This window comes from Papilio xuthus, unplaced genomic scaffold, assembly GCF_000836235.2.
Source record: "Papilio xuthus unplaced genomic scaffold, Pxut_1.1 DF826938.1, whole genome shotgun sequence".
NCBI lineage: Eukaryota > Metazoa > Arthropoda > Insecta > Lepidoptera > Papilionidae > Papilio > Papilio xuthus.
In genome coordinates, this window is record NW_013531711.1 from 2,498,859 (window position 1) to 2,628,073 (window position 129,215).

A 129,215-nucleotide genomic window follows, 5' to 3' on the forward strand; every position below is an offset into this window, starting at 1 on the left:
AAATTGAAAATAAGTTCATTATTGTAAAGATAATATAAATATTAGCACTCATTTGAACATTGTTAAGCAATATAACATAGAATCGTAAATATTACGTCTTGATATATAAGATGTTAATTATTGTATTCAAATAAAGACATAAAATGAATGTGTAAATGAAACATATTAGTACAATGAAACGTTAATAATGTAGTGAAAGTAGGCCACTAACAACTACTACTTTATTTAAAACGTAATATTTATCTCCCGCGTCAATAAAAGTACCTATTTAGCGTTTCTTTCATAGGAATAATTTTGTAAAAATACCTAAATATAAAAATGTTAACTATCTCTGAAATGAAGTTGTTACAACGCGTTAAAATAATACGGGCTTAGCTACAAAGAAATGATTAAAGATCGTAACTTTTCACTGTCTTCTGAGGAATTATATTGCCGTCCAGAATGTTGTGTAACATCTATTTCCTGGAAGACGGATCTTGACAGCTCTGTCGACATGTTAGCTATGGGACAAATATAGAAAGAGAATTTGATTTATGATACAACTAGCTGTCGCCAGCGTCTCCGTCTCTGTCAAAAAAAAACTTAATTAACCTATGTTTTTTTCCAGACTATGTTCTACATCTATGCCAAATTTGAGCCGATCTGGAGATACGTTCAACCAAACATCCATCCTTCCAAACATTACCTTTTATAATATTAGTAAGATACTTCGTGAAAAGTATAAAATGAACGTAATTGAGGTTCCTGATATTTGTTAAGCTCAAAAGATTAAAAGGTTTAACCGATTTTTAAATGTCATCAGATTTGTTTACTCACCCGGAATCACAAGGTCGTAAACATGACCAAATTAAATTTGTGTATCTAAAAATCTTTTTAATTATTCATTCCAATGAATAAAAGCAATAAATTTTTTTCTGCCCGTTGTGACATGTGATTGAATAATCACTTCTAAATAAATCGTCCGTGACAATCGTTTTTATGCATTTAAAACGATTGGTGAAAAAAACAATTGAACGTGCAAATTCCGTATAAAATCTTTATCCATAGCTTTTTTGTAAATATTACTTAAAATATGTGTAAACTGTAAAGTAAAAGTTTCATCTTAAACATACATGTTCTTTGCATATGTAGATGTAGATGCATATGTTTTTAGAAGAGAAAGAAAGAAAATAGAATGTAGAATTGTTATTTTACCTTCTTTTTTAACACAAAAATCGTGCACGAAAAGTTGTAGGATACTATTTAGAATAGCACCTAAAAATATATAGAATAGTTACAAGGGTTGTACATCTCGGTGTCGTTTGCTAACGATAAGATTATCTCCGTATTTCCTTTGGATTTAGAATCTTTAGATAATAGTTATCTGTGTGTACCCTGATTACATGATTGGGATAACACAAACTCGCTTCGCTCCTTCTAATCCGAATTCGCAATACACCGAATGGGAAAATTTAGTTTGTAAAAATGTAAGTAGTAAATATAAAACTTTCGTTTCACACATCGCTTGTAATTTTAAAAATCCTGTTCCCGTTTCAGATCAAAGCGGATTATTTACGTTTGGAAATTTAATGATTTCGTGGGCGCAGAAGAACGTAATACACATAGTTTTAATATGAGATCTTTCAATAATGTAGGTTATATCTAGGTTAGATTCGCATAAACAGCGATAGTAGATTACGACATAGATATATAAAACTGCGAGTAAATATTATGTACGAAGAAATTCAAATATAAAGTAAAAGACATCGTTTCAAACGTTTTGTTAAATTTGACCTATTTAACAAAAATTACTCTTTACAAACTAATAAATACCTTTAGATTTTACAGGCAAGTTATTAATAGAAATGTTTTTAAACTCTTTCCTTTCTTAAAACGTTCATATTATTGGATTCTATAAATATACTCTGTTTCATAATAATATTTATATCGGCCAGCTGTTTAACATGACAATAAATTAAGTTGAACGTAACCTTTGGCGTCGCGAGCGACATCTGGCGATCATCAATCAATATTTCATCATATAATTCATGATGTTTTCATAAAACGCTTTAAACGATATTGTTTATGACTCCAAATATATTTTATGCTGGTCCGAGTTGGTATTATAATATTTTTGTGGTTGAATAGTTCGTATAACACATAAAAAAAATAAAAAAAGTTTGCGATCATTAGCAAAAGTTTTATGTTTGAAGTAAAATATTTAAGGAAATCACACACTTTTTAATAAAAAGGGCATAAAATACCTGTCTGATGGTATTGTTTATCTAATACATATCAAGTCAACTTAATATAATAGAAAAATAAGTCTAATTTATTTGAAACAACACTGTCACGCGTCTTTTGTTTCTACATCCATAGAAATTGAATTTAAACCAATCTTTACTGTAAAACAAATATACCCTTCTCTGAGAAACACAATAAATTCGTGCCGAGTAAATAATATAGAGATGGCTTTTATTTATTAAAGTGCAGGAAGCGACTTATGTAATATACGTGAACTGATTTCTCATATCGATATTGGTTAATATAAGTTTTAATATTAAATTTATATGCCGACTATGTTATTACCAATACCAATTCGATGTTGTAAGATGTAATAACGTCCATTTACATATGTTAATTACATAAACTGATTTCCATTTATCGATTAGAATATCGTTATTGTTATTAGAATAGTTATTGTAAATTAAGCGATTCGAAGCATCGTTCTTTGTGCGTACCGCAAAGGTTTGGAACAAGTTGCCAGCCTCTGTTTTTCTTTCCAAATATGATGTTGGGACCTACAAAAGTAGAGTGAATAGGCACTTACTAAGCTAGCGCGTACTATCTTTCGACCAGGTGGGATCGTGGTCAAGCGCTAGCTTATATAATAAAACGTTAAAAAAAATTGGATAGTCTGGTTAGACCGGGCACTAGCTAATAATTTGTAAATTAGACGTAAAATTCATCTTAAAAACCAATTACATTTTTTACAATATTTTATATCTTACTTCTTACTAATATTATAAATGCGAGGATTAAGATGGATGTTAGGTTAGATAGGAAGGTATCTCCGAAACGGTTCAACGGATCTCGATTAAATTTGCCACAGAAGAAGAATATAGAAAGAACACAAAGGTTCCTTCTTAAGTTATTTTTTTAGTTCCTCGCGGACGGAGTCACTAGCGACAGCTAATAACATTATATATATTATATTATTTGGGTTAATTTAGTATTATAATAGTAATAGAATTTTTTAAATCGGCCAAGTAGTTTTTAATTTTCTCCATAGTAAAATATTAATACACATATCTTTTATAATATTTGTGTACCTTTTTGTTAGACAAAATTTACGATATGGGAAAATTCATTCTATAAAAATACAGGTCGAAAATGGGCTTATAAAGAATTAATTTGAGTGCACAATATAATAATAGAGCTTTTGTTATGGATAATTAGTATCGAGTCTAGATTAATTAGAACAGACCGCGTACTGTTATAAATCCCAATATCTGGATGACCGGTATTTTTTTTTTAATTGTGTTTTTTGGAAATCCTATTTAAGTACGAATTAGTAATAAAATGATGAAATATGAATAATATTTTTCGATCTTACCGATAGAAAAAATTAAGTTTATGTTTAAGTTGATTATCGATAAAACACGAATAAAATGACATTTTCTAAAAATGATTAACAGAGTTTACTTTAGCATTATCCTGTGTGGCCCTTAACATTATATGGCAATAATCACATTAATTGTTTAATATTGCATCTCCCTCTCATTATTTTCGAAAAAATAGAGACAGAAGATAATTCATAACAGTGTTTTGTTATAGATGGAATTTTAAAGTTCTCCTCAAAATGTTTAATGGTATTTAATAGTATTAAAAGGTTAAGGATGTTTAAAGAATTATTTCCAAGGATTACTTATAACAAATTTGAACACCCTGTTGCTAAAAGTTTCAAGCTTCTTCGCACGGTAACTGTTGAACTTCTAGTTTATGTTAATATCTTTTAAAGTGTCGTTAAACTTTCTTAAGTGATAACAGACAGCTACTTTAATGTCGCTCTCTACATTTTCGTATTTAAACAAGTTTCCGTAGCAGTGAAGCTACGGGCGTCGTAGATCCGTAGCAACTTGTAAGATTACGTATCAAAGACAGGCTTGAAGTGGAAGTATAGAGGGATGACTTAACTGTTTCGCGTACTCTCTCCGGATCATATTACAAAGAATCTTTTCATTTATTTTATTAAGATTTCGTAATGGTAGAGAATGTCATAGATTAGAAGAGGTTTTAAAACGCAAATTAATAGCGAAGCTATTAGTATCTCAATTGATTCTGAATCAAATATAATATAAACAAATCCCAAAAACATTTATTATATTCTTATTTTCAAAATAAGCTTAACCTTACTAATCAAATCTATATCACGAACACAAGAAATATCTTTTCTCTTTGCATTACACTGAGGATAAATTACATATCCTTATTATATTACAGCTCACCTATATCACATCTATAAACCGACAATCAGACAAGGAATGGACATCGACATTCATAATAAAAGTAACAAGAAAAACAAAGTTATCGTATACTTAAATAACTTATCCTTAATTTGCGGCCGAAAGAAAGTACTTAATTTATCCCATCATGGAAACGAAACGCCGCAAAGAAACTGTATCTGTATACGTGACACATCCAATTAATGTTTGTTTCACACGAGGACAGCTCAGTGATTCAGAACAGTAAGAAAACAACGGGGTTAGATAAAGTGCATTCGCCTCGAAGCAATTCCATAACGAATATCAAAAATTTATGAAATTGACGCACGATAATCACGTGACTTATCGAAAGTTCTATTAATTTTTGAAGTTCGTTATGGACTCGCCTCGAAGCGAATGCATTTTGTCTAACCACGCAGTGCTGCTATCGTTGGAATGTACGTGGCGATACAGGACAGGACAGGACAGAAAAGTACTGGTGTGGTACACTAGTCCTTTTCTACCATTGCAGTACTGTTATGTCTTACTGCTCTATCACACTATACTACCCTCATGTGAAAAAACAAATGAGAAAAAGACTGCGAGGGGGCGAAGTGAACAAGCAAACCATTACGCCCGTCCGTTTCATCACAATTATTCTATTATAACATAGCTTTTGTGTTTGCCCAAGTGTTAATGAAGTGTGTTTTATATAACACAATAAAGAAAATCAAATCTAACCTTCATTTATTTCAGGCTCATTAAATATTGTAAATACAATATTCATACATTTTTTACATTTTTATGTAACTGGCAGTAGCGACATTGACGCCTTTTTTACAAACAAGCTCGCACTTTGAAGACTTTAAATAAATACATGTAAAAACATATAGTTTTTCTCATCATTCAAATAATTTACACAAGATTTCTTTAGATTGAAAGTCAAATATAAAAAATAAATAAACCCTTATTTTTATTACTGGCTGATAGAAAAGCTTTTTACTAGCAAAGGAAATTTTTAAATTTTTTTGTTGTTGTAGATTTCAAGCGGAACAAACAATTAATTTCCGTTATTGCCTTAGGTTAATTTCAACATTGCTCGAAATATGTATCTATCATACTCAGAGTTGGTAAATGTTCACTTAACGAGTCTCTTCTTGTACACTTATTAACTAGCACATATCAAGTAATTCAGCCGATAGTAGATTTAATATGTTAAGGAATTGAAAGTAACCATTCAATAGATCCAAGCGCAATTGTAGGCTAACAAAATAATTCTAAAGTATCAAATCTTTAAAAATAACTGTTAGCGCTAATTTTTGTTCTAAGGCATTACGCTCCAACTATATTTTGCAGCGGTGACACGGATCCAAGAACTAAGTTCTTCAAAGTAGATCACGAGACGTTCTGTCTTGATTCTTGAACTTCAATATGGGACTTTAAAGTAGGTCAAGTTTTTAATAATGTCAACTTTGATTGTAAGCAAATTACTGTTATTTATCAAAAGCTGACCCTTACATTGTATTGTCAAAATAGAAAAAAATCGTCGAAACTAGAAGCTTCGTTAAAAAGCTTAAGAAAAATATTTCGATTTTCAATATTTAGAGAAAAAACTGCACTGTATGATAGTTTTGAAAAACATATAGAATATGAATTAAATTATCAAGTAAACAGATTATATAATATAAATGACAGAGCCTTTTAATAATATTTTGATTTAAAAAAGGAACGTCCTGTAGATAGTGAAACACTGTTAAATATTAAACTCTAAAATGTAGGCCATTGTTAACTTTTCCATTTAAATATTAAACATATAATATTTTAATGAACTTAACTAGATGGTAAAATTCAATTACATATTCGGCTCGTAAAGATCAAAGTTAATTTAATAAATTTAATATCAAATTTATTAAGCAAATTCGTTAGCGTAATCTTAATACTAAAGTTAAGACGATAATGAAGTGATTTTATTAAAATTTATCACTCACTATCTAATTTCATTGGCTAATTAGTGTAGAATATTGGGTTCTTAGTAATATTTATTGCATAATCTGTGTCTCACAGGAGCAAGAACTCAAAATTAAATCGTTTAACTTCGATATCATATTGTTACCTTCACAATATAAAATCTTGTATTCAGATACTATGATGAAAAAATCCCACATACACAGATTTGGTAACCGTCTAAAATAAAAAATGTTCGTTTATTTTTTAATCTTACTAATATTATAAATGTTTGGTTGGATGTATGTTTGTTTAAAGGTATCTCCAGAACGATTGAACGATTCCCGCTGAAATTTGGCATAGATGTATAACATAGTCTGGAAGAATACATAGGCTACGATTTAAGTTTTTCTTTTTTAATTCCGCGGTGACGGAGTCGCGGGCGACAGCTAATATGAATCTAAATATCTACAGATCGTTGTCCTTTGACCATTGAGAGGACCCGGAATAGTTTAAACTAACATTCGGGTACAGTTTTAAAATATTTTTCTTTCCTAAATATTACGATCAATTCGCTAATAAAAAGGCTATATATATACTTTTATTGTGTAATATATGACACATATTAAATAACAAAGAGATAATATATTTTACGACTTTAATGCGTCGACTTTATATCTTCCTTGACTGTACTTATAGTAAAACCTAAAGTCATCCGCAGATCTCTCTCATTGGAAGGGTTCCGTTTTTTCTCCTTTCGAGGTACAGAACCCTAAAAAACTTTAGTGGTTACCTCTGTAAATAACTATTCTGTATTCTGAGCTAGAGTTTTGGACGATAAACTCTAGTTTTAATGTTTTTGGAACACTAGTTTGTTTCAAACATTAATTCATTAACGACAATGATATGAATAGACATCTGAACAGACTGATTTATTCCAAGCAAACATTTCTCTTCGCTACAATACTATTATATATTGATTTTTTTTGTTATCATACTTTTGTCGCAGTAAATGTATTACTTTTATACATTTTTTTTTTCATATTTTTGAAATAAAATTGTTTTTAATTTTTATCATTGCGTCAGAGAAGCTAAGCATTGTATTGTTTTCTTTTCTGCCTCGTTTCCTCTTAAAAATATAAAAGAAAAAATACTAAAAAAAAATAATTTTAAAATTTCACGCGAGTTACATAGGCATGTTTAAATATACGTATAATATCATTACAATGCACATTTGACTCCAAAACTAATAAACTAAATGTAAGAAAAAATAGTAGCAAAAATAATTTTAAAATTTCACGCGAGTTACATAGGCATGTTTAAATATACGTATAACATCATTACAATGTGCATTTGACTCCAAAACTAATAAACTAAATGTAAGAAAAATGTGAATAACCTAATTCTGACGCCAGATATTCGCGTCGGCGTCTTTTGATGTGCGCTGAGTAGCCGGTCCGATGTTTGCTATGAGACCGTATTAAATTGACAGAATTCCATTTTTTTCGTTCAAGCGACATCTTTAATGGTACGTGTAGTGTCCGCTTTATGGCCTCTTCATCATTTTCAGCCATTCCTGAAACAAATTGCTTCTGCTGTAATGGGCTTAGGGACTGGGGATGTTCAGCCTATATTAGATTTATCGTTATTTAAAATGAAATAAGCGACCTTCTTTTATTTCGTTAAAGCTGAAAAGTTTTTTTTATTGCAAAGGAAGTTAACTATTTAGCTAGTCACTCCATTTTTAAATCAATTGAATTTGGTAGTAATGTTTTGTGAACTACAAATAGAAATGAAACCAAAGCACAGTACGGCCCTTTAAAATCCTAAGATGCGTGCAGCGGTTCTGAAGATACCTTCAAACATCCATCTATCCATCCATCCAACGATTATCCATCCATCGCAAACATTCGCATTTATAATTTTAGTAAGAAGTTAGATTCACGCAGAATATTTGGCCGTGTTATATTCATCCATAGAACTTCAATTAAGTATTGCTGCACCAAATGTTTAGTATCTGCGTTTTCATAAAAAATAAAGGTTATATATTTTAGAACCGTATTATCAAACATATCCAACTTATTAAAATTAATTAAAAATTATAATAAAATTCTCTTTAATAATAATAAATAACAGTACAATAAATGACAGCTAATAAAAAGTTAGAGTTGCGCACTTAACACTCGGGTTACTTAACGCAGCCAAAACGCGTCCCGCAAACGATAAAGTACTCGCATAAATCACTTGAATGTTGCTTCCCCACAGATTTTCACGTAATAATACGTCTAGTAGCACCGCTCGGTTAATATTACGCCAACGTATTAACTGCGCGAAAGATAACAACTTTGTGTAGATCCACGAGATATACGAGTGAACTTTCCGTTTCAGATTTATATTTTATCGTTGTTTACAATGTCATATTGGCAAAAGGAAGTGGGAATGTGATAGCGATGTATGACCTTGAGATGTTTGTCGCCATTTATCGTAATAAAATGATCATGAATAGACAGATAAATAAAAACATAGCATATGTTTTTAATAAAAAATAAGCTTTTATAATTGTATCCAATTATATAAATACTCCGTGGGTTTTGAAACCCCGTTTAAACCTTATTGTTATCTGCGCACTGGCCACTCAAGTCGGAGCCGGTGTTGCCACAACAATAACAAAGAAATAAAAAATAAAATGCAATAAAACAAAACAACTTTTACACACTGATATATTATTGGACAGAATTAAACTAGACGGATTTCACAATATAATGTTGCATTCGCAATTAGAGATAATACGCTGTTCGTTTCTTCTAAATAAGCATGAAAGTTGCTAAAATGCCTATCTTGCTTCATTTCTTTTAAACGAACCATCACAAAACAAGCTAAACGATTCCTAATGAAAAATATTCCTCCATTGAGAGCTAAAAGATAGTCATTCGAGTCTCATTATGGAGAAAAATTTAATACAGCCATTGTTGAATTTAATAACTTTAAAATTACCTAATCTCGAGTTAAATTATTCGTGGGAACGTTTTATCACATTTTGTCAAGTGAATTTAATTTATTTCTGAGTAGAAAAAAACGTAATTATTTATTTCATCTACCTAATGACCTACGTTCTTGTTTTCATAAAAACAGTTGATGACGTCATACCATATTGTACTTTTACAACTTCAATAGACTTAAAACTTAGATTTATATTAAATATTTTTCAACTCAAAACTTTAAGCTCTACATTCACATAGAAATTGTTTTCAATGACAATATTCGTGTGCCAAATTTATGTGGGCTTGTGTAGTTGCAGAATCACCCGCTGCGTGCGTCTTGTTGGCGCCGTACAGGAAAAGAGAATTTTCATTCACAACCAACCCCACTAGTCACTGACCTTTTGGCCCTACACCAACTCTCGTTACTCGTATTCTTATTATTTAAAAAAAACAATCATAATGTAGTTTCTAAACCCCGTATACGTAATCCCCTGTTGAAGGTAGATTCTTAATTCTAGCAAGGACTAATAACACTGTCACTCAAATTGAAAGAAAAGGCCTTAAACTGTATCTTCATTTGTCTTCTCAGAAATGTATTAATATTTTTTATTTAAGAACAAAGTAGCAGAAATATGTATTTTATTTTAGATTTTCATTTCGTCATTTTCCATATTTTATCCGCATTTCTGAGGAAAAAGTAGAAGGAATATTTTACAGCGGCTTTAATTTGCGACAAACGAGGCAACGGGAAGTTTATAAAACAATTTATTAAAAAGCTCCTTTTAAAATAAGTTATCGCATGAATAAAGTTATTATAAAATTACGTGTCTCGTGTACATTACATTTTGAACTTATTCTAGCTAACCTATTTTTTCAAGGCGATTACTAAAGTTCGATAAGATTAAAATAACCTAAGTACGCAATAATAAACCTAAAAAGAATAAAATACTTAAATTATCTAAATCATTTATTACTTTAGATTGACGACTCTTATATTATCGCGTTAATATTATGAGCTTGTACAATTTTTTTAAGTGTAAGGACTCTGATGAATAACAAATAAACCTTTTCATTATAATTTGCTAATGTTATTAAAGTGTTTATTTTGTAATCATTAATTCAAATCAAACAAACATAACTTGTGGTTATAAAACAGAATCGTTTTAAAGTCATAAATTCTATTAAAATTAATGTTTGACGGTTATATAAACATAGTAAAACAAAGTTTAAATCATTAGTATTACACATTGCTTAGTAACAGCCATTATAAAAACAAACATACAAATATAGCTTCAATGAACGCAATGTTGAAACTCACACGTTGCTTAACCAACGCTATTAAACTTTGTTTGTTTCAATTTTATGATACCACAATTTGTTAAGTCATTAAAACTTCTATTTTCCCTTGCATCGTAAATAAAGGATCAATGCAAGCTCCATCTATTAATAGAAAAAAAACAATTAAGCTCTCAGTCAAGAAAAACGATCACGAAATTCCAATTACTATCTTGTCACTTCAAAAAGAACCTAATAAGTTGAGTACCCAGATAGAGTATTTTACCAAATAAGTGTATTTTATGTTCAGCACATCTTTCAAGCAAATTTTCACTAAGTTATGTAAGTAATCTTACTTAATATTTATATAAATGCAAATGTTTAGATGGATGGATGGATGAAAGGTAATATACCTCGATTAAATTTGGCATACATATAGAACATAGTCTGGAAGACAAAGGCTAATAATTGTTTTTTTTTTAATTCCGCGCGAACGCAGTCGCAGACGACAGCTAGTTCTAAATTCTTTTCAACAAATCCGACTTAAGTCTAAGTAATCTTTTTTTTACCATTTGCACAATATCTTCACACAACGTAAAATTGAGTACGAACTTAATTTTATGGTTCTGTTGTCTGCCATAGATTGATTTTAGTGCTAAATTGTTATCAACGATGTTTGACAGTTTATTGTTAATAAACGTTTTATAGTAAAGTATATAATCTTTATCGGTGCTATGAGAACGACTTTGGTCGCCTGATTCTGCGTTTAATGTTAGTAGTCACCTTTTTTACATTTTTTAGTGTCAAAAACAATGATAATTTCTATTGTCTAACAATAGTTTAACAATGGTAGAGCCCGCTTTAATATCTTCGCACGAATTGCCCCGGCACGCTCGGTGAAATACCACGACCACACAGAAGACAGGCCGTGAAGTGGAAGCAATTCCGCGTTTCGTCTGATGAGTGTGCCTCCCGGAGGACTTATTTAGTCCTCTTTCCCTTCCCAGCCTTTTTCTTATAAGGAAAAGTTGGGAAGCGGAAGTGGACCTTTCGGATAAGAGGATGCATGAGAAGGGAAAATATTTTCTTTTCATGCATCCTCTCCTCCGTCGATTAAAGGTAGGTAACGCATATGCGTTTCATAGCGTATGTCTATGGGCAACGGTCGCTTCGCTATTTCAGCGATTTCAGGTGGCCGCTCGCTCGTTTGCAGCTTTATTATATATATATCTATATATACAATAAAGTAACCCTTAACTTAGGGTAGGCTCCGAGCCCCTCGGTGGGGACATGTAGTGAGCTGATGATGATGATGATGATGATATATACAATCATAATAATTTTACTCAATATTGCTGATATGATGATTTTTAAAATTGAATGTAAGCTGCAGTCTACAGTATATGTTGTCAGTCTTTATTAGAAAATATTAGTTGATATCAAAACGAGAATGAATTCTAAAGTTTATTTATAAATTCTTAATTACATCGCGATATCAAATATTCGAGTGAAGTTTCTCAAGTAATAAATCTTTTAATGTACATACTGAGAATAAATTTTCTTGAATTGCTGTATTCTAAATTAAATAGATTTATCCATTACATACCAGTTTGGTCATTGAACCGAACTAATCGCAAGCTAAAAGAAAATCCAGTTTCCCGACGGCGCCACCGCGGCGCTCGCAGCGGGTCTGCATCTCAACATGAATCACTTATGCAATGGACATAAGTACTCCCTACTCAGTTCCTTTGTCGTCTATCTACGATTTATATAAACTTTTGTAGTATTCACGACAATGGATAATGAAAATGACAAATTATTAGCGACTTGTTTATTAAAAATGCCATATAAGATCCTAAATAAATAACTAAGATTTAGACGCAGGATTTTTTTTTCTACCAGAATTCTTTTTAATTTATTCTATTGATAGAAGTAAGTGGAGTTTCGATTTTTTTTATTTAAATATTAGCAGATTTTTTTTTGTAAATTTACTAATATTTCTTTTACCATTCCAACTAAGCTCTAGGCTTGTGGTAGGATATGGTTTACGACAATAGTCGAATGGCGGGATTCGAACCTCCAACCTTGTGATCGGAAATCCGTACGCTTAACCATTAGGCTATTGACGCTTCAACTTTTTAACATAGTTTTATGCTATGCCAATTACTTCTTACTAATATTCCTAATACTATAAATGCGAATGTTTAGATGAATGGATGGGATCATGTTTGAAGGTATCACCAGAATGGCTAAACGGACCTTGATGAAATTTAGCATACGTATAGAAAATTGTCTGGAAGAAAACATAGACTATTAATTATGTAATTATTTTATTAATTCGAGGATGGAGTCGTGAGCGACCGTTAACCAATAAAATCAAGAAATCATGGTCTAACTTTACGCAACGACACAAGAACATATTAAAAAGCTACAAGTTTGTTTCTGGATTCTAATCGCTCAGTATTAAATAATATTAGCAATAACAACACACGTTCATTTGACGTCAACAACGCGCGGCAAATGCGAGATATCTCTTGCCACTTAATAAAGCATTCATTCTTATAGTAAACAATATTAAGTCAGCGGCCGACCCAAAAATGTATTCTAGGTCGACGGCCATTCCCGTATTAAGATGATTGCGTTTGGGTCGAAACTGTGACAAAGTCATTGCTTATTCCGGCTCTATTTAACACCACCACTCTGAATTTACAACCTTAATTAGATTTTTTTATATCTAGCTAGTTATTGATACGTCGTTTACATTTTTATACATCTTTTTATATACAACAAAAAGTTTTTTATGCCGGTATTTTAGTTGTATTTTCGTGAATTATTTAAAGTATGAGAATTCTCATGGCGTTCTAGTAAGCTTGTACAAAACAACACAAGTATAAATTTTTATTTTGATAGTAGACATAGACTATAGTCTTTATATATAAGTTTAAAAAGGTAGTGTAATGTTTTTGACATTAATTTAAATAGAATTTAAGTTCGATGCCCGTATATTTTCCGATGTTCCTTAGGAGGAGGAGGTGTTTCGCAAGGTCTTGTATATTGCGTTCTATTCCCTTGTTGACTTGGAACCTTTATTTAAATTAGATTGAGTTCTCGCTACTGCAACCAGTAGTGGAACTGACAGCAAATGTATATCACTAATATAACTTACTAGCTGTCGCCCTCGACTCCGTCCACGCGAATTAAAAATAAAACCTAAATAATTAGCCTATCAGTTCTTCTAGACGGTGTTTTATATGTATGCCATATTTCATCAACATCCGTTCAGCCGTTCTCTAGATAGTTTCAAACAAACATCCATCCATCCAAACATTCGCATTTATAATATTAGTAAAAAGTAAGAAAGAAAGATAAATAAGATAAGCTTATTATCGGAAAAATAATCAAATAAAATAAGCACTCACTTCCCTAACCCTAATAAGAGGACGGCTAACAGATTTTCAATTAACAATGATCTTGCATATAAATGTTCATGTCGACCACCAAAGGAGAAATTTTTATCATTGTTTAGTTTCATTAATGAGAAATAATGATTCACCTAATGTCATTATTATCTTTACTATCATATTTGCATTGGGTTAATATTTAAGACAACATCATTACTTAATCATTAAACAAATTAAATATCTTGCGTTGTAAATTAAATAGCTAATTTTGCAGTACAAGAGTTTCATTTTTATTAACTCATCAACAGTGGTATCGGGCCAATACATATACTTACATATTAAAACTGTTGAAAATCCAAATACAGTGCTATGTAAAATATTTCGCACGTAGTTGGGGCAGATTATAGGTTAATACTTGTTTTTAAGTTCTATAGAATGGTTACGTGTAGTAAATATTGTTATTATTATAAAACAATTATTACATTAATAAATGTTTGTAATAAAATATATTATTAATAATTGACAGGTCACGCTTGCGACACGGATGGAGCCGAGGTCCAACTGATAGCCGACACTTCCTGACCAGCTGTGACCCGACGCGGCCGCTCATCGGCAAAATGCCTTATCACAAACACTATTACCAGCCTCTTATTGATAGAGTCGAAGTACTAGGAGATTTATCAGTCGTCAACGCAACCCGAACGCGTGCCCACATAAACGAAGTCATTATGTAAAATATTATCATGGAACTAACATTCAAAATTAAAATTGTGACGGGTTGGTGTTAAAATGGGTGATTTGCTACCGAGTATACCAAAGAGTACGTTGTCCAGTGAAGTAGACGGGTACAACTGGAGTGTTGTGGGATTGGATGACTACAAGTCTGACGCGGAGTTGGCTGCTGTGGAGTTGTTTAAGGATTATCCCGAGGGATTGCTACGATTCGCATCAGTTTGCTGCGTGCTCTTCATGTTGGTCGGGATACCCGGCAATCTAATAACCATTATCGCTTTGGCTAGATGTAAAAAGGTGAGTTTTTCTTAGTTGTATATTAAACTTAAAAATACGTATTAAAAGTGTCTACTGTACGTCCACCGTTTACCTTGGTAAATGTTAATTTAATAGTATAAAACATACGTCACATTCGTACGTAACATGTTTTCGAAAAATAGTTATAAATAAAAAAATTCTAAAGTAAAAAACTTCTCTTAAAACCCTAACTAAACAATTAACGAATAAAGTATAAAAGACTAATACGAAAGAGTGTAACCTCGTGAATATATATAATAAATAAAATATTATTATATATTTTGTTTATGAATATTATGTTCTAAAGTAACTTACGATTCATTCATCTAAATTATTGTATCATGTTATCAGTCGTACGGTATGATTGTTTTCTAATTACAAACTCTTACGTCAATCAACTCGATAACACGAAGTTAACAACTCTATTTTCTTCCCTTGATACTTAAAATTTTAAATAACGATACTAAATATAAATTTTAACGCTTGCTCTTGACGAGAAAAGCAATGTAAAATTATTTTTTGTTTCAATCGTATATAGCTCTATTTTATTTGGAATAAAAAAGTCTGCTCTTCTATCCGCCCTTAAACGAACCCTTAGGAAAATTTTAATCATCGTATTATCAGTGTAATTCAGCGAACTAAGTCTCGTCAAATAGTAGCAGTTCTTTAAGCTAAGATTATTCTGTTATTTTGGTATTTAGACAACCCTAATTGATTTTAACAGTTAATAAGTATTACTAGTTGTTTCTTAACTAGTGTGATATTAGTTAGAAATTAATCATACTTACGAATAATAAATGTGCAATAAATTTCAATTAATACTGTCCATAGTGTAAGTTAAATATAACTTAATTTATAATTAACCACTGTCACGTAGGTCAGTGATCTTTCCATATTAATTTAATGTTAGAAGAATCGTGATAAGACTTTGTCACGAATGATACGTAATCAGTAATGATAACTACAGTTTTTTTGGTCATTCAATGTAAGAAACTATTTGTTTTTATATGTTTCTTATCGTATTTCATAATAGTCTATAGAAAAATTAGGTCAATACTCGGATACGTGTACACAGAGTGTTATAATATCATATCGTATGGTATTGAGCATGTTTTTGGTTAGTATTGCTAATAAAAAGTAAAGAATGAACACACTGTATCAAAAGGAGTTTTTGGACATGTACAGCTTAAAAACGGCTATTAATTTTTGGGACTGAGTGTGGAAATTATTTATAAATCGTAGGTAACAATATCTTTAATATAAAATTATCGTGTCACAATATTGGTAATCCCGCGCGGACAGAGTCGCAGACAACAGCTAATAAAGGTCTTTTTTTATCTTGCAGGTTCGTAATGCGACAGCAGTGTTTATAATGAATCTATCGTGCTCTGACCTTTTATTCTGCTGCTTCAACTTACCGTTAGCGGCTTCTACTTTCTGGCAACGGTCATGGGCGCACGGCCGCACGCTCTGCAGAATGTTCCCGCTTGCACGATACGCACTGGTTGCTGTGTCCCTCTTCACTGTGCTGGCTATTACAATAAACAGATACGTCATGATATCACATCCGAGATTATACCCCAAGTATGTATCTTACTGTTTTGATTGATATTAAGTGTTATCATATTTTAGTTTGTTTTTTTTATGTCTTATGTCGACGTAATTTCTTTCATGATGATTCACTACTGAGTCTGAAATAAATGCATTATCGCATAATATTACACTAAGGTATCTATCACATTACACTTGAATTGGCTTGAATTAGTTGGAAAACTGCTTTAACTATTTTTTCTTTTTACACAGACTCTACAAGCGCCAGTACTTAGCAGTGATGGTTGCCAGCACTTGGATCTTCTCCTTTGGAGCTCTGATAGCTACATGGCTTGAAAAATGGGGTCGTTTTGGACTAGATCAGTCCATCGGATCCTGCTCCATTCTACCGGACAGCAGTCACAGATCGCCGAAAGAATTTCTATTCGTCGGAGCTTTTATGCTTCCCTGTCTGGCGATAGTCATCTGCTACGCGAGAATCTTTTGCATCGTCAGGGAGGCCGCAAAAAGATCAAGAGCACCCGCACGAGGGAGACCTAGGGCTGTTCCGGGTCTCGAAGATTCCGCCATGGGATCTGCGTCGACAGCCCTAGAGCGGTCTCCCGGTCCCGAAAACGGTGTCAATCACGCCGCTGTTCCACCTCGAAGAGCATTATTGGCACCGCCTGCGCTACATTGTCCACCTACTCCAGGTCCGGAACGTTCATCGTCTTCAGGCGTAGATACCCTCGATGGCCATGATGAGGAATGCGTTCTTGATGGAAAACCGCGAACACCGAGCGGTGGGGAGACTGCGAAGAGACTGCGACTAGCAGCTGTAGCTCTAAGAAGGTCACCAGCACCAGTGAGGCCACCTCGACTGACTCCCAAAGACAGGAAACTTTTGAAGATGATAATGGCAATCATGTTGTCCTTTTGGGTGTGCTATCTGCCTATAACTTTGACAAAGTTATTCCGCGAGTTCACCTCGCACCCTGCGGCTAACATCGCGGGGTATTTGCTGATATATTTAACGACGTGTATCAATCCTATCATCTACGTGGTGATGTCGAGCGAGTATCGACAGGCGTACAAGAACTTACTCATGTGTCGTAGAAAGGCGTGACGATCGCCCGGCGAAGGCGTCTCCGAGAAACGCCCGCCGTGACTAGTCGTGACTCACTGAACAAATCTGTGCGTAAGCAATGATAAAGTATTACAAAGATTTGTTTTGTGTAAACTTAGTGAATAGACTTCGAACGATGTGCGTTGTGCAGTTACGTTGATCTGAACTTTGTTGCATTTATTTCGTAAATTAAGTTGAAATGTAAGCGTGCCGTCCGTGATTGTGTTAAATGAATGAAGCGTGTAAATGTGTCAAACGAAACAAATTTTTATATCATTAAAAGTCATTATTAGATTTAATAGTTGTAGGTTTTGTTTCAATAATTCTATTACAAACGTAAAATATATTAGTATTTAAAGTAATATTCGGTTAGATATTAAAACATTTAATAAAAAAATCTTGATTTCAATGACTGATAATGTTAACAAAATTCGTTAAATGTAAGATAAGTTTTATAAAAAAAATTAAATTGTAAAAATATATGTGTTATAATAATTAAAAGGAATTGTGAAAATTAAGTATTGATAAAACTATGTTTAATTATTATAAAGGTGAAACTCGAAGGCCTAAAATGATATTCTCGTAAAATACATCTAAGAGGAAGAACAAATCATTCTTAAAACAGACAATAATGAGTCATAGCTACTAAACTGGAATTCTAATGATCTCTATCGCTTACTACATTTATAAAAAAAATATTAAATCAAATGCTAATGTAATATTGTGTTTAGTTACTTTGAAAGCAACAGTTTATTTACGTTAAATTATATTATAATTAAAAGTTTTATTAATGAAAATTACATACATTTTAAAATCATCAATGTAAACAATATATGAATTTATTAATAAAATGTTAAATTCAATAATCCATAACCAATGTACATGTTTATCAACTACGGTGAAACCCATTGGACGTCCGTCACTGACTCATAAGGATACATTCCAGTAAAAATGACCACAATGACGATGATTTACAATAACATTTAATAATTAATATTTGTGAGCGTATGTCGTGTGTGATGTTGAAAATGAATCAAAGTGTTATTGTGCATGTTTTACAGCGTAATTTATCAGTGTTAAACTATAACGGAACTGTTAAAGAATTGGGTGCGGTGCAGTTGTTCAATAACTATCCGGATGGCCTGCTTGTCTTCGCAGCTGTGTGTTGTACTCTATTTATGTGCATCGGTATCCCTGGCAACTTGATAACTATCATCGCCCTATCTAAATATGAAAAAGTGAGTATTTAATATACTATGTCTGTTCTTGTTTCTTGTAGGAAGTATATCATGGGTTTATTAAAATCAAAACATAAAAATCTCTCAAGAAAGTTGATACAATTGAATTTTTATCAATAACTAGCTGTCGCCCGCGACTTCGTCCGAGCGGAATAGCAAAAAACTTAATCAGTAAGTTATGTGTTCTTCCAGACTATGTTTTACATCTATACCAAATTTCAGCGAGAACCATACAGCCGTTTTGGAGATACCTTCTAACAAATATTCACATTCATCCAAACATTCGTATTTTATTACAAAGAAATAAGATTTTTAAAAATAATTTCTTTTGTAGGTTCGGAACGCAACCGCGATATCTATAATGAATCTCTCATTCTCCGATCTTCTTTTCTGCTGTTTCAACCTTCCTCTCGCCGCGTCAACTTTTTGGCAACGATCGTGGAAGCACGGACTATTCCTCTGCCGCATGTTCCCGTACGCGCGTTACTCTCTTGTAGCTGTCTCACTCTTCACCGTCCTCACGATTACGATCAACAGATATATCATGATCTCACACCCAAACCTCTATCCTAAGTAAGTAATATTCTGCTTTGTAAGAGACTTATGCTACTATAGCTGTCGCCTGCGACTCCATCCGCATGGAATTAAAAAAAAATCATTAATAGCAGTCTATGTGTTCTTTCAGACTATGTTCTATATGTATGCCATATTTCATCCGTTCTGCTGTCCTGAAGACACCTTCAAACACACATCCATCCACCCATCCATCCATCCAAACATTACATATCACATTTACAATATTGGTAAAAAATATGTTAGGTTATTCGTTGATAGAAGAAACGCCATATTTGTGCAAAATTTTATAAATGTCTGCTGTTAAATTGATCTAAAACAAACACTTTAAGTATACTTACTTTACAGTACTAGTGTTAATAAGAAAGATTTTGGGTATCAAAAATTTGCCAAAACAAGAATAAAACAGATGGATCTCATATTTACCGATTTAATTTAATTTTGTACCCTACGTTACTTATGTTCGATAAAACAAAAGTATTTATTGTATGCCCTTTTTTAACAGGTTGTACAGACGTCGATATCTAGTGCTGATGTTATTGTGCACTTGGATTTTTCCTTTCGGTGCATTAATACCTACATGGTTTGGAAAATGGGGTAGTTTCGGACTCGACACGTACGCTGGCTCTTGCAGTATACTACCAGACGATCACGGACATTCTCCAAAGAGAAGCTTATTTGTCATCCTCTCCCTACCTTTGATAGCAATTATCTTTTGTTATCTAAGAGTTTTCTATATTGTTAGAAAAACAACACTAGCAGCGGGCGGACCAGTACTGCGTAAAACCATAAAATTGGGCCAAGAGGATTCATCTAGTGCAAGCGAAAGACGATCGAAATCTGTTCCATGTAATTACATCGATGTATCAACACGAGATATATCTTCAACATCAATGAATAACATAAACAACACACCGGCTGATTCCTTACAAAATGTCAGATTTGAAGTGAAACAAACTGATAGAAATGATATTCTAGACGTTCCACGAATTTCAAGTAAACCGGCTGCAAGTTTCCGAAGAACTGTTCTAAGGAAATCATTAGCACTGGTTAAGCTTTCGCTACCGACAAGAAAAGACAAGAAATTAGGTACAATGATAATGGCGATTATGATATCTTTTTGCATGACTCATCTTCCTATAACAGTGACAAAGTTGGTGCACGATTACACTGCTCATCCTTATGCGAATATCGCGAGTTATATTCTATTGTATATGGCTACTTGTATCAACCCTATAATATACGTAGTCATGTCCAATGAATATAGACAAGCTTACAAAAATTTGTGGAAGTGTCGATGACGTTAATTCTAGTAAACAGTTAAACTAACTAGTCATGAACCAAACAAAGAACAGAACCTAAGATGTCATATTCTAATTCCTGACAGCTTTTTTTTTCGAAGAATGGAATATAAAATAATTGATTTTTTTTTTTAATTTGCTATCTATTCTTAATATCACTTGTGTAGTGTATGGTTGTACAAAACATTCCTTCAAGTAAAATTATGTTTCATCCACAAAAAATATGAATTTTCACAATATTTCATTAAGATTATAAGGAAATTAAAACTAATATAAATTCTTAATAATTAATAAGAGATCTGTATATACGTTTTAAATGTAAGATTATATTATATTTAATGTAATTAGGTGAAAATAATATGGAGCATATGTAAATAATGAATATTAATAATTTCAATTGTTTTGTCAAATTTGTTTTTTTGTTTCCTTTTTTTTAAAGAAAATGAAAGAGTTGGCAATAGTGTTGAAATAAAATACTAGATACATTTTTATAACAATATTTAATTAGGATTTGACAAAGGACAACCATGTTAGCTTAATATTAAGTAATTGTAAATACGTTACATTTAATGTCGATTTGTGCAATAAATTTATTAAAAAAACATGTAGTATGAGATACTCATGACATTCTCATCAGGATTTATATTTAAGCCAATACAAACGTTCGAATTGAGTTATAAAACATTACGTCAAAGGGATGTGACAATTCCACACAAATCGTTATCGATAAAAAAAAACCGCTCGGACACAGGTTTTTGAATTTTAAATTATTTCCTTCACCATATCCTGATTACCTGCTATTGAATATCGACAAATCCATTCTTGGTGGTTACACAACACTAGAAGTGCAAGTGAGAGTTCCGATATACCTATAAGTGTGAGCGAGAGACCTGATAAAAATGTTTTATGACTCAGTTTGTACGTTAATGATTCAACTATAGTTAACGTATTGTTATAAGTAGATATATAAGTTATAGATGGGTGTTTTATACAAGTTTGATTTATAAGCAAGAGTCGATTTTCAAACTGTCTTTTTGAATTGTTAATGACAACAATGTGAAAATTATTTTTATCAAATTTCATCAGAAGATCTTTTGTCGCCTTACTTTTGTTCTCCAGATTAGGTATCTGTAGCTCATATATCTATGATGTTCTTAATTTGAATGTGGGTCTGATAGATTTAGTTTGTATTTTATGAAATAAACGTAGAAGTTAATATTATAAAAGGATAATATAAGAAAAATGCCACCTTTAAAGGTATCTTAAGATAGTTGAAAGTTTGAATTTGAAATGTTAAATTTTTGTATGGTAGAAATAAGTCAAAGATTACACGAATATAACTGCAATATGATATTAAATAAATTTCTCTGTTTCATATTAATTTATCATAAAAAGATAAATAAGTATATTTATTTGATGTGAATAATATTACTAAAGAAACGAACAACGGTGTTGTGTCGCAAAGAATTGAATGAACCAAAATATATGGTACCAAAGAACCAAGTAATTCAGGGGCCATGTAACCCCGAGTCATTAAAATTACCAAAGATGTATCTAAAATGAAATAAATAATACGTTGACATATCTTTGTTTTTTTTTAATTATTATATTTTTACTTACTTTTCAAACTAAACCCCGTGTAGTTGTTGAAAAACTTCTTCAGGTAAAAAGTAGTAAAGAAGGACAAACAAAGAACTCCTTGGAACAATACGTCAAACGAAACAAAGTTAAATCTGAAAATTTTAAAACGAGGCGACACCCATTTCGAAAATAAAATAGTGGATTCCACTAATATAAAAATTGCCTTTCATAAAACATCAGGAGGTCGAGATCACTGACCTTTTGTACACAAACTGCTCATCGCCCTCGATATTGTTTACGCGAAATAAAAAAATAGTATATATAAACTTAGGCCTATGATTATCCACTTCTTTGTCAAATATCATCAGAATCAGTTTAGCTATTCGGGAGTCTTCACCTTTTTCGTTATTAAAAAAATAAGATATGTCTTTGTTACAGAAAATAAAAACATTTAAGAATAAACACGAAGTAAAAAACTCTTTTAAGGTCAACTTAAATTAGGTAAACAAGGAAGTACGAGTATTCACGGGAACTGTTCCATCTTTAATTTACAACAGTGAAATGAGACTAATTGTTCATGCCCTATTTAGTTCCCTTATTCCAAATTCGGTTTATTTCAGCAAACGTAATTGGTTTAAGTCGTATTAATACAAATTACGATGACAATAAAACAATGCTGAAGGACTAAAAGACTTATTTTATAGAAGATTAATAAACAAATAATTAATAAAAAAGAGCAACTGGCTGTACTTATGGCATCCATATCGAACAATAACTCGCATTTTAAATTCAATTAACCGTGGGTTTTAAGTGCAAAATCCCCAAATAAAACATATCATGAGCTCTGTTTTGTTAAAGATAATGACAGGGATGACAATATTTTTTATGACAGAGATTTTGGCCTCAGAAACCAACTGTATACCGACTATTCTAGAGTAAACAATGGAACGGACATACATATGTATAAACATTTTCCTTCCAGAAGTAAAATGATGGCCAAAACATAAAACGTAAGTGGTTTAAAAACATTAATATTACGTAGTAACTTCCATTTATATTAAATTATTAACTTTGTCTTCGATACCGGAAACTTTACTTACGCGTCGTAACAACATTTATTGGATTCATTATGAAATCGTATCTTTCATGAAGATTTTTGGAATATATTGTATTTAATTATCATGAGAACTCACTCCTAAATCAGTCTTTAAACATAACTTGTAACATTTATAACAACATAATGAACAAATTATATCGCTAAATTAGCGAAGTGACCGCAGCTCAAACACAAGGAGCAGGCCAAGCTCCACAAGTCAGAAGGTTGCAGATGCATTGAACCTTTAAAGAATAAATATTATGTAAATATTTTTGTATTCATTTTATAATATTTGGGCTTTCATTTTGAACAAGGGAAAGGGAAACGGTGAGTGCTTAGATTACCTTTAAACCTACAAAGCTCGACGAAATTTCTAACGCATTAAGGTCAAGGGACTATATGCTACTTCTTTTATTTTGTTTTCTAATCCTACGCTGAAGAAGTCGCGGGCGACTTCTAGATTATATTAAAACCAACCGCTTCGATAGATAAAAACTTAACTACAGTGAATTATTTTAAGAATTCAGATAAAAGTAATTTGTAAAATACCGTTAAGAAATACAAAAATATCTTGACGCAAATTTCCTGGTATTTGACCGCTCAGTTTATATTCGATAAAAACAATTGAATACTTTGAAAGCGATACCAAGAAATATCCATCTAAATAAATAGTTGATATTTAATATAAATAGTAAAATACTCGTAAAATGTCTTACAGTTAAATAAATATTAATATAACTTTATAATCTTTTCATGCAGTTAGAATGCGATGGCATTTATAAATTCAAACTGAATTTATAATTCTATTTTAAATTATATTAATAACATTTCCTGGATTTCCTATGTAAAAATTATTATCACTCCAAACATTAAATATTTTCCTTCACAGTTCAAATTGTAAGAAATCGTTCGACCTTAATACCAAAAAGGGTTAACGGACCCAAGTAATACAATTAAATGGCGGAAGCTCTTAACCAACACTTTGGAAGCCTACCTTTTAAGTACATACTAACATTTTCGAAGGCATTTTTGAACTACATTTTACAGAAATGTTAACAATTTTCCTCACTAACTAATGCAAGTAAAGAAAATTTTCACACTGTAAAACAAACACAAATTAATAGTTTTATTATTATTAATAACAATGTTAATAATTTTATCATATAATAATATAATAGGTACTTACCAAACTGCATCACTTCAATAAACAAAATAACTAATGCTTAATACTAAAATAACTACGTCACCAACAACACAAATTACGCCACTGAAAATCTACAATATGAAAAACAAAGAAATGTAGGTAACCGAGAAACTGGTGTTGACACGAACACAACCTGTTTTCATGAAAGTATGAAAAACAACGGAAACAAATAACTGAAGTTTCATTATTGCGATTGCCCGGAGATGTTTTCATTTTCATTCGAAACACACACACAATTTTGTTTTTGAACAACTTGACGTGAGTTCGTTTCACGTTAAATATACAGACTAATCGTTATAATGCGTCTATTTTAAATTAGTTTGACAACTGACGCCTATGAAGTATCGAATTAATTTTGTATGAGGATTAACATTATACTTAATGGACGGTTGGCATATCGGCGCGCACAACGAATAACTGAACTATCGAGTATCGATCTTGTAATAAAATTAATCGAACAAATGCATACTATAATTTAGGTATTTTATAACTTTTTGAATTTTTTACAGTTATTTGGCTTTTATAAATAAATATATTTCTTTTTTGTTTATCAACACCACATTTTTTTGTTTCTCTCGCCACAATATTTTATTACTTTATGTAGTTATGAAGGATAAAGTAGGATAAGAAAGAAACAATACTATTTATATTATAATGCAAAAACAATAATTACAAAATGTTCGATTGCAAGCTATATGAAAACAACCATCGAAAATCGAAAAGAAAATCTTAATCGATTTTATTCAACTCATATCTAGTAAATTGTCAGATGAATTTTCGAACTTATCTATCTTAAATAGACACATTATATTCATATTTTTGTTATCTTTTCTTAGTTTAACTTTTCATGGATTAGTAGGAATTCTTAATTTACAACAAAAAAAAGTATAAACTTAGTAACAATTAGTAAATTAGTGAGTTAGAAATACTGCGTAGAAACAGTTGACATTCGCGTTCCATGTCACTAGACAATTTGTAACTAACCAGAAATTTTAATGAAGGCTCTTGTTCGTATCGTTTCCTAGAACAAGTATCGTTTAAATTACAATCGACAATTTAACAAACAAACTTGTGATTTTAATTAGTACGTGAGACAAATAATGATGAAGAAGTGGCAGAACTATTTTACGCTGTACCCTCAAAGAATTAAATTCGCTTCCCGCTTAGGTTGGTACGACAAACTATCACCATACTAGTTGTAATTTTATAATGCTGTGCATAATACTAAAAAAATTGTCCTAATTAAAACATAGAATAAGTAGGAATTATACGTCCTTGACTGTGCAATTTATTGGATTTTTAAAAAGGTAAGTCGCATATTTTTTATTACGACACAAATAAATTACTCATTATATATGTGCGTATACAAGAATTTTACAAAACTGAAACGCAATTCGCTCTACTTTAATATGTGGTTTAATTAGAGGCTACGTATGCTGTGCATGACTGACAAGCAACAAATTCACAAAATGAATTTTAATTAAGCATTTGATTTGATGTAATAACATTAAATCTCAAGATATTAATTAATGTTTAAACTCGTACGGTAATGTCTATCTTATACGGAAAAATTGAATAAGTAAAGACTTAACACTAAATTATTAGGCTATATAAGTTTAGTACAGACTACGAACGTAATATACGTCGCCTAAACGGTCTGAAAAGTTTGTTATAATACAGATTGTTAAAGACCTTAGAACCAATAACGTTATTTAGGTTCGATCTCCCCAACTTTGGTAATTATCGTAATTTCCTTGTGGTCTCGAAAGTACACACGTGAAGTTTCGACAGTTGACTTAACAGATAATAGTTAGTTAAACTATAAAACCAACAATGTGTTCAAACAAGAAACCTTTGTTTATATACCGTATCGGCTTTAACTGTTATATATAAGGTAAAGGTTTTGAACAAACATCAAATATTATTTACTCCAATATGATATAGCGTATGTTTATATATGAGAAACAACAAAGGTACACCGACAAGAGGCATATGGAATCCGTATATATTACCTACTAGCTATGGCCCACGACTCCGTCTGCGCCGTATTTTAAAAACTTAATTACCCTATATGTTTACTGGCTATGTTCTACATCTATCAAAAATTTCAGCGAGATCTACGCAGCCGTTTTGGAGATACCAACAAATAAATCCATGTAAACATTGGCATTCATAATATTAGTAAAATACATTGAACGTTTCATATAACTTTGACATTTAATAGTAAGACGATTACGAAATGTCATTAGTATGCGTGATGCAATTGTTTACCAGTGTACCAATATAATGAAAAATTTCCTAAATTCGGAAAAAAGTCGTGTATTAAAATTAAAATAAATTAAAACATTTGTTAATTATTGACACTCAATTGTCATTGCAACAAAAGCTAAGGTAATCAGTTTGACAATTTCAAATCAATTCACTTACAAAAATCTTATGCTTTTTTGCGTATCTTATGCTTTATGGCAATTTTTGACCATAATACAGGGTAGACGTGGACGTATAATTCGGGTATGACGTCAAATGGAAGTAGGATTCATGTCACCGACATGACTTCTGATTAACGAGCAGAAACTGTGCCATGAATATGATGTTACAAACATTACGTTTGATGAATTACTGTTTTCAACATTGGTTTTCCTCGGAATCATATTTTGTATCCAACTATAGTGAATACGGTCACCAAAGTTGTAACCTATTTTTCAAGTCAAACCAACGCTTATTATAGACAGAAGAAAAACTTAAATACTAGAGGCCATTACCTACGTTTCTCTGGTATTTTCAGCTATTTATTAAAAATTGTGAGATAAATTTAATTGTAATTGACACTATAAAAAAAATATCGAGTGTATTTTGGAATTTACGGGTTTTTGCATCAAGAGTACAGTTTATATATTGCTAAAACTCTTAATCTAAGGATTGGATAAGAAAGAAAAATGGGTATCAAACTATACTATTACTATTATTTTACAGTAATTTTGCTTCAGTGGGCCTCATATCTTTTTTTATAACGATCTTTCATTTTCGTAAAACAAAAAAAGGTCGGTTATTGTCAACAATATAAGGGCCCACATTTTTAACTGTCGACTTAATGCCGGGGAGGCGCGCCTAAACCAACATTAGGCGTTTTATCATACACTCTTATCGCCAAACAAAAACTCCGCTTCGAGACTTTTTAAAGATAAAATATTTTGATTCACTTTATGTGCTCTGAAACTTTACGGATAAATGTAAGTTATTGTTTTGTGAATAACGACGAGGAAATAGATTAAAGGCGAATATTTTACGGTGGAAATAATAAGAAAATTCTTTCACAATGTAATATAAACATAGATATTCATAAGGATAAGGCGTAAACTTTTACGTTATAATATTTTAACAGATTACATATCTGTTATAAATACTAATACAATAAATAGTATTAAATACACATAATTAAGAGCGTCAGTGGCTCAGGGGTCAAACACTTGTAATCTGCAGGTCCTGGGTTCTAATCCCGCCATGTACCAATATGTTTTTCGATTTCAAATTTACATATGTACATTTATCAGACGTTCTTACGGTGAAGGAAAACATCGTGATGCAACCTCCAAATATCTGAGAAGAAATTCAATGATATGTGTGACGTCAACCAACCTGCACTGGGCCAGCGTGGTTACGCTGGCCCAGTGCAGGTTGGTTGACGTAACCACTGGTAACGGTAACTGGTAACTGGTAACCACCTATGGCCTTCTCACCCCTAACTTAGGGTAGGCTCTAAGCCCCTAAGTGGGGACGTTTAGTAAGCTGATGATGATGACACATAATATTAAAAAATAGCTGTATATTTAAGATACAATCTGTTTCCAGTCCAACTGGCTAAATAAATTAGAATAACCGTTTTATTTCATCAACTAAAATAAAGTATCTTCACAAAGTTATCTAAAAAGTTTACTAAATTCACGAATAATTACTAAAAGATCTCATTCTCGAGTAGGTTTGTAAGAGGCAAGTAATTATTCAATTTTAAAGTTACTTCTTAGTAAAGTAACTTCTTGTTTGAATGTCGTTTCTCCAGTTTTAAATATCCGTCGAGCTGGGTACTGGGTACATTATTTTGAATTCAATTGTCAACTTGTTTCAAACTTATTTAATTATATTCAATCATTAGACGTTTACGACTCTACCACACTTCAATAACGAACGATTTGTTCCAGTGAATTATTAAGGAGCTAGTATAACACTGCAAAACGAAAAGAACATGAAACAAACTTCCTGATTTGCTTCGTTTTCATGTATTTCGTGAAATCACTTCATTTTCTTTCCGTTTTCGCAGCAGTATTTTATATGGTTTATGGCATATTATAGTATTTCTTTTAATTAACTACTAAAGATATCCCATCTATAATTGGCGATAATCCTTAAGGCAACGTGCTTATGGGGCGAAAAAAAGGTACGCACCGCAGACACATAAAGGAGCGCAAAAATACTTTGGCTCCAGAAATTATAAAAACATTATTTAGAAAAAAAAATAAAATATTAAATTTTGGCCGATCTTATTCATCATATCAGTACTATCAATACATCGTTACCTATTAATTAATTTAATCTTTACTTACATTAACAGTTAGAATTGATGGTGCAGGATTTGAAAACTGAAAATATTTCGTTATATTTAGTTTTTCCGTCATATCACGCTAGTTGTAGGCTGCCCTCTATAGACGGCAATAAAACCTTTTGAGGTAAATAAACCATAAAAGAGAGCAATAAACGAAGAAACGGTTTCAGAGACACGAGGTATTGTAAGTACATAAGAAAAGGTCGTAGGAAGGGATTTATTACGTTCCTAATGTTCACTCAATTACATTCAGTCGCTGTCTGTAAAATATTTGATTTCCACTTGACACAAACACGAAAAGCTAGTCCCAAAACGTCCTATCCCAAACAAACTGTTCAAATATATTTCCTCCGTAATATTAAGAAGTTATTAAGTCTTGGGGAATAGAGATAAATAACGAAGAGAATGGTAGAGATGTTTTTGCATAGATGCTTTGTTAGTTGATAGTCAAGGTTTACCAACATAGCATATTCTGTGGCTGATGTGCTGCTTCCAACGTGTCGAAATTAACCTTTTACTAAAAATAACTCTTGATTAGTTTACTTAAAAAAATATGGCGTTAATGTTGCCTCTGTTATATGCAAAAACGTCAAAGATAATTAAATTTTTAGGTCAATAAACCCACGCTCATCTCAGCCGTTGTCACCTACTTCGGCATCGTTTCCAACATAAGTTTACACGAACGACATTACTTTCAGGTCACGCCTACGTCGCACTCAGGGTGAATGGAGTGTGTACACAAAAACGTTCTAAATACAAGAATAGCACTTAATGGAGCTATGATGAGATAATCCCTATAAACAAGTACTATTAGGGAAACTAGCGGTATTCCATTTTTAAAGTGACACACGTTTTAACGTATTATATCATAGACATTGAGACGATGACGTTAAGCAATAAACAATAGGACGTAGCTTTTAAATATTTTTCTATGAAAAAAAAAATCGGTCAGTACACGACTAATTACTTACTATTATGCCGTTGTTAGCTCAGGGGTAAACCTTGACTTGTAATCTACAAGATCTGGGTTCAAATCTCGATATGCACTAATGTATTTTTCGATTTACTTACATCTGTACTTTTAGACATTATTAGTTAGAATCCTTCGGCGCGAATGGCGCTTTAGTTACCAGATCAAGTGTCAGATTGATTAGTGAAGGGACATAAACGTTGACATTTTAATAAGGAGTCTGTTGCACAGATACACCGGCACAGTATCTGATTTTCTTCCTACCAATACATTTAACGGACGTTCTTACTTATTCGTATGAATAATCTGTTAAAAAGGACTTCAAAGCTGTATGCTTTATACTACAAATTATATTCTGAAACCATTAAACTATGTGAAATCGTACTTAAGTGTAGATTAAGCACAAGTGACGCACAAAATAAAATTTTCTTATTATTAAGTTATCTATGGTTTATTATACTTGCACGTGGCTTTAACTACAAGCAATAAACTGATTTTTAATTTACTTATCTACGATTCGTAGGCGTATGTTGTGGTATGTATTATGATAAATATTTGAAATTATTTTCACATAAAATAAAAAATACATTTTTATATAACATTTGGTACAGGAATTTAACAAATATTCATACGTATTGAAGATGATTTTTTAAAGCAGACAAAGATAAAACTAATAATATTTTTCATACAATATTAATTACCTAAAAACCTAACCTAAAAATTTTTATTATAAAGTTTGCTATTTTTGTTTACAACACAATCTAAATAAATCAATTAAAAAAGTTAATTTAATATAACTAGAATTTTCAATTTTGCTTGTTTCACTGGAATTATCCAGGCATTCAAATTATTACATTACTTTGTCTTAATTGAATATAATAATTTTAATTTAGTCGAAGCGTTCTCGTCTATATTAAATTAAGTTCCTGTAACAAATAATTCAATTTAGAGCCTAGTTTCTATAATAGAGTTTTTTTTAATTAGGTCATCGTAATGAAATTAAGTTTTAGCCCGTCTCGTTAAGAAAAGAAAGATTCAAATATAAAATAACAGATTAAACTTGTTATGTAAATCAAATTGTACATTTACTAACTCTACAATAACTAAAATTGAAATGTAGCAGTATATCTCGGTGTGTGCCAGCGTGGTTTGGAGGCCTAGTCATCCCCAAACTTAGTCTAGGCTTCGAGTCCCTCAGTGGGGAACGTATAGTGAGTTGAAGATGATATGTCCTTAGTTATAAAAGAAGGTTAAAAGTACTTCACAAGCTGCTACGATAATACATTAGAAAAAAACGGAATAGTTCAAAACTAATAAACTAATTTGAATGCTCTATAACATTTCTAAAAACAAAAAAAATGATCCAACTTATTTTCAAAGACTCCCCACTTAGTTTTCAAAGAAACTTCTATACAAAAGTTTTAAAGCTTTTATCTCGTATAATTATCTTCTTCAAACTTGTTTAATTTATTTTCCGTCTTCAAAATGTCTATTTTTTCATGTTCTTGTAATTTAATTATTAAAACTAATAAAGAAATAGTTAAAATAATGTGCAATTTTTAATAGTCTAACAATAATCAAGAAATCTGGATCTATAAACAATATTCTTGTATCTACTTTTTATGCTAAACGTAGATATTAAATTGATTTATGTATATAAAAGTAGTTGGTAACTAAAGGTTACATAACTCTTTGGTTTCATGTTTAAAATTTGAAAACATAAAACAATAAATTTATTTATGATTTGTAATTATTATTTAATCGTCTAATAAAATTATTTCGTATTTGATTTTGAAATACGAACATGTTGAATAAACAATGATCATTATTTTCATTAATGAATACAACAAATTGTGTTATAAAATGTATCTATTAAATTATTTTAGAGAACAATAGTTGTTTGGAACACGTATTTAGTTTATGAATACGACCATATTAAACATACGCCTACAATAGTATGAGCAAGAAATTATTATGAAATAAATAATTTCTAGCATCTAATTCTATTTCACTAAAGCTTTGGTAGCTATATAACAAGTAAGGAAAGTGGTTTTCTAAATCTTATATAAATAATAATTTCGTCTCACGATGTATGTTCGCGATCAACTCCGAAACTATTGAACCAAATCTTATCACATTTTGTATCTGTAATTTCGTTCAACTTGGGAGTGTAGTTTTTATCTCAATTATGATCTGTTATTTAATTAATATTTATTATATTAATTCCACGCGGACGGAGTCGCGGGCGACTGCTAGGAAACAATAAGAAATCCCTACAAGTAAAAGAAATTCGGCTTAATTCTTATCTGTGCTGCTCTTCCTTGGAGTGCTTAATCCGATCCACTTTCTAAGATAAACCTTTTTGGTCGTATATTGCGGTAGTGGGTATCATGAATATGTCCTTACTTCCGAATTCTTTTGTTACAAACCATATTGCTAATATTCACGATTTTTTATCGTGATGGCCCCGACAAGTTTTCGATCCCCGACAGGGTGTCGAAGGCGTATTGGTTTATAACATTGTCTCACGAAAGTCTATTTACCAGTTATTTTTTGGCACACATTGAGATGAAACTTCTAATAATTCTTCCACATTTGGTTTACCACAGTAACATTTGCATAAAAAAAGTTAATAATTTTACTTGATCACCGCAATTTGTAAAACTCGCTTTTCGCTTGGGTAACATAAAAATGAGAAACATTTACAAAACACTTCCACATCAGACGAAACAAACAAACAACTTGTGATTTATTCACGCCTCGTTCCATTTGATGTATGAAGCAGAGACAAGGATGATAAGGCATACAATTTCACCACAATACTACTAACAAAATTGTGTTCCTACGCATAAAGAATATTTCACCTTTATATTAATAACATAAGAATTCTTCTTAACAGTAAAACATAAAAAAGTTAATAATAAAAATGCTCCGCGAAATTATAAGAGCCTGAACACATTTACGATCGTTATTTTTTCACGAAGGAACTTTTTAGCGTAGTTTTAGTGAGAGATATCTACACCAAGGTTTACATATAGTGTTTTGTTTAAAATAGATATGTCTATATGTACATATGAGAACAAAATAAGAGTTAACATGAAAGTATAGAGATCAAACTTGACCCTAATAAATTTATTTAAAAACTATTAAACTATCCTTTGATGCTGTGTTTTCTGAACTAAACATTATTTGATGCTTGATCTAACGTGCTTTAAATATTTGCTTCGTTAAGTACAAACTTGTTTAAACTTCTTGATTATTTTAGACTAAAATTACTCTAAACTAAAGCTAGAACTATTTAGGAATTAGACAAGCAACAAATTAACTTTCGTTTGCTACCTTGTACTATAAAAACAAAGCCTTTGTCTAAGCAATAAGTTAAGAAATTTTTATCGTAATTATATTTATAGAGAAATAAGGAATTGTTTTTTTTTCAGCTAAAACAAACAACAAATACTTTTTTTCTTTTTAATGTGCCTGTTAGCATTGTAAAAACATCATCCACATCAGAAATAGGTACCTTTTTCTGCCTAAAACAGACAATTCAATTTGAAAATAAAACAGGACGTAAACACGATCGAAAGCAACGCGCCTACAATGATTGATGTTTCTTAATTAACTTGAATAAAAAGCAGCCCTATTAAACTCTTTCGAAGTAAAATTAGGGATGATTTTTTTTCAATATTATTTCTTCTTTTATTTAAGGGTATTACTTCGATTTTGTGAATAAGGATATGTTCAAGAAGGAAGCGAGAGATGTGACAACTGATATAAACGTATGGAAGACTAGTACTATATACTAATCCAATCTCCATAAGGAAAATCGAAAGATGATGATAATGGGTGTTGGCATGGTACGTTTTTAAATTCTAATTGAATAAATAAAAGTAAAATTAACAATAAGCTTCTAAACTGATAAAGTAATACCTAATAATACCAGTACCACTCATCCTGATGAAGGGCCCCCGATGGGCTCGAAACTAGTCGGTGCCGCCACCGGACGTATATACGTAAGCGTTTAGCCGTGTTTATATATCAGTTTAGTATAATGTCTCACGAAAGTTTGAATAATTTAATAAGCTTCTACTTGTAAATCTCGCATTCGGTCAAACCCCTTTAAAATGGGTTACGTTTCTCATTGTTTTCAAGTTTTTCTAAAGGTGCATGCTCTATGGTGACGCGTCTGTACTTTTGACCTTCTTTGGCTTGATCATAAAAGATTTAGGTCACATTACGTAACACGAGATTGGGTAACATAGTGGTCATTATGAATGACTTGCAAGCCATGAGCTTTATGTAATTTCTTAAGAAAATTAATGTCATGCTCACCCGCTGTTCAGCTACATACATTAAACTTAATTTATCAAACAATTCCCGCTCTAACAATATACGGAATAGTTTGGAACAAGCATTTTAGCCGAGCCCTAATGAACACAACATTGGATGATATTCAGTAGTTTATAAATAATTTCGTTTTCTGACAATATTGCTATGTTACATTGATATTATGTTTCACGTTATGTTTATTGTTCTACCTTTAGATCTTCCCCCAAAGATTACCACGGTGATCGGTCCTGTGACGCCCTCTTCAAGGACGATTTTACAACCTTGACCAAAGGGCCTAGCATGAATATTAGCGTAAAAGGCCTTCGTAAGGTTATCGATAAAGTATGTCAAAATATGTACGAGAATCCGCCCGATAGAGCTGCACTTTTAATACGAATTTTGTCGATGACTATACGAAAAATTCCTTAGTTGTTATTCGTGTTAAGCCCTCTGATCATCGGTCTATTTTGCAGGAGCTGCGTTATGTCGAACTATCTTTGGCCGCCATCATTGGACATTGCAGCGTTATGTAAAGATAATGTGTAAATGAAAGCATTATTTTATGGCGACTGCTAATGTTTGCAAGTGTCATATGTACCTTTTTGAACCCCTGTTTAAACTATAATTAAGTATTTGTTACTAACTGATATAGTACAAGGACTAAAACGATATTTACCCTAATCTTAAACATATTAGGCCTTAATTGAAATTAAACAGTTTAAACAAAATTTAAATTGTAATTACTAAAGAATAATGTATAGGGATACACCATGCCTGGAAAGCTTAAGGATTTAAATCAAAATATAATATTTAATACAAATTATTTTTTATTATAATACTAGCTCTCGCCCGAGACTCTGTCCATTATAAAAATTAAAATTTTTTTAAATGTCTATGTGTTCTTCCAAACTAGGTTCTACATGTATGCCAAATTTCATCGAGATCCGTTGAGTCGTTCCGGAGATACCTTCAAACAAACATCCATCCATCCATCCAAACATTCACATTTATAATATTAGTAAGAAGTAAGATAAGATAGTAAGATTACATCACTTCAGTTTTACGTTGTTTATAAGTTTTCGAGTGATATCTGTTCAGGATTATTTGAAGTAAAAGAAACTTATTTCTCAAAATAAAATTTTGTTCAAAGCAATGGTAAGGTTAAATAAAATTGAATATTAATGTCTTACTGTTGGGTATAGTTTTGAAAACTATTGAATTAATTGTTGATTCAGCTTTAGAAATTTTCAAATTATTTTATGCAAAGAAGTGGTTTAAAACAAAGACCTTTTCATCAGAATTAATGATACGTGTTCCGGAATACGCAAACAAAGTTAGTTATCCGATAAACGCGTGGTTTTATTATTAACGCTAATTTAATGTGGAATTTCTATTGCTATTCCTAAATCCTGCTCATTAAATTTTAATCATGACCCCCTTTCAAATATTATACATTATGTAGAAATATATAGTAATAAACTAATATAAAAACGGCTAAACATTCACGTATTTTCGTCCGGTGGCGGCACCGACTAATTTCGAGCCCATCGGGGCCCTTCATCAGGGTGAGTGGGACTGGTATTATTTCGCGGACGCGGCCCATCGCTCGCTATATAAGTGTAAACAGTAAATACGTACATGATCAGATAAATATTTTGTTTTACGACAAATTTTCATACGCGCGGATTCCTTAATATGAATCAAAGTGTTTATAAATATTCAGGTTTGCATTAGTCCTTTTCCTATATTTTTTCTTATAATGTATGAACTCATCTATAGAACAGATTCTGCGCTATGGCTTTATGTACGGTTGACTCCAATTTAAAGACTCTTTGATTGAAAATTTTGTGTATATTATTCCATTTATATGTACAAGGTTAAAACTGATGGTTAAAGATATTTTCTTTGTGTGACTCAACCTTATATGCTTTTCATACTACTTATTTTACTTCTCATACTTTTCGTATTACGAACCGTGCAATCATCAGATCAAAGTCCTTGTCTTGAAATCAATTTATTTAGTGAAATCAATTTAATATTTGCTAAAGATTATTAAAATGTCTTTTATTTGCCCAACTCTTGAGTACATAAAAGAGTAATTGAGCGATTCAAACGAATGAAAGATAAATACACAGAGAAATCACAGTGCAGTGTCAAATACTCAGACAAATCTATTAATCGGCATACAATGCTGATGTTATTCAGATATTATTTCTAGCAAACCATAATAGATTCTCGAATAGACAATTTATCAAACGTCTCTGTATATTTGATAGTAATTTATGATGCCCTTAGCTGACTACATTCAGCATATGTGTAAAGAAAGAACTCTTTTTATTAAAGAATGGTGAATTAGTTGCGTATTCGAGTGTATTGACCTTTGCTAATTTTAATCGAACTCAAGGGAGTTATTAATCAACATTGAAAGGGAAATTTTGCCTTTCCTTTTACTGCTAGTATTCAACTGCCTACATATTTTATTATGAATTTAGTGTTATGCTTTGATTCCGATATTAAATCGCTAATATATTTGACGCTTTGTATAAGCGAACATGTCGTATCTTATAACTTTATAACTGCTTATTTTACCAACATCTCAACCCGTCTTTGCAAAACGTCCATATGTCTTCAACGGTATAACAAGAAATTTTTTTTGTTTTTTTTTTTTAAATATTAGCAGATTTCTAATAAATTTACTAATATTTCTTTAACCATTCCAACTAAGCTCTAAGCTTGTGCTAGCATATGGTTTACGACAATAGTCGAATGGCGGGATTCGAACTCCCGACCTTGTGATCGGAAATCCGTACCCTTAACCATTAGGCTATTAACGCTTTGAATATTTATTTTAATTCTACATTATATAACGATGTTTAATTCCACCAAAAAGCATAATATATCTACGAAATATTTACAAGTATGTATCGAAAATTTTGATTTAATTCAACTTTTTTTTTACTATATAACGTTAATTTGCAAATGTAAACATTAGATTTGATTAAAATAAAACTAATCACGGGAATTTGTGTTATGTTTTCGTGAATACGCATAATTAGAGAATCGATACACGAGTAGATGCATAACCACAACCCTAAACAGTTTCTATTTGTTTGGTTATGAAACCATAATTATATTCTAATTTTTACCTTTCGAATGATTATTTAATTAAACAAGAATCTATTTTTTTACACTCTTGTATTTGAAAATCTTGTTGTTGGTTTCTGATATCAAAATCTGTCTATAAAATAAGTTATTCTCTGTTTTTATAAAGACAATTAGAATGACAATATTTTTTACATATGAATCTTGGTCTCAGAAACCAACCAATCAGTATTATCATATAAATTACCCTTTTTGCATACCGCGTTATATCTAAATTCAAATATTTTATTGGTCAAATACATTCTAACATACGCATACACAATTATAAAATTAAAACTACCATAAAGTCTACTATTTACTTAACAGCGATGCCACAAAAAAATTATCCATTCTTAACGCTCGTTTTAATTAAGGTATGTCTCGAACCAAGAACAAGGAGAAGCAAACAAAGGTCGTAATTAAAATTGTTAAAGAAGCCTCACTTAATGACAATAACTGAAAATGTATAAACTGTTTTAACACTAAAATAATTAATTAATTCAAATTATATTACTTTGTCAAAGAATGTTTTTATGTATCTCTAAGTAATGGAACATTCTCTCCTAAAAATAAGAGAGTTATAAAAAACTTTATAACAATAAAGTCTCTTACATCTCTCTTATTTTTAAAGTATTTAAATAAATTAGAATGTACGTATATTTTAATAATGCTTACTTGTAAAATCCTAATATAAATGCAAAAGTGACTGTCTGTCTGTCTTGTACGCAAAAACTAACCAATTAAAATAATTTGATACAAAGATAGTTTAATATGTTTTATTTGTTATGTATTATAAATGTCAATAAAATAAGTAGTATACTAAATAATTAAAATGCTTCCTTAAAAGACAATATTTCACGCGGACGAAGTCACGGGCACAGCTAGTTTTTAGTATAAAATTATTTGTAAACTGGAAAAAAACTTCTTGTATTGTATTTCCCTCTCATTTGATTTTAATTTACACTATAGAAATAAATAAAGAAAGTTAATATGAATATAGTATACAAATTATCCACCTAAATACGTACTCTTATTCCGCTTTATTTCAAAGTCGATTGATTCCGCGGAATTATTCTGTACACGTTCAGTACGATTGTAGACGTTCTCGTTATAACATTCTCTTGAATCTCTCAACTTCGCTGAGGTGAGGCGGACTCGACCACTTTCGAGGTCAAGCGCGACAAGTGCTCTGAGCCAACTCGACAAGTTAGAAAAAAAAACTCTCAACACTTTTAACACAAAATTTTTTTAATTTCATTTTTTTCGATAGACTACGGTTAGAGTGGGTCTTGTTGTAATTTTTTTTAAATGACCTAAGTGTAAAGACGATTTCCAAAATAGCAAACAATATGTTTTTTAAACACATTTATATTATTTCTAAAGCCTTTTACAATAACGAAGTATCAAATACTAAAGTCCAAAGTCTATGTAATGAGTTTAAGTTCAAAAGGAATTAGAAAGATCAAAACTAAAAAAAACTTTAAGCTCAGTCTTAATGCCTATTTGCTGAGTTAATGAGTTTTAGGTTACTTCAAACATTTATCTTGGGATTTTTTCTCTTTTCGATGTCCAAATTGTTTAATTTAATTTCTTACAACATTTCAGAAAAAACCAAATCATTGAAACCTTTTAGGTCGCCATGCTTGATTGTCCTTTATATTTCTCATTTAATATTCCCTTGACCTATGCTTTAAAAATTTTGTAATAAATCTTTCGAATATCTTTTCTTTTGTCCTGTTTTCATTATGAATCTGTATAAATAGAACATTCTAAAATTGAACCATTAATAAATAACACAAGTACCTCGAATATACGAAGCTTCCAACCCTTATTTTGGTTTCAAAAGGTTATCATTATTTCATTCTAGTAATTGATGATTCAAAATTTGGTGTATAATTAATTTATGTCAAGGACAAAGACGCTTTCAAGTTTATGTGAATATACAAAGAAGCTTCGTTCATTTACTATCTATTACATTATTATTATGATTAGTTTAATAACATAGGAGGCAGCAAAATTGATTACTCTTTAACCTTTTCGCAGCCGTCTTATATACAAGATATGCAAAGAAAAACTTCGGAGGCCTACGTCTTCTATACAAGACCAAAAAATATGCCGTTAATTGAAGTTATTTATTATCTTATTTTATTAAAACTTTAGCTAGTGTTTTTTTTTTCAAAACATTATTTTATCTGATTTGATAGTAATTAAATATTTGTTCCCGCTGCTATGCCAAAAATGTGGCGTCCTATTCGCAAACGCGAAGAATCACTTTTATTTACTACGTTTGATTTTCTATTTGCTTTAACTTCAAGAGTCCTTCGGCTTTACGAAACATTAACCATCGAAACGAGTTTATTGTCTCTTTTCACTTACTGCGATTGGATTGAATGAAGTATCCCTTTTTGAAAGTAAAACGGTGGAACAATTTATGTTTCTTTTGGTAAAGAACGTAAAAAATTGTAACTCTTATGCATTTTAGACTTCCGTAAATTGTAGGGCTTACTATAGTTAAGCTTAGTTTACTATATAATCATCGTCATACTTCTTACTCTTACTATTATAAATGCAAATGTTTGGATGGCTGGATGGATGTTTGTTTGAAGGTATCTCCAGAATGGATGTATGAATCTCGCTGGATTTGGTTGGACACAGCCTGGAAGCACACATAGACAACTAAGTAGAGTTTTTTTTTACATTCCGCACGAACGAAATCACCAGCGTCAGCTAGTACATAAATATAGACAAAATGTTATAATATACATATATGCTCGAGGTCATGAATGCAATTAATGTAGTGCATATTAATAATTACGTTCATTTAAACGTGATCTCTTTGACAATTGGTTATTTTGCATTTGTAATAACTGGCTTTGTGTGGTCTGATTTCATTGAAAACATCCTATCAGTTATAAAAAAAATAACAAAATCACTAAAACATAGTTATGTTAGTAAAATTAAATAAAATTGCAATATAAAAACTTTCTTATGTTTGTATTGCAAATACACAGAGAAATTTAGTTGATATATGAACATGGAAGGGACATATATTTTAAATATGATAAGGACATCAGTTTCTCAGTTAGGTCCTTTGAGACATACTGATAGCTACAACAACATTATGATTGTCATCATCTTATCCCTACTCTGTTACCCCATTAAGTTGGGTCAGCGGGTATTCCTTCAGGCCTTTCTAACAACTATCAATTTGGTAACAACTAGTTTCTCAGTTTCTACCTACGAACTCTTTCTACGAACATTTCATGTCGCAAGACTATTATTTATACGTATTATTAAAATTGGAATGTCTATATTAATGATCGAAAAAAAAATCATATTTCGTACACGTCATGTATTTCCGTCGCTGATAACAAAAATCCATATGTTAAAATTTTTGACTGTCTGTATGTATGTCTATATGTAGCTGATGTACGCAGGCATTATAGACTATTTTTTTCTGCGCTAACAATGTCGCAGGCGATAGCTAGTCTTTTAATAAATCTGTAGTATGCTGACCATGTTAATGTGATCGCCGTACTCGTACTCGTAGTTTTAATAAACATCTTTAATAAAACTGCGCAATCATGATACTGAGCTTAATCACTCATAATGATGTAGTTTGTTAATAAAAATATTTATGTAGTTACAACGTAAACCGTAACCAGAATGTCTCTCTCCCGACCTAGATCTCAAAATTTTCTCTCGCGTAATAAAAAGGAAATAACGGCTTGGACTCCGTGACACACATTCGTGTTAATAAAAATTCATGGGAACGACACAAATGTTACTTGCGGATTGACGTCATCTTCATTTCGGACTTGATCTTTTGATATTTATTGTCAGAAAATTATGAGGCGTATGCCTAAAACCAATGTTTTAAATATTTAACACAACCTATGTTAACCTTTATAGAAAAGTCATTTTTGTATTAAACTTCGCATACTTATCACAGAAATTGACACAATAACTTATTTATTCCTGATGATAAAACTTTGCTTACGATTAGTATTTTTGTTTGTCAATTACATTACAATATTGAAATTTATTTCATTTAAAATATTGCACGAATATATTTAAATATAAATTAACAATAGTTATAAATAAATAGACTTATAAAAGTTTATTAAGTCAGGATTATCAACTTACAATATTGAAATTCATCTGGGTACCACATTTATTATAAGTTAAAGGAAATTTATCGAGTCCTGTCAGGAATTAGATAATTTACCTTCGCCCCCGGCTTTAGCTACGAAATAAACCATTTATCGGAAATAATAGCAATAAATAACGATTAAAGTGAAGTAAATGGTATTTGTATTTATTACATAATATAAATAAATCAGATAAAATATGTCAGAATGTTGCTTTATTCTTTTGCTTAGCTCAGAAATTTTAAGCGACCCATATAAACAATGTCGCCAAGTCTTTAAAACGAATTTCCTAAAGCGTTCCTACACGAAATATCGTTATATCTTAGCGCTACGAAAATGCTACGAATGTAGACTAACGTTAAATACTACGCGGAATAAAATATATTGAAATAAAATCTATTACTTTATTTCTTATAGTTGCGTTATAACATTATTAGTTAATTGTTATTTAACATAATTAATTAATATATACTAAAGGTAACAATTTGTTCTTTTGTGTGGAAAACAATGTTCATATAAGCACATTTAATTGTGTTATATCGACGTCATTCAACTACAACGAAAGTTATTACCAAGTTTGCTATTATATCAGCTAAAGGATTATTAGGAAATGACTTGCAAACCCTTTCACTTGAGCTGAGAATAAAGTGATTCCTCACAAATATGAGGGTCATGCTATTGTAGAAATAAGGGGTCACTGTACACGAACAGTGACAGACGATAGAGTATTTTTAACGGTAACTACCAATGTTGACTGGTTAAAGCTCGTATACAGCGGCCCTTAGGCTTCATCTGTATACAGCCGATGTAATTTATCAAGCAATTGTTGGAACTAACAACAAGCCGTCCCTTTAACGAGCAGCCATTTTAGTGAGACCTCAATAAACACAATGTGGGATGACTATTCCTAAATTATTTGTTAACTATAAACTCAAGTTTTGTGTATCTTGAATTTTTGGTTTTTAAAACAGACCATTTCCTCTCTGACATTGTAATTAATGAAATTTATAGCGTATTTATTTTTACTGTTAATAAAATGTAGATTCAAAACAATGCCCAAAGGACAAAAGATGTATCGCAGATTTAAATTATAATTCCTGTAATAAAGAGATATGTTCTAGGTCAACGAATAATTATGTTAGTTTTAGGTAAGCGGTAAATAAACGAACAACTTCAGTATACCTGTGGTAATGTGATACATATTGTCATCCCGCTCATGCAATTTGAAAGTAACAAAGACAGCTAAATGTTTCTGTAGATTTTTGAGCAAAACCCATGGCCATCAATAATAGGTTTTTTTTCCTTAATCGATCAATTAACTTTGTATGAAAGGCATTATTAATTTAACTACTCAAGTCGTATAACGAATTCCAGTTCATTTAATCCAATGTTAGGTTGACAGAGTCCGAATAACTCCGCCGATTTAACCGAAACATCTTAGGGTAGATGTAATTAAATTGTCGTAAAAGAGACATCAAAGTGCTCGTCCCTAAAGTTTCAATGTCGGACATAAGTAGCCCACTCCTTGTAAATAATTGTAAATAATTATCTTAACTTGTCTAATTAATCAAATTAAGCAAGTGACATTCATTAGTCACCTGAAAAATTTATGATTCGATAGCTTTTTTGTATATAATAATACAATTAGCTGTCGCCCGCGACTCCGTCCGTATAGGATTAAAAAAAACTGAATTAATAGACTATGTGTTCTTCCAGACTATATACAATTGTGCTAAATTTCATTAAGATCCGTTGAGCCGTTTCGTACACACATTCTAACATCCATCCATTCATCCATGCATCCGTCTAAACTTTCGCATAATAATATCAGTAAGATTTAAGAAATAAAATTGCAAATGTCCTGAATGATACGCATGTTTTAGACATATATAAGAAAAAAAACATAAGCTCTGTCAAGCCGGTTTTGGCATAACAATGTAATTGGTACATTCTCTCTTAATGTAAGATTAATCATGCATTTTTTGTAATGTAAATACTGTATGATTAATTCACGGACGCATAAATGATAGTAATTAGCCCAGTTTCGTTTAACAAATGAATATATTTTTCATATAAAATTTAAGAAAACAATGAGCTTCATTTAATATTAATTTTATCATAATCTCATAATTTAACTCATTTGCTAGCTATTGTTTCGACCGCGCGTGGCGATGTTTTTGTAAATCCACCTGGCAACATAAATATGAAAATTATCACCGCATTTCCGAAACTCTTGGTATCAAAACAACTTTGTTTTTTTCCTTAAAAAGTGTAACTAAGACTTCGATCTTTTATCTGATTCGTATAAACTATTTCATTATCTGTAACGAAATTGCTTCTAAATTGACAACAAAGAGATTTTACATGATAGCCGCAATATTTTGTTAGTATGCAGCGTTGGTTGAATACTTTGGCCATATTTTTTATCTTACTAATATTCTGAATGCGTATCTTTAGATGGATGGATGGATGTTTGAAGGTATCTCCAGAACAGCTCAACAGATCTGAATGAAATTTGGCATTGATGTAAAACATTGCCTAGAAGAACCCGTAGGCTACGTTTTTTTCTTTTTCCGCGCGGACAGAGTCACGGCGACAGCTATCTAGTAAAAAACCTTTTATCGAGCGAAATTTACACACTACCATCGCTTTACAACTACAGTTGGCTCACTAACACTATTTCAAATGTTTTAATATTTTACTTTTCCTACAAAATATGGTAATTCGCGTATTATGTTCGTAAACTCTGAATATAATAAAAAGCTTAGATATATAATTAAGATAAATGTGAGATAAAGTGAAAAATGTTACAAGGACCAGTCGTAAAGTTGTGTAAAAACACTGCTGAATAAATGTTCCTTGTGTAATGTGTATGTTGGGATGTCTCACACTTGGGTTTCGTGTTTATTACTACAGTCTCTATGTTATTTCATTAGATTCTACACAATGCTCTTTATAATGTTTAACATTAAACGTGGGCTTCCGAGAGCTAAATCTCAGTATAAAACATAGTCAAACTTGTCATTTTCTTTAAAAAAAACTGAGATAAAAATATGTTAATGAGGAGGCCGCCGGACTACGTCGGTAATTTATTACGACAACAGAGGCAGACCCAAAACGAGATGGAAATTTGAAGTAACAAAAGACATAAGTGAGTGCCAAGTCTCAGAAGAAGATGTCAGAGTGAGATGAGATGAGAGAGAAGAGACGGATAGGGTAAGCTGACCCCACCACCTTGTGGTATGCAAGCTAGGCAGAGAGAGAGAGAGATAACAATATGTTTTATGAGGAGATTTCGATCTCAGAAACCCACAATAAGTCTCGACTTATTGTGGGTTTCTGCGACCGAAATCTCCATTATTCTCGAATAATACGAATAACATTAATTTCAATTTGGTTTCATGCTCATCTTTTTCATTTGTTAAATGCAAAATCACTTGAAATATATTCTCTACAAACATTTCGCTTCAGATCTCATCCGTGAAATATAACCTAGATACTTCTGTCCACCGTACGACTCTACTTCATTCCTCTATAAAATTGAAGCGAAACTACCTGCATATAGCTTCGTTATTTTCAAGAGGAACATCGATTCTTTTGAGTTAACATAACGATTGTATACTTATTCATGAATGACCATGTTAACTTAATCAACTGTATTGTAATTGCGTAATAAAACGTATTGTTATCCCTTTCATTTACTTCGAAAAAAATAGAGATAATAATATGTTGCATATGTTTTGACCGTGAAAACATGCGAATAAACAAAACCTCTACATACTTTATTTGCAAGAAATGGAGAGTAAATTTTAATCAGGATAATTATAAATCACAAGTAAAAATTAATACAATTTCGGTTATAAAGGAAATAATTTTAACCGGACATAATTTAATTTATCCGATCGGGTGCTTCAACTTTGAATTTCATTAATTTCCAGCGAGTTAAATCAATTCAAGTCTTTTTTATGAAACTGAGTGATGCTGTCATGTTTTTAAGTATTCAATTTAATATTTTAACATTTTACTTTATTAAATGTTTGATAAATTATTTGACATACCAAATACCGTATGTAAGCTCACAGGGTATTTAGCATGGGTTTCTGATACCAAAATCTCCGTATAAAATATATCGTCATCCCACTCTTCCATTTTTGACAAAACAGAGATAACAATATGTTTCAAACGAGGAGGGTCTCAGAAGCGCACGCTTAGATAAATAACAATTGAAATAGATGAATATGGTGTACAAATCATTGTTAATAATTTCCTAAGATTCTCGTAAAAATGTTTATGTCATAAAATTAATAAATTAGTAAATTACTAAAAACACTACAAAATTAAGTAACACTCTATTATATAATATTTAAATTTAGTACAACTAAATATCATTCGAATATAACAATTCTATTAATCCTAACTCAGACATCTTCAAATAAAGTATATAATCAGCTTAAATAACATATTAAACTTTTTAAATAAGCTTAATATTTAAAAACAAACTATTCGTCTGAGGGTTTAAAAGTTGAGATCTCAAAAAGTTTAATAAACTAAATATATTCAGAATACAAACCACGTCTCCTTGCAGTCCTATTACATACAGCAGTTGTTTAAAAATTGCTAATTTATTTAGATATTATATTAAAGTTTAACGAAATCCGTTAAACAAAACTAACGTAAAAACTCTTAAATAGCTAGTCTAATGCAAAATATACTTAAAATTTTAATTTAACTAATAACAAAAAAATTAAAAGCAAAATATGTTGTGTCAATTTTGATATAGATAAAACGAAACCAGTAGAATATGTCGAATCAAGATATTCAAAAACTATAATTAAGCCTGCTACACACCTTCAGTTTTGACTGCACAGTTTTAAACTGAACAGTTCGATTGACCTGTTGAAACTGAATGTGTATAGCGAGCTTTATTTTATCATGACCACATATATACGAATCATCTTCTATACGAATAAACATCAATGTTATGTCCCTTTAGGATTACAGTGTTTGTCTGTTGACACGAATTTCTTTAGCAAAATATAAATACGACAGAATACCAAACATTCTCGATTTTAATAAAAGATGTAACATTTTGCGTTTAATGTCCCTGTCAATATCACAAGGTAAAAAGTGACCTCTACAAAGGGCCTTTTTGATACAAATCACGCGTAAAAAAAGGCGTTAAAGCATGGCTCGATTTCAAATGTCATCTTATCTATATTGTCACCTCATCTTTATTGTCATCTTATTATTTGTCATCATATCTTACTAATATTATAAATGCGAATGTTTAGATGGATGGATGTTTGAAGGTATCTCCGGAACGGCTGAACAGTTCTGGCTGATATTTGGCATAGATGTAGAACATAGTCTGTTAGAACACATAGGCTATTTAAAGGTTTCTTAATTCCGCGCGGACGGAGTCGCGGGCGGCAGCTAGTTGTACAATTTACACGAAATTATACATTCACCATTACTCCAGGTTTCCTCGAAGACAAAAAATAATAAATTCCATTCCATTCTCCAACTTGATAGAGAAAAGGTTCGCGGATTTTAATAAAGCATTGTCTGTCTTTGATAAACATGTAGCGCTTCCTAGAAATAAAATTAATTATCTTCTATTCTAGAAATTTTCAAAGATAATTCAAGTAAACCATTTTTTTGTTAAATTTATCTATTAGTTATTTATTCCACAAATTAATTAAGACTGTTGACACTTTTATATAACTGTCCTTAAATAATCAAATGATAATTTAAACATGCAATAAATACTTTGGATAGGTATTAAATTCATTCATTTACCAAATTCAATTTCGATGAAGCTTCGCGCAAATCCAATTAAGCGTCTGCTCCAGTCGTTTAACTTCAATGTCACATTGTCTTTACTGTTTTATGAACATCACAAATTAATGTTTAAATTTATTTTACGTAAGAACTTAAACAACTGTTCGATACCACGTCCTAATAAAGCTTATCGGGTATCTTGTGTGTGGCCATCTATGCAGTTCGGTTACGTTCACAAAACGAGAGATTTCGAATCGAAATAGATCTGTGTTTTTCTGTTCTTCAGTCTCAGATGTGAAAACCACATGACGATAACGCATTGCGTTAAAAGTCCGCGTTGGCGAATCTCGTGTTACAAACGCTTTAAAATCACTCTTGTATTGTTCCCCCGTTCTTTCGTTCATTCGTTTTGAAGGCACTGACATATGAACAGATACTTGATTTATTTAAACGCGCGATAAAAAATCGCCTAGGCCTAGCTTCATAACAATTTTTTGAATAACTTACATTTCAAAATATGAAATGGTACAGAAAATACACATTATTTTATATCTCCTTACACTTAAACGGTAAAAAAACATTACAGTATTTTTCTATGAAGATAAGAAAGAACATTCGGTACGCGGACAAGGTAGGATTACGGTCGTTTTCGAAGTTTTCTCGCGATGAATAGGTGACGGTTAAATATATGGGATCTTGAATTGCTTTCTGTTATGAACCTTTTTATTAAAGAATATAATGCGTTTATATTTTGCTCAAAAATATTTTCATAAGAGTTGATGAATAGATATGGAAAAAACAAGATTCACAAATACTTAAACTTCATTAAATTGAAAAGGACAGCATCTAAGATTTTAGTAGCGTTCGCCCGCGACTCCGTCCGCGCGGAATTAAAAACAAACATAATTAGTAGCTTATGTGTTCTTCCAAACTATGTTCTACAGACATGCCAAATTTCAGCGAGATTCATACCGCCGTTCTCGAGATACCTTCAAACAAACATCCATCCGAACAATCGCATTTATAATATTAGTAAGATAATCAAGTGTTATAACATTTATAAAGGAAAGGATATCATCTATTGAATATTATGAATTAAATATTATCACAGAAAACAATTACAAGTTATGTTAAATGAGATCGTCTGCCTATCAGTTTCAACTGTGCTTAGAGATAAAAAAGTAGCTACACTGTAATAAATATGAATGTTTGGCTGTATGGATGGATAGATGCTTGTTAGAAGGAATCTCCAGAATTGCATGTATCTCGCTGAAATTTGGCACAGACTTGAATACGATTCTTGTCTTCTTAGTACGCCAAATAATAAAATAGAAATTTAAAATAAAGAATTAGAAAAACGAAAAGCCGTTTTAATCAAGTCTTGTTTAACCAGCGAGCCGAGAGAGTACAAGTGTTCTAATTAAAACTTATAGCCAAGAACATTCAAAATGACAACATTCTGTCGTTAGTTATTGTATTTGTTTCGTACAACTATATGGTTAAACTAATTTGAATAAACTTGGTATCTTGCGACTTTCTACATCACTGTATTTATGCTTACAAAGGGAGATTTTCTATATCTTTTTAATGTATAACCGTCTCTGCCGAGCCAACATCTTACTTATATTAGAAATACATAAGTTTAAATGACAGGATGCTTGTTAGAAGGTATCTCCAAAACGGCTACATGCATCTCGGCAAAAATTTGACATAGATGTAGAACATAGTCTGGAAGAACACATTGGCTACAAATTATGTTTTTTTTTAATGCCGCGTGAACGTAGTCGCGGGTGACAGCTACATTTGTTTTTTTTTTATGTAAAAGGGTTTGCATATAAATCCAATTGTCAGCTCCTGTAACCTAATGCAGTAACCCGATTTTAACGAATGTGTTTTCATTAGATCCGTATTCTTCCTCTGAGTTTTTAGTCATAAACAGCATTATTGTTAAACTTTGCGTATTAAAATTTGTCCCTAAACCCGATATTGCGTACGGCTCTGTGATTTTACATTAAAAACGAAAAAGTAGCCCGAGTATCAATTCATTTTGACATTCATTATTGAATTTGTGAAAGCTTTTACTCAATTTATTTGATTACTGACCTATATATCTTTTATTAAAAAACTTTGTTAGGTTTAAAAGGAAACTTCAAAGACACAGATGGTGTTCGGTTTTCAAAACAATTTGTTTATTGAAGCTATGCGAGACCCATATTTCCTATATGTATTAGAAGAAATAAAATGCTCAAAACAAAGGTATACAAGTATTTTTTAAATAGATATCTATGTATCTATATTGAAAAACATTACTTACGTAGACTATTCAAAGTTATTCTACAAATCTATTAGCAAACCGTGGTGATTTTTTATAAATTGATTAATTAAGGGAAATATGGTTGTAACCAATACTTAAAGCTTTTCGATTTATTTTTGTTGTCTATAAAATTTTATACAATCCATAAAATTGTAAGTAGACGACAAGCTATCAAGAGCACGCTGTGAACTTTTTCATTGGATCTTAGATTCTTGTAATTGAAACGTAAAAATTTAACTAGACGTTTTATTTTTTCTTATACAGAGCTGTGGTTAGTCGAGTTGTTGAACGTATTAAGTACTCGCTTATTTCTTGTACCTTATACATTATTCTATATTAGTTGCTTATTTAAATCAAAGTAGATTTACACTGCTAATACAGGGTGGCTATAAAACAATTGATTTCGGTTTTGTCTTTCAAAGATAACGATAGGGATGAACATACATCATCATCATCAGCTCACTACACGTCCCCACTGAGGGGCTCGGAGCCTACCCTAAGTTAAGGGTAATTAGGCCATAGTCAACCACGCTTGCTAAGTGCGGGTTGGTTGACTTAACACATATCTTTGAATTTCTTCTCAGATATGTGCAGGTTGCATCACGATATTTTCCTTCACGGTAAGAACGTCAGATAAATGTACATATGTAAATCGCAAATCGAAAAACACATTGGTATATTGCGGGATTCGAACCCAGGACATGCAGATTGCAAGTCAAGTGCTTGAACCTTGAGCCACCGACGCTCTTCGCGATGTACATACAGATGTATTACATATTGTAATATATTGTAATGTCTTAATGTAAATAAATAGATTAACATAGTATAGATATCTAAACGTTGTTGAACAAGTCTTTGGGTAGTGAAAACCAACAAAAACATATAGATTTTTATACCCGCTTGAGAATGGAAGTGTCTAATGTAATTGATTGTCCCTTAATAATATGTTACTGAATATTATATTATACACAAGTTAATTTTACGTGTGATAACGTAATTATTATAGGAAGCACTAGACAGGTGAAAGAAATCTGAACACCGATGTTTCGTTCCACGATAAACTTAGTCAAATTTATTGCCTAGTCGTAAAGATTGTGATCAACACTTTCCAGCATTTCTTTTAGAAGTTGTATATAGATAACAGATAAAATAGTAAAGCACAAACAAAAAATATTTGGTTAGTTCGCGTTTTAAAAGTCGTGATTGAATTTTTATGAACACACGCACAATAAACAAAAGAATTCTACTCATATTCAGTAATTGTCGATATTACTATCTTTGATTAAAAATAACCTTAAATTAAATCCAATCTTGGTATAGGTAATTTTATCAATAAATAAAATTATATTAAAATACCGACGATGAAACGAAAGATATCTTTGATTTTTAAAGTATAAGTAATTTGGCATATTTCCAAATTATACTTTAGTCAATAGATTATTTTCTGTTTAATTAATCTAACATATCGGCAGCTATATTGCAAAACTTTACTATTCAAAATTAATAATAAAAAAATCCATCAATAAGCCAAAAATCAGCCATCAATAATCAAACTAATCAACTTACACCAAAGGAAAACATCATCAAACATCGTGATGCAATCTGCGACATATCTGTGAAGTTCAGTCAGTTCATCAGTCAGGCGACTTGCTTAGTGCTAGAAGCTTACAGTATGCTCGTAACCTTCAGTGGGGACGTGTATTTATATATTTAAAAGTAAAATAAACAATATAATCTACATTCCTTATTTTGATTCGCAATGTCTATATCTAGAGAATCATTACAAGTAATGTAAATTATGTTGGTATAATGTTTATTCAAGCACATTATTGAGATATCAGAAATTAACCGAGGCGTACTCAGGTGTATTGTCCTTTGAAACACTACGTCAAATGTAATTAATTATCTGATATACACACGAACAAAGCATTCTATACTAGTATATCTTAGCAGTAGCTTTACTTGTGCGAATATTATTTTATCTTTTACGGCAATATCGAGCGTCGGTGGCTCAGGGGTCAAGCACTTGACTTGCAATCTGGAGGTCCTGGGTTCGAATCACGCCATGTACCAATGTGTTTTTTCGATTTCCGATTTACATATGTACATTTATCCGACGTTCTTACGGTGAAGGAAAACATCGTAATGCAACCTACACATGTCTGAGAAGAAATTCAAAGATACGTGTTAAGTCAACCAACCCGCACTAGGCCTGCGTGGTTGACTATGGCTTAGTCACTCTTAACTTAGGGTAGGCTCCCTCGGTGGGGACGTATAGTGAGCTGATGATGATGATGATGGTGAAACAATTTTTAAAATCCGTACAGTATTTTTGTAATTTATCAGTTACATATTACAAAAAAACTTCTCTATAATACTAGCGTAGATGAGTAATACATTATAAAACATTTTAATAACTTAATGGACATTGTGCCAGTTATTTCATTTATGAATTTTCGTTTCTAACTTATGCAATGTTGGCAAAAGGATCAGAAAGTCAACTTTAAATATTCCAACGTCACAAAATCTTTTATTCGATTTAGAATCGGCGATATTCGTTTAATACAGACGTATGTTACAAATACGACCTAACGAAAAGTAATTTCGCCAAACTTATGAAATGATGATAAAATTTTATGATTATAGCAGTTTCAGTAATTTGTATGTAACTTTTTTTGTTAAACGTAGAAATAGAAATGAACGTATGCTCAATGAACCGAATTTTCAATTCATTTACATGAGAAATAAAATTTAATTAGGTATAATTTATCCTATCTTTTGAATCACTTACAGTTGCCCGCGACAGTGCGAGGAATCAGAAATATCTAGTATTTGATAAAACCTATACCAACCGGTGATAGTGTAGCTTACCAACAGTAAAATAATTTTGCAAATCGATTCAGTAGTTTCGAAGTCTATTCATTGCGAACATTCAAATCTTTCTGGAGGTCCAAAACCTGGTGCATTCACCCCACTTGAATGGAATAACTACAGAGAGATGAAAAAATAGCGTTGATTACTTTGTTATCAATAACTTTCAATCAATTAATAAATTGACAAGTGTTTTTTTTTTCTTTTTTTTCTTATCTGTTTTTATCTACAGCCATGATGTTACTAATAACTAAAAAAATTACAAGCCTTTAAAATCTCTTTAACATGCTAAAGAGAATTGTAATCAGTACTTACAAAGAAGATAGCTCAATATCATGAACGGATTTGATATTGACAGGTAATTTGCTACAGATGTCGGCACGGGCTTTTGTAAATCCTTAACGTTTTATATAAAAAGCTCCTTTGTCGTTATTTTTAACTATACAATAGGTTTTAATGATATTGTTATTGACGTTATGATAATCTTCAATAGAAATATAATCAGCTTTTTCACAAGAGGGTGCCGTTTATAAATTTGTAAATCCATAATCTTTCTCGGAAATAGAGCAAAGAAAATTACTTATATAATTCATATTACTTTTTACGACATCCAAGATACAATGAAATTCAAGGACCTAGCACGAGTGCTTGCGACACAAGGCTCCGTAACGCCTTTGAGAAAATTTTACTAATATTATAAATGCGTATGTTTGGATGGATGAATGTTTGTTTGAAGGTATCTACAAAACGGCTGCATGGAACTCTCTTAATTTTTTTACATATGTAGAACATATTCTGGAAGAACACATAGGCTACTCATTAAGTTTTTTTTATTCCGCGCAGACGGAGTCGCAGGCTAAAACTAGTAAGATCATAATTCGTATGAGATTTGTACAATGTATTATACTTTACACCTGGAAGGTGCGCTGTACTTTTAATACAAATGTCGATGATATTACGAAAATGTTCTCACGAATATTCGTACTAGCCCCTCAGTATTGCGAAATATGGTTCAAATAAATATGACTTAAAGTACATAAATTAAATATAGACAAAAATATAAATAGAGTAAATAATAAAATTCAACAACATTTGTTTATTCTTAATTTTATGTCATTAACCTTACAAACTACACTTATAAATCAATATCACCAGTCCACCAGAAAACTAAACTGTTCTCCGCTTCATCTGAATATTTCATATCAGTGATACATTGATCCTGATCCATTTCTATTTCATCAATTTTTTCATCAAGAGTAACAGCCAGTGGGTCTTTGAAGTGATATTGTCCTGAACCAGTGGCTAATATTGGTCGACTAGGATGTATCGACAGGCTGTTACAACAATCTTTGTGTAATGGAAACTGAAAAAATGACATTATAATCATTATACAGTACATATGTATATTTAAAAGTAAAGAAAGAAACTAATACATATATAAGCGACAAAATTAATTAATTTACGGTCGTCGAAACTTTAAAAAAGAAGCCTATAATATGCATGCATGCTTCAGCTACCTTCCCGTCAATGTCCGGTCGAAATCTGTTAAGCCATGTCGGAGATTACCCGAAACAAAAGCCCTTGCCGGCAGACAGACAAACGGACAGACAGATAAAAATTAAAAAAAAAAATTGTTTGTTATCAACAACATTAACAATATAACAAGTGTATGATAAACCATGTTTTTTTATATCACATATGCCAATTTATAAATATGTATGGATAGACATTTGTATATTTTAAGTAACGTATATATATACTTACAGTATATGACACATTATATTTATCTTCGTCTGTGACATCTAAACTTGAATGCCAATTAACTTTATTAGCGTCCCACACTTTGACCAAACCATCAGTTCCACCAGAGACTAAATATTTGCCACAAGGTGATATATCAAAGTAAACTCTTTGGTTTGTATCCACTGCTCTACTTAATACGTTAAGTGGTGTACGACAATATCTTATATCCCATACTAAAAGTCTATGATCCTTCCGAGCTCCGGACACCAATCTTATACCATCAGGTGCAAACTTCACATGGGTTACTCCTCCTAAAATTGGTTTCTACAAATTTATAAACATGTTTGTATTCAGAAACAAAATCCAATTAAATAGCTGGCTAATTCAGGCTAATATAGTTATTGTTGCGATTAAAAATGTATGACCGATTAAAACACAAAAATAAACATTTTTATCAATAATTAGCTGTGGTAATGTAAAATAATTAGCAATACTAGAAACAACTAAAGCATAAAAATGCTTATTACAACTAAGTCTTTAAAAATAAAAAATAAATTCTTTAGTGTAGATTTCTAATGCAGTGATAGTTGTATTGACTAGACATTTTAAATTAGTTCTAAAGCGGCTCAAAAGTTTACATTAAGGTAAACAGTTGAGCTACAGATCAATTCAGTTGAATTGACAGTTAACAGCTCAATATGCTATACTATAACTATAAGAACCAATGAGTAGCAGATTCACCAATGTAGCGCTCGTAGTTCATGGTCCTTAATGAAAAAAACGCGCTCTACATCTCATACTGTCCAATGACCTGCAGCTTGTAGTTCGAAACTCAAATCATAACTCTATGTAGGTACAAATTGATCAGAGCTGAGAGGCAGTTTGTTACTCTGCTACACAGATACAAACAGTGTACTGATTTGCTGGTCATCAATTTTAATTGAGTCACCCTTGAATACTATTGAAACATATTGTCATCTTTAAGATTTCAAGTCAAACAGTGGAAATATACATTTAGATATTTGTAAATTAATAGAATACTAAAAAAAATATTTACCGGTGTGTCCATACATTTTTCCTATACTTTTATAATTGCCCATTTCATTTACACTGAAAAGGCTTATTGTTGTATTCCAAGAGCCAATAGCTAGGAGACTGCCACTCATAGCAAAACATGATGCGGGGGAATTAATTTTATGTTCCGCATAATCTCTGCCAGGTCTGTAAACAATAAAAAAATTCTATCTGATAGTGTATTCAAAAAGAAAATAATTGCCATCTTATCTCATACAAAGTCCAAATTTCCACAAAGATATCAGAACTTTGTTGCAAATTCACAAAACAACTGCCAACACAGTATGCATACATGTGCATAAACAACAAAATAATATAAATTAAAGAAATCGCAAGCATGAGGCACAATTTTTAAGAAAAAATTATCGCAAATAACACCAGCTTTATACCATCAGTCACAAAACTGAAGGAACATGTGGAAAAATTTTGTAATAATCAGTCAAGCTGTACCAGAGGAGTATAATAACTAACATTGTGACATGAGAATTTTAAGTATAGGTTTTTTTTTGCTTTATAGAATAAGAAAATTTTATCTACAAAATTTACCTTTCTACATCAAAAGTTCGGAGAACCTTTTTATATCCACCTATGATTCTATTTCCTTCATTATTAAATGTCACTGATATTGCTGGTTCCATTTCATCAACAGCATTAAATCCTCTATATGAGCATCTTAAGGAGCCATCAAAAGCATCCCACATCTGAATAGGGGCATTCTGTCTTGTTGTTATCCAACTGAAAGGAGCAGAGATTGAAAATGAGTTTGTCATTAGATTGGTACATATCCTTGTGAGCAAATAAAGGTAATAAAATATAGTTAAAATATAAATGTAATTTCAATTTGAAAACATTATTCTATTTAAATACTCACCAACATGATTCTGGAATAGTACTATTCATTCCAGGGTACCAACAAAAGTCATAAACCAGTCCACTTTCTTTGACATGAATAACAGGATCTAGCACATCTATCTTGCGCTTAGAATCAACAGAACCTGAGTAAAGATCTCTGGGGAGCTCCGTAACATGTACTCCATCATTATTTACAACAGACAGACAGCACGTACCATCTGGTGACCACTTACAGCCACGCAAATACGGTTGACTATCTCCCTTGCTTTTAATAGGTGGAGAGGAAGAGTAACAGAGTTCCAGTAATGTTTTACTATTAAATAATTTGGGATACTCGTATTGATGGTGCTCTTTTAAATTATATGCGACTTCGTAGTCATTGGAAGTACCATTATGCTTTTCCTGATGGTCTGAAGATACAATTTCATCTATATCCATACTAAGTGTAGAAAATTATATAAAATTTTAATATTAATCAAAATAAATTCCCAATTTCATAAACAATTTTTAAATTTGGCGATCTGTCAATGTCAATTTTTTTCTTCTCAGTCTCGTTGAAGTCAAAGAATACGTTAACAAATGTATATAATAGTCCCATATCTTCAAATATTTTTTAATTATTGATTTGAATTAAATTATTATTTTATGTCTGCAGTATTTTCAAAGAAAATTGATAAACATTTTAAATAAATAAAGAATAAATGAAAACTTAATTTCTCAAAAAATAACACCATAGTTCTGAAAGAAAAACAATACTCAGCTGTCAAAATGATTGATTTGCAATTTTAATCACTTGACTTGACATTTCGTTTTCTTTTCACAACAGAAAAGACGTGATACTTGGAGAATAACTCAAATTAATTAATAAGCTAATTTATTCAAGTAGAGTCGTGAAGTATTGAACCAAATTTTATTTGTATTTAACTTCTATTTTTTCCTGTCCAGTCAGTCTACTTTCTAAAGTATTGTAAGAGTGGTACAATGATATTTACTACAAGAATATTTTGTAAATACATTTAATGTAATTTTGTTTTTATACCTTGCAGACATATGCCTAAAAGATATTATTTTCTGTATTTATAGATGCGGATTAAATTATTTGAACGCGGGATAAAACTTGCTACTGGGAATTTGAAGAAAATGATGTCTTTCCCTGATTCTCCCGCGAAAGCTTCGTTATGCTGCGAAGAGAATCAAGAAGGTGCTCCCCCTACGTATGCCATGTATGAAGCTCTGAAGGATTCTTGCCAAAATAACGCAACATACTTTCAACCTGATGATAGTGAAAATGGTCAGAGATTGTACCAAGGTTTCATGACTTTAATTGATCATATAGATACAGTATGGCCACTTGTTGATCATGTTAGAAAGGTAAGCCTAATTCGCTATATAATTAGAGTCTAAGCTTCATTGGGTTTATTTGGAAAAAAAAAATAATGTTTAATCATCAGATAATTATGTTGTTTTTATTGCTACACCATGTCATGTCATTACATTAGATGAGCAAATACAGTAAACCATTGCCATATGTTTTACTCCACAACATGTGGATAACATTAGATTAATTTATATTCGATCTTTGACCCCACTTTATAGCTATTATGCAAATCTACATCTTAAAACCCACTTACTATAACTTAGACTTAGGCAAAACTTAAAGCTTTAGAAGTATTTATGTGAAGGACTCAAGAGAAGTGAGATATCACCCTACCAAATAGAAGTCCATAAAATTTGCTTCCCCTCTAGGTTGGTGTGAGTTTCTTTGTTATTTTTTTTCTATTAAAATTTTTGTTTTAGGTGGCACCATTTTATGATTTTGATGCAAAGTCCCCAGGCAATGGATATCGAAGTTTTGTATCGGTTGTGGACTCTTGTGTTCTTCATGGACTGAAGCTTAGCAGACAAGTTGGCGCAGGAAGGGATGCACTCCTTTTTCGGAAGGGATATTTTGTAAAGTAAGTCTTTTTAATGTCCAGATTAGTGAAGAGTGGTATTATGAGCATGTGACCTGACACAAGATCAACATAAATGTATGCATAGATTTTTGAATGTGGATGAGATAAGAGAAGTGTGCTAATACCATGCCAAATGGCAGTCCGTAATCCCAGCCTACCCCTCTAGGTTATAGGTTTAAATTGCATTGTTAATGCTTTAAATTTCTGTTAAGAATACACTGTAGTGTTATTTTTTTTTTAATGTCTATTTTATATAAATGGGCTGCCCATAAATCATTTTCAGTTCATAATTGTAATAAGATTTGTTTTAAATGCAATCTGAATTTGTTTATAAATTTGGACTAAGTATTAAGATTATAAAGCGTCGGTGGCACTTGACTTGCAATCTGCTAGTCCTGGGTTCGAATCCCGCCATGTACCAATGTGTTTTTCGATTTCCGTTTTACATATGTACATTTATCCGACATTCTTACGGTGAAGGAAAACATCGTGATGCAACCTGCACATATCTGAGAAGAAATTCAAAGATATGTGTGAAGTCAACCAACCCGCACTTGGCCAGTGCTTATGGCCTAGTCATCCTTAACTTAGGGTAGAGCTCCGAGCTCCTCGGTGGGGACATATAGTGATCTGATGATGATTAAGATTATGCATTATATAAAATGTACTCACAAAGATGATGGGTTTAAAAGGTTAATTAATAATTTGCTGTTAATTTCATTGTCTACATATGAATTTTAATAATTTCATATGCAGATAATTATAAGTTATTACAACAAAGGGTCATTATTCATTTAACATGTGTTTCTTCGCAATTACATTTCATAACAAACTTGTTGATTGCAGTAAGCATGGCCAATTAATGATAACATGCAATTTTGTAATTGTATGACTAATAGTACATTGTTTATATTTTAAGATAAGTATTTACTTAATTTAAGATTAGTTTTCTTAAAGTATATTAGCATTTTAGTGTTTTCCTTGTGATTAAGCATATCTATTTATCAATAGAATTATTGTTTAGAAGGTACGAGTACAATTTTCATGAACTTACTGCATTCTATTCTTTTAGTTATTATAATTTGTTTATGTTATTTGTAGCATTTTAACTCAGAGATTTTAAAATTATTTTTTTTATTTATAAGAGGCATAACTAAAAGTATTGACCAATTTTAATAATTTTTTTAGAGAATGGCGATTTTTATAAGACGTTTTTTATGTAAATATTTTCGATGATTGAATCGGATCAACTTGTTTGAAACCATACTTTTTGATAAAACAATAACTTTTACTAAAAGACTGAGTACTGAGTTTGCCCTCTTCTCTTATAAAAAAAGTAGTTTCGTTTATTTCCGTATATTATAAATAGTTTCCATCGTAATTACATCCGCATCATTTATTTTAATATTCTATAACCTTTGTTTAGGCTCTATCATTGTTATCTATATTTTTTGTCAATATTAGTTGGATATTTCGTAATAGCGGGCCGATTTGAATACTGACTTGAAACCGTGATAAAATTGAACCAATGCCAGAATCAATGGAATGTCAAATAGATTTAATTGTGTCGAAACATGTTTTTTTGTTTTCTTTAATTGCTGATAAACGAGTGTAGTTGTAGTATTTGTACTGCGACCGATGAATCTTGAGACTTGAATTTTAATTTCAGTCCGGTTTTCAGTACCTTGCTACTGTTGACGTATTGTAAAAATTTCTCAAATAGGTTTAGTTATAATAAAATACGTTCACTTATTTTTAAATTATTTATTGCGTTTAAAATGACCTTTACATTGTCTGTGAATTATGATAATTTAAACACCAACTTATAAATAGCGTACGTTGTAATAATGACCGGAAGTCTACAATACTCAAGGTTTTAACAACGTTAAAAAATGTTATTTTTTACTTAATTTTTAAAATTGTAATTTGGTTGTTGCTGTATTTATAATCTTATACTGTTCGCTCTTCAGACGTCGTTGAAAAGACTATGTAAATTTCTTACTATTAATTTTACAAATACTTACTCATTTGGTTAGGTGGCCTACAGGTCTATTTCCACCTCGAGCAGCTGTCATTATTATAATAGTCGGGACTGCCCCAGTGAAAATGATCACTAGCCTTCATACGAAGGCGGCTAGAATCGCGCTAGCCGAATAGTGTAAATAGGGGCTTAGTTCAAATTTTCCATCCGCTTCGATGCTGACCGCTGACGTAAGATCGGACAATTGGAATAACAAGTAAAACATTGGCACTCGACGGACGAATAAAGATCACTATTGTAGTTAAGCTATAATATACGTATCGGTAATAGACCATCACCCTGCCAAAACTGAGTACGAAAATTGTTTCAATAAACGTACTTAAAACTTTTATTAGTTCCTGGCGACACTGTTCTATATTTGAATTTTTGATAGCCAAAATATATTGGAAAAACATATATAGGCTATTTATAAGAGTAATTGTGGGTTTCTGAGTCCAAATCACTGTTTTAAACATTTGTTTTATACAGACATTTTGATCTCGGAAACCGACAATAAAGCGTGTAGCAAATAAGAGTTTTTTCTTCTATTTAGTATTAAGAGTATAATCAGCCAGATTTTTAGGTATTTTTTCCATCTATTATACTACTATTTGTTTTGTCTAGAGAGATCGAGTCATGCGGCCAGTTGTTAGCGTCTCTAGGCACATGTCTACATCACCTACAGACGTTACTGTCATGGGCGCCCCCTGGCGACCTGTTCCCCACAGAGCAACATTCGCCAGAGGAACTGTTTTCACAAGCTGATACTATCAACCAGTATTGTTTCTATGGGAGATGTCTTGGTTTTCAGGTATATTTAGATGAAGTATTATAAGGTCCACACTTTGTCTCCTTGTATTTAGGTGCTATCGCTTGTCTGCATATGTCGACTCGCCCTAGCTAATACTATAAATTGTGCTCTACTCAGTAAACTGTGTTCACTATAACACAATTTCGCTGTATTCAGAGTATCGTGCAAAATTGCGATCTACAATAAAGTTTGGATTGCACTTTAGTATAGGGTTGGACGTATAACTAATGACTATGTACTTTCCCTTAGTTCACGCCGTCGATGCGGGGCATACTAAAGGGCATTTCAATCTGCATGGCGGGCTTTTCCGAGGCGTACTACAGCCACGGCAACTTGATCAGCTCAGTGTGGACCGGAGGACAGTACCTCATAGACCCTGAGATGAGAGCGCGTAGGATTGTCAACATATCACAATCCGCTAGTGTCGAATTCTGCAAGGCATTTTGGTTTCTTGCGGAAAGTGGTAAGTTAGAATTTACCGAATGAAGCTATAGCCTTAACAGTGGTTGATGCCAGCAACAACACTATCCGGTGCAATACCATGACCAACAGAATACAGGCTGATGCCAGACTCATTTCTTGGAATGATTTGACGGAAAAGGGAACGCATAGGAAGGGGAAATTTCATTCTGCGAATCCCCTTCTCTGTCTGAATCAATATTGGCTCAAACTATTTCAGAAATAATGAAGCGAGTGCCCAGCCTGATGTCATCAACCGTGGCCGTCAACAAACTGATAACGATCCCTCCGGAGCCTTTGGTAGTGAGTGCGGAGAGTGGGCAGAGCACGGTGACACCCCCCACAGTTCACATCGGTCTCCAGAATCTTAACGTCAGACTGATCAGTGTCAATAAGAGAGCTGGCATGGTGAGTCATATTTTACATAGATTTAATATTCTTTTACTAATCCGAAATCGTACGAACAACGCTAGGCTCCGAAGCGACTTTAAAATGAACCTTAAGTCATTGTCCGGTCCCGACGGACGATCTCCATTGGCCAAAAAAATCGCGATCTATTGAACTCTCGCTTATTTAGGAGAAAATAGAAGAAAAACGTGTGTATGAGAAAATAGTTTTTATTAATCTTTTCAAATTTCTTGCTGGCCTAGTTTTCTGGGCTCTGCGCAGTGCCTTCCGAAATTGTGTTCTGTGCGTAGTAGTGCGTAGTTAAGAGCCGCTATGATATCTGAAAACTATTATACATAATGTTTCAAAATAATTTCTATCATTACGTTAGATCAGTGGTTCCCAAACTTATTTTGTCTACTGCCCACTTTGAGAATAAATATTTTTTTAGCGCCCCCATATTTTCACATTTAAAAACCACTATAACTTCAAATTAAATTAATTAATTATTGTGACCTATATATGTATATTAACGGAGAATTCTAAACGAAACTTTTACTATTACCTGCAACTTGAGACCTGCAGCGCCCACAAGGGGGCGTTATCGCCCACTTTGGGAAAGACCGCGTTAGATGATTCTGCCTCTGCTATAGTGTTACTGAAAAGGCTGAAAAGGAGTACTTTATTGATAAACCCAAAACAGCTTATCCCTATTTTACAACTATTTTTTTTTGCTGGATATCTAACCTTTGCTGCACCAATATACGTCATGCTACAGTTATTATGGTATTCAGACAGGTGAAGGTGCATCATCCTTACCACCGGCTGAGGGAGTTCTCTTCCACTGTCATGGTGGTGGGTTTGTGGCTCAGAGCTCCAAGTCTCATGAGACGTATTTGCGAGAGTGGGCTGCCAAGTTGAATGTGCCCATACTCTCGGTAGACTACAGCCTGGCCCCACAGGCGCCCTTCCCTAGGGCATTGGAGGAGGTCTTCTATGCCTACTGCTGGATGGTCAATAATTTTAAAGAAATTGGTACTACAGGTATGTTATAGCAAAGAGTCTAGTATACATTTTTAATTTGATTTGAGGTCTTGTCTGTGTGCAGTCTTACAAAATAATCTATTGAAATTTTCTATAGGCAAAGCTTGGGCAATAATTTAGTTATGAAATACGTTTATACGATTATTATTTGCATACTCAAAGGACAGGCTGATTATGATAGATAAGTTTATTGAAAATAATATGTTTTAAGTTATTTTTTTTTTAGGAAAACGTATAGTGTTCGCTGGCGATTCGGCAGGTGCGAATCTAATAGCTGGTTGTACTCTAAAGATCCTGTCAGCTGGACTCAGACCTCCAGATGGTCTGTTCATGGCCTACGCCCCTCTGCTTGTTAGTTTTATACCCAGCCCTGCTAGATTACTATGTCTGATGGACCCTTTGCTGCCTTTTGGATTCATGATGAGATGTCTTAAAGGTAAGATAAACTATAAAATCTTTAAAAAGTCGTTGACAAACTTTAATTACTATCTATTTTCATAAATGTCTCATAAATTAATTTAAATTAGTATAAAAATAAAAAGTTTTTTTTCTCAGCATATGCAAGTCCAAATACAACAGGCAGGGGCAAGTCAGATAGTCGGGGTAATAAAGAAACGACAGTATCAAATGCTACAACTCCCTTAGACAGCAATGGTTTTCTCAAAGTCAGTCCGTCACAAGGTAAGTCTCGCATTTCACACACACACGCACACTCATACACACAAACACACTCATATAATACACACAAACAAACTTAGAAAAAAATAGTTTTTTAGTTTTGTAATTTCATCTAGAATTTTTAAAATGTCCATATGTAAAAAAACTATACAAACAGTATATTAGTAACTATGATTTTTAATTCAATTTTCAATCTACTTTATGTTACTTATATTCCATTCCATATTAACACAACCTAGAAAACAAAATACGATAATAATATTTTAAAGGTAATTTAAAGTTATTGACTTTTTTCGATCTATTTAATTGTGTTTATACATTTTTTCCATCCTACAGAGGGTATAAGTGAAGGACCTTCATCATTCGAGGAGGTGTCACCGTCAGACCTGGCGGAGCTGCAGGCGCACAAGTCCGGCAGCGAGAGGAGACAGTCTTCTGACACCACCATCAGCGCCGCCTCGCTGCAGAGCGAGCACACTGCCACTGGTCACTTGACACATTTTATATCTTATTATTATTATAAATGTGAATGTTTACATACATGGATGGATGGATGGATATTTGTTTGAAGGTATTTCCAGAACGGCTTCAGAGTCTAGGTGAAATTTGACACAAATGTCTCGAAGAACACATAGACAACTTTTTTTAATTTCGCGCGAACGGAGTTGCGTGTGAGAGCTAGTTTAAAATAAATTGTACGCTGATCTTTTACTTACAGTATATTATTGTAACGTTGAAATTTTAAGACTATTTTTGTATTAACCAGGTATAACACCAACGGAGGATAAATCTCAGCAATACGTGTCGGAGTTCCTGGAGCGCTACGTGCTGGACAGTGACACAGACTCGGAAGGCAGGAGGTTCCCCATCATCAAACCTAACACCACGATACGTGAAGACTCGCACAGGTCTGCATACCTAGATGTTTGGGACCTCATTTAGCGAATGATTATGACTCATACCTTAGATTTCCAATACGGAACTCGTATGAAAAATACTGTCGTCCCTTTTATTCTTTTTGAAAAACTAAGACCACTTTTATGTACAGTCAGCTGCATAAATATGTATAAAATATATACCTATCAAAAGTAGTATACGCCTTCAGTTTTAAAAATATTTATACACGCATCCGCATGCTTTCGACCATGATTAGACGTTATTGACGAATTCATGCCTACGTATGTTTTAAAAAGAAGGCCCAAACAAGTTTCTTAAAATTTGTAAGTGTTTATGCAGCTGACTGTACAGGTTGACAGTGATATATTTTTTTAATTTACAAGGAATACATATAAACAATAGTTAAATGTATGTTTGTATGGATAATAATTTGCAGGGAATTAGAATCGGAAGCTTCTAATACATTAGTCGGAGAACCTCCTTTAGTTGACGAACAGGATGTCAAGGACAGCAAGAAGAGAATTAAAACAAGGTTAATATTTTAGCACATTCTCCGTCAATAACTTATAATATAAAAAATAACAATAAAATTCAATCACCATTGTTATCACAATAAATTATTTATAATAGAAATATACTAAATTTAAAAAAGTAGTTGCAATTGTAAAAGTTTGGGTATCAAAATAAATTTGTTTTCAGAATAAGTGAAGCGGCGACCGGTATAATGGGAGCTATGTCGTCACGACTCGCTTACATCACTGGATCTAATTCTATCAGTAGGCCTACGCAAGAAGAGTGAGTATTTATTTGTAAATAGCTGTCACCCCCGACTCTGTCCGTGCGGCATTAGAAAACATAATTAGTAACCTATGTGTTCTTCCAGACTATGTTCTACATCTTTGCCAAATTTCATCAAAATCCATTGAGCCGTTTCGGAGATACCTTCAAACAAACATTCATCCATCCAAATAAACGCATTTATAATATTACGAAGATATAATAAATTAAACCTATTTCAGATATGTATTAATATGAATTTATGAAACTTTAGGTTAGCAGTGCGCACGAACTTAGACGCATTGATAGCGCGGAGTCCGTCCGATGAGTTCATATTCTCAGTACCGCGCGACCCGCTGCTGTCACCATACTGGGCGGATGACGATCTTCTAAACAAGTTCCCGCCCGTCAGGATACTGGTATTGACTATATAAATTATCTCTATAAATGGATAGGTTATTGCTTGGACAGCTTCCAATTTGTCTGTTGATGGTACTGACAGATAATTTTGTCTATATTATTAGTTCGAATACTTATTACCGCTGTAAACACGCCAGCGCCAAAATGTTGAAAAACAAATAGGCACAAAATGTCACATATAGCCTTTCCATTAATAGAAGTCTGAAATACAAACTCTTTACTGATACAAAACAACTGGCAGTTTATAGCCAAGAAACTGGCCGGTTAGTAGGATATGAAAAAATAAGTTTTTTATTAATTTAATTTTGATTTTCAATTGTCTGGTGCTATTTTGCCTTTTTTTATTATTATAGCATTGGTACAGTTTGTCTTAAATGTTTTACAGACAGTACACTTGGATCCGTGTTTAGACGATTGTGTAATGTTCGCGAAGAAACTGAAAAGATTGGGCAATGAAGTTGGCATCGACGTACTCGAAGGTCTGCCTCACGGATTCCTTAATTTCTCACTGGTAAATTTATTTTTTACTATATATAAATAAAGTGCTATTTTTGTTATGATTTTTTTAAGATAATTATAATTGCTCCCTATTGCAGATGGCCAAAGAAGCGAATGAAGGTTCAAAACTTTGCGTCGAACGTATAAAGCAATTGCTCGATTTGGAAAACGAAGCTGGCTCATCGACCGGCGAGGAGAACTTATGAATATGTCTGTGCTGCCGACGAACGTAAGGCTTTAATGTGCTGTGCCTGTGCCTAATAAACTCTATGGACATAGTCATAGACATCTTGCGCATAGAGAAAAGTTGCTCTATGTTTATAGTATGGTGTCTTTAATTGTTTTAAATTACAGGGCTGTGTGAATACAATGCATTGACCTCTAAACATTATCGAATACAATGAGTTTGTAGTGTTTAAAATTTTTCGTCCCTATAAATATAAAATGGTTCTATAAATAATGTAACATAATGTGGCTGTAGGAATACAAAACATTTGCCTTAACCAAATTTAAAAAAAAAATAGTTATGTGCATTAACGATTTATTACAAGAAATCTGTTAGGAGAAATAGCTGTAGGGATTTTATCCAGGCCTTTATATAGTAGTTAGAGTTTATTCTGACATTGTAGAAACAAGGTATAACTTAAAAATTAGATTGAACAGAGCAAATGTAAATAAAAGATAAATATATAAAAATTTAATCCATCTTAATATGATTAGATTTGGAAATTAACTATGATTTGAAAATTATAAGCCTGGTTGTTGAAATTTAGTTCAATACCAAATGTTACCCTCTCAAAGCAACCTCAAAATCTATATAAAAATTTCTTATATACATAATTTAAAATGTTTGTTAGGAATTTATATCAAATAATTATATGACTTCAGTCGCTCTACCGCTTAATATATTTTTTATTGGAATATGGTTTTATTTTTTTTAATTTATTACTGCATATTATTATAATATTATACTGCATCATATTATGCACGGACCAGAATATTTAAGAGTTTGAATAGGAGTGTAAAGATTGATATAAAATTGTGTTCAAAGTATCCCGGAAATTACCTCCTCTATGGTTAATTTATAGGACTTTATCATCACAAAAGATATGTATATTTTCTGCTTTTAAATTTATTAAGTAATAATCTGTTCCTATGTCTAAAAAAAAGATGTTTGCCAACTTTTGTATTAACTTTTACACCAAATTCATTTCAGTGTATTTTGAATTACAATGGAATTGTATAATATTTTACTTAATAACAATTTCTGATTTTTTTATTGATATTTTGGAAAATGTTTAAATTTATAGTCTTCTTACTAATATTATAAATGCGAATGTTTAGATGGATGGATGTTTGTTTGAAGGTATCTGCTTAACGGCTCAACAGATCTCGATGAAATTTGGTTTACATATAGAACATAGTCTAGAAGAACATATAGGCTACTAGTTTTTTTTAATTCGCTAGTTATTAATAAAAAAAAGTAACAAGAAATTTGCCAAAAGTGATAAGCCTCTTTGGAATAAATTAGACTAAATTTGTATCCACTTATTTAATATTATTATGTTTAAAGGATTTCATTTGAGTATTGTTGAATTTTTATATTGTAAAAGTTATTTTTATAATTCTTTAAGTACAAATTTTAATTTATATTTAATAATTAAAAAGAATTAATTAATTTTGTAAGTATTGTTTTTTTCGTTTTTGTTCTCGTAATATTTTTATTCGATTAATTTCATTTAATTCTTTTTCATTTTCATTTTAAATATATTATATATTTATTGTACTATGATTATTTAAATTATTTGCTGTATAACGATTCATTTTACAAAAAAAAATAACCAAAGTCCATAGTTCAGCTCAGTACTTTTATTTACTTTATAAACAGGTTTTTAAATTAATTTATTTTTAATAATATAAAGGCCACAGCTTGTAGGCAGGTTTTTTAATACATTTTCATTGGAAAAATTTACTGAAATTTGATGCAGGACTTTTCCTAATTACTTTTTAACAGTTGTAAAGCCAGCAACAGCCTCTGTCGCACTTATAGATCGACTCAGACTCGACCGGTGGTAAACCACAACCACACAGAAGATAGACCCGAAGTGGAAGCCATTCCACGCTTCGTCTGAGGAGTGTGCATGCCCGGAGGTTAATTTTGGTCCCTTTCCCTTCCCATCCTTACCTTGTGAGGGATTGGAAAAGGACATGCGTAGGAAAGAAAAATATCTTCTTTCTAAGTGTTTCCTCTTCTGTCAATTAAAGATGGGTAGGAAAATTTGGCACATGCTAATGCGATTGTCTTTTGGCAGCGGTCACTTCGTTATATTTTTTTATTTTTATTTTTGATGAGTTAAAACTCTTTTATACCAAAACAATATTATACTTTTATCTATTTTTTTTTTATTTAAAATAATTAGCCAAACAATGCAAATATATTTAAGACACTGAAAATTCTCGAATAAATGTGTACAAATCATTTATTACCTACTTGATTCTCATTAAAATTCTCATTTTATTTTGTGATGTCATTACATTCAAAACTAAGCACATATATCTAGACATCACAGATATTTAAATTTTACAAATTAATAGTAGATTTCATTGTATAAATGCATTTTTCTCAAACACAGTAATAAGCATTTAGGAAAGCTTTTACTTTATTTTGTCTATGAACTTATGACTTAAATTATTTGTAAAATTTTTTACCAATTTTTGCGTGTGACTTGTAAACATTGGCCACCTTGATTTATAAGGAGTATTGTGAACTCCTCAATTTTTTTTAAATTAACAATTATCTGTAGTAAAGAAGGTTTGTTTGAATTTATATATAATAAGATATGACCTAAAGGTCTGTTACCAGGTCATAAAATTAAAAAAAAAATTGAATTTATATTTTGTTGAATTCTTGTCATTTGTTGAGGCAATGTTGACAATTTGATTTAAATTTTATATTTTGAAATAAAACAGTGTTTGTATTATTATTTTGTAAGCTTGTTTTGTGAATGCAATATTGAATGTCTGTGATAGAATCAATGCTTTCTGAAAGCATAGCAGTATTCTTAATAAAAGTGTATGTAAATGTATGTAATTGTGTGATTCGTTTTCTTTATGTATTAAATTTATAAAATTGAATGATATTTTTATAGATTAGAACATTAGAAAAATTCGAATATAAAGTCGTTTGGCAAATTTTATTAGCTATTTATTCCATTTTAGTATATGCAGAAATATTCTATGGAATTAATGCAGGCCTTAAATGTGGAATTATAAATGTCTAAGAAAATGTATTATTTAAGTCCACAGTAGACGATTACTAGTCACTCGACCATATTATAATTTTATGTTCTAAATAATAAATATGTTAAAATTGAGGTCTTGTTTTATTATGTACTGTCCGGAAATAACATTTACATGTAAATCTATAAGCATCCTGTTGGTCGAGATTATAAATAAACTAAAAGATATTTTTCAATAATATTAAGATGATATCTTTTTGTTCTGTGGTCTTCAATTCGAAACACACTCTCATTGTCTTTTAAAAGAGAGATATAACAGTGTTTTAGTACATATCTGCAATAAAATGTTTTTAAACATAAAAATAATGGTTTATGAAGTTTGATAATAAAAAAAAAGCTATGAGAAATGTTATCCATGTTTATTGTACTAATCCTAGAAGTTGTATGAAAACATGTTATTCAACAAAGTTTTTGTTACAGATTTGAAAAATTGACTTTTTGGTAACAATGTCCAGTGTTGCCACATATAATGCGTACAGAAAACATAGCGTCATTTTGACATTTAACAAAATAGGTTGTTTTTTATATAAATTTATAATTTTTTCTTGTATTCACCACATAAATAAAAAAAATAAAAATCTTAATATAAACTGTATTCAGAAGACAACAAGTCAAATGTTTTAAAATAAAAACAAGTCATTAGGTACTTGATCAGTTTACAATAACCACTAAAAATAGAAAACCAATTAAATGCGAGGTGACTCATATTTAGACCGGATTTTTTTTACATAAAGAAATACATGCAACCCTTAGATTAAATATGGCATTTTTGTGTAAAAATGGATAAAAGCATATTATTATGTGAAAAAAAACATTGATTTTGTGTAGATTGTTCAGCGGAAATACAATATTACTAATCAAATATTTCGTACGAATAATTCAGAATTAAATTGTAATTTATGTAACTGTATTAGTATTCTGAAGCTACATCTTTCCCTCTTTACAATTGTTATGTAATACATAAGGGCTCATGTATTTATATGTACTTATATCAATAAACATGTACTGTAAATTTTGTTCTGCCACAAATTAAATGTAGTTAAAAAAATGTCTAGAACTAAATATTCTTGGTATTTTAAATTTATCCAAATCCTAATTATTACAAATTCTATGTTACTAAAAATTCTGAGAGTTAAAGATATTACTAGATTATTATGCCATACAAAGCATGTCTTTAAAAATTCCATCTAAACAGTTCATACATCAACGTGAGCACATATTTATACAAAGCTGGTCTTGAAGTTGATGAGATTTCAGTCCATGAACTCTGGCATCATGTCCACAACCACAACTTATGATTAACCTGTTCTTTACAGATAACTTAATTTCCATTCAATTGAGATAAACATTGACTTGTATACAATCCTTATAACTTATGTTTTATCACTTTTTTTTTTCACCATGATATCTGCGTAGGACTTGGATATAAAATGTTCAGGTATTCAATCAACTTCAAGTCCATTAGTCTTGGCATGGGGCACAGATCCATTAACTAGTGGAGTAGTCTGTGGTTCTCTGATTGTTTTTTGTAACACATGGGCATCTGCCGGTTCTATTCTTTTGTAGTAATGCTCTTTCGTTTCTACAATTTCAAAGCCAAACTTTTTATAGAAGTCAATAGCCCCTTCATTATTTACTTGAACATGTCTGGAACATATTAAGTAAAAGTTTTGTATTTTGTCACCTGCGATAACTACATTCATGCTATGGTTATACCTAGTACATACATTTAAAAAGTACATTTTAATTATTGTTTAACATTGTACAAACTTAGAGTAAGGCTTACTTGATGCTGGGCAAGTTTAGCTTGTATTGGCAGTAATAAATATAAATCTTTTTTTTTAATGAAAATAATAAACTACTTTTCTCTACTAAATTTGAGCAGAGTTATCTAAAGAATCATAGCAGCTACTTGTCTTTTTTGAAGCTAAAAGAAACTACATTTATTATACTATCCACAATATCCTCAATATTTTTCTATATTCAATATTCTGAATAATAAATTGTCAGTATAAATCTATTTTTGTTACTTTTTTTAAATGGGTGTGAAAAATTTAATAGTATTTGACAGGACTAGATAGAGGTTAACTTTGTGGATCTTTGTCCAATACATGTCCAACAGCTGAACTACTTAAGAAAATTATTTTAAGAATATAGATAGATGCAAAAGCAATAAAAAGCAGTATGTACTTACAAGAAAATGCTATCGAAATTACCATCCTGTTCAACATATTTGAGCACATGTTCCACCATCAAGGTACCTATGCCTAGTCTTCTGTATGGATATAAACAACCCAGGGTCATTATGTACAATCTCCTGGAGTTTTCCGTAGTGTCTATCCTACAACAGACGGCTCCCACTACGATATCATTGTAATAAGCTAGCTTCGCCAACTCTCCGGCCTCTAAGACATCTTTGTAGAATTTGTCATTGTAGGATACTGGAAATACGACTGTGTTCAGCTTCTTTAGTTGCTTGATATTGTGTGGTGTCACGTCGCCAAGTTCTATTTTAGCTCTGGAAAACCAAAGATGTTCTTTTATGAACAAATTCTAGTGATGTCGATATTGCACACTCGCGAAAGATAACTCTTTGTCCTGTCATGCACGATTAAGTTAAAATATCTTACACTAATGCAAATTATACTTTACCTAGTCATTTTAATAACTATTTTTACACTAAAAATTTAAAAACTAAGCTAACACAGTTATATCACACGAGATCACTCCCGCCATCTACGACATTAGCTAACTCGCTTGCTCTTGCCATAAAAGAATTTTGGTTTTCGATAATCATTTCTGACAATCATGGACTTATAGTGTTTACACACTCTTTGTGGTGGCCGTAGGGATATTTCAAGATTTAGATCAACTAGACATTACCTGAATATAAGATCACAATGATTATTTAAATATTTTCGTAAGCAAACATGTTATAGGAAAGTAAAAAATTAAAATCAAAACTTAAATATTTAGTCCACTAAAATACTTTTTACTCCCGAGTTAAAAAATTAAGTCAACGTCTTAAAACGTAAAATAAAAAAGATTTGAAAACAAAACAATCGTTCTTTTGTTAAATTTATAACGTCAATTTGTAATTCAAAAACTATTGAAAAGTTATTTGTTCTATTTTTGTCACTTATAATTTATCTATTGATTATGTTTGAGAAAATGAAGTACGGTAAGATTTGTTTAAAAAACCTTTTTAATCAGAAACGTTTATTCATATGGGAAAACATGAGATTCCAATCAACAAAGCCGTTAGAATCTGATATTCAAAAAGAAATCTCTGCAGTTAGAGTAACTCCATTAACTGATGAAGCAATAAAGGATGTGTGTCCTGCTCCACGAACTATGCCAATGATATTACCTAAGGATCCAGTAGTTTTATCATTTGAAGAAGTTCCTGGACCTAGATCATTAAAATATTTGGCCAATTTCCGTCAGTATATTTCAGACTTCGGTACTCAGATTACGGCTGGCGTTTTAACAATAGGCCTTAATGCAGGTGAGTGCAATTTTTGTTAATGAACCCGGAAAAGTCACATTCGGTAGCGACCATTATCCCTTAACATCCACGATCAATGAAAGACCAAGGACTATGATATGTAACAAAGAAGTAATATGGAAAAATAGGAGATGGGATAAGAGTTTAAAATAACGAACCATTAAACATCAAGTTTCTCTACTTTGCCTTCTATGTATCTATGATTTTTACTTTCTTAGCCATCCACTACTATATTATAGAAGAAATGTAATTTTTAGGTACATATTTCCACAAAAAGAAGCCGAATCGGAGTTTATCAACATTATTTGATGAATATGGTCCGGTTGTACGTTTCGTGAGTCCAGTAGGCGGAGATGTGGTACTCATCAATCGTCCAGATCATATACAAAAAGTGTACAACATGGAAGGTGTTCATCCAGTAAGATCCGCTTTAGATTCTTTAGAAAAATATAGGTCGGAATACAGAAGTCATGTATATGGTGGAATCTATGCAATGTAAGTATTTCAGTTTTTTACTGTCTACCTCAGATAAACATTACCCTCCAGTTAGACAAAAATAACAATAATTATTTAATAATAATAATTATTGTTATTTTTTAATAATAATTAATAATAATTATTATTTTTAAAAAATAATTATTATTAATAATAATTATTTAATAATAATAATAATTATTATTATTAAATAATTATTGTTATATTATCTTTATTACCACCAGCCATGGACCGGAATGGACGCGTCGAAGGTCGGTCATGGATATTCCTTTACAAGATGCCATCACGCAACACGTGCAGGGTATCTGCGAATCCTGCGATATGTTTACGCAGAAAATATACAATATGCGAAACTATCAAGATGAAATACCAAAAGATTTAGTGGATGAGTTAAATAAATGGGCATTCGATTGTATGGGTAAGTAATATACCCCATGAAAACTTCCTACCGACCGACGAGTTCCTAATTTAAATCATGTGTACGCAGGTTTAATTATATTTTCGAAAAAGTTTGAGATGTTAGACAAGGAGTTGATATACAGCCAGTGCGACATGTCGTGGTTGTACCACAGCCTGGTGAAGGCCAGTGAAGCGATCGCCAAGTGCGAGAGCGGCTTACACTTGTGGAAGCTGATGCCCACGCCCGCTTGGTACTCGCTCATCAAGTACTGCGATAGCTTGGACAAGTAAGTGGCCACTGTAACTATTCGATAAAGATTACATTTTTTACTAATACCCTCTTTCTACTGACACCTCGTAAATTAATTATAACTAGTATAAGGTCGATCTGCGGCTTGAAATACAACGAGGACTCAGAATAATCTGATGTCAAAATGATTCTCGTTTTACCTTATTCCAGTCCATTATTTGAAATCTGGACTGGATTAAAACTGAAAAAATGTAGACACATTTCAATTGTTACATATTTATTTATGTAACTTGTTATCTAGTCGATAAACAACATATGTTTGAATTAGTAAGGAATTATATCTTAAAGTTTTTTTCCAATTGTTAATTCAGTTTAATTGGCAAGCATGTCCTTGAAGTGGAACAAAATATTGCGCTCAGTAATGAAAAAGGCAAATTCAAAGGTAAACACCAGTTTTACTTACGAAAGCTTGATTCAAAATTGCGCATATATTAATGTTATCGTCTTATTAGATTGTAATCGCTTCATTGGATCGATGTTACTTGGTGAAGAGAAAATGAATGTTGAAGATATTGCGACGGTCGTTATGGACATGCTTTTGATTGGTGTTAACACGGTACTTACTATATCACAAATATACGTATAATTCTATCCAAACTTTACAGCGGCTCGCAGTATCAAACAAGCCTGTAAAGAACGTAATAGGTTTTAGCGGCACGTATAAAGTGATGCAAAAGAAGGGCATATCCCTGCGCGGCTTTCTGCCACACGTAGTAGCCAATCATTGTACACGAAAACAAAGGCTTGCAGCTAATCTCGAGCCGATATTAAATTTGACTCATAATACGTTGTGTTCAACTCGCATTATTTTTATATTGTTTTTTTTTTTGCCTAGATAACTTCGGCGTTGTCGTTCTCTTTGTATTTCATAGCGAAACATCAAAGAGTACAGAGATTACTTTACCAAGAAATAGAGGAGAATATCACACCACAGTTATTAACAAAAGATATCAGTAGACTCAAAGAAAGCACGCCATACGTTCAGGCAACCATCAAGGAGACTCTAAGGTTGATGGAAATTTGTTACTCATAAATAAAATCTAACTTTAAAACACCTCAATGTTAACCAAAACTAACGTTTTCAGATTGGCTCCACCAATACCATTGTTAACAAGGATTTTACCAAAGAACATAGTTTTAGATAGCTATAAGTAAGTATATAATAATATTAAAAAGTAAAAAGACATAGTATAATAGTTTTCAGATATCTTGGCGGCTCTTAACTTCGCACGAATCACTGCGAAGAACACAATTTTAGGGACGTGGGGGAGGCATTGCGCATCGCGCTGATCTTGGGTCGCCAACATATATGAAAAGGCAAATAAAAGGGGATTAATAATTTGCCGATTTTTCATACACGAGATATTTCATTCATATTTAAATACTCCCATATATTTCCTTTAGAAATTTTTAAATTTATTATTCAAAGATTTTCCTTTATAATTAAAAAAAAACTTTATTTTGTGTTTTTGCATTTTAATTGGAGCGATTTTAATAATTCATTTTGCGTAGCATACCTCGAGGTACACTTATTATGATGTCAATACAAGACGCCGCACTAAAAGAAAACAATTATGACGACGCCGCCAAGTTTTACCCCGAGCGGTGGCTGAACAAGGAATCCAAGAACAATCACGACTTTGGGTCGATATCTTTTGGTTATGGTGCAAGGAAATGCTTAGGGCAAAACATTGCGGAAGTAATGGCAACATTGCTTATTACAAAGGTATGTAATCATAGACAAAGAATGTGAGTGAATTATAGGAGTAAAAAAAGTGCCTGTTAAGACCTTTTTTCCACTAACAGGCTGTTTGTGCACAGACATCAGTTATTTAGTTTTTTGTTTAGATATTAAATTCTATAACCTAATTTCATTGTAATTCTCAGGTATTGAAGAAGTATAAATTGGAGTATCACTATGGCGATATCGAACCTACTCGAAGTTTTATCGCCAAACCAAACAAGCCTTTGAAAATAAGATTTATAGATAGAGGGTAATGAGAAAAGTAATGCCATTTTAAGATTTACAAATTAGTTCTTGCCTTTTTTCGCCTTAAGTATGTTATAATAAAATTTATATTTATTAAATTGTGTTCTTCTTTTTATTGGAAGACCAGATCACAATTCTTATAAACTTAAGATAACTTTATGTATCTGCCAAATATGGATTTGAATTTTTGACTTTGAATTTAGAAATGCTGTCGCCAGCATAGGCTATGTGTGCTAAAATCTCAATTTAAAACATTTCTCTGTTTTATCAAAGATAACAGGGAGGACAATATACACACCCGGACTCATCTGTCAGGCCAACCTTGTGTTTTAAGTCTTGTCAGTCCTTAGCTAAAAATAAATGTTTGGTGGAACAATAAGTTTTTATGCAGTTTGAAGCTGATTTGTTGGTAAACATATGGTCATCCCTTTCAGTATCTTTTACCAAAGAGAGAACAATATGTGGTAACTCTGTCAACCACAAAACTATAAAATCCGTGGTAAGTGTTCACTGTAATATATTTTATTTCTATACAATTGGGATTCTGGGACTGTTCATGTAATGAAAAAAAGTAAAACATTGACCTTAAGATTTATTACTATTTATTATTGAGAACTAGAGTAAACTTAACAATTTATAGTAAAGGTATGAAGAATTTATTTATTAAACTTTACAAATCTAAATTAAAATTAATTTAAACATTTATTTATTTTAAATGGCTATATGGCATTTGGTTATCTTTGCCGTCGCGATTTGAATATGTTCAAATACTTTCCTCTTGTCATTTCCTTGGCCTCTTCAAGCCCAAGCTGATAGGCAACATCATGGAGTCGCTTCACTTCCATTATCAGACCGCTAGTTGTCAACGATCCAAGTTCTGCAAAATTTAATTATGCTTTACTCAATATGAGTTATTACTAACTACACGCAAGTCGCACAACAGACATGTTACATAGGATTTTTACTAAAGAATAGATTTTTGCTCATAGGATCAGTTGTTTTTTTACTAGATAGACTTTAATTGATAACAGAAATAGGAAAATCTTAGCAACTTGTACTGCACTCGCATTGTTTTATTACGTTAAGTCAAATTAGAGATGCTATTTGATTTCGTTAAGAGGTGTTAATTTATATTTCTGTAATCGATAGGTAGTTAAAAATAATTATTTGGATAATAACTTACGTCGCATGTGAGCGTAGTCCTCTTTGGTAAGTCCTTTCCAGGACGGAGGAGATTGATCGACATTCTGTAAACTCGCAAACTCCGAAACACCAGGAACTGCAAAAGAGTCGTTTGAATGTTGTGTACTATCGTCAGTTATCGACAAATTGTTATTGCCGTCACCCATTTTAAACTAAATGTTTAAAATACAGACGTTATAACTGAAAATAGGTAAGTGAATGGATCGCCGTAATGGTGGACGGAATGACAACATAAGAAATTGAATGTAACACGCGCGGATTTTTGAAAATCTATATCCATTTGGCAGAATGAACAAAATTTAGTGATTACGTTTAAATGATATTTCCTTACTTTGTTCAGGCCATAGTTCTGGCGAAGCTCTATCGAGCTTTTCTAAGCTAAGAAGACTTTCTTCTAAGGATGTCAATGGAATATCTTCTGATGTTGTTTGCCCTGAAAGGAATTAAATTTACTAAAACTCCACTGGTATTAAGTTATCGTGAAGTAAATAAACCTATGAATCTAAATTACAGTCAAAGTTTGAATACTTAAAAAATAAAGCAGAGAAAATGTGATGAAAATATATTTACCATCATTCACAATAGAATTATGTTTCGCGGCCATTTTCCAATTCTTGACACATAAACAAAGATATTGCCTAAACTTTTTAATTTTCCATAGACCACGACCAACACAGACAATTTAATTAAAAAGTCTACACTTTTTTGTCAAGCGATTTTCAGATTATCTCTATTACTTTCTCACTTTTGTATTTTTTTTATATTTCATATCGAAAACAGTGTGTATTGATTAATTTCTAGTGTGACAAACCCTATATTTTACATTGTAAAATTTTATTATTTTAAGCATAGATATAAAACTGTTTTCGAATAATTAGATTTTTCTATATGTTAACACTGAACTAGTTGTCTCCTTCTTTCTTCCGGTTGCCAACACAAGGCAAGGTGAGTCTTTAAGTTTTTCCGCATGGTTTTTAAAAGTATTTCAGTAATAATAAAGGTTTTCGTGATATATAAGTGAGTTTGAATAGTAAGGTAATCATTATAACTTAACATCCACTTATTTTTTTAAAATGTTAGTGTTCTGTCAGTGTTTCAAACATGCTTCTGTACCTCGTCAGTCAAGACCTCGCAAGCATCTGATAATATCTGATAATATTTTCATTATTTTTGACCCCTAATATACCCAATATGCTACCTTAGTGTTGCTTTATTGAAAGTAAAAAGAAAGTTTTTGCTACATGCAACTGCTATAAACAAATTCCGTGAAAAGCAACCTAACCTATGAATGTACCTATCTAGGTTTCAAAAGTAATAAGAAATTGTTAGAGATTAAAAAGTGAATTATAGTTGTACACCAATATTTAAATCTATTTTCTAGGCTATCGTCTCTTAGCTGCAACCTAACAACTTTTAAAGGAAACCAAAAAATTAAACTGAATTTGTGTTTAATTTTTTTAGATGCGTTCCGTGACTCTTAAGGATGTCGAACAAGACAAGGTCGTCAAGACCGTGGCTGCCCACTTGAAAAAGTACGTAATTTTTGTTTGTAATATTATCACAAATAAAATTTTCAAATTTGATACAAATTTCATGTTATTTGTTACTTTTTCAGGACGGGCAAAGTTAAGGTTCCAGAGCATATGGATCTGGTGAAGACTGGTCGCTTCAAAGAGTTAGCACCTTATGATCCTGACTGGTTCTATGTCCGTTGTGCCGCTGTCCTGCGTCATGTTTACATTCGTTCACCAGTCGGAGTAAAAACTGTTACTAAAATATTTGGAGGCCGTAAACGTAATGGAGTAACCCCATCACACTTCTGCAGGTAATTCAATTTTAAATTCAGTCTACAATTCAATTATTTATAAATCCTACATGAAATAAATTAACATAGATATTATTAAATTGAAATTAGGAAATAGAAACAAGTTATTAATTATTTTAGATCAATTATTGTTAGGGTACTTAGAGAAGAATCAGAATATTTGAGGTCCAATACTTATGTCTAAAGTAAAAAGTGTAATTCGAGAACTTCCTATAAGATAATTGTATTGAACCTGTGTAGTAATTATACAGTTTCATATTGTTGAATATACAAATATATTAAGTTATAGAAATTATTTATAGAAACATATTTTTAGTAAGGTTAGGAGCATTCCACATGAAGCAGACAGTCAAAAATAGTTAATATTTTTGATCTCAAAAATATTGGGGTAGGTTCTACCGATCAGTGTCCATGATGTTTGAAATCTTATTTAATTGGTTAACATACAATATTTCAAAGTAGATTAAAATAATTAAAGCACTGGATTTATTGCTTAATTTAATGAGCTATTTAATTGCATTTTTGAGTATGAAAAAATACTTCGATTTTTGTTTTCTTTCAAAATACATAATATTGTATAGAACATCTTAGCTTAAAGTATAAAGTTATGATGGACATAAATGTGCGTTACAAGCTAGACTGGAAATATTGCAGCGAAGTGTGGTGTTCTACTTTTTATATCCTGCCATAGTGATGCCCATGTAATTTCCTATGAATATCTCTAAAAATTGTAATGAAATTTTCAATGTGGTTGCGATGTACTCCAGGCCCAGAAATTATAGGTAGTTTGTAAAATTAGTTGATATTCTCCAACACTATGTTCTTTCAATTATGTTTAAGGAAACAAGAAAATTTTAAATGTTTTTAATAACTTTTAATATTTCACAGATCATCAGGTAGCATTGCTAGGAAGGCACTGCAGGCTCTCGAAGCCCTGAAGTTAGTGGAGAAAGTGCCAGATGGTGGCCGCATTCTCACTGTCCAGGGCAGACGCGATCTCGATAGAATCGCCGCACAAGTCCGCCAAAAAGCCAGGCAGCAAGCTAAGCAGAGTGTGATTGTATTGTAATTATATGATAAATAAAAACTAAAAATAAACTATTTTTTGTGTTATTCCGAATGTTTATATAATGACATAGATAATTAAAAAAAAAACAAGTTTTCTATGCAGCTGGCTACGTGGGATTCATGCTGTCATTGCATATTAGAAGAAGCAATGACAAGTTGTATTGAAAGCAAGTACTAATCCAGATAATCAAACAACAATGCAAAAACATGAAAAAATTAGGAAAATTCGAAATAATGGATGAATTATGTATTTTTTCCTAACGCTGGACGGTTACATTACCTTTTATTGAATTTTAGGCCTTATTTTGATATTAGTCTAAAGGCATTTTTTTATTGATTTGTTGTTATTTTTCATTTATACCTTATACCTACATCTTATTAATCTGCTTCTAAACCGTGAGTTGATTTTAAATTTTTGTTAGGTTCGTAAATCCTATTTATTTAGAAATCATTGCATAGCAGTTTTATGAGACTTGTGATTTCTCGAGTATCTAGAAGTTATGATAATGTAAGCATGATGTTACAGGTTTTTAAATAACAAGTTATTTCAAAGATATAAATAAATAAATATAGTTTTATTTCCATATTTGGAATATTGTATTTGTGTTTAACCTTCATGTTTACATAATCTGTAATTTTTTTGACATTTGTCAGTGTCAAGCTGTCAAAGTCAAAGATGTTTTAAAAATTACAGCGCAGTTTTATTCAGTTTACGTGTATGATCGGATGGGTTTGTGAATTCATTGCAGTGATGACAAAATGTTTACAGTCATAAGACGTCGAATCAGTTTCGTAGCATTGCTGTATTTCATTCCGTGTGTTGTGTCTTCACACGAATATGAAACTTGGGAAAAATCATTATACGTGGCACAAGAACCGTTTGAGGGTTCCGGGAAATTATTCATAATAAATAAATTCGATACAGTCGGAGATGGTTCACATTTTGAAAGGAAAAAACGCGAAGCGCCAACGACCCCGGCACCGGCTCTCGAGAAAAATATAAGTACATGGGTAATGCACCATTTCCTTATTAACTGCCGAGAATCATTCTCCCCTTTGTTATTTCGTCTTGTCGCCTCAATCGTGACTACGATTTGTTTCATTCTAAACTATAAATGTCTTTTGACGTTTCGTAGGTAAATTGTTCCCTTTCTTCTATTTTTGATTCATAATGATTAAGCAGTATATGTCTTTGTTGAATAACAAAGATAAACTTTGTTTCTTTCTTATTATACCAGACTGGCAAGAGAATTATGTTTTTCACGCGTATATAATATTTAAGTTTTTTCTTATTCATGTATGTTAATAAGTTTGTAAATTTTTATGTGATAGTCTGAATTACTATGCCTATTTTGGACAGTAGTGTCATTTGATTCATCTTCTTGCCCCAAGTGTCACAGAGTCAAAGGGTTCACTTCATCTGTATAAAACAATAATAAAAGTCTAAATTAGTGAATAAAAAGTTTAAATCACTCTCAACATATTATTTTTACATTATTAAATTGATTTATAACTTGAGCATATTTTTTGTAACAGACAACCCATCTAAATGACAGTCACCAGCAGTTGATGGTACACTGGGTAGGCGAAGGGTCTAAGGTCATTATTTGCTTAGCAAGAGACTCTAGTCCAAGGAGTAATGGAACATTGTCACCATCAGCTCTCTTCATCTCTTACAATTATGGCCAGACAATTGTTAATAAGACCGAGAGCTTCAGATTGGATGATACACCAAATAGTGGATATGCACAGCTTGACAGGTTCTACAACCATCCAAAACATCCAGAGTTTGTAAGTTAATAGTTTAAATTATTTATAGAATAAAGATGTTTTTTTTATAGATTCTTAACTTAATAATAGAATTATACTTATCAATACTAAGTTAAGTAGTTCAATGACCTCTGAACAGCTGACTAAAGCCAATTAAATCTGAGTGCTCTATTTTTAGTAGCCTTGGTACTTGATATGTATTCTTTAGTGTTGTGCTGAAGTTATACAGATATTCAATTCAAAAATTAAGTTATCACTTTTTTAATGTGTGTTTTTATGTAAGAGAAAATGTAACACAAAGCTTTGATATTTTTGTTACAAACTAGCTGTCACCTGCGACTCCATCCGTGTGGATTAAAAAAAAACTTAATTAATTCCCGGCAATTATTTGAATTTTTCTCACCTTTTAAACCTTCCCTAGACTTTATTATATGTTACTAGTTTTTATTAATAATTTTACAATATAATGATTTAATTTCCTTTGTTCCAGTGTGTTTTTGTTGATTCAATCAATAAGAGATTATACTATACAGATGATAATGGTCAAAATATACACAGATCGGAGCTAACATTTCATCCCAGCGAGTTGTTATTCGATGAAGATAATCCCAAAAGATTTGTTGTTTTGGATAAAGTTGGCCGTAATCGTATGGTTAGTATCATTATAATGTTGGTGTTTTGTACATTATATACAAAAAACTTTCCATTCACAATAGCTTAATGTATACTTTCATTTATTTTCAATATTACAACAACAATACAACTTGTGATCATCCAACTATGACTCATTTGCTGTGGGTTTCCAAGACTGAAATCTTTTGTTTAAAGTTTATTGTTTACTTTTTTTTTGTCATAGATATGACAAGAATGATTATAAGTTTTATACAGTTTTTGGTCTTAGAAACCAACGGCTAGAGTGATCCTTGCACATTTCCCCCAACTTACACATACAGGCAAATCAATTTCAGATGCTCTTAATATTGCCCTTCGTCAGTATTTTACTAATTTGATATAATATGTTCAATATTAATTATTTATTATATATTTTAGCTATACATGACTTTCAATGGTGGCAAGACATTCACTCTCATCCAGAGCTATGTGAAAACATTCTACTGGTCTTCTGGACCTGGTTTTCCAAAGATGTTCTACTTAGAGCGCTGGGAACCAAATCGCAGCAGTACTGTACTCAGTGTCAGTGACCCTGAGGATATGATCAATGCTAAAGTCTTATTTGCCGATGCCAAGGAGTTCCAGATCAAAGGAGATTATATGTTTGCTATGCGGCAAAAAGATGTAAGTATTTTTTTGTTTTTGTTATCTTTATTTTTATAACACACTAGCTGTCGCCCGCGACTCTGTCCGCGCAAAATTAAAAAGTCAATTAGTAGCCTATGTTGTGTTCTTTCAGATATGTTCTACATCTATGCCAAATTTCAGCGAGATCCATAAAGCCGTTCTGAAGATACCTTCAAACAAACTTCGATTTATCTATCTATCCATACATTTAAACATTTGCATTTATTTTTTATACTAAGATATTATGCATATTCAAAAAAGTATAAAAATTTAATTCAATGTTAAATGTACATTGACTGTTCCGACCGAAAAATTAATTAATTTCTTATAACGGGTTGTTTACGCAGACGAAAGTAAACTTAGTTATCTTATATCAATAGTCCATTAAATAACAACGTTGAAATAATTCAAAAGGACGTCGAACAATGATCCGTATGTAGCAAGCACTTAAAAGGAGCATGCATGTCAAGAGTGGGGCAATCTCGCTCCGCATTATTCACTTGACAAAGCACTTCCTCGCTGCAAGTGGATTTAGTACGGCTGTACAACTATCCAAGAGTGTACTCATATGTATTTTATTACTAGCTGTCGCCCGTGACTCCGTCCGCTCGGAATTAAAAAAAACTTAGTATACGGGGTCTTCCAGATTATGTTCTACATCTAAGTTCAGCGAGATCCATACAACCTTTCACGAGATATCTTCAAATAAACATCCATCGATCGATCCATCCAAATATTCGTATATATAATATTTTAGTAAGATACAATACAGATGTTTTATTGGTAGGTTAGGTTGACTATTTTTTATAATTCCTTGGAATTATTTTATGGGTTAACCTTTTTTATGACTAAAACCAGTTCATTGTTGGCTTGAGGTGTTCCTTGTGAAACATTGGATTGTAACGCAAAGATCAATGATAGCATAAGCTATGAATATTTATTGTTAGATTAGAATTGTACTAAAACGATTTTTCGTAATTTAAAAAAAAGGTTGAAATTAGATTAAGGATAAAGGTTAGTCATGTGCGGTATATGTAAATGGCTTTATGTTCCTTGTACGCCACATAAATTTTTTATATACAAAATAATAAATAAACCAACATGTTTGTAGTTCTATTTGCTATGAAGCCGTACATAGGTGAACAAACACGCGCGTAATCTTATTTCGTTATCAAATCGTCTGACGTTCGTACACTTTGGAAAGGGAGATTTTTTTATTTTATTATTATCTACTATACTTGTCCGATAACGTCCATGTGACTCAGGATACTTTCTTTGTTATTGTTTTGATGTTATATACGAAAGTGGTAGCGTTATCATTTTGTTGAGTATAAATTTCGTATATGTTATCCATGCTACAGGATGATTAATAATGTACTAAAATTAAATAAAAGCAAATATACCGGTTTGTAAATTAATTTATCAGATTGTGAGTACGGCTCCCTCTTATTTTACCGTGGCGATGGTACGGGTGGGGCTAACAGGGTTATGTGAGACTGTAACTCGCAAACCTTTCTGTCCAGCGCCCTAGGCTTATTGTCCAACCTGGCCCTAAGTTAGGGCTCTAAACTAACGCTGTAATTCTATACAAAAATAATTATAAAAAGTAAGCATTCAAAATTTAATTTTGATGTAAGCTTACGTTTAATATTAACGTTATAAATTAAGACTTCGTGATAGCGATTGATTAATTATGTTTTATCGCGAAGTAACAAATTATCACACGTCATTAAAGGTAAAAACATTTGGCCTTAATTATATTAGAGGTTATTGTAGGCTATCCATACAAAAACAATATTGCGCGATCATTTTATAAACTTATTATAGTAAAAAATATGATCTGATTATTTGTAATTTATTATTGTAAACCACTCCGAATTAAACTTGTGTTAGGGCGTAGTTTACGACACTAGCCGAGAGGGGAACCGAGGACCACGTGATCAGAGGTCCATAACCTAAACTATTAGGTTTTTGGCGCTTCTATTAATGTCATTAAAACTTAATAATATAAATGTATTACTCGACATCGACAACTCAAATCACGGTAGGCAAACAATGATTAATACATTCTATATGAATTTATCTTTTGTTATTTTACTTCTTACTAATATTATAAATGCGAATGTTTGAATGGACGGATAGATGTTGAAGGTATCTCTAAAATGACTGTATGGACCTCGCTCAAATTTGCCATAGCTGTAGAACATATTGACTGCCAATTAAGGTTTTTTCAATAACTCGTGGACGGAATCGCGGGCGATAGCAAGTCTTTTAAAACACATTTTAGTGTCGCTCAATGCGTGTGATACACCGGATTTGATCTCGAGTCATTGCGTGTCCTATATATGCAGTGAGGGACCGATGCATTTAGTTTGTGTGGGGGACATCTTTGCTGTTGACTATCTAGACCACACCAGATTGACTAGACCACATATACGAGTCTGATTATAAAAAAAAACAGTATTCGTTTACCCCTACTCTGCAAGAAATTTTCGTAGCGCTCTTTGTTCCCTCTTGTCGGTACCACAAAAGTTTTGTTTTGTCTTGCTTCCGTTTCGCTTTGGCGGGTGTGTGTGTTTGAGAACTTAATTAAGTTCGGCGAAAAGCAAATATAACGACCCACATCTGACACTCAGTGTTATGACAAACATTGTTTATGGTAATGTAAATAGTAACTCTAGTTACGGGTACAGTTGCTGCTTAATTGTAGTTTGATAAGTTTATACCTATGTACACTTCCTGCCTTCACATAGTTATGGTTTTAAGTAAAAGTAAATGTATGGAAATGTATGGTGAAAGTTTTTAGGGTTCCGTACCTCATAGTAAAAAAACTAAACCCCTATAGGATCACTTTGTTGTCCGTCCGTCCGTCTGTCAAGACCCTTTTTAATTATTCTATTAGATTAGAAAGAATATTACGATAGTAAAAAAGAGCGATACAATCAATAAAATATCTCTAACACCCTTTATTTGATATTGTGAAATTTAAGAAGTTGCACTTTTACTTTTGTTACTAATTACTGGCCAAACAGAAACTCATTCAAAACTCATTAAGAACTGACATTGGCTTAACACAATTGACCTTTAGACGGTAAGTTGAATCGCTAAGTAGATTTTTGGTAAACAAAATAAACAAGAAGCGTAGAATTTAGACAATTTAAAATGTAATATTTATAAATATCTGAGTAAAAGATAATGTAATACAGTAGAATTCTACGACCGTGATACTTAAATTGAAACATATTATCATCTCTGTTTTGTTAACAAGAATGAAAGGGATAACAATATGTAATAATACAAGTTGGAGTCCAGTGGAACTCTACGATTATAATGGCTAATATTTGTGGTTAAAGTGTGATTCACAGCTGGTTAATGTACGTAGGTATAAAGAATTCAGTGTAAATTGGTTAAAATACCAGCAGATGAGTACAAGACAGGCGTCACTCTCAATGCTAATTTCGCTAACAGGACTGCTGATACAATTACTGACAGAGTCGTTTGAAGCTCAAGTTCTGTGTTGTGACGTTATAGTCTATGTTTTAAATTACATAATTATTATTTACTACCTGTTGCTTATGTGACCTTCCAGACTATGTTTTAGATCTATGCCAAATTTATCGAGATTCGATCAGCCGTTCTGCTGATACCTTCAACCATCCATCCATCTAAACATTCGCATTTATAATATTAGTACGATTTCAATCGAATTTTTCCTTAACCTTAATATTTATTTTTTCCGTATTATTTAGTATGTACCACCGTCTGGTCACAAAGTGTTTGAGCATTATAGGTATCTAAAAAAAACACATAATTATTTTTAGTCAAGTACAAACACGAATGTAAACAAGGTCATAGAATTTCCAATCGCTAATTATAAATACGGTCGCAACTTTTTACGTCATAAATGTATGAATTTATATATTTTATAAGAGATAGTTATTAAAAATATTAAAATTATTTTAATTACAATGTAAATTTGTGACGCGTTGGGGTGGCGACGCCACTGCGGCATGACGTACCGTAGCTTTTAGTATAGGTATACGTTTTTTTTAAATAGTAAACATTCGAATATGACGTACTAAAACGTAAGCTATTTGAAAGGTTTGCTATTAAATTATTTAAACTTTCGTGAGACATTATACTAAACTGATATAAAAACGGCTAAACACTCACCGGACGAATATACGTGAGTGTTTAGCCGTTTTTATTTCAGTTTACTATTTTAAAGTTCATTTTTTATTAGTTTTGTAAGTTTCTTCTTTTCTACAAGACGTTAAAGAACCTTCACATACTTCCCGTCTTTTATCGAACGTTAAAAACAAAGGTCGTTTTTAATTCTTAGCCTACTATATCGTAACAACTGTAGCTTTGTTGTGATCAGTTGTAGTAATAATATTTCTTTTATTTAAATACTGCTAAGTTAAAAAAAAGTTTTTTTTGGTCTCGTTGGGAAAAGACGATGGTGATAAACTGTATGTCTGTAATTTAACTCTAGATTTAAACTGAAGTGACCCTTGTATTAAAATATATTGTAGTCTCTCTTTTGTCGAAGAGAATAAAAGGGATAGTAATATGTATAATACATACAAGTGTAGCAATGGAATTCTAGGGTAAAAAAGATATGTTTTGTACCTTACCAAAGACCTAATTTAGTTAATGGTTGTTTGGCCAAATAAAATTATTTCCGTGAGGCGTATCAATAACGATTCTTTATATTCTAAGATCACGCGATATTTTTTCTCGTTAATTACGTGTTATCTTTTATTTTTTACAAACAACTATCGTACTTGACGCAGGAAATAATGTCTGACTGTTGTATAATTATCGATATTTCTTTCTGTATTATAATAATGACGTGGAGAAAGTGTAACACAGTTATGAATAAGGGTATTATGTAAAAAAGAAAGTGATATTGTCGTTGGTTTAAGTTTTTTTTTTTTGAGTAAATGGATAAACACAATGTAACAAAATAGGTTGTCACGCGAGCCTTTGTAAAGGAATGTGGTTTTCCTTATAAATTATTAGTAGGTGCCTTCGTCAGCGCGTGTTAAAAAATATGGGGATGTCACCTGGGAATAGTATAACTTTCCAACATTGAAATAATTTTTCAATTCGGTTTAGTAGATTCGGAGCATATTCAACACAAACAATGAAATCTTTTCTTTTTATAATATTAGTATAAATATATTAAATGTATAAAATTGAAAATGTTATTGTACCCAACAGTTGAAATAAAGGAAATACATTCATTAATCATTGGTATGCGTCATTGTTTCTTTGATGAATACTTTAAAAATAAATACTTTATCTTTTTTATATTGAATGCATGGTTACTAGTTACAAGGATAATTGAAATTTATGCATAAATTATTATTATAAATCGGAAGAGTTTGTTTGTTTGTTTGTTTAAACGCGCTAATCTCAGGAACTACTGGTCGGATTTGGAGGGGCCGCGGACGAGAGCGAAAGCGTGCCCGTGGTCCCGTCCAGATGCGTTGGAGGAACAGAGGGGTTTAGTGGGTATGCCTCCGCTATGGAGGAGAATCCCACATAACTACCGCGTCCCCCCCGGGGCGCGGAGTATGCATAAAGCATTCCCCTCTGAAAAAAAAAGGTCGGATTTGGAGAATTCTTTTTTTGATGTATAGTCCATTATAGAGGAAGGCTTTATGCTATATAACATTACGCGAGCAATAGTTTTTTTTTAAATTCCGCGCGGACGAAGTCGCGGGCGTCAGTTAGTTTATGTATAAATGATTTTATGTTGCAATTTGACCATGACTTGAATCTTTTTGCATATAAACAGCTATAACCTCGTTTTCAAATTTTAAATTTTGATAAGCAATCTAGAATATTATTATGTTCTTTAAAGCACAAAGGATAGAATGCCAAAAACATTGCGTAACATTTTCGAAAGTTGTTACACATTTTTACCCATAGAAGTGCTTCTGCGACACTCTCATATTTTTATCTTTAGGAATAATGGACAGAGTAATATGAACGCATTTCGTGCTAGCAACTTTAAAGGCGCATTCTCATTGGTTGTTAAATCGTTACACAACAAGCGGGGAATTCCCGAATATGCTCTTTTCAATTTTATGCTCCCCTGTTATAAATTAAATGATATGTATAGAACAATGACTGTTTCTATCCAGGAAGACCTTATCCGTTGTTTTTCTATCCATTGATCAATGTAGATTCAATTTATGTACTCTTGAGTGACTTCAACCTTATCTTAAGATCATATTTGTATGAAACAAGAATAAAATACTGTTATAGGAATCGTTAAATTAAAATTAACACCTTGTTAAATCAATGCTAACCGTCTAAGTGTGAACATACTGGTCACATGACTATCTAAGGTGTAACTATAGAGCTTTTGTTCTAATTTGTGGAAGCAAAGGACATATACGATTTCTGATAACGAACTACTTATAAGTCATTGTAATTGTATAGTGACAATCTTATTTCTTACTAATATTATAAATGCGAAAGTTTATATGGATGGATGTTAAAAGGTATCTCTAGAACTGCTGCTCTCGCTAAAAGGCATAGATCTATCACGATCTTGAAGAACTACTGCTACTACTACTAATTAGTTTTTTTTAAATTTCGCTCGGAAGGAGTCGCGAGCAACAGCTAGTCTTTTATAGATTTTGTACAGACTAGTGTTTCGTTTACAAAAGGCAAAATGTTGCGTTGTTTGTCAAATTCGTCTGACTCTGTATGATGACGACTGACGACTGACCACGACGATGACTGACGTCGTATTATCAAACAGGATTCTTATAAGTTGTATTCTTGATTAGAGAATGTTGAGTATTTTATAATTACTAACACTCCCATAATATTAAACGCATTAAAGCTTTACACCGCATTTTTCCTTTTACTATAAATTATTAATTAATATATTCTTAGGTATTGGTTACACGTGTAATGTGAATCTTTAGACATAAGTGTAAGTAACCTTTGCATCAGCAGGTTTCTTTAACGATTATATATGTATTTATTATGTATTTGAAACGGTTATTACATAAATCAGTATCGGAGTAGGAAAAAAAAACTTTTCGTCTGTATTCTTTTCTTGATGTGGAATAATAATTTTTACTGTCCTGTATTTTTATTAAAGCATCGCTGTTTTGATTTTTGTCGAATTCAAGGGCAGACGTGAGCGGTATTAATTTTATACAACGCATTTTGTATTATTCTTACCATTTTTTTTAACAATGGCTGACCATAGAACTCGAGTGCCACGATACTTTAACGTGATACATGCAAATATTGCAATTTTTCATGTGAATATAAGGGATGATAATATGTGTTAGTCATCATCATCAGCTCACTATACGTCCCCATCGATGAGCTTGGAGCCTACCCTAAGTTAGGGGTGCCTAAGCCATAATCAGCTACGTTGGCTTAGGGCGGGTTGGTTGACTTCGCACATATCTTTGAATTTCTTCTCAGATATGCGCAGGTTGCATCACGATGTTTGCCTCCACCGTAAGAACGTCAGATAAATGTCCATATGTAAATCGAAAATCCAAAAATACATTGGTACATGGTGGAATTCGAACCCAGGACCTGTAGATTAATATTCAAATGCATAAACTCCTGCGCCACCGCCGCGACGATCTGTTAGTACAAGTTCCAAATTCATTGATTGTTTTTTGTTTCAGAATAACACGTTCGACCTCTACATTTCTCATCAACGAGGCCCATTCTACAAGGCAGAGTTCCAAACGGAATTAGACAGGAGGAAGTTCCATATAGCGGATGTGACGGACAAACGTATCTTCATCTCTGTTATGCACACTGAAAACTTAACTAATTTGTACGTGTCAGAGATAAGCAACAATTTCACACAGTACAACTTCGTGCTGAGCTTGGAGCAAGTTCTGTGCTACTTCCCTCAGGGCAACTGGAAGGATAGTTGGTTGGAGTAAGTTAAATTTTTATTCTCATTTGCAGTAACGTAGTAACATTGACTGATGGCTTCAACAAATGCGAACATCGGAGGATCGGATAATCTTGTCCTAATCCCAGTAGCATTGAATAAATATTTGATTCTTGCAAGTCATTTCATAATATCGCTAAAACTTAACATCGTAAATTGATTTGGTTAAATACTATTTTTAATGTGTCTTTAATTAATATTCGTTATTCATATCAACTGTTTCGAGGTTCATGCAATCATTCAAACTTAATAACAAGTTTTATGAATCGAATTTAGACGGACAGTGTGTTATGTTTCGAGGAATAATCTCGCATGGAAGCGATTGGCATTACTGAGAAATGTTTATTGGCCAGTTCATTGAATTATGATCAAAAAAGTTTCATCTAATTAAGATATCCAATAATAACTTCGCTTGCGGGGAAATATTATTTCCAGTAGTTTTGAAAAACAAGGCTAAGGTTTTTAACATATTTTTTTTTCTTTTAGAGACGTAACGGACGATGCTTTCACGGATCTGTACAGGGTAGAAGGTCTGAAAGGCATCTATATAGCTTCCAAGGTCAACTCAAAGTCGCTGATCGCCGACATAGAGCCCGAACATCTTGTCTCCCTCATCACATTTGATCACGGAGTCACCTGGTCACCGATTAAACCACCGGCGGAAGACGAAAATGGTATTTTTTAATCCTAATCTAATCTAATTAAATCACACCTAAATACTTGTGAAGTACTGCCTCGTCCAAAATCTTACTGATATTATAAATATGAATGTTTGGATGGATGGACGGATGGATGTTTGTTAGAATTAGAACGTATTTCTAGAACAGGTCCATTGATCTTTTTTTCCATAGAAGCCTACTAATTACGATTGTTTTAAATCCTCGCGAATATAGTCACAGGCGATAGCTAGTATTCTATATTTATGTTAAACGTTACGTTACGTTATTAAACGATCGTTGTTTAAAAAAATACAGTCAACAGTGATTATGTTTCAAGGAAATATTAAATTCTATCATGTTTATCAATAATTGTGAATACGCCCCTATTATGTATGAGAGGAGGAATTTTCACTCCAGATAATTGACATTTTTATTGCGTGCTATCATAATTGCTTTGAGTCAAAGAGATATTATATATTCCAGACTATACTAACAGACATACAGACAAACAGACCCTTTAACAATGATAATCGGATGTCAATTTAAATATCTTGAATTAATCTTACTAATATTATAAATGTGAAAGTTTAGATGGATGGATGTTTGGTAGAAGGTATGTCCAGAAAGATTCAAAGGATTTTGATGAAATTTGGCATAGATATAGAACATAGTTTAGAAGAACACATGCTACTTTTTAAGTTTTTTAATTCCTGACCAAGTCGCGGACAACCGCTAGTATACCTACCTAAAAACCGATTATTTCTATTACCTTCGAGAGATGTATATTATAAGTGGTTTTAAGAAATCATGGTAATAAAAAAAATTCAATATTTTTCTAGGAAAGCCACTCAGCTGTATTGACTCGAATGACAGCGAGAAATCTTGTAGTCTACACCTGTGTCAGAAATTTAGCCAGCTGTATCCAGTCACGAGGTTAGTTAACTCTATTTTTATATCTTTTTTTTATTCATTTAGGAATAAATATAAAAATTATAATAATTTAGGAATGATAGTTAAGATAATAGGCAATAATTAAGAAAAGATAAATTCTAGTATCCACATTGTAACGTCATAGTTATCAAATCTAACAAGATAGGGTCAGTAAAACAATTTTTTATTAAATTTATTTTTAATTATATTGTCTTCAGTTAGAAATAATATTATAAAAACGTCAAAGTAAAGTTTGTTTCCCTTTCTGGTATAAATTTGTTGCAATCTTCATTACAAAAAGGTCTTAAATCTTTTTCTATTAAATAAAATATTAAAAAAGAATAATTAACTGAAATATATTATATTATTAGAAGGAGTCCCTATAGGTAAGGTTCCGAAGATACTGGCAGCTTTCCCCCTTTGTATAGCTATACTAACTCTTTGTCCGAGGTAACTGCCAGCTCTTCAGTCCCCTGTGATGTCGATTAACTTTAATAATAATATTATTACTTCTAATTAGAATCTGCACTTATAGCGATTGAGGTCTTGTTTGAAACGTATTATAATTTCTTTGCATTTTTTGCCAACTTAGAATTATGTTAGTCAATAATTGTCGACTTAGCAATGCGTGTCATTGCCTTATCGTTACTGTTCTATTTGTTTCCTTCACAGCGACATTCTAAATTGCTTTGTAAACTATAAAATTAATAACACCGATTAGACGAGCGATAAATCTTTAGCAAATTGATTTAATATTGTTATTTTGTATGTATATTAATAAGTTATTAATTTACTTTAATTTAATTACAAAATTTTATCGACAAAGGCATATTGAGTTAATTTTTAGGGTTCCGTACCACATAGGAAAAAAAAACGGAAACCTTATAGGATCCCTTTTTGTCCGTCCGTTCGTCTATCAAGACCCTTTTTCTCAAAAACGCGTGAATATCAAGCTGGATTTTTTTTATAATGCTATTGCTATGCTATTAAAAGTGCGTTTGTTTTTAACTCTTATATCTTATATGAGCCGTAACTGATATGTTTTTTAACCGAAGGTCAGAAAACAAAATTCATTGCATTGATATCTTGTCTCTTGCTATTTTTATATAGATAACACTAATGAGAAATGAATACAGCTTTGTTTTCTTAACAATAATTACTTTAAGAGCTTATGTAATAAACAAATACCCAATAAATAGAGCCTCAGTGGCTCAGCGGTTAAGTATTTGACTTGCTATCTGCAGGTCCTAGGTTCGAAACCTGCAATGTACCAATTTAATGTTCGATTTTCATATGTACATTTATTCGACGTATTTACGTCTAAAGAAAACATCTTGATGCAACTTGCACATATCGGCGAAAAAATTCAAAGTTATGCGTGAAGTCAACCCGCACTGGGCCAGCATGGTTACCTATGGCCTTCTCACCCCTAACTTAGGATAGGCTCTGAGCCCCTAATTGGGGAACTATAGTGAGCTGATGATGATACCCGATACGTGTATAAATATACCCGATAAAGAAGGTTTCTTAAACAAAATTGTATAAAATAATTAAAAAATTAAAAAGCGTCAATAGTCTAAGTTAAGGGTACGGATTTGTGACCACGAGGTCGGTGGTTCGAATCCCGCCTTTCGACTATTGTCGTAAACCATATCCTAGCACAAGCCTAGAGCTTAGTTGGAATGGTTAAAGAAATATTAGTAAATTTACAAAAAAAAATCTTCTAATATTTTCAATAAAAAAATAAATAAAAAAATTAGTAAATAAATACATCGGTCATCAAACCTATTATGCATAGTGTATATACTCTGTGGTAATAATGAGATTATCATTCACAAAGCAATGTTATCATCTTGAACTTGTCTCGAGGTCGTGAATATGTTCACTTTCCGTTAACAGGAACGTTGATGTGTTAGTATACGTTGTTCATTCTATTATAGACATAAATATAGTATATAATGGTATATACATGAGTTATGTACATTCAAATTACATTCGTCTTCCACTTAAGATCAAATATCGCATAGCAAACTGTTACTTTAGCTATGAAAATATTTTCTAACTAATTGCATAAGCGTTAAGTAATATTTTACCACAATGGGTAGGAAATTAATGTCTTCGACTGTACCAGTGTACAAACAAAATCGATGATAATAGATCTTCATTTATTTGTTTCACAGTTTTGACCACGCTTTTGATATCTATGCATTTACCTTATTTACAGCCCGCCTGGAAATGTGATAAGCAATGCTATGAGGTAAAAACTTTAGCGGTGAATGAATTGAATAACAAAGTAACCATTTTGTATTGCACGTTGTTTGATTTGAGTTGCATTTTTTTAGTTAATATATTGTAAATAAATCATTGTAAGGATGGGAGTATTTATGTATTTTTTTGATGAGAAATATCACGCTAATGTTATTTTAGTTTTACACCTCCATGTTTTCTTTTTTACTATGTAAAGTAGTAAGTAGTTATTAGTCCTTTTTTGTACTGTATTTAGGCTACTGTGTAGAGCGTCGGTGGCTCAGAGGTCAAGCACCTAACTACAAGTTAGGTGCTTGACCTCTGATCTGCAGGTCCTGGGTTCGAATCCCGCCATGTACCAATGTGTTTTTAAGATTTCCGATTTACATATGTACATTTATCCGACGTTCTTACGGTGAAGGAAAACATCTTGATGCAATCTGCACATATCTGAGACGAAATTCAAAGATATGTGTGAAGTCAACCAAACCGCACTTGGCCAGCGTGGTTGACTATGGCCTAATCACCCTTACTTAGGGTAGGCTTCGGTCTCCTCGGTTGGGTCGTATAGTGAGCTGATGATGATAGTATAATAGTCTAGATAGATATGATTTGAAAGCTGACCCCACCACCTTGTGGGATGCAAGCTAGGGAGAGAGAGAGAGATATATATATTATTTGTTTCCAGGTCCGCAAGTATAATGAGTTCGAAATCTGCTCCTGGAATCATAATGGCGACTGGAGTAGTGGGTCGTTCCTTGAAAGGGATTCCTGGTGTTTACTTGAGCCGTGATGCTGGCCTCACCTGGAAGAGAATCCTCAAAGACTTTTACTTCTTTAATTATGGAGACCACGGCGGTGTGCTGGTAGCTGTGAAGTACTTCAAAATGTTGAGTGAAACCAGAGAGATACTCTATTCCACGAATGAGGGCATAGAATGGAATTCTTACCAGTAAGTTTGTATTTTTTTAACAAATGGCTCGATTGTTATATTTAAATATTAAGATTCTTTGTATAAATACTTACGATGCGAGTTTATATCATAGTTCATTTTTTTTTGTAGATTTAACGCCAACGATCTTCGTATCTACGGCCTCATGACCGAACCAGGAGAAAATACAACTGTTTTTACAATGTTCGGTTCGGCAAACGAACAACATCAGTGGATAATTATAACCATAGATCTTCAGAAAGCTTTCCCACGTAATTGTACCTCGGATGACTATAAAGATTGGTCTCCTTCACCACCGGATACTACAGCAACTTGTGTGTTGGGCACCAGGGATGTATTCCAACGTAGACTCGCTCACACTAATTGTTACAACGGCATCGACTACGATGGACCTATCAGGAAAGAAGTGTGCGAGTGCGGTAGAAGAGATTTTGAATGCGACTTCGGTTTCGTTCTTTCTCGTAACGTATGCGTACACAATAAGAGTTCGAAATACGATCCGTATTCGATTCCACCGTCTTGTCGACCGGGCGACTACTATGAACGTACGAAAGGCTATAGAAAGATCGACGGCGATGTTTGCACAACTTCTGGATACTTGCCGTACAATCCAGATGTGATTCCCTGTCCTCTCGACGAGCCCACTGAATTCCTATTAGTTGCGCTGAGAGATAAAATCGCCCGCATTGATTTATCGGATAATACTACCATTTTCCCCATCAAAGATCAACAGAACATCGTTGCTATTGAATTTGACATGAAAAATAATTGCATTTACTGGGCAGATATCGAAGTAGATAAAATCAGTCGACAGTGCTTCGAGACTGGATTCGTTCAAGAGGTAGTCGTGGACACCGATCTCGCCAGTATCGAAGGCATGGCTCTCGACTGGATATCTAACGTTTTATTCTTTGTCGACGGTATGAGAAAGAAAATTGAAGCCGTACGAACAGATCTGTCCAGTGAAGGAAGAATGAGGGTTACCATTTTAGGCCCCGATGTATTGTCTAAACCTCGGGGTATAGTGGTGCATCCTAAAGCTGGCTATCTATTCTGGACGGATTGGGATAGAAACAACCCTTCAGTCTCTCGATCCAATCTCGATGGATCGCATATCGTGAGACTGTTCGAGAAGCCAATCGTGCAATGGCCGAACGGCATAACAATAGATCAAATGTCAGAGAGAATATACTGGGTTGACGCTATGGAAGATTACATAGCGAGTGCCGATTTGAATGGACAGTATTTCAAGAAAATTTTAGTGAACGACGAAAAAGTATCGCATCCATTCGCGGTCGCGGTATTAAAGGATAAGATGTACTGGGATGATTGGAAAGCCAAATCTATATTTATAGCCGACAAGGACAACGGTCAAAACGTGATCACGATTAACGGTTCGTTCTCCGGTCTGATGGGTCTGAAGGTGTTCGCGCACTTCATCCAGCACGGCAGCAACGCGTGCTCATACAAGAACACGAGCTGCGACGCGCTGTGTCTGGGCGGACCCGGCAACTCCTTCAGCTGTCTCTGTCCCGACGGCTTCGTCAAGTCTCACGGCAAATGTTTGTGTCCCAACCTCGTCGAGCCTTACGCTAATCTGACATGCCCCAAGAAGCCTGGAGCTACCTGCGCTTCGGTAAGTAACTAATTTATATCACTTTATTGTGTTAAATATTCAATAAATTTTAAAAATATATTCGCTCTGTCGCTAGCGATTTCGTCCGCGCGAATTAAAAAAAAACATAATTTATAGCCGATGTGTTCTTCCAGACTATGTTTTACATTATTGCCAAATTTCAGCGAGATCCATACAGAGGATCTGTAGATACCTTCTAACAAACATCCATCATCTAAACATTCTCATTCATAATATTAGTAAGATTAACCCTCTTGGTCATTATCAATGTGTGTTGTTATTTCTTTGGCAGGATCAATTTTCGTGCAAGAACGACATGTGTATAGCTCAGTCGTGGCGCTGCGACGGTAACGACGATTGCGGCGACGGGTCTGACGAGGCGGGGTGTGTGTGCGCTCCGCCGCGCGTCGCCTGCGACAACGGTAGCTGCTACCTGCCGCAGTGGCGATGCGACGGCGACATCGATTGCTCCGACATGACAGACGAGAAAGGTCACTATGAACTTTGCCACGTCGCACTATCATACTAACTTTATTATAAGGAAAGAATGGGGAAGCCATTTTGTGGGGGAGGGGATTGTGGGATTGAGGGGATTTGTGTTATGAAAGGACATGATTTTTGTACTTTACCTTTTAAGTTGTAAAAAAATATAGGTACCGGTAATTTATCTACTGTATTGTGCAGATTGCGGCAAACATAACTGCAGTGAGAACGAGTTCCAGTGCGGTAACGGCAACTGCGTGGACAAACGCTGGGTCTGCGACGGTGACAATGACTGCAAGGATGACTCCGATGAACGCAACTGCACGGTCACTATAAAAAATTATCTCATTGAATATATTGAGGGACTTTTAGAGTTAAACAGTTTTAGTTTTTTAACGAAATATTTACATGCCTAGGTTTTTAAAACATTTATCAAATCTAAATAGTTCTTTTTAGATAAAAATAAGGTTTATTTTTATCAAAATAAAGAGTTATTAAGTATTAGCTGACGGCCGATACTGATCTGTCAGATGTCGATATTTAAATGGAATTTTGAAGATTAAACGCGGCGTTATTATTAAAGGCGCTGTTACATATTTAATGGTAATTTCATAAATGTGTAATATTTGCAGAGTCAAGTAAAGCGACCGAACACACAAGTGAACTGCTCAGTGCACAGCTTCGCGTGCAACGACAGCAGCGGCATGTGCATACCCAACTCCTGGGTCTGCGACAACGAGACTGACTGCCCCGGAGGAGAGGACGAGCGCGACGAACGCTGCAGGAACTCCACCTGCGCACCCTACATGTTCCGCTGCCCCAGCGGCAAGTGCATCTACAAGTCCTGGGTAAGTTGCATCATCATCGTCATCACATGTAACGTCTTCTCAAATCGTGGTGTATAATAAACAAGATGATTGCCAGGACGAAGTTGTAAAGTAAAATAATTTCAATCAGGTATGCGATGGTGAAAACGACTGTAGCGACGTGGAATCTTCAGATGAGAAGAATTGTACGCATATCGGCCATTCTAAACTGCTGCCTCGGCCTACCACAGAGAGTCCATTCAGCTTTCCAGCGAATAGCTCATGTTTAGACTGGATGATCCAGTGCGACAATGGCAACTGCTTGCCGTACTGGTGGCGGTGCGATGGTATCAACGACTGTGGGGATAATTCTGATGAGGTCGCCTGCGGAGTGCACTTTGTTGAGCCCAAGACGATAAACCGAGCTGATAGTGTGAGACAGAAGTGTGGAAAGACCAGATTTACATGTTCTCCTGGTAAGTTGTTTTTATTTAGAAACTGGATGTAGCCCGCGACTCCGTCCGCACGGAATTATAAAAAAAACATAATTAATATCTATGTGTTCTTCCAGACAATAATCTATACCTGTACCAAATTTCACCAAGATCCATTGAGCCATTTCGGAGATAGCTTCAAACAAACACACATCTATCCATCTAAACATTCGCATTTATAATAAGTAAGATTGCATTCGTAAATGGCACATTTCAAACTAATTTGTAATATTCGTTGTATTTCTAACAAATAATTCAGTATTTGTTCATTTTAACTGATTGTTGAGGACTGTTTTGATGAGATATTATTTCCAGGTGTGTGCATCCCGTTATCGTGGGTGTGCGACTCCCAGGAGGACTGTGTGGACGGGTCCGACGAGCACAGTTGCCGCGCGTGGGCGACCGCAACGCCCTTGCCGTTGCCGTCGTGCGGAGCGCTGGAGACGACCTGCCGTGACGGCGGCTGCGTGCTCACTGCTAAGATCTGTGACGGTGTACCCGACTGCGTTGACCACAGTGACGAGACTCATTGCACCATGGTAAGCACACCACTGAACACTATTAAATGGACAGGCCATAAACCATGGTGTTTTGTGCCGATTTGCTCTTCGCCATGTTGGCGCTGAAGGTTGCTGTCGATAGCGCTGGTACTAACTGTCAGGAACTTTAATAGGCGTATTTAAGTTGGACAATACAAAAGCTGTTATTTCCAATAACTCTTGAGTTAAGCTCGCTGGTATAACCAAACCTTTTTATATATGTAATTGTTTTCTGTTTGTATGCACGTTTTAAAATAAATAAATATGTTGTGTAGAAGTCCAGCAAACCATCAGGCGCATGTCCGGGCGACCAGTTTGAATGCGATGAGGGCACTCGATGCGTGTGGCGCGGCGCGCTGTGTGATGGCCGCCAGGACTGCTACGATGGCTCAGACGAGACCAACTGCTCCAGTCACGAACATAATTACCACGTAATTACTATCATTACAATAAATACTAAAATTAAACACTAGATTGTTAATATAGAAGGATATAAAATGAATCTTAAGTTGTGTGTACGAGGTTTCATTTTACAACTTTTATAACTTACTCATTTTTGGCCGCGATTTAATATGCATGGTATTAAAACTAAGTAAGTAGACAATGTGATCTTTCAGAGAATGTTCTAGATCTGTGTCAAAATTCATTGAGATTAACCCGTTCTGGAGATACGCAGTAACAAACATCCATCCATCTAAACTTTCGCATTTATAATATTACAAAAGTAAAATTATGATAAAGCGAAAACTACCAATGAACTGAATCTGTTGAATAAAAGCCGCTAGAGAATATTACACATCGAAGATGTCTATGGGCAGCGGTCACTTCGCTATTTTAGCGAAATAACCTAACCGTATGTCTCTTTGTCACTTTATATTGTGAAAAATTTATATTTTGTGTAACAGTAAACATATGTTGCAGTACGTGAGCCTGGGCGTAGACCAATCCTCCATCAACTCTACCAGTTTCCTGGTGTCGTGCTGGCTGGCGCAGCAGCAGCGCGTGCTGTACAGCTTCCTGCCATCCATTGCCAAAGTCAGTGATGGCATCTGGCGCAACATGACATGGACCACTGACAGCGTATACCGGTACATACACTTTATGTATATTTAGTACATAATAATAATAAGTTTTTTGCTTGACTGTTAAGGACAGAGGGAGAGGGATAATAGGGTATGTATGTAATATGTATTAAATAATGTTCCTCTATAGAGTTAGAGGAGCGGTTAGTATATAACTAATTTTTGTTTTAATTTAAATATAGACATAGAAGTGATTAAAATAAAAAAAAATTGTCATTTTCAGATTCACAGGCCTTGAGCCGTACACAAATTACAACGTGACGTTCTACATCAGAGACAGCAAATCCAACAAGACTTACCCTTCCATGAAATATGTCAATACTACCACTGGTGAAGGAGGTAACCCAACTTTACATCTTATACTTTGTTATATTATGATTTAAGCACCAACCTACATCTTGGATTAGCCAATAGATCAATAGAACTCTATTTGGGGTCGCGGATTTTTTATCTAAAAATGTCTAAAAAAAAAGAGAATAATATACGAATGTTTCTGTCTGCAGTACCGTCTCCACCATTACGTGTAAGTGTACGTCAGATGATCGGCAGTCGTGTGAACGTGATCTGGGACCCGCCGGCATCTCCGCGTGGTCGTCTGCGCCGCTATACGTTGTACTACGCCCCGCCTCTACCACCCGCACAGAAAGTTGTATTTGTCACCCATCATGAGCCCGTCAGTCTTACAGTCAGGGGCTACTTCAAACCTAACACTAATTATTCATTCTGGGTATGTATAATTCACATATTCTTTGTTTGTTTTTTTTTTAAATTGTGCACTTTACTAGATACAATATTTGTGTTGCTGTAAGTAATATTACTGTACTTCAAATTACATGCCTTTTGAAGCATGTTTTGAACATTATATTTGCATAACTTTAACGTTACTTTTTCATATTATAGTTTCCACAAAATACCTTTAAAATAAAAATAGCAATTTTTATGTGTTAAATGCTAATTTATATTTACATATTCTTTGTTTTTTTTTTAAATAGTGCACTTTACATTTAAATCTGTAAAGAAATTACAGTCTGGTTACAATTCACTATCTTTCTGTAACACCTGCGTTCTATGTGAGAATTTGTGAATCTACAACACATTCTCTACAATTCAAAAATATAGTTTTTTCTTTTCTTTCAAAATATCACAAATACCTATAAACATATTATTTTTGCAGGTGACGGCAACGAACAACGCCTACACATCAAATTCATCAGAAGTGATGTACTTGACATTCGATGAAGTAGGTGACGTGGATGACCTAAAGAACATCAGTGTGACGCGACTCGCCAACAACTCAGTGTCTGTCAAATGGGACAAGATTCGCAGCGTCGACGGATACATCGTCAGTACGCAGCTGCCTCTGCTCTACTCCAGACTCCAGCCAATACGTACCAAGGAGAATAATGTCACACGTAAGCACATAGAGCAAACCATAGACGAAAATATAAAGTCATAGAGCAAATATAAATGTCAGAGAGTAATTGAAGGACGGAAAAAGAGAAAGCCATAAACGCGTGGATAAAAACATCTTTCCTAATTTTTTTTTTCTTATTTGACTCTTGCAACTTATACAAAATTTAGCAAATTTATACATAAGTCAACACAAATAATTTTAAAATGTAATTTATTTTGTTCCCAGTGAAAAACCTACCACCTGGTGTGAAAATCTTCATCCACGTGATGGCTTACAAAGGTTCGATGATCGGTGAACCTGTCACCGAGGTGATAATCACGGAGGGTGAACGCGACGAGATGCTTAATATGACAGCTATACTGCTAAAGGAGAAGAGGACCGCCGTACTCCTGAGCTGGTCACCACCACTGGCTGATAGGTACAATGGCAAGGAGTTGAAGTACCAAGTTATTTACACTGACGCCGCGCATTGGAGAATACCGACTGACTTGAAGGAGGATCATGGTACGTTATAGTAATTTATAGTATGTTAAATTTACTACCCAGTCCCCTACACTAACTTTTTGTCTGATAATAAAATAATTAAATTTATTATGCTCATTTTTATAAATTTACTAGCTGTTGCCCGCGATTCTGTCCGCAGCGAATTAAAAAAAAATAGAATCCTATGTTCTATATCTATGCTAAATTTCAGCGAGATCCTTACAGCCGTTCTGGAGATATCTTCAAACAAACATCCATCTAAACATTTACATTTAAAATATTAATTAGATGAATTAACAACTACTCAATATGTTTACAGAGAAGAAAATAATAACAACGAATACGAGCGTAGTTATCGACGGGTTGCACGCTTGCGAGACTTATGTGTTCACTGTCAGTCTGCTCGGCGGACCCGTCACCAAATACAAGGAGATTGTCACCAGAGAGAACCCCAAGTAAGTACACGCCATTAGATTTGGCACGCTATGAACTAAAGTTTTCTTCTGCCCGACGTTCCAATTCAAGTCGCATACCGTTTACATTTTTAAATGATCTTTTATGTAAATTTTTGCGAAGTTTTTGCTTAAAAAAGATTTTTTTTTTCAGAGCGCCCATAAAGGACTTGGATTATGAATACAACAAAGAGAAGTCAGAGCTTAAGATCAAATGGCACATCAATTGTAACGCGCTCAGTGAAGCTGTACCTTATAGGGTAAACTAATTTATTTATTTACCTATTTTTAAATGCAAATTTTGCTATTGGTGCCAACAAATACGTATTAACTGAAATTTTTGTTTTTTTTCCATTTTAACAGTTTAAAATTATTGTTTCAGCTGGAAATAACGGAATTGACACATAACAAAGTGAGTCGGTATGCACTAAATGCGACGCGCAACTCGTCTCTAGAGCACATCATAGAAAACGTACCCGTCGGCGGCAGATTCAATATTTGTGTTGCTGTAAGTAAAATTACTGTACTTTAAATTATATACCTTTCTAAGCATGTTTTGAACATTATATTTGCAAAACTCTAACGTAACTTTTTGATATTATAGTTTCCACAAAATACCTTTAAAATAAAAATAGCAATTTTTATGCATTAAATGCTAATTTATATTGACAGGCGCACGTGGAAGGCGCATCAAAGCGTTGCATCGACGTGCGCACGGGAGCACTGCCGGCGCCGCGCGGCCTGGTCGCCTGGCTCGCACCCAATGGACACCTCGTGCTCAACTGGCAACATGTTGAAGGACCCGACACACCTAAGTAAGTTAACCTAAATATTATTAAAACCGTAGGTTTTTATTGCAATAATACATATTGTAGACTATGTTTTAACGTAAGGGATAATAAGTCAGTGTTAGGGCATTGGAGTTCTGTGGTAAGACAAATATACTCGTAATTTTTCTAATCAAATACTGGGTACTATATACTGAGGTGTTATTTCCAGGCACAAGTACCAGGTCATAGTGTCGGAGAAGGAGATACCAGATGACCTGGTCCAGCCTAGTGCGGACATGCGTGTGGAAGAGGCGGAGCGTTCACCGCTGCTGCTGGCAGTGACTGCGCCTGCGGCCGCGCGCCCTCTATACGTTAGCGTGCGCGCAGTCACGCACGATGGCTACTACAGCGAGCTCAGCGAGGTCAACACCCTTACTATGGAAGGTACGACCTCATATACGTCGGCGCGCTACCGGTTTCGCTGCCCTCCTTCTTCTTCATCATTGTCTTCTTCTTCATCGTCTTCTTCGTCTTCTTCTTCGTCTTCTTCTTCATCCTCTTCTTCGTCTTCTTCTTCGTCGTCGTCTTCGTCTTCCTCTTCATCTTCTTCGTCCTCTTCGTCTTCTTCGTCCTCTTCGTCTTCTTCGTCTTCGTCCTCTTCGTCTTCTTCATCTTCTTCGTCTTCATCTTCTTCTTCGTCTTCTTCGTCTTCGTCTTCTTCTTCGTCTTCATCTTCGTCTTCTTCGTCATCTTCTTCGTCATCTTCTTCGTCATCCTCTTCTTCTTCATCATCTTCTTCTTCTTCTTCCTCTTCTTCTTCTTCCTCTTCTTCTTCTTCCTCTTCTTCTTCCTCTTCTTCTTCTTCGTCATCCTCTTCGTCTTCTTCATCCTCTTCTTCTTCGTCCTCTTCTTCATCATGGTGGAAATCTATCTTCTATTCAAAACTTGGACTACTTAAAAAATAACAACATACACCACTGATCTTGTGTCTGTGCCTCACCACAAAGAAAGTTGTGTGCAAATCACTAAGGCATTCCAAACAACGGGTAAACTCCAACCTTCACATCTGATAACTGATGGCACAAGATGCACCGCTATATTACCTTGCTCGCTATCTGCTAAACATCAACCAGTACAATGCTGCACTACCTACAGGAGATACATCCAGAGAGATGAGCACTCACCAGTTATAATAATAACAGTGAAATTCCAGTGAATAGTCTCATGAATTTAAAGTGCCAGATTTATTAAGCTTTATCGCAGTGTCTTTCTTATTAGGCTATTACTTACCTCTTTTGTAAATTTATACGCGCTTGCTTCTGTAATAACAATTCACATCACTGCCTATGTTTTCTTTAATACTTATTAACCAATTAGATTGATTCGATCGAATACTAAAATATGTATAGACTTAACTATTAATATACTACGCACACGTTGTCATACACACAGATTCTCATACAAACACTCACGCATACTCATACTGACATTCTCTTTACACACATACACTCACTGCAACTACGTACATCAAATAACTAAAGTGAATGTTGTGTATATTTTTATTCTTAATTTCTAACGAAAACTAACCAGTAATTTATTTTTATATTGTTTCCTTTTTGCTACTATTTTTTTTTCTTTTTATTTGTTGCTTTTTATTGTATTATAGCTTTTTTCTATGTGCATTTAATGTAGTTAGTTCTGTTATATTATTTTTATGTTGGTACTTGGGACATTCAAAATTTACTTAAATGGAGGTCTCATACATGTTCTACTTTTGGTATAAGATGTTGACGAAATAAATAATTTATATTTGTTTTTAGTTTTATTTATTATTTCTTGTGCCTCTGGTGTTGCACTTGGTGCATTTTGTGTGAAGAAGGGGAATGTGTGATAGATTCTGTGGAGGAGATGAGCACGGCGAGCACGGTGTGGTGGGGCTGCGGGGCGGCGGTGGTGGGCGTGGCGGCGCTGGGCGCGGCGCTGCTCTACTCAGTGGTGCGCCAGCGCAGACTCGCGCGCAGCTTCCTGCGCCTCTCCGCACACACGCCGCGCTACGACAGCCGCCGCGGACAGGCCACCATCGAGCACGGTCAGTAACCTACCATTTTGCTGATTGAATTTTTTTAAAAACTATTTTGTGGGAGGTTTACTGCCTGACATAGTGGGAAGTATGTATATATTGTCATATACCAGTGATGTTATCATTGAATATTTCTATCCGAAGATAAATAAAACACATTAATAAAATTGATAATTTTATTTGTAACTAAATTATTATGTCATTTGTGTATAAACATCATAAATGTAAAAGTCTTTTTTGCAGATGACGACGACGTGCCTCCTATACAAGGGTTCTCGGACGATGAGCCCCTCGTGATCGCGTGAGCGCGCCACCTTGTGATGTAACGAAATCTTGTCATTATTAGTATTTTTATATTTATTTATGTTAAAATTATATGTAGAAAGATTTAAATTCATTTTATGTAATGGTTGTATGTTAGGTCGACCAAGCTATCTGTTAGGTGTCGCCACTATCGAAAATAAAGACATCTCATTGGCTAACAGGCTTACTGACATTTCAAAGCTACGGCTAATTATGGTCACTTTACAGATGACTTGGTCGCACTGTAAAAAAATGACACCGATTAGTTGATCAATGACGTCTTCTGTCACTTTTAGAACTGAACTGTCAACGTGTTTTGACAGCTTGTCATTTCGCGATGACAGTTGCGTTCATTATTTTATTTGAATAAATAGTTTATGTTCAATTATAACTTGGACAAATATTGATCTCTTGTATAAAGTAACAACGACAAAAAAAAAACGTTTTCTCGTCATCAATATTTTATAGTTTTTGAACACAATAGAGGAAAACTAAACGTATTATATTACGAAAAATTTAGTAAAATTATTTTGCTTCAAAACATTGCTCACTGAATGAAAAATCTTAGATAATATTTTTGTGTGAAGTTTAAGTTAAGGATTTGTCCGGATAGCGTGAAAAGATTAAAAAAAAATACTAACGTTAGTTTTAAATGAATTATTTACAACCATTTTAATTAAAAACCTGGCTATATGATAACCAAAGAAAAAATTATTAGAGCAACATAAAAAAAAATCGAAAAACCGAAACTTTAAATTTGGTCATTCATAAAAAAAAGGAATTACGCGTTAGATCTGGACAAATCAAATACAAAAGGGCTGTAAAATTGTAAGACTTGTTTGTGTTACGTATAAAAACATTAAGTTTACGTTTTGTTCTTTAAAATGATAGTAACTGTGAATTCCAACTGTCTTTTGTTCCAAATGTTTTTTGTCAATTATTGTTATCTCTGTTTTTTTCAAAGAGAGTGAGAGAGATAACAATAATTTTATAAATATTTTATCACAGTGGAAATACTATTAAGTGTATGTGACCGTAGCTATCTCATTAAACTCAAGTTCGACACCAAAGATCTATTTTGTACACAACCAAAAGTACAATATTAGTTCATTTTATTATAAATGTAATTGTGTTGAACTATTTTATATCGTGACCCGTAGACAACATTCCCCATTTTAGTATTTTTTTTATAATGATTAGTTCCTAAAATATATTTGTGCTGCATTTGTTATGATTTATTAGTTTAGAAAATTAATTTAATAAATTTAGCTACGTTTCTGATTTAGTATGGTTATATATAATACGACTAAATAAAAAATAAGAGTTGGTATAAAAAAATTAAATTATTGTAATATTTTAGATGATTCTGACGTTGGTCGCAGGTGTAACCGTTTGTGAATGAATAAAGTACATTAAATAAATGTTGTTTTATTTTAAATCTAAATTCATATAATTTATATCTATGCATGTAAATTTTAGTTCATCTTTTTGATTTTTCTATTAATACATATTTGTACGAGACAAGTTTGACATCAATTTTAGACACTATTTTACTTATTTTGTTCGATTTTCTTGTAGTAATTTATACCATAATTCACTTAATTTATTCCTTAAGATAAGGATAAATTCAACTGTAACCATACCTTTGTTATTTAGTTAATTCTCAAAGCAGCCATAGCGCGTATCGTCCATTCCTGCGGCCGCATCAGTACTACAACGTGATTACGCCATACAGACAACCCCGCTACGGAGTACACATCGTTCGTTCTACACAGTAAAGGTCCGCCGGGCCCCGTCTGCAATACAAATAAATTTATTATTTAGAAACAAACGAAACAGTAACATTATTTGATGATAAAACGAAAACTAATAGAAATAATATTAAATAATTTATTAACACTTACAACGGTAGTCTTGGAATCAACGGAAGCACAAAATGTATCAATTGGAAGATCGAATTCCTGTTCATTTGACATATTTTCAGCACAATTTTGAGAAGACAAAATAGATGCTCGTTGCCAACGTGGACGCTGTTTTACACCTAGAACAAAAATCTCTCCTAATTTCCGAAACAGTACAGGACCATTGAAGTTAATTTAAATTAAAATGGCTCAGTAAACATTTTCAAACGTGTTCTTAAAATTTTGCTATTTGAAATATTCAGGAGTCGTAAGGACATACCTTGATCGTACCCGCCCCAACCAACGAAGATACATTCGTTACTAGTATCATCTGACAAGCACACCGGTTGCACGTGGAAATCCAATCGTAATGGACGTCTCCAGTACTGAAATACCATATACATATATTTTTGATAATCTGACGGCAATAATTTGTTTATGCTCAGAAAGACAGTGGAAGCCGTTGCCACGTTTCAAAGGCTTCTGTAGATTTTTGTGTACTAGACATAAAATATAAAAATAGAATCTTTAGTACTTAAAAGGATATTTATAATAATTAAGTGTTACTAACGAGCAATGCAATATTGTAGGCTAGTTTTCCTGGTGTATATTGCTGATGTGCGCGGACTGACGGTTTGCGGTACTGCAAGTGTCCACGTTTCTCCTCCTTCAGATCCCATGCTCCGGCCACTATAGTGATTTCATCATTCATTCTACGGATAATATAAAATTAACAATTTTTTTTTCAATGGTTAGGATAAAATAAAAACGAAACCTGTTGTGCCGGCCTTACATGAAATGGGAGAACGTGTTTAAAGGTGTAAGATATTCATAACGGTAATTGCGTAGGCAGGTCTTTGTGGCTTTATTCGCGTCAAAAAAAAAACTTAAATTCGTGGTGAAATAAGATTAGTATAAGTAACTTTGTCATGTAATTGTACAGATGTTAGAGTAATGATACGTTAATAATTTAAAGTTTACTTACTCATAAGTACAGTCAGCTGTGGTGATGGCAGCGCGAGGATGTACCAAAGTCGCATAGCAGAGTATGCTCTGTCGTCGCTTGCTGAGTGTGACGAGCAGCAGCCAGGGATGTGCCCCTCTCGGTGATTCGCCCATTGTACTATCTGAAAATAACATTTATGTATTTCATCCTTATTTCAAAGATATTGGCTTTTTAAAATTACGTCTTTCCATCCAGTGTTAGCAATCCATATCTTACAACTTAACATTATAAATGGGAATCTTTTCATGAATGGATGTATGTTTGTTAGAAATTATCTCCAGAGCGGCTGCTTGAATCTCGCTGAAATTTGCATACATGTAAAAGATAGTGTAGAAAAACACATAAAATATAGTATTTTTTTTTGGTTCCGCGCGGGCGAAGTCGCGGACGACAGCTAGTATATTATAAATATGTTATATGTATTAATTAGTGGGTTTCGCTTAAAATTAAGTGTTTCAATGTTTACTTATTAGCTTTAACATGCAAGAAAATAAAATTTACCACAGTTAAAAATATGTTCGTTGTCCTCATTTGTTCTTCCACAATTCTTGTACAATGGATCTGTCAACTCCGTATAATCGTCGTAATCTTCTCCTGTACTGGATTCCGATTGGAACATTTTCTCGCCACTATCTGTAAGACTTTCTGCAGTTGTAGGTCTTCTTAAAGTACGTATAGTATGAGGTTGTAATTTATTCTTTAAATTCAACAGTTTAAATCCTTGCAGAACTTGAAAATCAGGATTCGAATGATAACTAACGGTATGTCTTTCTGAATTAAGCATTCTGTCTGAGGCAGAAGTAAGTTTTAAAAGTCTAGGTTTTAAGTTTGCAGCGGTCGATGAAGAACCTGCTAAGAGAAACGTGACTAATAAGTATGTATAAGAAACTAAAAATATTTATCTTAGACTGCCGACGAAATATTTAAGAATACTTTAAATACTTCTAATAATTAATCTTCAAATGAAACTTTACACTAAACTTTGCTTATTTACAAATATTTTATCTCACCTTGTCTAGGATCAATAGTTGAATAACCAAATGTTGGAATTTCTTCTTCCACACTATCATCATTATAATATGAAGATTCTTTCTTTGGATATACAAACGACCAATTTGGCGGACTATGGTCTGAATACAGTCCCACTAAACTTGGTTTAGGTAATTCTGCCGCATAGTAATCATTGTAAATGTAATCATTGTCTTCTTGAGAACTTTTAAATTCATTAACTTTTTGTTTAAAATTATTATTTTTTATATTTAAATATGGGTCAATATATTCTTCGTCCGGTGTTACAATTTTCTGAGCTACTGTAGATGCAGTTGTTTGTATTCCATATTTCCTTTCTATTAGATTTTGTCTCTGTTTTAGAGCTGGATTTATATTATCGTCATTGTTAGAACGTTTTATTCGATTATAATCATTACTGGGGAATTTTATTTTTGAGGATTTTGATTTGGTTAGTGGGAGGATGCAGCAAACATTTTGGATATTCATTGCAGGTTTTAAAAGGTTCGATCTAAAACAAAATAATATTTAAATAAAGGATATAGTACTAAATAAATTGATGTGAACAATATGACTTACTGCTTTTCTGTTAAATACGGAAATCCATTGCAGCGATTACATTCAGATTTCTTCATATAAGTACAAATGTTTTCCGACAATGAGTCTTCTGTATTATTAAATATTATATTATTAAAAGTTTCACTTTTATTACCATTATTTACAAAACTTTCTGATCTATAAACGTTTACAATATTCGTATTGTTTTTATTTTTGACACTTTTTAAAGTCGCCACATCATCTGGGAATACAAAATTAAAAACATCTTCTTTATCTTCATTTTGTTTTTTAGTATCACCGACTGTGTCAATTCTATTCTGAGTTTCAAAAGCTTCTGTTTTATTTACGACTTCAACTGGGTTTATCAATTTACTTTCATCTCTGAAATGAATAATCGCTTCATTGTCTTTCGTCTTTACTGTTGTATCACTTAATGTGTCTTCTTTTTGTGTAACTTCAAACTGGTCATCTCTAAACACAATTTTAGCACTTTCGTCTGTTTCGAATTCCCCGATATCTTCAAATTTAGGTTGAGGCGGCTCTACTTTATACAATTTTAACAATTTATCATTTAACCACCAGAATTCTCCATTTATCTGAGCTACGATCACTTTGAATGTAAAATAGAAAATGAATAGTTTAGTCAACATTATGAAACGTCGTGTTTTGTGCTAGTTGGCTCTGGAAATGCGCGCGGTTCATATATTTACTGGGGCAAAAGTTAAAGGGCAGGATGTTGCGACAAGTGCAACGAGTGCAACAATTATCGGGTTATTTTCAATGATTTCGCGCGCTGTTAACTCTTCTATTATTCTCCGACAATTTTAGTTATTTGCGATCGGCGTGCGTTATGTGTCGGCTACTTCGTGTGACGGCAATTTACGGTCATTCACTGACTATAACTGCGATTATTTTTTGTAAAGTATAGTATGCAGATAAAATGTATTTATTGGTTTCTAATAGTTGTATATACAATTGTAGTTGTATAGTATTGTGTTACCATATAGAAAACATTGTAGCATTGGATTCGTTAGTGTTCTAGACTTTTCAAGTTTAATGCAATTTTCAGAAAGTAATCTACAAAAAAAATTAAATCCTTCAATCTCTTTTAAAAAATGTCGACAAAATTTTTAGAATGGAAATAAAAATTATTCGATATATTTGATATGTATTTTTGTTATTTGTTTTGCTGACCGTATTGAATTGATTAAGTTATTACGCAGCGTAAGTTTTCTAATTTGCAAATTATCGTATGTTTACAATTCGTTCATCCATGACCTCAATTACGACGAGATAGTACTTTTTAACGGGAATAAATATTCATCATAACAAAGTTAGTTCTATCTTAATTTGAGGACAAGAACAATCTAGTTACTATTAATTTATCATCATAGCTATATTTAGCAACATGTATTAATGTTATCCTAACTATTAACCCTTATACCAAGTTCGGTTACTTTTATTGTTCTCGATCTCGACGAAAAAATAACTTTTAAATTGTAAACATTTGTCCGTGTAATATAGAATTTTTATTCAATTTAATGTTTGAATTACGTTTCAAACTGTACTAGCGACAACGGTAGCAAAATGGAATTGTATTTTTTAACACCGCGGTACAATCGTCTTTCTATTTTCTTTCCTGCAAGTTCGTTAAGGCGTCGAGTAACTGTCTGCGGGGTCCACGTCTTAATACATTCTTCATTCTTTGATAAAATTCTCTTTGTACGACGCACAAAACTTTTGAAGTAAAAAAGAAGTGAATTCACAATTCTTTTATCTTAATGAAGGTATAAAGGATATTCCTCTGATTCAAGTTTATTTTGTTCTGACATGATTACACGTTATTCTTGAAGATAAGACTCGTTAACTTGTATATTGGATAGACAAATTACTTTTGGCGTACAGTCGACTTTCAAATGATTTGAGTTGGTAAGTTGCCTACGACATCTACTGATGACGACTTTACACACGCATCGTATACTGCGTTAAGTCCCTATTCGCACGATGTTTTTAAAAACAAAATAGTACAAAATACTATGTCATAAGCATTATATTCATGCCACTATTTGTGATCCGACGATCTTCAAAAATAGGAAAGTGTTTGCCAAATACTTGATATCAGTTGCAGATTCAGATTTGTAGAGCTTCAAACAATATCTTCATTAATGATTGAAGAATATATTAAAGTGCTAATAAAGTAGTTAAGGAGAAACTTCGGAGTACTTACATAGGAAGCTGAACTTCCGAAGCTCCTAAATTATAATAAATGACTCCATATATCAGTTTGTCGGACTCGGCGGCGCGGGATACAGGTGCGCTTCGTGATAAACTATTCAAATTATTAGTTTGTCACACATCACTACGTTTTATGTTACGTAAGAATTTACTACATTAAAGTTAATATTTGTATAACATACTGTATACAATGGAACGTATATATTTCTATGTATATCCGATCATATAGTAGCGCTTTAAAAAACAACGATTTTTTAACGTGCGTAGTTTCATTTTGAGTGCAGGGCGAAAGGAACAAGAGTTATTTTTAAGCGTTCGTCGCTTGAAGCGCTTTATTATTTAAATAACATTTATCTTAGGCTTCATTAAAGCTCTCAAATAAATAAAATAAGTCCCTATTACTAAAAAAAGTTGTTACATCTGTATTTTTCTTGAAATATGTTATTTATTACATTGTAATATTATGAACAAATTTCTAAACGTATAAAACGTATTAGTAAATTAGTTTGTAACAGCATGGAATATAATGAGGCGAGCGCAGTCCTCCGTCAAAGTAATTAACCCATAACGAGCTAAGCGAAAGCAATTTTTAGCGGTGAACGACACAAGCTTCGCAATTATTAACTTTTCCACCGCTTTGTCTTCATATAGCTTAATAAGAGTAATTTTAGTGCAAGCTCATGCTTCTAATATATTTAACATTTATATTCAAACTAGCCTTCGCCCGCGATTCCGTCCTAGCGGAATTGTTAAGAATCTTAATAAGTAGCCTATTTGTTCTTCAAGAGTATGTTCTACATCTGTCAAATTTAATCAAGATATGTTGAGCAGTTCTGGAAATAACTTCAAACAAACGTCCATCCATCCATTGAAACATTCACATTTATAATATTAGTAAGATTGCATTTTGGACAAAAACCTAGATACTGTTTTGTTTGGTTGATATGTAGTTACTATAATATACTAGAATAATATCAGCAGTGGACCTTAAAGTTGCAATTGTAAGTTTTAAAAATATCAGAATTACATAAACTATTCTAATGTGTTTTTCGTTTGTAATTTTTTGCGCTATTCATTGACTATTCTGACATAGACTTTGAGCGCCATAGTGACGCATGTTAGTGACATGTAGTAAGTGAACATAAAGATATAAAAAAAGGTTACCTAGCCATTTAACATGAAGTGGTATTGTGGTTAAGCACTAGGTTTTATAAGAGTAAAAAAGAGGCTATTAAACTGGAAACTGTTACGGTGGACGGGTAGCGTTGCGCTTTGTTGCGTTCCCAGTTCCCAGTTCCCAGCGCAGTACTTAGAGTACGTTAGGAAACTGGGGAAACTAAACAGTTCTGAAAATGTTACAACTATGAGGTGCTCTAATTTTTTAGAGTTACTTTTTTACAACATTTGCTCCATTTTACACAAATAAATTTAGTAATCAAACAAATCGCCTTGTCATCTAACCTCTATTAAATTTCCAACTATTAAAAATAATTAAAATTGAATTAATATTATCTGTTAAACTATTCGTACCGTTTTTTTTTTAATTTCACGTAGACGAAGTTATATTAAATAAGATAGAATAAGAAACATTTTCCTAAAGCATTCACCTATATATGGCATTGAACACGAATTCCCGCTCTAATTGGCTTGTCGCAAGGCTTGCGGTCTCTTTGCCTCGCAGCCTTCGTTACGTCGACGCTTCGGTCAAGCTTCGTATACATTGTCTATAACTTTTAAGACAACAGTTTCATAAAGAGAGGCACAGTACAGGACAGTACAGTAATAAAAGTTTAATTTAACACATAATTTTTAGTATAATAATTAAAATTTTTAATGGAATCTTTACACTTATAAAATAGAAGCAGGTCGTCGTTAAAATTCAAAAGCTTCGGAATTACGTTGTTTATCAAATTATTTAAACAAGGTGAGATAGCTCAAGGGCTGACGTCGCAGCGCTCACAGGTGAGCTAATGGTTGCCTAGCTCGCTTTAATCTCACTCATATTTTAGAGTTACCGTCAAGCGTAAACAAATCTGTGTTAAATAATTTAAACGTATAAAAACTAAACCTATAGGCCATAGAAAACAAATATTTATTTTTAATCTTGATTCTTATTACTGTAAAAAAGCGTTACGAATCAAATTTAAATAAAAAAAACATTACAAATAAAAACGAATTCGTGAATTACAAAATCTCCCTTAATTTTTTTTTGTTTTACTGCAGCATGGCTCTGAAGACGTTTGATAGCAGTCCTAAAGTGAATAATTTTGTTTTTTAATTTTCATTTCTAACTGATTGAATGATAATGGTGTGGAAATTAGTTTTAATATGACGTGGATTGCTACATATAGAGTACATTATTACGAGTTGAATAAAAAGCTTACAATTCAATGCGGAACCTAAAAATGGTATACAAATTCGTTGGCAATCGCCTTTAAAACAAAATACACTCGCACTGTTTTTAAATTTAACTTTGAAAACGTTCGGAAATAACTGAAACTGCTATTAATAGTTGTTCGCATTCGGTTCTACGTTACGAGCTATTCAATTCGCTTATACAATGTAAACCGCAATACTGAATTTGAGCCATGATTTTGCGTGAAATGCTAAATTATAATATCTATAATTTTCCTTCACATTGGACTAGATATGTGGTTTTATATTATGTTGCATTTTTTGTAAAATTTAGTTGGAGAGGCGAAACGTAACACAAGTACAAAATCTTATTTTTCTTCACTTTTAGAAAACACTAACCACGACTTCGTCCGCGTGAACGCGTCGTCGAGCTGCGCGCGGTACTGGACAGTTCTTGGACATTGCTGCAGTTCTGTTCTGTTCTGTTCCCCTAACAACTTCTTTTTCGCGTTACAAAGTAACCTATAACCTTTCTAAGGCTTTAGGCTATCTGTGTACCAAATTTCATTTAAATCAGTCCAGTACTTTTTGCTTGAAAGACAGACAGAGTTACTTTCGCATTTCTAATATTTTATTAGTAAGGAAGTAAGGATTGGTGATGATTGCTTGTTCTATGGTCTTAACTTCAAAACGAGTAAACGAATCTGCATTGATCCTTTCTTTCTCTGTCTAGCTTGTATCCCATATGGAAGTGGGATCAGCTTTCTTAATTAGTTCTTCTACTTCGTTTTGTCCGCCACATCTTCGACGACTGGCAGTCACAAATATCGGAGAACATATGCATGGATCTTTTGATCACGCAAAATGTTTTCACACAATAATTCCATTCATTCAAATAAGTTTTTTAATTCTATATGCATGTCGCAGGCGACAGCTAGTATACAATAAGCGCATGTATTCGTGTATGGTTTAAGCAAACATCTTTGTACGTATTAGATCCGGCTCGGATCACAAGAGCTTGTTTGTAGCTAAATACATGTCTTCGTTAGCATAACAATGCCCCCGATCATTACTATTGTTCTATATTAAACTAAAGGATTATATACATACGACTATATTGATATTATTCTGATACAATTTTGAAACTATTTTTTTCATGCGATAAAACTGCCAGCATTTAGTTATTTCTTTATAAATATTATATACCATTAATAGTATATATTAGTTACTTGTGAAAATTTTTTTAAAAATACTGGCTGTCGCCCACGACTCCGTCCGCGTGGGATTAATCTCTGACCTACTGAATTTGCATATAAAATTTAATAAAATTCGTTCAAGCCGTTTCGGAGGAATATGGTAAGTAACATTGTTACACGAGAATTTTATAGGTACAAGATTTTACCCAGTAAATTATTTTAATAAATAGAAGTTTGATTGATTTTCTCAAGCAAAAGTTTTTGTAGTAAACTTATTAAATCTTGAGCAAACTTGTCCACTTTTTTGAGTGGAAATTTGTTAGGCGTTAAAGAATTTGACTTTAGCCTCTTCAAGATGCAGCGCTTTTGCAAACTTTACGTCTCATGCTTTGACGTTTGCGTTAACTTATTTACAATTCGGAACTTACCAAAGACTCAAGTCCGGAAAGTTTATTTACCTCCCTTAACTTCAATCTTCTTAAACTGAAGTTTGAATGATTTTATCGTCGCGAAATATGATTTTGTGAGTTTAATTGCAATAGAATTTGCTTTTTACTTTTAAGTATAATAAATTACGGACATATATCAAATTGTTTTTGGCATATTTATACAATAGAAACATTATACTAAATGCCAAAAATATGTAGGTAAGTTTTACCTTTTATTAAGTTACAAAATCTGCCACTTTCTGTAAAGAATGATTCTAATGGGAGAAAACTACCTTTTGCTTATTATAGATTTTGGCATGGTCATGTAATAATGGCACTAAATATATCACAGATATACAAAAAACACTTTCTTTTACAACGAAACGGTAATGGCAAAAATAAACAATTAAAATACAAAGGAAACAGTCTTTATTGTTGAAAAAAAAAATACAGAATTGATTATCTCCTTTTAGAAATTGGTTTAAAAGACCAAAAGTTACAAAACATTTAGCGATGCTAAAATAGTTTCTTTTCTTCACCAGGACCTCATCACCTGACGGCTCACGTAGCTGCTCCGATCAAATCAATAATCCTTTACTGGTTCATTGCCTGCAAATCATTTTATAGTCGGCACGTATTCTCAGTGAAATTCTTTTTCGATCCTTGTTTCTGTAATGACGTCACGTCCGTTGTTTGTGTCGCTCTCTACAGTTTTCTCGTTCCGAACAAACAGTTTAAGAACGCGGAATAATGAAGTAGGAGAGAAATCACGATTACGTATTGAGAGTTTTGTTATAGCTTTTAATAATTATTATATTATACTTTATTTTGTTTGAATAAAACAAAACAAAATACAAAGATACAATTATTAATAAAGATATATGTCACTAATAACATTTTATTTAAATTTATACACAAGATTTTATTGTCAAAGGAAATTATAACCAAAAATCCCGAACGCGAACAACAAAAAATTTAAAATATTATAACTATAACATATAGTTTCTTTGTTATTATTGACTCTTTTTATAACAATTTTATAAAAAAAACTATTATATATTTTGTCTAATGTTATATAAAAATAAATATTATATAGTCATCCGTCCATTCCGCCCGTTGAATGGATAGATGTTTTTCAGATCTGCAGAACGGCTGATCGGATCTTAATGAATCCTATAATAGTACATGTAGAACACGGTTTCGAAGAACTCATAAGCTACTAATTAACTTTTTTTCTAATTCCACGCGACCAAAGTCACAAGCAATAGCTTGTATTGTACATAGCTTAAAAGACATGGGAGAGCTTAAACTGTATTTTAACATTATTTTAAAAACTACATTCAAAGGTAATGTAAAATAAAAAGTAAATAACTTTGCAGTCTATTTACAGTAGCAATTCTAAATATAAACCAGGTTACGGCTGTTACAACTGTACACTATTCTATGTCGCGTGAACAATGACTCTACTCTGGATTTATATTGGATCTTTCTCGATATTAATAGAATACGTCTTTATATAAATAAAATAACTAAACAAAACACTATTGGACAAGTTTATATTTTTTTATTAATAAATATATTAAATTATTTTGCAAAAATCTGAGAAATAATTTAATATAAAATACAAATTTCAATACAAAAAAATATCATAATAAAAGTCATTGTTCTTGTTTACAAAAGAAATTGGAGAACTTTGTTTTTTAATTATATATCAAATTATGTCGCAAAAATCTTAGGAATTATTTACTATAACATGCAGATTCCTATAGAAAATAAACCTTTTCTGTGACATCCAATATGAAACATGGAGATAAGGTCTAAAACAGTAAAAATTATTCCGGTAAAAGTGTTTGTTTGAACTTTGCACATTGTTTTATTTTCAAAAGGATTAATTCAGCGTCCCGAGCTGGGAACGGTTTAAAAGAGCTCAACTGTACTTAATAAGGATGACCGAAAAGTACTCTGCATAGTTTAATAAGTACAGTAGAAAAGTTGTAATAAAATCTATTCACAGTAAAATACGTGTTAAAACAATCAAGACCATTCGTAAATTTTGGTGAATTTAAACAAAATTAATCTCTTAATCTTGATAACTATTTTTTTATTAGTATACTAGCAATCGCCCACGACTTCGTCAATGCAGAATTAATAGTAACTCATGCCCCATGACTTACCTTCACGTCAAAGTCAAAAACAGTACAATCGTTCTGTAGATTACACGAAACAAACATAGCCTTGCGGAGGATGGGCAGACAGATAAAAAAAAATGGGCTTTTTCGTTTCGATTTTTTTTCAATATTACATACAAATACTCCAACTTTAATAATATGTATAGAAATATGTACCTAATGTACCTTATAAAATATTTATTCCAAAAAAAAAATCTAATGATATTCAAGACATTTTTGTAAAAAAATACAAGTAAAGCAAAACATGACAATAAAAAACGATAGTCTATTTATCGCTCTTTGAAGTCCTAATTTCAGCGGGGTTATTTTCCCCTTGCATGTTTGGAATCAAATGAAATTTCCCCGCTGTTTTCGTAAGTAAATGCGCTTTGACTTTGTGCAACATGAAATAGGTTGCGGTTTTCAATCGTTCCTCACATGAAAGCTTTCGGAATGTAGTAGCTTTGCTAATCGAAGTTGAATTGAACGAAGATTTTGATAGTTTACGTTATTTTTGAATTCAAAGACTATGTAAATTAAGATGTAAAGTTGGTATATAGAGTTTAAGCAGTAAATCTAATTAACGTAATTCTGTGCGGGAATAAAGAGCACTAAGTACTTTTATGTTTCATGTTAACGGGACTTAAATTTCTTGAAGCAATTCCCAGATAGAATTTTCGACTTAAGGCAACTAGACTGGAACAGATCTTAATCCTTTGTGCTTGTGTTAGTAAAAAATCTTTTAAGTACTTTATTATTTAATTCTCAAACTGAGTGCATTTTTGTATAAACCTACCTTAAAACCTAACTTGAAAAGGAAGACAACACACAGTTTCAGTTATTAGTGTTCTAGTGCTTCTATCAGTCAAAAGGTATTTTTTCACAAAAGGTAATTTTTTATAACAGAAGGGGGCAAACGAGCAGCGGGAATACCGAGGTGTGTTTTTTTTTGGTAAAAAAAAAGACTACCAAATTGCAATTAAAATCAAAGTCGCCCCTCGTATGGCTCTCATGGCAAACAGTAAAAAATACTTGATACAACTTTAGTTGTATAATTTAGTTTGTCTTTTTTATCTTTTGGGTGATGAATGTTTGTTGAAGCTCACATCGATCTTAATTTAGTTGACTGCAGCCACGCGCCAGCAGCGTAGCTGCGGCATCAGCGTGTTAGCTCCGTGCATACTTAATGGAGAACCGAATGTTTTAACAAAGTAACGTAAAAAATTTAGAACTTTACCCCGTCTCATTTTTATACAATAAATATATCAATTTACTTACATGTCGTTTAGAGGATGAAGACATAATGTCCTTAGTGTTAGTTTATACAGCATCATCTCTTTGTCCGAGTCACGTGGGGTCAGCGCTCCAGGTTTTATAAATCTTATTATTTCGGCTTAATATTGTACAGCATGTTGCCTGTAAAGCAAAAAACAAAAATATGTTAGTAATTATAAATTATAGGTAAATTAAAAAATACACCAACAATTGTACTTGTATTAATAGAATATAAACTAAACAAATATAAAACTATGTTAAGAAATCATCGAAGCAGAAGTTGGGAAATAGCGTTAAAGAAGTACATAAAGAGTAGAATGAAATAAAAACTACAAAGTGATAAATTGTTTCTTTGACATATTTAATTTTTAAACTATAATGAACTTAAAAATTGTTTAGATTTGATAATTTTAAACGTGAATGGATTCATAATAACGCGAAGTAATTTAGCAACAGAACATCAAAATTGATTACAACTGTTTCAATGACGAGCCGACGAGCTACCGTCAATTTGAATAATATTCATATTCAAATTCAACCATTAGTTTTGTCTATACGAGTTAACACGTCATTACATTTCATAAATCATCGGGCATATTGTTTCTAGTAGAATATTAAATAGTATTGTCGGGGAAGTGGACACGCAGAAAAGACCTTCCGTTTTACGTCCACTTCCGTGTCCATCAAAAGTAGGTAACGCAACTTGTTGCTGATGGATTCAGGCAGGCTACTTCGCCTTTATAGCGAAATCTGGTTACTGTTTGATCTTTTGCCACTTTCTATGTAACGATAGAGAATATGCCAAATAAAAATTTAATTACAGGCCTGATATTATTTATTTTAGTAAAATAAAAAAAACATTTTAAGTAAATTCAATTAAACAACGTAATCAGCGGTCCCTTACTCCTTTATAACCATTAAACTTCTTAATGAAAAGTTAATATTTTACACTGATAAAAATCTCTAGCTCTCAGTAAGGCTTTATCTTGCAAAATAAACACTTCAAGTAACTCGAAAGCTTTGCTTACATTTCCTTTTTAATTTAGTTTTATATCAGGTTTATTTTAGTAATTTGCGGCTTTAATTTGAGACATATCTTAAGATATTATGTGTCCTACTTCAGAAGTAATACGACTAATCATTGCTTAGCAATTGTAAAACATATCGTCATCCCTGTCATTATCTTTAACAAAACAGAGATAGCACTATGTTTAAAATAGAGTTTTTTTTTTACTTTAGAAACGCATATAGTAACTGTTGACTGTGATTTAATCAGCGTGAAATAAATAAAAAATAGCCCAAGTTACTTCCGCATTTTTTGCAATTAGCGTGACATTAACTATATTAAATCTTACATATTTGTGTGCGTAATATTCTTGAAGAGATTCTGAATATAGAACTTGTTTACATATTAATAAATAGACATTATTGTCCAAGAGCACTTGCCTTTGACTAGACAATTACAAGAAGGCTCCGTGTTCTCTCTGTCGGAAAGATAAATGGTGCATTAAGTGAGTATTATGGGACAATTATTATGTCACTGCAACATCTTGTATACACTACGGCTATTATAACTTGAAAGAAAACAGAAATTGTTCAAGATTTCTTACTTCATTAAACTCCATAGCGAATTTAGAAACATACTACAAGTTCAAAAAGAAAATTTGGGTTATGTTTGTGTATGTAACAGATATGAACGTTATAGAACCGATGGAAAACATATTTTACTGAAATTATCTTTCGGTAATAGTGGCTAGTTAATAATTGAGACATAAATAGCAAAAGTATAGTAAAATTATAAAAGTAGTAAAGTTAAGAAATAGTAAAAAAGAATAAGTTTAAACTTTATTAAATTAAAAATATTTTCATTTCAACAAATTTGTCATTACAATATTGTGAGGTTACACAAAGAGCTTATTTCTCTCATAAAAGCCTTTAAAATGTAGTTCACTTCCGCTATAGCTTCAATATGAGTTTTTCATAAACTCGGAGCCTTATCGAAAGCTTTCTAAACGACTTTAAAGGACGTCTTTATTACAGGAAAGAAAATTCAATCAAACTTTATTTTTAATTAAAAATTCACCATATTTAAGTGTATTAGTTCAATAATAAATAATAATGAATGCATGTTTGTGAGTATAAGTATATATTAGAAATGGATATGACGTAGGAGGGGACATGTAGGAAGGGGAAATCTGTCTGTCCCCTTCTCCATCGGTAGTCAACGCATCTCCAATTGCGAATGTCTATGTCAGCAGTTACTTCGCTGCCATCGTCATCCGCAACTTTAACGAACTTCAACCTCGAAGAATTGGCTTGCTCATTTGTCAACCTTTGTAATAAACAAAAAAAAAACGGAAAGCTAATGAAAATATCGACGAAATATAGCTATCGAAATGCGAATGAAGTAACGCATTTCTAAAAGTAATAATCCACGTAAAAACATTGAAACTTAATGGCCTAATGTAGTAAATGTCATAACCTTTTTCAGATGCGTATATGAAAATGTTTGGACTTGATGGATGGATGAAAATGAACCACTTATTTCAAAAGCCTCTGTATTAAAATAGCGTTATTCGTAGTACTCATTTGAGAATTACGGGTAACTCAAATTGTTTGTTATGTGTATTTTATACACAACGGGGTAATGTTGACCGTAAGTAAACTAGACCAGTCAAATACACAGGAAACAGTGAGAGACTTGAATTATACATTTTTAATCCCGAAATAAACCGTTTCTTTTCTATACACTCACTGTATATAAATATGTTAGCAAATAGTTGCCTTTATAGTCATAATGATTAAAAACCTTTTAGAATTGATGAAGAAATAATCAAAACTTGACAATAAAAAAATGTCCAATTAATTTTCACATAAAACTTTACTGAACCTTAAAAAATATCGCCAATATGTTCTTTTTCGACAAATGTAGTAATATATTAAATCCAGAAACATCAATAAACAATTTTCTTCTATTATTTTTGTAGCAAAATGTGCAATATTTAAAACAAGCACAGAAGTGTACTGTAAGGTTGAATAAAAATTACACACATTACATCATTATGCTACTAAAGTAAACAAAAAAAAATTATTCTACGAAAGTAAACAAAGATAACAAAATGTAATAACAACAAAAGCTTGGCGTACTAACACACTTAATTTTAAATATACCCGCGGAATCAATTAAGCACACGCGGCGCCGCCAGTTGTACTTTAAGTGCAGCTCTCTGCCTTACTTAACGCGATTTAGTGTTCTAATTAACGTTATATTTCCTAACTGAAGATTTCTCTGAAGAAACTGAAGTCATTTAAACATAATCTATGAATAATATTTGCATCTGTCACATTGAATTGTTTGTATACTTTCACATTTTATCGAGTTTAATATCACATTTGATGCTTTAATGTTTTTCATAAATAAAATACATAAAAATAAATCACTTTTTATCTACTGTATTATTTGTAATGATTTTCCTTTCGGTTATATAAGGTTTTGTCAAAATGTTGTACCGAGTTGTAGTAATTAGACAGCCTTGAAGAACATCAAACAATTTTTTTTATTGTTATGTTATAAATTTGTATCGATTTTCCTATATGACTCTTGTACTACATAGTTTTGTAAGTGATGAGATAATTAAAGGTTTTATAAATTTATTCTCACTGATATTCTATAAGAAATGTTACTTCTTACTAATATTATAAATGCTAACGTTTGGATGGATGTTTGAAGGTATCTCCAGAACGGCAGAAAGGATCTCACAGAAATTTCTCAACGATGTAGACATAGCCTGAAAGAACATATAGGCTATTTATTAAGTTTTTTTTAAGTCCGCGCGGACAGAGTCGCGGGCGACAGCATAGTATTAATATAAAATAATGTTTAACGTAGCTAAATCATATTCACACACGAAGTGGCAGAATTGCTTCCCGGACTTGCGCTGGAGTTACAAAAGTTACGACCAAATTATGCACAATTACTATTAAATGTGTACAATTTCAACAACCTCAACTACACACAAAGCGTTCTTCACACACCGTAGTTTATACAAAACAGTTCACTTGGAATATGGTAACGCATTATAATTTAAGTTTGATAAATTAATTTTATATTAAACGTCGGTTTCATTTCATTTGGGATAACAAAATCTCTGAAAACACAGAGATAACAATACTAATTTATTTATTTATATACTTAACAACCATATACAAATAAGAAATAAACTAAATAACTAAAACAACATGTTTTAAACGAAGATTTTATACTAAAAACCCATGGTTAATCAAACATTTTTTGGTTAGAATTTACATTTATAGGAATAGAACACCTATTATAAATTGCGTATGCATTTTAGGGATTAAAAAATATTGGAACTGTGAATTAGTAATTAAGCTAACAACATTGTTGTTACGGGTATATCTTACTGTTTGTGCATGCTGTCAAAACTTGTTATAGATGCATAAGAGGGTAAGGAACGACAGTCCCAACACGTGTCTGATGAAACAAATTTTTGTGATCGATGACTCTTAACCAAAGATCGATATTAATTAAAATATTTTACCAAAGTAATGTACGTCTAACTTAGTCTCTTTACTAAAAGAAATATACAGCTTTAAATGCTAAAAAGCTAACACAGCTTCAAGTAATAGCGTATCCTAGGAAAGTTATAATGCTGTAACCTTGTAAATTGCCGTTCCCTTGTCACATGTGCACTTAACACGGCATGCGAGTGCTTGTTAGAGCTAAGTAAACACTTCGTAATGATGCCGTAAAACTTATTAAACTTTAATAAATAATCTGCATTAGTACATTCGTATATCTTATATATAAAAATCTCGTGTCACAATTTTCGTTCCCATACTCCTCCGAAATGGCTTGGCCGATTCTCATGAAATTTTGTGAGTATATTGAGTAGGTCTGAGTATCGGCCAACATATATTTTTCATCCCCCTAAATATTAAGGGTAGTCCACTCCTAATTTTTTATTTTTTATTTTTTAGACAAACACGCGGACGGAGTCGCGAGCGACAGCTAGTAATATTATAAATGCGAATGTTTGGATGGATGGATATTTATTTGAATGTATCTCCAGAACGGCTGAACTTGATGAAATTTTGCATAGATGTAGAACATAGTCTGTAAGAATACATAGGATACTTCTTAAGTTTTTTTTAATACCGCGCGGAAGAAGTCGCGGGCGACTGCTAGTAGTAAGTAATTATGAAAGAATGTAAGACAATACAATGTGAATTAATACACTGTTATTTCGTAATATTTAGAAGAGAACAGGTGATCTTTGAACTCATAACAAAATAGTAGGTACACTTTTAGACCGATAGATTATTGAATAGGTAAATATACTGAAAACATAAGCGCAGTTTTGATTTTTCAATAACTAAAAACAATGTATACGAAAATGGAATCAAAACTGATTGGTAAGCAAATACTAGTCATTCGTACGTACGAATTATCCAAAGCCAAATTGAATGTAACACAAATGGAAAGCTTTTAAAGCGTAAAACTAGCAGATGCATATAATATTCATTGAGTATGTTTTATCTGTTTTAATTTTGAACGTTCTTTGTTAGTGAAATCTGCTCGTAACATTTTTAGCTCGAAACGTTAATTACAGTAAATGATAATAATTAATTAACATATTCACTTTGTATTGAACATTCTCTGTTAAATTTAAATTGAATAAAAGACAATGGTATATAATGATTTTTTTCCAATAATGTGTTACGCATAGTTGATTTCAATGGAAATGAGAATTTATTTTTAAATATATCACTGGCTGATAATGGCATTTATTAAATCATATGAATTTGTTCTGGAACGTTCCAATTTTAAATGGATGTAACATGTCTGTGTTTACAGCCTTATAAAGGTAAAGTTATTTAGATAGGTTTGCTATAATTTCTCATATCCATTGAATTCGAATACAGACATGTTTAAAGCCCTATAATTTTTTTTTTAACTAAAGCTGTGTTACTTTTTTTGTTATTTATCTTTTTATTCAATTACTAATTGTTCTCATTCATGTATATTTCTTATGTTTGTATTCTAATATAGTCTACATTAAATTATAAAAAAAAAACTACTTTGTACTGATATTGTTAATGTGTAATTCTCTTGTTCCAATTTAATTTAGAAATTCTTTGTACAATTTTTTAAAATCTAAAATCAATCAAATGTCCGAATTAAATGTAAAATCTGTAAAATAATTTAGGCATTCAAGTTAAATTTTAATTAGATACCAAAGGTAGGTAATACTTAGCTCTCGTTCCATGTTATTTAAGTCATTAGTAACTTCATGTTGAAAATACTATCTTAAAATATTTACGGCACAACTTCCGTCAACTTCACGTTAAGTTAGAAGCTTTAAAACTTGTTCAGCATTGCACACATTTTATTTATATTAACAAACTGATGCCTTACAACAAGAAAATACAAGAAAATTTCATAAATAATGTCTTCACAGTTTTTAGCCTTTTTAATATAATGGAAAAAATATATGTTACACTGCCTAATTATTACAGATTTTTCACAATACGAAATTTACGAAAATTTAAAAACAGACTAACAGAGTAACCGTGGGATTCTGAGAACGAATCCTCCGTTACTTTTTAACATAAGGTTTTTTCTGTTTTGTCAAAGATAAATGAATTACGTTATGTTTTATACCGAGATATTAGTCTCGGAGACCAACGGTAAGAACAGTTAGATGTTTTCGCTAAATTCTTATGAACAATATGTTTTATAATTTTTAAGATATTTGTAAAATTAAATTTTAATATTATTTGTTGAACAGCACAGTAGATAGTTGTATCGACATTGCCAGAACTAGAGAGAAAGCAAAATTAATGTTACAACGATGACAAATGTTATGTTAGTTCTCGATTGGATGTAGTTGCTTCAACTTGTATGCTTGGATACTACACAGAATGGGAAATATTTGAACGGTTATAAATCAATAGAATACTATACTAATATATTATTATATACGCCCGGTTTTTGAAGTCAATTTAAAATACCGTAATAAATAATTTATAATAATTAAAAGTTGATTAACGTAATTTAGCTGATGATTGTTATTATCATGAGATAATTTGACTACAAATGCGGACTGAATTTGTAAATCGCTTTAGGCTTTAACTTGCTTCACTATGTTTCGCTTTTGCAGTTTGAAGTATGCTTGAAGCTTGATAACAAAAAGGAAAGACAAAAGACGATATATCAACATCAGCGTCATTGGGATGTAGCATGAATATAATATGTATAGATAGGTTCAAACCCGCAGAGTTCCCGGTGACTAGATAATTACAAGAGCGCTCGCGCTGTGCCCACTCTACTGGAAAACTAAATGGAGCATTAACTGAATATTATGGTGAAATTATGATCATACCGTATCATTAGTACAACTCTGATGTTTTCTTCTATTTATATGATTTTAAATTTAATGTTTTATATCATGAACCATGTATGTTATCATGTTTGTATTAGCTGTCGCCTGCAACTCCGTTCGACATTATAAAAAACTTAATATGTAGCCTAGGGATTCTAGGCTATGTTCTACATTCATGCCAAATTTTATCGAGATCCGTGCAGCGGTTCTGAAGATACCTCAAGGATACAAAGACCCATCCATACATATAAACTTTCGTATTTATAATATTAGTAAGAAGTAAGATTAGTAATTCAATTTAGTAAAAGCAAAAGTTTTCTTGGATTTATGGATATTACCAGATAACTCTGCAATGACTGAACAAAGCTGCAAAGAGCTTTTTCTTTATAATACAAAGAGCTTTACCGCGGAAATATGTTCCTTAGAAATTTGTTTTGTTTTGTAGTGAGCTTTGTAACATCTATAAAGTATTGAAGGGCAGTCGATTTTATTTATTCACAGTGTTTAGCATATGACGTCACAGTCGCGATCCACTTTCATTAAGATAAGTAGTGTCTGCATTTAGCGCGGCAGCATTCGATTGCACTTAACTTTTTCCTTGACCCCATTAGCGCCTGTTCGAGTCTTCATACACTTATCATTTCATATTTTAATATATTATATTTTTACCATTTCATGCAGAATTTTTTTTTCATATTTAATGAGGTTTTTTCAATAAAAAATT

The 129,215-nt window shown here is 32.5% G+C and overlaps 10 protein-coding genes across 15 annotated transcripts in view; 6 read left to right on the top strand and 4 right to left on the bottom strand.

Moving 5' to 3' along the window:
• The window catches only part of LOC106121618 (G-protein coupled receptor moody), a 44,201-nt gene extending 26,142 nt beyond the window's left edge, over positions 1-18,059 (top strand). The window contains exons 2-4 of the mRNA XM_013317336.1: positions 14,591-15,093; positions 16,439-16,677; positions 16,897-18,059. Of these exons, the coding sequence (XP_013172790.1) occupies positions 14,854-15,093; positions 16,439-16,677; positions 16,897-17,749 (1,332 nt within the window). The 5' untranslated portion in view covers positions 14,591-14,853 and the 3' untranslated portion in view covers positions 17,750-18,059. The remainder of the gene's footprint in view (positions 1-14,590; positions 15,094-16,438; positions 16,678-16,896) is intronic.
• A 520-nt stretch (positions 18,060-18,579) lies between these two features.
• On the top strand, positions 18,580-21,069 carry LOC106121621 (G-protein coupled receptor moody-like). The gene is made up of 3 exons (XM_013317340.1): positions 18,580-18,987; positions 19,322-19,560; positions 20,066-21,069. Exons 1-3 carry the CDS (start codon positions 18,757-18,759, stop codon positions 20,859-20,861), a joined length of 1,266 nt encoding a protein of 421 aa, XP_013172794.1. The 5' UTR covers positions 18,580-18,756; the 3' UTR covers positions 20,862-21,069.
• Positions 21,070-53,993: 32,924 nt separating this feature from the next.
• On the bottom strand, positions 53,994-57,074 carry WDR79 (Telomerase Cajal body protein 1 homolog). The gene is made up of 5 exons (XM_013317324.1): positions 56,582-57,074; positions 56,257-56,445; positions 55,694-55,857; positions 54,658-54,947; positions 53,994-54,256 (listed from the first exon to the last, which is right to left on the bottom strand). Exons 1-5 carry the CDS (start codon positions 56,998-57,000, stop codon positions 54,029-54,031), a joined length of 1,290 nt encoding a protein of 429 aa, XP_013172778.1. The 5' UTR covers positions 57,001-57,074; the 3' UTR covers positions 53,994-54,028.
• A 302-nt stretch (positions 57,075-57,376) lies between these two features.
• On the top strand, positions 57,377-67,389 carry Hsl (hormone-sensitive lipase). Of its 3 annotated transcripts, none has more exons than XM_013317615.1 (16): positions 57,377-57,568; positions 57,646-57,933; positions 58,360-58,517; positions 61,162-61,348; positions 61,598-61,811; positions 62,028-62,215; positions 62,989-63,238; positions 63,465-63,674; positions 63,794-63,919; positions 64,253-64,402; positions 64,683-64,824; positions 65,250-65,345; positions 65,513-65,608; positions 65,865-66,009; positions 66,396-66,521; positions 66,607-67,389. In XM_013317615.1, exons 2-16 carry the CDS (start codon positions 57,646-57,648, stop codon positions 66,712-66,714), a joined length of 2,484 nt encoding a protein of 827 aa, XP_013173069.1. In that variant the 5' UTR covers positions 57,377-57,568; the 3' UTR covers positions 66,715-67,389. The 3 variants fall into 3 exon arrangements, with proteins under 3 accessions (XP_013173069.1, XP_013173071.1, XP_013173070.1); XM_013317617.1 differs by having other exon boundaries at positions 57,377-57,538; XM_013317616.1 differs by having other exon boundaries at positions 57,377-57,529.
• Positions 67,390-70,145: 2,756 nt separating this feature from the next.
• san (Probable N-acetyltransferase san) lies at positions 70,146-72,591 on the bottom strand. Its single transcript, XM_013317630.1, has 3 exons — positions 72,460-72,591; positions 72,002-72,325; positions 70,146-71,454 (listed from the first exon to the last, which is right to left on the bottom strand). Exons 1-3 carry the CDS (start codon positions 72,465-72,467, stop codon positions 71,250-71,252), a joined length of 537 nt encoding a protein of 178 aa, XP_013173084.1. The 5' UTR covers positions 72,468-72,591; the 3' UTR covers positions 70,146-71,249.
• A 294-nt stretch (positions 72,592-72,885) lies between these two features.
• On the top strand, positions 72,886-76,607 carry Cyp339a1 (cytochrome P450 CYP339A1). The gene is made up of 10 exons (XM_013317332.1): positions 72,886-73,315; positions 73,573-73,810; positions 74,035-74,228; positions 74,298-74,496; positions 74,831-74,901; positions 74,972-75,075; positions 75,355-75,527; positions 75,605-75,670; positions 76,032-76,245; positions 76,407-76,607. Exons 1-10 carry the CDS (start codon positions 72,967-72,969, stop codon positions 76,515-76,517), a joined length of 1,719 nt encoding a protein of 572 aa, XP_013172786.1. The 5' UTR covers positions 72,886-72,966; the 3' UTR covers positions 76,518-76,607.
• A 487-nt stretch (positions 76,608-77,094) lies between these two features.
• lin-52 (DREAM core complex component lin-52) lies at positions 77,095-78,367 on the bottom strand. The gene is made up of 4 exons (XM_013317357.1): positions 78,283-78,367; positions 78,044-78,145; positions 77,693-77,788; positions 77,095-77,386 (listed from the first exon to the last, which is right to left on the bottom strand). Exons 1-4 carry the CDS (start codon positions 78,314-78,316, stop codon positions 77,244-77,246), a joined length of 375 nt encoding a protein of 124 aa, XP_013172811.1. The 5' UTR covers positions 78,317-78,367; the 3' UTR covers positions 77,095-77,243.
• A 261-nt stretch (positions 78,368-78,628) lies between these two features.
• RpS19a (Ribosomal protein S19a) lies at positions 78,629-80,635 on the top strand. The gene is made up of 4 exons (NM_001312564.1): positions 78,629-78,657; positions 79,174-79,244; positions 79,328-79,537; positions 80,426-80,635. The coding sequence occupies exons 2-4, from the start codon at positions 79,174-79,176 to the stop codon at positions 80,604-80,606; spliced, it is 462 nt and encodes a 153-aa protein (NP_001299493.1). The 5' UTR covers positions 78,629-78,657; the 3' UTR covers positions 80,607-80,635.
• Positions 80,636-81,286: 651 nt separating this feature from the next.
• Positions 81,287-107,652, top strand: LOC106121663 (sortilin-related receptor-like). 2 transcript variants are annotated; one of them, XM_013317394.1, is made up of 28 exons: positions 81,287-81,616; positions 82,142-82,396; positions 82,866-83,027; positions 83,426-83,671; positions 91,351-91,613; positions 92,115-92,302; positions 93,127-93,220; positions 95,442-95,474; positions 96,153-96,416; positions 96,528-98,052; positions 98,345-98,543; positions 98,737-98,861; positions 99,168-99,383; positions 99,493-99,817; positions 100,151-100,374; positions 100,650-100,805; positions 101,296-101,462; positions 101,680-101,795; positions 101,960-102,183; positions 102,631-102,868; positions 103,096-103,374; positions 103,673-103,808; positions 103,960-104,065; positions 104,188-104,313; positions 104,478-104,620; positions 104,805-105,019; positions 106,470-106,664; positions 106,899-107,652. In XM_013317394.1, the coding sequence occupies exons 1-28, from the start codon at positions 81,365-81,367 to the stop codon at positions 106,958-106,960; spliced, it is 6,534 nt and encodes a 2,177-aa protein (XP_013172848.1). In that variant the 5' UTR covers positions 81,287-81,364; the 3' UTR covers positions 106,961-107,652. The 2 variants fall into 2 exon arrangements, with proteins under 2 accessions (XP_013172848.1, XP_013172850.1); XM_013317396.1 differs by lacking the exon at positions 95,442-95,474.
• Positions 106,893-112,306, bottom strand: LOC106121664 (uncharacterized). 3 transcript variants are annotated; one of them, XM_013317399.1, is made up of 9 exons: positions 111,453-112,306; positions 110,876-111,384; positions 110,367-110,498; positions 109,845-109,986; positions 109,431-109,572; positions 109,140-109,245; positions 108,863-108,999; positions 108,602-108,754; positions 106,893-106,969 (listed from the first exon to the last, which is right to left on the bottom strand). In XM_013317399.1, exons 1-8 carry the CDS (start codon positions 112,079-112,081, stop codon positions 108,611-108,613), a joined length of 1,941 nt encoding a protein of 646 aa, XP_013172853.1. In that variant the 5' UTR covers positions 112,082-112,306; the 3' UTR covers positions 106,893-106,969; positions 108,602-108,610. The 3 variants fall into 3 exon arrangements, with proteins under 3 accessions (XP_013172853.1, XP_013172852.1, XP_013172851.1); XM_013317398.1 differs by having other exon boundaries at positions 110,367-110,714; XM_013317397.1 differs by having other exon boundaries at positions 110,367-110,717.
• Positions 112,307-129,215: the final 16,909 nt, after the last annotated feature.

Coding starts and splice junctions, on each gene's coding strand:
- LOC106121621 (XM_013317340.1), top strand. CDS start 18,757: ATGTCGTGTGTGATGTTGAAAATGAATCAAAGTGTTATTGTGCATGTT. Junction 18,988..19,321: donor CCCTATCTAAATATGAAAAA/GTGAGTATTTAA, acceptor TTTCTTTTGTAG/GTTCGGAACGCAACCGCGAT. Junction 19,561..20,065: donor CACCCAAACCTCTATCCTAA/GTAAGTAATATT, acceptor CTTTTTTAACAG/GTTGTACAGACGTCGATATC.
- WDR79 (XM_013317324.1), bottom strand. CDS start 57,000: ATGGATATAGATGAAATTGTATCTTCAGACCATCAGGAAAAGCATAAT. Junction 56,446..56,581: donor ACTATTCCAGAATCATGTTG/GTGAGTATTTAA, acceptor TGCTCCTTTCAG/TTGGATAACAACAAGACAGA. Junction 54,257..54,657: donor AATATAATGTGTCATATACT/GTAAGTATATAT, acceptor TCATTTTTTCAG/TTTCCATTACACAAAGATTG.
- Hsl (XM_013317615.1), top strand. CDS start 57,646: ATGCGGATTAAATTATTTGAACGCGGGATAAAACTTGCTACTGGGAAT. Junction 61,349..61,597: donor GGAGATGTCTTGGTTTTCAG/GTATATTTAGAT, acceptor ACTTTCCCTTAG/TTCACGCCGTCGATGCGGGG. Junction 63,920..64,252: donor CAAAGTCAGTCCGTCACAAG/GTAAGTCTCGCA, acceptor TCCATCCTACAG/AGGGTATAAGTGAAGGACCT.
- san (XM_013317630.1), bottom strand. Junction 71,455..72,001: donor AATTTCGATAGCATTTTCTT/GTAAGTACATAC, acceptor AATATGTTCCAG/ACATGTTCAAGTAAATAATG.
- Cyp339a1 (XM_013317332.1), top strand. CDS start 72,967: ATGTTTGAGAAAATGAAGTACGGTAAGATTTGTTTAAAAAACCTTTTT. Junction 73,811..74,034: donor TATGGTGGAATCTATGCAAT/GTAAGTATTTCA, acceptor TATTACCACCAG/CCATGGACCGGAATGGACGC. Junction 76,246..76,406: donor CAACATTGCTTATTACAAAG/GTATGTAATCAT, acceptor TGTAATTCTCAG/GTATTGAAGAAGTATAAATT.
- lin-52 (XM_013317357.1), bottom strand. CDS start 78,316: ATGGCCGCGAAACATAATTCTATTGTGAATGATG. Junction 77,789..78,043: donor AGAACTATGGCCTGAACAAA/GTAAGGAAATAT, acceptor ACTCTTTTGCAG/TTCCTGGTGTTTCGGAGTTT. Junction 77,387..77,692: donor GGACTACGCTCACATGCGAC/GTAAGTTATTAT, acceptor TAAATTTTGCAG/AACTTGGATCGTTGACAACT.
- RpS19a (NM_001312564.1), top strand. CDS start 79,174: ATGCGTTCCGTGACTCTTAAGGATGTCGAACAAGACAAGGTCGTCAAG. Junction 79,245..79,327: donor GTGGCTGCCCACTTGAAAAA/GTACGTAATTTT, acceptor TTACTTTTTCAG/GACGGGCAAAGTTAAGGTTC. Junction 79,538..80,425: donor ACCCCATCACACTTCTGCAG/GTAATTCAATTT, acceptor AATATTTCACAG/ATCATCAGGTAGCATTGCTA.
- LOC106121663 (XM_013317394.1), top strand. CDS start 81,365: ATGTTTACAGTCATAAGACGTCGAATCAGTTTCGTAGCATTGCTGTAT. Junction 99,384..99,492: donor AGTGCATCTACAAGTCCTGG/GTAAGTTGCATC, acceptor AATTTCAATCAG/GTATGCGATGGTGAAAACGA. Junction 102,869..103,095: donor CAAGGAGAATAATGTCACAC/GTAAGCACATAG, acceptor TTTTGTTCCCAG/TGAAAAACCTACCACCTGGT.
- LOC106121664 (XM_013317397.1), bottom strand. CDS start 112,081: ATGTTGACTAAACTATTCATTTTCTATTTTACATTCAAAGTGATCGTA. Junction 109,573..109,844: donor ACAGCTGACTGTACTTATGA/GTAAGTAAACTT, acceptor TATTATCCGTAG/AATGAATGATGAAATCACTA. Junction 108,755..108,862: donor TTGATTCCAAGACTACCGTT/GTAAGTGTTAAT, acceptor TTTGTATTGCAG/ACGGGGCCCGGCGGACCTTT.